This window comes from Canis lupus, chromosome 4, assembly GCF_048164855.1.
Source record: "Canis lupus baileyi chromosome 4, mCanLup2.hap1, whole genome shotgun sequence".
Classification (NCBI taxonomy): domain Eukaryota; kingdom Metazoa; phylum Chordata; class Mammalia; order Carnivora; family Canidae; genus Canis; species Canis lupus.
This window is the reverse complement of record NC_132841.1, coordinates 11,204,155-11,308,402: the sequence shown is the minus strand read 5'-3', so window position 1 is coordinate 11,308,402 and position 104,248 is coordinate 11,204,155. Positions and strand designations below refer to the sequence as shown.

At 36.3% G+C, this 104,248-nt stretch overlaps 2 protein-coding genes and 1 long non-coding RNA gene across 12 annotated transcripts; 1 reads left to right on the top strand and 2 right to left on the bottom strand.

The window, feature by feature from the left end:
• Positions 1–384: 384 nt before the first annotated feature.
• On the bottom strand, positions 385–16,433 carry TFAM (transcription factor A, mitochondrial). 2 transcript variants are annotated; one of them, XR_012029368.1, is made up of 8 exons: positions 15,944–16,433; positions 15,297–15,415; positions 13,341–13,411; positions 12,777–12,926; positions 10,041–10,136; positions 4,303–4,359; positions 2,222–3,829; positions 385–2,014 (listed from the first exon to the last, which is right to left on the bottom strand). XR_012029368.1 is itself a non-coding variant. In XM_072823144.1 (7 exons), the coding sequence occupies exons 1-7, from the start codon at positions 16,042–16,044 to the stop codon at positions 3,683–3,685; spliced, it is 741 nt and encodes a 246-aa protein (XP_072679245.1). In that variant the 5' UTR covers positions 16,045–16,433; the 3' UTR covers positions 385–3,682. The 2 variants fall into 2 exon arrangements, 1 of the variants encoding a protein (XP_072679245.1); XM_072823144.1 differs by having other exon boundaries at positions 385–3,829.
• Positions 15,774–89,905, top strand: LOC140631854 (uncharacterized). 8 transcript variants are annotated; one of them, XR_012029371.1, is made up of 5 exons: positions 15,804–17,512; positions 33,062–33,122; positions 57,834–58,050; positions 63,568–63,756; positions 78,066–78,301. It is a non-coding gene; the product is annotated as an uncharacterized lncRNA (long non-coding RNA). The 8 variants fall into 8 exon arrangements; XR_012029373.1 differs by lacking the exons at positions 57,834–58,050; positions 78,066–78,301 and adding an exon at positions 89,161–89,905 and having other exon boundaries at positions 15,806–17,512; XR_012029370.1 differs by lacking the exon at positions 57,834–58,050 and having other exon boundaries at positions 15,806–17,512; positions 78,066–78,298.
• Positions 48,737–79,833, bottom strand: UBE2D1 (ubiquitin conjugating enzyme E2 D1). 2 transcript variants are annotated; one of them, XM_072823145.1, is made up of 7 exons: positions 79,583–79,833; positions 58,239–58,302; positions 58,114–58,145; positions 55,586–55,663; positions 54,414–54,519; positions 51,496–51,589; positions 48,737–50,761 (listed from the first exon to the last, which is right to left on the bottom strand). In XM_072823145.1, exons 1-7 carry the CDS (start codon positions 79,604–79,606, stop codon positions 50,716–50,718), a joined length of 444 nt encoding a protein of 147 aa, XP_072679246.1. In that variant the 5' UTR covers positions 79,607–79,833; the 3' UTR covers positions 48,737–50,715. The 2 variants fall into 2 exon arrangements, with proteins under 2 accessions (XP_072679246.1, XP_072679247.1); XM_072823146.1 differs by lacking the exon at positions 58,114–58,145 and having other exon boundaries at positions 79,583–79,819.
• Positions 89,906–104,248: the final 14,343 nt, after the last annotated feature.

The window sequence follows — 104,248 nt, the reverse complement described above, 5'->3', positions numbered from 1 at the left end:
GAAACTGATGAAAGCAACTTTGTATAATTATGCTTTGTTTTACAAATTCAAAGTAATAAATATGTTCATTTTCTTATTCTTTCCAAAGGTTCAATTTATAAAAAGCTATTACTGCTTTAAAATTTCAAAACACAGTCTGTGCTTAGTAACATTTTCAAATTTGTCTCTAAGAGCCTGGTGCTATAAAGAGAAGGAGGGAAGGTGGTTGGGGACAAGAAAGAAAGGAAGAGAATATTCTTAAAATGAATGTTGATAAAATTAAGAGGAATAATGGGTTCCATCAGTTAACTATATAAAAACTTCATGATGTTTTAGCACAACCTGGTGGTGATTATTTTAGGTACAGCAGATGTCAGGAAAATAAAATTTTCTAGTGACTTTAAATCCACTTACGGTAATACCCTTTTAATTCACAAATTTAAATATAGACATTCAGAGCAACCATAAAAACATATGCCTTATTCTTAAAATGGCATTTCGAAGAAAGGAGTTAGCCAAAAACAATAGCAAAATTACATGATTACAGTAGGCTGACTGTGCACACGATATCCTTTGAGTAAATGTCAGAAAGTAAAATAATCACAGTTCTCTACTGTCATCAAATTATTTTTAAAACCTAATTTTGGTACTCCTATGAACAAAAGTACAAAAATCTTTTTATGATGAACTGCTTAGAACAGTATAAACACTACTGTTTCGTTTCTTCAGCATCTTTCTCTCTAAAACTCTTCTGTACTTCCTATAGCAATTACTTTGTTGGGGCAACTTAAGTCTAAAAAGGCTTTATGCGAGTGGCCACTGGTTACCGATGTAAGTGCTTGTTCTTTTTTTTTTTTTTTTTAGTGCTTGTTCTTTTTAAGAGAAACTGTATATTGTTCACCTAGATGGCATTTGGCATACTAGTCTTCAGCATGTACTAAAGTTTATTAACAAATGTGTGGGATAAGATTATTCTAATATTTAAAGTATGAACAGTAACATTCTTTTAGAAACAAAGCAAACCTAATAAAATTTGGTATTATCAAAATCTTGTTCTGCTCTAGCTCTTTCCATTATTCCATACTTCTTCTTCCTATATGAGGGTAAAATACCTGAGAACTTACTAGATAGTGAACCTCCCAATATATTTAGGAAGATTTATTTTGAATGTGTTAAATGTGTTCAGTATAAAATAGCATACATAGGTAAAATGCTACAAGAGCTTAGAATGTAATTGCAAAGATGTGTTTTGTACATTTGTCAAGTATTTACAAAATTCCTTTCTCCATCTCACTCATTCTATAATATTCACTACCAGCATTGACTCCCATATGCTCCCTGGGCTCATTTGAAGTACAGGACACAGTAAATTATTTGACTGATGACTTTCTCCACTCTCCTAAAGGTGGTATATAATCAGTATCATTCTAGATGCCTCAGGGAGTTAGGGCTTAATTCTCTCCCGGAAATCCAAGTAAGAAAGACTGATACACAATAGCGTACCTCCTCTTCTTCCCCAAAATACTCTAGCCTTAGAACCATAGTATATCTATTTTGTTTTCATAGTATATCTATTTAACTAATGGCAGACTGTCCTGTATTCGTAACCACAAGGGACAGTTGTTTGAAAACACCCAATTTTATACATTTAAATCTTATTCTCCCTCATTATATTTTTCTTTTCAGTCCCTGCCTTTGTCAAGCTCAGTATACATCAATCTCAGTATACATAACAAGTCACCTTTTTTGTGACTTCTTACTGATTTTCTAACCAGAAACAACAAAAATCTTTGAAGGTCTTCTGGAAATTTAGAGGCTACCTACCATTTCTTGATCTTAATATAAAGCACATATAAATTTTGAGTTATTCTGTTCCTATGAACTCATGATGAAAGATGAATGATTTTCATCAAAAAGGTGGTATGGATTTTGAAAACCTTTACTTGACTCTCTTAAGAGGATAAACAAATGCTAATAGTTGATAAGGGTTTTGTGATACGTGCTAACTGGAAAATTCTTAAAGTTCAGGGGATCCCTGGGTGGCGCAGCGGTTTGGCGCCTGCCTTTGGCCCAGGGCGCGATCCTGGAGATCCGGGATCGAGTCCCACGTCGGGCTCCCGGTGCATGGGGCCTGCTTCTCCCTCTGCCTGTGTCTCTGCCTCTCTCTCTCACTGTGTGCCTATCATGAATAAATAAAAATTAAAAAAAAAAAAAAAAAAAAAAAAAAAAAAGTTCATATTACTAAGCCACAGCAAATACTTTTAAAAGGATCTCATTCCAGGCTGGAGGGACCTTTTTTTAAAATTATACTGCAATGTAATTTGAAACTAAAGATAATTTTCCTTGCTAACACTGTGGAACAAGTTTGCTTAGCTTCTTCAGTGGTTTGACTTCTTTCCTCTTAAGCTAATAGTGACAAAGATCCTAAAACAAGAATCTCTTGAGTTTTAAAGAACTATCCCAACACATTTATACATTGGAACACTAGTCATACTACTCTATACTATAGACCACAGGCTGACAAACTTTCTTTGTAAAGGGTCAGATAGTAATTATTTTAGGTTTTGTAAAGATGTAGTCTCTGAAACAATACTCAACTATCACTGTTGTACAAAAGCAACCACAAATCATGAGTAAAAGAGAAAGTATAACTGTGTTCCAATAAAACTTTATTTATGGACACAGAATTGCATATTAATTTTCTTAAAATATGCTTTCTTTTTAATTACTTAAAATTGTACACAATCCTTAGCCCACAGGCCATGAAAAGCAGGCAATGGGCTGGATTTGGTTCATAGGCCAGAACTGGCTGTGCCTTGTATGGACAAAACCACTTAAATTCCAAGTCTTCAAAGACTTTTGTTTTTTAGATCTCTCATTTTAAAACTTACACCAGACAAGTTATCTACTTTCTGGATAAATATACTCACATGAGAAAGAGAAAATAATTCAGAATACATATCTCTACTTAAAAAAAAAAAAACCAAAATCTGCAAAATGAATGTTTCATCTTAAAACATATAATTAGGAAACATTTAAAATTTTTATTCTATGCAGTATAAAACAATATGCATAGATTTGGTACATAATTTCTTGGTTTGTACTTTAAGAAAAAGACAATGAGGAAAAGGTTTATAAATTTCTCCCTTTTATAAAAAGTTGCAACTGAAATCAGCAATTCCTTGCATGTACAACCATCAACTCTGAATATGTGAATTATACCTAGAAATTGGAATTTACCTAGAGGAGTTGTGGGTGCTCTTTTAAAATGTACAATTATATCATAGAACACTATGACTTCTACAATTTGGGACAGTTTTGAATATGAAACTCCTGCCTCCATATATATAAGGAAACAAGAATACTCTTTTTCCAGTCATCAAGTATAAAAAAAACTTCACAGTCTGATTTACCTTTATCAAAGGTAAAATGATTCACTGCTACATTTCATGGATTATTTTGATCCTCAGTAGTTCCTTAACACAAAATACATTTTGCATGAACTTTTATCTGTTTGGGTTTTCCAAAGCAAGATACTAATACAAAATGAACTGAACTGACAGAAGTCCATGGGCTAAAGAAAAAGGAATTAAATATAAAATGTTCACCAACTTTATCCTTTCTAATTTTCAACAGCGTCAGGTACTGAGACCTAATTGGTGTCTTGTGTCTATCCATTACGAACATAACTCAATCTTCTATTTTAATTCTCCTCAGTGTCATCTTTTCCTTGGTGCTTTACTGAGCGACGTAGAAGATCATTTCGTCCGACTTCCATCATCTGTTCTTCCCAAGATTTCATTTCATTATAATAACGAATTTTATCATCATTAGCAAGTTGAATATATACCTGAGAGAAAGTGTGACTGTTAAAATGATTTCTTTAGAAGAATCCTTTACAATTAATATATGGAATGTTCCATATACTCTAGAAATCACCTTACTGTTCTACATGTATAAAAAGGGACTGAAGAATGTTTTTTTGAGATAAAAGATGAGAAAAGGGCCAGAGATAAAGATTTTTTTACGAATTAATAAAGTTGGTAAAATTTTAGGGCTTGGGATATGGGAAAGGAGAAGAGGCAAGGAGTAATCTTCACTGAGTAGAATGAACACTAAGTTATGAGTGACATTGTTTTAAATACCAATTTTATTCGCAGTTAAAAAGTAGCCAAACTATTTCTAAGGATATAAAAATAATATTAAAATACTTTAACTGTGTTACTAATGGTACCAAGTTGTTTTCACATGAATCAAGCCTTGCCCTAGTATATTTTCTCACAGATATTCTAACTAGACACTAGAAACTAAAACCATACTTACTTGCTTTTGAGAACTAGAGAGATTTTTCCAGTTTTCATTTATAGTCTTCAGCTTTACCTGTAAAACACATGTTTTAAGCACCAGATACAGAAACTTAAGTGGTTAAAGTTTTTACTATTATCCATTCTAAAATCATTCTAAAATCTCAGATATCAATAATCACAAATTCTCATCAGCCTTAACTTTCTAAATAAAAACTACTAAACTGTTAAAACACAGAAAAAAATGACTGAGATAAGGATATTTATCCTTTTTATTGAGATAAAATCAACATGTAACATTTTATTAGTTTCAGGTGTAAACCTGATTATTTATTTGTAAATACTGTGAAATGATCACCACCATAAGTCTAGTTAACATCTGTCATAATAAAATAGTTACAAAAGTTTTTATGATGAGAATTTTTAAGATCTATTCCAGGTAACTAAAATATGCAATACAGGGCAGCCTGGGTGGCTCAGCGGTTTAGCGCCACCTTTGGCCCAGGGCATGATCCTGGAGACCCGGGATTAAGTTCCACACTGGGCTCCCTGCATGGAGCCTGCTTCTCCCTCTGCCTGTGTCTGCCTCTTTCTCTCTGTGTCTCTCATGAATAAATGAATAAAATCTAAAAAAAAATAATAAAATATGCAATACAGGGATGCCTGGGTGGCTCAGCGGTTGAGCATCTACCTTCAGCTCAGGGCATGATCCCAGGATCCGGGATCCAGTCCCGCATCAGGCTCCCTGAGAGGAGCCTGCTTCTCCCTCTACCTATGTCTCTGTCTCTCTCTCTCTGTCTCTCATGAATAAATAAATCTGTTAAAAAATAAAATATGCAATATGGTATTATTAACTATAGTCACCATGTTGTACATTACATTCTCAAGACTTATTTAAAATTAGAAGTGTGTGTCCTTTGACCATTCTCACCCATTTTGAGCCCCAATCCCAAAATCTGGCAAGCACCAATTCAGTTTCTGTATATATGAACTTGGTTGTTTTCAAGATTCCAAATACAAGAGATCATACAGTATTTGTCTGTTTCTGATTTATTTCACTTAGGATAATGCCCTTAAGGGCCATCTGTGCCATTGCAAATAGGAAGATTTCATTCTTTTTGATGGCTAAATATTCCACTGTATATTTGTATATACACACCATAGTTTATCCATTCATTCATCGATAGACAGTTGGATTGCTTCCATGTCTTGATTATTGTAAATAATGCCCAATGAACATGGGGGTGTAGCTATTTTTTTGAGTTAGTGTTTTTGGTTACTTTGGATAAATATCCAGAAGTAGAATAGTTGGATCATACGGTAATTCTATTAATTTTCTGAGGAACCTCATACGATTTCTATAGTGAGCTACAATTTACATTTCCATGAAATATGTACAAGGGTTCCCTTTTCTCAGCATCATTGCCAACACTCATTATTTTTTTTTCATCTTTCTGAATAGACATTCTAACAGGTGTGAGGTGATATCTCATTGTGGTTTTGATTTGCATTTCCCTGATCATTACCGATGCTGAACCTACCCGTTAGCCATCTGTAGGTCGTCTTTGGAAAAATATTTATTCAGATTCTCTCCTCATTTTTCAATTGGGTTGTACAAGTCCTTTACATATATTAGATATTAAGCCCTTATCAGCTATATGATTTTCAAATATTTTTCTCTCATTCAGTAGGTTGCCTTCTCATTTTGTTAATGGCTTCCTTTGCTGTGTGGATATATCTTTTTTGACTCAGCAATATTAATATTTAAGTATAAACCTAAATTCCTAGGATAGACTAACTTCAAAAACTACATTTTTCTTTTTTTTTTTAAGATTTATTTATTTATTCATGAAAGACACAGGGAGAGAGACAAAGACATATGCAGAGGGAGAAACAGGCTTCCCGCAGGGAGCCCGATGCAGGACTCAATCCTGGATCCCAAGAGCCAAAGGCTGATGCTCAACCGCTGAGCCACCCAGTCATCCCCAAAGACTGTTTTTATTTCTTCCCTGTATTTTAATGTTTTATTCTAAAATTTGTGCCAAAGTATTTAAATGTAGCCATAGGAACAATACAACACTAGTTCTTAATTCTACTTAGCTGAACTTAATTTTATGACTTGGAAAAAGTCATTATTACCTCCCTTAGGCTTGGTTCTTCATTTATAAAATAAAGGGATTCAGGGAACCCATGGCTGGAGGAGAGGCAGAGAGAAAAGAGTCAGCACCCCTCATATACCTTGTGCTCTTGCTCCCAGAAAGCAGAAACTGAAGAAATGAATGGGTAGAGAATGAGGGGCAAAGGGAGACACAGAGGGGCAGAAGGCAAGTGTGAAGGAGAGAGGGAAAACGGTCTGAAAAGTAACTGTTTAAAGCTAAGAGAAAATCACCAGTGATTTGAAGGAGAAGCAGAATGAGAATAGTGAACTTTACTGTTCTGAGCCCTAAATTTCTTCCATCAACAAAAATGGAGGTACCAGATAGTATCTGAGACTACATAACCATTACCTTTTGAACATTTTAAAACTTACTTTTATAAACACATCTAATATACTCCAGGAAAGTTACTCATTAAATAATTGCTCTCTTAGCTCTGGAAGGAATTGCTTTAATGCTCTCAAGTCTTTCTCTAATTAACTTTTTATTTATATTTAATCCATAAAGTTTTATATTCACTGAATTAAACAGTAATTTACAAAGCTCTATCCCTAAATGATCTGAGCTTTCACCTAAATAAAATAATCCATTAAAGAAAATTAAAGAGACGGAAAGATGTTTACTCCTAAAACCTATTAAACATCATGTGTCCATCATGTGAGGGACACAGTGAGATGGTACCAGCTATGAACCAAGAAAGATCTCACCAGTAGGCAACAATTATGATGCCTTGATCTTAAACTTCCCAGCCTCCAGAATTGTGGCAATACCTTTCTACTGCTCATTTTTTTAAGAAAAATAAACGAATAAACATTTTTAATGGCATAAGCCTACATGGACAAAATAACAGGAAAGAGCACTACCAACACAAAATTTTAGAAGCTGAAAAGCAGGTGGAGAAATGGTAACTGACTTACCTAACCAATAAGGCAGATTCCCAAGCTGGCATTGGGGAAAGCCAAAAAAGCAAACCGGTTTATAATGCAGAATTCCCAAAAAGCTCAGGAATTGGCAGCATCAGATAAGAAGAAAACAGAGGTGAAAGTTGGGCTTAAAATAGGAGACTGACTGAAATTCACTTGAAAAGGAGATTAAATCCCCACCATGGGCAGATTCTAGGATTTATCCTCTCAAAAGGGCAAAATAGAGCTATTCTGTGGTTCCCAGGTATAGCTGGAGCCAGTGGTGTCATACTGAAAACAAGGAGAATAAGTAAAACTATATACAATATCCCAGAAAGAAAAGCAAAAGAAGCTACGAGAAAGCAATACAGAAAAGAAAATGAGAGGACCAGCTCAGAAGACTCTCTTTTAGAACAGAGGAAAAAAAGGGGGGAAGGGAAGAAAAAAGAAAGGAGATCACATTCTAACAGTCAAAACTGTTTTATATTTCTCAAAAGCAATACCAGGAAGCTACAAGAGAAGAAGGTATATTTTTAAAATTTTGAAAGAACACGATTCCTACCCTAGAATTCTGTGCCCAAACTATCAAACAAATGTAAGGATAGAAATTTTTTCAGACATGCAAAAAGTAAAAAAAAAAAACTGATCTCCCATGTACTCTCACTGGGGAGATGCTGTAACAGAAATCAGTAAACCAAGAAAGACAACAGAAGAAGCAAAAGCAAGTGTCAACTGTGCACTAAGCATAAAAGGCCACAACCAAACTGGAACAAATCAGAGCTTCACACTGAAACCGACAGAATAGTGAATGCATCTAAATGCATTGAAAGCTGGTGAACACCTAAGAGTTTAAAGCTAAACTACTGATAGTGTATAAAAAGCTAAGGAAACAGAAACACAAAATATAATGAACTTCGGTAGGAATGAGTTTTGTAAAAAAGGAAAAATAATCATAGCAAATGGCACACCTTACTATGACTAACATTTACATAAATCATAACAACATAGTAGATACTGACCTAACCAAAATTATAACTATACTGGGAGGCAGGGGAGTGGAGACATGAACAATGGGATGAGGAAGTATTAAATGTTGGTCTTAAATAGTGGGAGGTAATGCCTAAAATATAGATAATGCTTCAAATTGGAAAAAAAATCAAGAAGTAACAATATAAGGTATTATTTAGAAATATGGAGGTCAATACCACAAGAATGAGGTAACAGTGAAAGGGTTCTGCTTCTGGAGTAAGCAGTATGACAGGGCTATGAAAATTGGTCCCTTTCATAACAAGTCTTATTTTGATTCTTTTAACTGTGAGGATGTATAACCAATATTTTTTAAATGATTAAAAATGACAATTGCATTAATTTTAATTTCCCAGGATAGAGTCCCTCAGCCATTAATTAAGCTTTCTGAGTGATTCTAAGGTGCAGTCTGAGTTGAGAACTACAGATTTAGAAGAGTTCTCTAGCATTTAACTTTCTTATCCTGGTAAGAAAACTAAATCCTGGGGCGCCTCGGTGGTTCAGCCAGTTAAATGTCTGCCTTCAGCTCGGGTCATGATCCCAGGGTCCTGGGATGGAGCCCCACATGGCAGGGAAGGGGGGGGCCTCTCCCTCTGCCCCTCCCTCCCCACTCACGCACACACACTCTCTTGCTCACTCGCTCTGTTCTCTCCCTCAAATAAATAAAATCTTAAAAAAAAAAAAAATCCAAAGTAAGTCAGTGACTGAGCAAATTCCAACTAAGAAAATAAACAGGCATGTATTTTAGAAGTGTAAAGTCATAGAAGCCAAATTTTAAAATCCCAAGGAGTAGGGTACCTGGATTGCTCAAAAGGTTAAGCATCTGGCTCTTGATTTCAGCTGAGCCCCATGTCAGGCTCCCTACTCCCCCCTTCCCTCTAGCCCTCCCCTCATGCACTCTCTAGAATAAATAAACCTTTAAAAAAATAAAATCCCAAGGAATATATCAGTGAAAGTATATAGCCAGGGAAGTCTGTGTCACATATACATTAATCGAATGTTCAACAGACTTGAGAAATTAACTACAGATCCAAATAACACAAAATGTGGCAGATTGGCAAAAGCCTTCATCTCAGATTGATAAAAGAGTTATGGATAGGGATCTGAATGCTTTTCTTACCTATCATATTATAAAAGAAAAATACGATTGCCCATTTGAAGCTTCTAAGGAGGAAATAAAGAATAAGCCACAGCAGGAATGACAAGCTTTTTATTTTGACACATTCATATGATGGTATTCATGTGTATAGTACATACCCATGGGCATCACCGAAATTTTATTAAAGAATATAATATGAAGCAATAAGTTATATTCAAATCTCAGTATAAAATACTGTTACTCTACTCATTCTTTCCCAGTGATTACAAAATAGTTAAGAATTGCCAGATAAGAAGTCTCCAGAACTTTTTCAATTTGAAAATGTTATTTAAATTTTTTAAAATTGCCTATACATATATTGGCCACTAAGTACTCAAATTAATTGTATGTGGAAAGAAAAAGGGTTTTCCTTTAAAAGAGATACAAGAAAGAGGACCTTATTTGTATAAAGTACTTATTTATAATAATTTACTACTGTTCTTCACCTCCTAACATATGGCATCTCTACAACTGTCTAAATATTTTAAAAATCAAAATAAGCAAATATTTAAAAACAAATGGGGTTCTGTTTTACCTGTGATGTACCATCCTTAGTTTCCTGGAACCTTTCAGCTATAAAAATGTTATAAGCTGAGCGAGGTCTTTTAGGTTTTCCAAGCATTGTTAACTCCTGAGTAACAAAAATGGAAGAGTTAGAGTTTTAACTTCTGTGAGACTTAACTTTACCTACAGAAACTTTATTCACTACTATGCATTATGGAAAGTTTCTGTAAGTCAGTGTTATGATTCTTATACAAACTATCTGTGCATTCTTAGGATGAGAATTTTTTTGATAGCACCAAGTTTTGAAAATTGTAACAGATTTTAGGAGTTCTTTTCCATATAAAAACACTTCCTTTACATATTATTTTCATGGTCTCCACAAATGGAATAACTAAGCATATATGTACAAAATCTTTTTTAAAGGTTAAAACAATCTCAGCTTCATCCTTACAGGACACTACCATCTCCAGGTCACTACATGCCTCTACCACAACTCATGAACACTAGACTACCTATTTAATAAGATTGAGCATCTGACTTCTGACATCTGACTTCCTGAGCCGAAGCTCAGGTCAGGATTTCTGGGTCATGGAATTGAGCCCCGCATCACGCTCCACACTCAGCAATGAATCTGCTTGAGTTTCTCTCCCTCTGCCTGCTCTCCCACTGATTCACATGTGCTCTTTCTCTCTCTCTCAACTAAATAAATAAATCTTTAAAGGAAATAAAAGGCAGGGGTGCCTGGGTGGATGAGTCAGTGAAGCAACTGCCTTCGGCTCAGGTCATGATCTCAGGATCCAGGAATCAAGCCCTGCATTGGGCTCTCTGCTCACTGGGGAACCTGCTTCTCCCTTTCCTGCTCTCCCTGCTTGTGCTTTCTCTGTCAAATAATTAAATAAAATCTTTAAAAACAATAAATAAATGAATGAATGAATGGCTTTAACCTATGTTTTAAATGCAAAAATCAGTTTTAGCCACAGGGAACATAAAACACAGTGATTTCATTTTAATTCCAGTGTATTTGTTACTTCTGATACTTATGTACAGTCCCAGCGATCAGTGGCCTAGTACTGAGTATCCTGGGGAATCAGTACACGTATGGGATTCCTATACCTAGCAGATTCAGGGCCAGGAAGAAAGTATCAGAGAAAAAAAATAAAAAGTGCTAACCTCTGCAGAGCTAAAAAGTGAGAAAGCTAAAAGAAGAAATAGTGTAGCAGTTTACTCCATGAAAGAGGTAAGGCTGGAGCTGCAACAGAGGAGATGTAGGACTTCAGCTGGTGAAGAAGCCTTTTGGTGAGTGGAGAGCGAAGTACAGTATCTGTTTGAAAAATAGGGGCGCCTGGGTGGCTCAGTCAGTTAAGCATCTGCCTTTGCCTCAGGTCATGATCCCAGGGTCCTGGGATCGAACCCCGCATCAGGCTCCCTGCTCCTGCCAGGAGTCTTCCTCTGCACCTTCCCCTGTTCATGGTCTCTCACTCTCTCGCTCTTAAATAAGTAAATAAAATCTTTAAAAAAAATAAATAAAATAAATAAATAAATAAATAAATGGAATATGAAGACAAGAAAGAAAAAGGAAGAAAAGAAACATACGAAAGGGAAATCCTGTATCACCTCCCAATCCTCATTTCTGGTCCTTCCCACTCTTAACACTGAATGGGTGCATTAAAGAGGAAGGGAAAATAAAAGAGGGAGAATAAACTTTAATACTCACACCTCCAAATACCATCCCTAAGCAGACACTATTTCTGTTATTATCTTTCCTGGCTTCCTTCTACCAATTGAATCAGAAGACTAGATGACTATCTAGGTTACCTACTTTAAAATGGGTGAGTCCTCAACTCTGGTGCTAGGAGGACTTGACATTAGAGTCAGGGAGAGAAATGTTGGCATCACATTAAACTCTCAAATCTATTTTTCTAAAGACATAGTTTTTAACGCTAATGACCATTTTCTTTTTCTTTTTTTTAAAGATTTTATTTATACATTCAAGACAGAGAAAGAAAGCATGAACAGGGGGAGAGGCTGAGGGAGAGGGAGAAACTGACTCCCCACTGAGCCAGGAGCCCGATCGATGCAGGACTTGATCCCAGGACCTGGAGATCATGACCTGAGCCACCCATGTGCCTCTTATGACCATCTTCTATAGTTTAAGTACTAGACCAGCAAGCTGACCACCTCATACCTAACACTGGTTCCATACAAAACTGTAGTCTATCAAGCAATAGAATTTATGTTAATTAATAACCTTAAGCTGGGAATTACAAATTTGAACCATGTGGGGTTTTTAATAAGGAAAAATAGAATTTCATCTTATAGGTACTTTTTCCTTGACTAGATACAATAAGTCACTTCTCTCTGATGCGTTAATGAATTCAGTCTATTCAACATTCAGAATAAAACTCACCATTATTTATAAAACAATTCAAATCAGTAGGTTATTCTAGACAAGACCCAGAAGAAAAGATTCTTGTTACTCCTGATTTGGCTGTTTCCTGACTCTGTTCATACAGCTTTCATACTAGTCCTAACTACGTATCTTAAATTCAGATACATCTGAAAGTAGTAACAAGGGTTTCCAAGACAGACTCAACGCCAACTGGTACTAGTGGCAAAAAAGAATTATGTCGTTATTTCCTAAATGGAATATGCCTTATGACATTCTACCATTTAGGGATATATATCAAAATAAGAAAAACTCGCCTATTCATAGTTATATAAATTTCAGTCCTTTGCCAAAGGAAAAGAATGTTTCATTGATACTCACTCTTTTTTTTATTAATGCTTTCTTTTTTAGACGTTTTTGCAGGATTTCTTTTTCCAAAGACATGATCTGACTTGGAGTTAACTGTTCTTGAATTCTGTTTATCTCTTCTTTGTATGCCTGCCAGTCTGCCCTATAAGCATCTTCATAGATCTATAAACAAAAAACTCAAATAAGAAGTCAATAAACTACTGCTGATAGTAGTACGTAATAGCACACCTGCCAGGGAAAGACAACTGCATGACTTCATATAAAGACAGACTGAAACACCAAGTGGAAAACGTGCTCTGGAATCACATGTATATGGATTAAAAACATGTATCTTTCACATACATGCTAACCAAGGCGAGAGTTTAACAATTAGTCTTCAATTTCAGATTGCTGCCAAACCCTCCGTCACCACTGCCATATATCCATATTCTAATCATTTATGTGAATCTGAAGGTGTGAAGTTCCTTTATAGATAATGGGTGTTAAAAAAAATTTGTTTTGATCCCTCAAAGGACATGACTATTGTTCTTAACTGCAGAATAGTTAGTCAGCAATGCTGAAAACCAATATGCTTACTTTTTTCTCTGATTCAGGAAGTTCCCTCCAAAGTTGGGCGATTTTTCTAATTAGTTCTGAATTTTTTGCATCTACAGATTGGAATAAAATGAAAAAGGTCACAATTTTGTCTCAGGATTAACTTCTAAAGACTTCTAGGAAAGCATAATCCATTAGCTCTAAGTTCTATTACAGACGCCTCTATACCACACACAACTTAATACAATGATTTAGGTTTTCTTTAACCAACTAATTTAAATATGATAATTCATATTTTATCAAACATTCTTTTTTTTTTTTTTTTATCAAACATTCTTAAAATCTGTTATCTAAACAGTAAGAAGTATATCACATACCCACAAAATAGTCATCAAAAATTATTTGTTTAAGCAGTTGGGTAATCAACTTCTTCAAGCTCTTTGCTTTTTATTTCAAACAAAACTTTTTTCCCAGTCTTTCAAGAATTATTAAGTTTATAAAACTTGACTAAGGGCATCCCTGGGTGGCTCAGCGGTTTAGCGCCTGCCTTTGGCCCAGGGCGCGATCCTGGAGACCTGGGATCGAGTCCCACGTCAGGCTCCCGGCATGGAGCCTGCTTCTCCCTCCTCCTGTGTCTCTGCCTCTCTCTCTCTATGTCTATCATAAATAAATAACTCTTTAAAACAAAACAAACAAACAAACAAAAAAAAAACCTGACTAAACAGTAAAATACAGTTTTGATTCATGTAACATCTTGTATTTCAATTACAGAATTACTACTTGCAAACAGACTATTCTAAAATCAATTCATTCTTCCCCATTTCCTTCCTCATCTTAATTGGAATGCCGGGGATGTATGTAAACATTTTAAGAAACCACTAAGTTTGAACTATCAAATTTTAAAAATGTATTACTGAAACATGTCTCTTAAACCAGTTTTTTATAATGTGAGAATTTTCATTACAGCTCATTTGGTTTCCACAAGTGCCCCATGAAAGAGCTTTAGAAATCATAAACAAAGTTGACTATTATTAATTTAGTTACTATCTTTACACCACTATAGCCCCAAATGAAGGCCCACAGCCCTTCTAGGGAGCCAACAAACATCCTACCTGAAAATCTTTTAATAAGGAATGCAACCAATTTACAGTGAAAAAACTCTTAAAATTTGCAGCAATTTGTTTAGAGCTTTAGTTTACAAAACACATCCACCTAAGTTATTTCATTGCAACTCCATTAACAATTCCCTGAAGCAAGAGCTGAGAGAGAAAATGATTCATCAATGGTCCTCCAGGCTAATGGCAACTAGATCCCCAAAATTCAGTTTTTCCAGCCTCTTCCCTGGGAGCTTTCCACTCCACACACTGCTATTTCTAAAATACTTTCCATTAAATAAGTCAGGAGGATAAAGTCAATGATACTGTAACAGCGTTGTATGGTGACTGATGGTAGCTACACTTGTGAGCACAGCATAATGTAGAAAGCTGTGGAATCACTAGAATCACTGTTGCACATCTGAAACTAACGTTAATACTGTGCGTCAACTATACTTCAATAAAAAATATATACAGTAATTTAAAAAGAAGATAGGGATCCCTGGGTGGCACAGCGGTTTAGCGCCTGCCTTTGGCCCAGGGCGCGATCCTGGAGACCCGGGATCGAATCCCACGTCGGGCTCCCGGTGCATGGAGCCTGCTTCTCCCTCTGCCTGTGTCTCTGCCTCTCTCTCTCTCTCTCTCACTCTGTGCCTATCATAAATTAAAAAAAAAAAAAAAATTTAAAAAGAAGATAAAATATCTTCCATAAGCTCTCAATTATTTTAAAGGGATTTCTACTTGGTAAAAAATGTCATACTTCCTATTTTACGTATCACTAAAAGTAATGGTTATGTTTCCGCAGTCACCGGATGCTTTGAAAATGCGTATCAAGTTTGAAGTTTAACTTCTTAGTGACCTCTTTATCACTTCAGAAAAGAGTAAATGCTCCAAAACTCCTTACCTGGGTTCTGAGCTTTAAATATGGGTAGCTGTTCTTTAGAAAATCGAACGTATGAAGTCAGAGGCTTCTTTGGGTAATAATTCGCGGTGGATGAAAAACATCTCGGTACATACGCAAAACTAGGTACAAAGAAAACAACCGAGATCAAGTATTTAAGTACCAATATTCATTTGTATATGAACACAGATCCCAGATTAGATGTCATCAAGATGCTACAATGACACCGTGTTAGTAACATTTAAAACCCTGTCCTAACCAGAAGGAAGACCTGCAAAACTGAAGCATCAAAGCTCTTATCTACGCCTCCTCGGAAGGGCAAAGTGGAGGAGAGCACGTATACTTCAGCTCCTGGGCCCTGCCTCCTTAACGCCTGTACTGATGGCGGGAGAGTCTTGGCGCGATTTCGCAGAAAGCTCCGAACCGGTGCTACAAGGTTGGACAGTGCGGTGGGGCGGGGAGGAGGGGGGGGGACGGTGGAGAGGGGCGGGAAAGACTACTGGAGTAAGGCCTGGTCTCAAAGCCACCCTGGCAAAGTCGAGGTCTGAATCAAAGGGCCTAGACCTCCTGGGAGGGGCAAAAAGTACACACTCCAACCCCAGGGCGTCCTGGGCGCGCCACCTCCCGGGGTGGCAGGCGAGCGGTCCTACCTGAAAGGAGAGCGCAGTCGACTTCCACAGCCCGCGCAGAGGTCCGCTCCGGACTTTCCCAGGGCACTCAGCACGCTCCACACGCCCCGGAAAAGCGCCATTGCACCAGCCTACAGCGCAGCGACCGAGCGCCAATCTCGTAGAGCCCCGCGGCGCCAAGAGAACAACTCCAACAACGAAGACTAGAACCCGCGGGCGACCCTCTGCAGTTTCCTCTCATGCCCGCCACTAGCGAGGCACCATGGGAAATCCGCTAACATCCGGTTGGTAGTCGGGGGCGGGCAAGGCAGAGTTGACGCAGGCGTCGTAGCGGCTTTCCCGGTGGGCGGGGCTGCAAAGGAGGAGGAGCTCGGGGGCGGAGAAGGGAAACCGCAGCCCGGCTCGCCTGCGGAGGGTCCTGGCCTCCAAGGGGCGCAGCTGAGCCGCCTCTGACCCCGGCCCCCACCCCTCCGCAGTCGGTTCCTCCGCGGGGCCGGGAAGCTGATGGAGGCACTGCGGAGGTCTCACCCGGATAAGGCAGTGCTGGCTGGCGTCCGCCTGTGACGACCGAAAGGGCTAGTACGTAACAGACAATTTCACTGCGAGGACGCGGGGTAACTGCGCCGCCCGCGCTGCTCCGAGGTCAGGCTGGCGGGTTGTCGCGGGAAGAGCAGAGCCGCGCAGTTCAAGGCGCAGCTGGAGCTCAGGAGTGCAGAAATACTACTGGGGCGGGCGTAGGCGAGTGGCAAGCGGAGCGTGCTTTCAGACCTACAAGTGCAGATGTCCTTGCCTTGCCACAGGGCCTGGTCTGTGTGTGTGAGGCCCGTGAGTCTGTTCTCAACAAGTTCCTCACGGTTTAACAAGTTCTGATGCCAGTGGTCATGGGACCACAGTTAAAGCAATACTGATCTCGACCGTCCCCCCATCCACGGCAACTCTCCCAGACTCAGTCTTCAAGCCTGACATCCAACCCTGCTTAATTTGTGGGGAGGAGACTTAGACTGTTTAGTTGTGCAGAGACTCTAGACCCAGCCTTAACGTTAAAGTTTGATCCCGAAATATTGCATCCCCTAAGAATCAGGTGAGGATGTTGGACTATAGTTTTGCCAAAGTCCTGAGAAGGTGTGACAAATATGCCTTGAAATACTGATTGATACGCTGTACATTTTCTGTGCAGGCAATAGCATGAAAAAGACTGGGAAGACCTAAACTAAAAGTATCTAACGATCAGCTTTTACATTCCAGTTATTTCCAAGATAACCACCTCCTGAAACAGCCTCTGTTGGGTAGCTATAGTTATTAACTCTTAATTGAATAATTGAAAATTCTCACCCCTGTAATATTAAGCTGAGAGTCATCTGCCTTTCTGTGGTGGCTTTGAAACATTGGCCATTTGCTGCTACAAAGGACTAAGCCCACTTCTTCAAGTAGTAAGTAAGCAACTATCACTTTTTCTATTCTTTCTATCACCTATTCAGGCTCTCAGGGTTGAAAGGAACCTTCCAGGTCATCTGTTCAAACTTCCCATCTTGTCATAGAAGAAACGGGTTTTTTCTGATTATGTAACTATGTACAAGGCCCCAAACTCAGGTAAAAGACAAAATAGTTCCCCACTCCCAGTAAAGTCTAATGAGAGAAGCAAAGAAATAAAACATACTGCCAAGATAGAGGCAAATATAGGATACACTACCTTATAGTTACATTTTACCTGAATTCTAATATAATTCATTTCTCTATATTTTCTAGAATGTTTTTGTTCTTTCAGATGTTTGATAAGTTAAACTTCTTTTGGATATTTAAAAAATCTTTTTGTTGTTTTAAAGTGTCATTTTGAGGGGCACCTGGGTGGCACAATTGGTTAAGCAACTGACTCTTGGTTTCTGTTCAGGTCATGATCTCAAAGTCGTGGGATCAAGCCCCGTATTTGCGAGTTAGGGACAGATGGGGCTAGGTAGAGGGCCACAGAATCAGGCTCACAAAAATCCCAAAAATGTGGAGTTGAAAGTAAACCAGAGATAGATAGACTAGACCATCCTGTCCCATGTGCCAGAGGTGGGGTCTTGTTATAACAGCTACTTGTGACCAAAAAAGAAATACCGGACCCTAAAAAGGAAGTAAGCCATTAAAGATGTTATCACTAGTCCTTACTCAATGTTGATATCAATAGAGATAGATGTTAAGAGGATTTAGGTTCCCTAGTTGGCTTTCAATAAAAGACCAACCCTACAAGCCCTCAGTGGCAACTCTGTAGGGACCCCCTCACTTCTGAGAGCTTTCTCTGTATCTTTACTTAATAAACTTCTATCACCTTACTACTCTCCAGTGTCTGCGAGATTCATTCTTTGACTCCATGAGACAAGAACCAGCTCTCCCACTGGGCTCCACACTCAGCATAGTCTCTTTCTCTCTGCCTCTCTTGCTCATACGACCTCTATCACTAAAATAAACTGTTTAAAAAATAAAGTGTCATTTTGATAAATCTTGCTGTATAGGTCTTATAAATCTGATCTATTTGTTTTCACCAGATGCCAATATTCCTTAACATTCATTTACATTGCAGTGTAATTTTATTTTATTCCAAATGCAGCATTTGCAAAGAAACTATAATCTTACCTATTTACCCAAACTCTTTTTGAACAAAAAGGCATATGATTTATTTATATTTACTTTATGAAACATGACTTGCCACAACCTTTCCCAGGGTTCTGTTACTTTTTTGTTTTAAAAGTTTATCTATTCTCATGACTTCAACTATTAGTTATACCCTCATGATTCCTATATTTTATATTGAATCCAGACCTCATTTTAGTTCCAAGTCTGTACAACCACTATTTTCTGGACATCTTTACCATCATGTCTCACAGATACTTCAATTTTCCCTGAAATGAATTCACTTTCTCCTGTTTCAAACTCCTCCTGGGAAGAGACACCAGTATCCCATTTCAATCAGCCAAGCTAATAATTTCATAAATCATTTTATAATCTCTCCCATTGCCACTGTGTTGTGCCCAAGATTGTGAATCTGAGAAACCACCAAGGAGCCGACACCGATGCAAGCGCACGAGGGTTTATTTATAAGCTCGAGCTTGGGTCCAAGTATACGCGACACAGCAGAGCAGGGACTTACATCCGGAAGTAGGTTACAGCTGGGTTTTTTATAGGCTGGTTTAGGGGATTTTCAGAAGGGGTGGAGAAATTTCTCAAGTTCTGTTTACATTCTGATATGGGGCTTTCAAGGGCATTGAGCTCTGTTCTCATTCTAATATGGGACTTTCTGCCATGGGCGTGGGCTCTGTTGTCTTTCTTATATGGGATTCCCTGCTGAGGACCTTCTGCAGTTTTTCCTGTAAAGTTCAGCTCTTATTCCCAGGGACCTAAGATGGCTGTACTTGTGCTAATGCTAAATTTGAGGTGGAATGGCCTTGATTTTTCTCGGCCTCCACAACTGTAACTGAACAACTGGGAGTTTGCTCTCTGGTGAGTCACAGAAACTACACCAGTGTAGTTGTCACACTAAGTACACTATTCGCAGCAAATAAGGAGATCATAGTTAATAAATTTCAAAGCCATAACTCTCTGAGCAAAGCTAAACAGGTTCCTTTTATTTGGGTTAGGATGAATATTTAGATGGGGAAGCCTTGTCAATGTTTGTACAGGTGGGGATAAGGTAGGTTGCACATGCGCCTTAAGAAAACATACCTTAACCGTATGTTATGTAAATGAGGCTCAAATGAGGCTTGTGGTCCTCCTCTGGTGGAGATTTTAGTATTATAATGAGGTAAAAGTAACCGTCAGTCATTCCATGGGTCACTCCATGGCCTACTGAGCAGGTGTGAGAGGAGTGAATCTCAAATTGGTCTGGGTGGTCTAGGCCTGCTGAACTCTGCCCAGAGTTGTTATCATAGATCAAGGAGTAGTTTCTGTTTCCTTCTCAGGGTGCTATGCCCTAGGGTCTTTTGCCTGAGGTAGGAGATAAATTGGAAGGAAAATGTGGACAAAGGTGAGTGGGTGCAGGCAGGCAAACAGTAAAGTTCAGGTCTTGGGGTCTAGCTGGTGGCAACACTTCTCCCCCATCAATCAACTACTCTAGCAAGTATTCCTTCTTCTCCAGTCCATTTGCTGTTGCTTTTGTCCAGGCCAGTAATATGTTCGTATTATATTTATACATACATACATACATACATATATGGTTTATATATAAGGTTTATATATATATATATAATTGGTTCTCCAGGCCAATACCATCCAGCTCTTGTATACCACTGGTTAATGCTCTGACATCTTTTCCCAAACTCTTAAGGTAGTTTTGCCAATTTCATCTTCTCTCCTAACCATATTCCACCCTGTCACCCACCAAGTCAGTCTTTCCAAAAGACAAATCTCATTCATTCACTTGTTTATTGAGATAGATTCTAAGCTAATGAGGGAGAGTCAGAAGGATGGTAGGGAGGGACACCTCCACCCCTCCCCCACCCCTCCCCCACCCCTGCCTTAAGAGAAAACAACTCTTAAAAGGATTTTACACCACCCTAGAAAGAGCCCTCCACCTTTGTCCACGTGATAGGTAGATGACAAAAACTTCATTGGGTGACAGGTGTGTCAAGGGTTAATCAGATCAAAACAGCCCGCTGATGAGTCCATAAAAACCCCTAGGCTTAAAAACTCCAGCAGCAACCGTCTCCAGCCTCCTCCCTCTTCAGGGGCTTTGTAGTATGGCTCAATAAACTTTGCTTTGCTGCCCACCACTTTTGTCTAGTCAACCTCTTCATTCTTCAAAGCAGCATGACTGAGAACTATGGGCAGTAAAAGAAAAGAAATCCTGCTACAATGCCAGGGAGGCAATGATCACGTTTCTGTATTTGAAACCGTCAATGGCTCCTGATTATCTACGGAATCAAGGTTTAAATATTCAAACATGGCATACAAGTCCTGCACAAACTGGCTTTTCTGTATCCCCTATAGCTTCATTTCCCACTTAACCTTTGCTTAAAAATAATTTCTTATTTAAATACTTAGTTCTTTTTCTGATTTAATAAATACATCAAACCACTTCATTTGGCAATGAGTTTACCATTGCATTTTGCATATGTGCCAAAGTTACAGAAATTACTTGATAAGAATACAGACTCAGAAATTAGATCTAATCCTGGTCTTGTTACTTTCTCTTTTCTTATTGTGAAGATTAGAAAATGTACAAGAAGTCCTTGTACATTTACAGACATAGTAGACTCAACAAATAATAGCTATAATTATATTATTTGTGAAAATTATTATTAGCTTCTAAATAATTACAGATATGGTGTGAATTTTCCCCAATGTCAGATTTGCATCACAGACCATCACTACCTTGTCATATCCTGTCCTTATTAAATTACCTACCTACATATTATATACCAGCACTGCTCCTCTCTTCCTATTGAACTTCTAAAATCTGTTAAATTAGTGATGTTTGAACATAAAACTATGGTAGGTGATGAAAAATTAAAACAACACCCTTAGGTTAGAATCATACTTTAATGTTTTCAGAACATTTTTTATAACTTTATTTGATTATATTATTCATAAATTGAAGAAGCAGACACAGAACTTTATCATGATCATAGTTTCCAATTTATAGAGGAGAAAAATTAAGTTCAGAAAGCACAAGACACAAAAGTTTACACTAATTAGTAAGTTGTAGAAGTGAAAACCTGGTCTTCTAATTCACTGTCTTAATGCTTTCCCCATTATGTCAGACTATCCTTCAGACTCATTCAACACAGCTTACCATTCCAGCCCAAAATATTCTTGGATCTTCTATAGTGTATGAGCTTATATTTTTTACTTGTGACATATCATATACGGCTCTGGTGTTTAATCTTTTTTATATGCACAATTTTTTTTCCTCAATAAATAGTAAGCTCTTGAAGACAAGACCAAGCCTTATGCTTTTTTCTATCCTCTAATAGTATCTAGCACAGTATATTGTGCATGACAGATGGGTAGAGGGAGGGAGGGAGGAAGAGAGAAACAGAAATAGTGAAAAGATTCGTATCTAGACAAATTATTTATATAGTAATTTGGTTCCATAGAAAATAGCAACGCCTGTTAGAAGTATCATTTGCCAATAGAAGGGACAGTTAATGTGTGGAGATGGGAACCATGTAAAATTTTTGAAAATACATATGAAAGTAATGATAATGGTTTATTGGTACTTGTACACTGGTAAAGGTGAGGGTAGCACCAATAAACAGCAGCAGCAGTCAGAGACCAAGATAACTCCCTACTATATAGCAGAGTTACATACACTGATGTCACTCAAAGAAAACATATTCCTAAAGAAAGCAGTCTTGCTTTTGTAATTATAATGGATAAATAATTCACTAAAATAAGAGCAATCACCTAATAGGTTTAGCACAATAATTCACTAAAATAAGAGCAATCACCTAATAGGTTTAGCACAATTCAGGTTTAACCTGAATAGGCTCAGAATAGATGCATTCTGAACTCATAAGTAAAATTTATTTCTAGAAATAAGATTATATGTGAGGGGCACCTGGGTGACTCAGTAGGTGAGCATCTGCCTTTGTTCACGTCTTAATCCCCGGGTCCTAGAGCCTGCTTCTCCCTCTGCCTATGTCTCTGCCTCCCTCTGTGTCTCTCATGCGTAAATAAATAAAACCTTTGAAGAAAAAGATTATACTGTAAACACCACATTTAAAGACAATTTACTTATCATCAACTAAATAGCACTATAATAGGTATTGAAAGTGGCACAAAAAGGATTAAGACATTGTTCCTGTCCCAAACAGGTTACACTCTGATTAGGAAAACAGTAACAACACATGAAAATTACCAAAGTATAACAATTTACTGCAGCAAGAGGGGAAAAAAAATTATAATCTGAATATCTCCTAGTGTATCTTTCCTAAATATCAATATTTTAATGAATTACATACAAAGAAAACTATGTATGTAATTTTTTCCTCCAAAACATTTTCATTACTTAGGATCTATTATGACCACATTTGAAGTTTCCATAAAATAGTAAACAAAAGGATAGAAGGGAGAGAAAATTTAGAAAAAAGATCTATTGCATATTAACAATTCCCAGTTACCCAGTTATGAATTATTTCTCAATTAGAACAAAGTCTAGATGCAGTCTTAATTATTAAGAGCAAATCAAAGTTATTTTTAGCCATTGCTGTAGCAACATTATGTAAAATAAATATAGCCTTTCTATTTTAAAGCCAATTCTATGAGTCAGCAGTAGGTAGGACAAGCAAAAAGAATAGCTATAATTTTATGCAAATTACAAAATCCAAATTCATATTGCTGAATATTCCCAAAAGCTGAATTAAAGAATGAAAGAAATCCAGAATGATTATATTGATAGAATAATGCTATTAATAAACAAAATAACTTTCCAGTATTTGCCTTTGTATTATTGTAAAACGCCTAATGGATTCAAATTATAATTTATTGCTCAATTATGTGCCAAACATTCTATTTCATGTCTATTTATATCTTTTTAAAATTTTTATTTTGGGGACGCCTGGGTGTCTCAGCGGTTGAAAGTCTGCCTTCGGCTCAGGGTGTGATCTTGAGCCCCAAAATCAAGTCCCACATCAGGCTCCCTGCTTCTCCCTCTGCCTCTCTCTGTGTCTCTCATGAATAAATAAACAAAATCTTTAAAAAAAATTTTTTTTTTATTGGGCAGCCTGGGTGGCCCAGCGATTTAGCACTACCTTCAGCCCAAGGTGTGATCCTGGAGACTCAGGATCGAGTCCCCTGTCGGGCTCCCTATATGGAGCCTGCTTCTCCCTCTGCCTGTGTCTCTGTCTCTAATGAATAAATAAATAAATAAAATTAAAAAAAAATTTTATTCCAGTTAACATACAGTGTTATATTAGTTTCAAGGGTACAACACAGTGATTCAACACTTCCATACAACACCCAGTTCTCATCACAAGGGCACTCTTTAATTCCCATCACCTATTTCACCCATCCCCCACTCTCCTCCCCTCTGGTATTTGACTTTTTTTTAAATTTTTATTTATTTATGATAGTCACAGAGAGAGAAAGAGAGAGAGGCAGAGACATAGGCAGAGGGAGAAGCAGGCTCCATGCACCAGGAGCCCAATGTGGGATTCAATCCCGGGTCTCCAGGATCGCGCCCTGGGCCAAAGGCAGGCGCCAAACCGCTGCACCAGCCAGGGATCCCTGGTATTTGACATTTTAATACATTATCTCTAACTGTTTCAAAATCCTACAATGTGGAGTTCTTTATATTGTACTGATATGAAAACTGGTCTTCAGAGCGAGATATATAGAAAGGATTATCTTTCTGGTTGCATCTTGTTATAAATATCCACCTATGACTCCACAGTTTGCAGCTTTGAAATTATATTTGATTGTATGTAAGGACAACACAGACAAATGAATCCTGAAATTGTAGTAGTTTTATTTTTCAATACTCACATTCTATTGTTACTTTTCTATCCCCATAAAGACTCTTTCTTTACTTCTTTAACTAATGAGTACTGTTAAAAAGTTCCTTTATTCACTCATTCAGTCAGTCATTCAAAAACATTAGGCTTGAATTTTTTAAAACTACACACACATGTTCACATGTCTGTGAATGCATAAAAAGTGTGTAAAATAATACACATAAAATTGGGTTTAATGGTGATTGTACCTGAGTATTGCAAGAGTGTGTAGATGGTAGTCACTTTTTACTTTATATAAATCTGTTTGATTTACATTGTTACCAAAACATAAATGATATTCATCTTTAAATTATTTTAAATTTAGTTCCTAGTAGAAGCCAGTACTATGCTAGATACTGCAATAACTTCTAAAAATACAAAGATGACTAAGGCATAATCCATCTGTTTAAATCTGCCTGGGGGAGGAGGGGATGGCTTCATAAAGCAGGTGACATTTGAACTGTTTTTTCAAGTGGGGAAGGGTGGAGGTGCATTTCAGAAAAAGGAAACAGTATGTGCAAGTCACAGATAAACCTGAGAGCATGGTGTACTCTCTCTCTCTCTCTCTCTCTATATATATATATATGCTATATATATAGTATTTATATACATATAAATATTCCATATATATGTATATGGAAATGAGTGATATGAGACAAATCTAAAAAAGATGGGCAGCATTAGGTTGTAAAGGGCTGTGTGTAATATGCTAAGGAGTTTGTTAGCAAAAGGCCATTTTTTAGGCAGGTAACACTGTTTCTAGAAACATCTCTTTGGTAAGAGCACAGAAAGTGATGGGAGTGAGAAAACTGTAAAGAAGGAGATGAGTGAGGAAGCTATTGCTAAGTCCAGGAAAGAGACTGAGATTCTGAACTAGCACATTGCTACAGCTCACACTCCAAAGGCATTTCTCAGTACCACCAGCAGGATTTCATTGACCAGTTTAGTCTATGGAAGCCAAGAAATATTTTGAGGATTCTAGTATGACAGACTATCCCTACTCAAATTCTATCCTTGGTAAATAAATATTCCTAATGCTTTCATTACATCAGTCTGCTGGTTAAAAACTTACACTGATTTCTTAGAGACTATCAGACCAATGTTTCACCTTCAATAGATCTGCCTTCTCCATGTAATATTTTTCTCTCTTTAATTGCACACAGACCTACCAATGCTATTATTTATTTCTTATTTCTACTTACTTCTATTTTTTGTCTTTATTAGGTTTCATTTATATAAATCGATGCCTTCCCAATATAAACATGCCATTTAAAATTCCAAGTATCAAAAAATAAAATAAAATAAAATTCCAAGTATCTTCTGATGCTTACGTCAATCATTTATTTATTCAATAAATATTTGAGTTCTTGTGTACCAGACACTGTGCTAAGTGCTGGGGAGTCAAAAATGGGAAATGCCAAGGATCTCACAGTTAATGATACTGATAATATAGCATGGTAAATGCAATTATTAAGATACATACTGGGGGTGGAGTGATGTCAGCATTATGGCTGAATAAGACATAGCTCATCTGTGCACCCCCCACCAACAATTTGACATCCATCCATGAACAAAAGTGCTTAGATGGGAGCTGTGGGATCTAGCACTATTTGCCAAGGGACCTGGGAGTTCTACCACCTGTGTGATTGGTAAGAAGCATATCAACCTTGGTCTCAGCTGTGGACATTACAGTGGCCTGTGATCCACTCCAGCCCCTCTCAACTACCATCTAGGAGTCCCTACAAAACACTCTTAGACAATCAAGGCCCAAAGAGCCATTGTAGAAGTCCAGGTTTCCAGAAATTTTCCAGGACAATATTGAAGCAAAAAAAAAAAAGAGTGTCGACACATTGGAAAAGGAAGAACAGAGTCCTCACCTCTCCCCTAAGACAGTGCACAGCTTAAGGCCAAGAGATATTTGAGCCCATGATTTCTCCTGTTAACAAGGGAAAGTGAGAGCACATGGATGAGGAATTCACTTCCCCAGCTCTGCAGAATACTGTGAAAGGAGCTCATTTTTCTCTCAGCCCGTTCAGAGGGCTGAATCATAAACATAAGGACTGGAGAGTGGGAAGAGACTGAAGGAGAATCAGATAGGATTCTCAGAGGGTATTAAAGAGATGTGGATCTTACTAACTTTATTGTGGACTCCATCAAGAATCCAGCCAACTAGCTGCAGGGGACACTTTATCCACAGATCCTCTCACCTGGCCCATGGACACCCTCAGTCCTCAGTGCCATCCCCCCTCCCCCCACACACACACATACACACACTACGCAAACATATCTACAACCTGTATCCAGCTTCCTGTGTGCATTGATGACAGCTGTGAGAGCAAACTTTGGCATATGGCTAGTGAGCATTCACAGAGAGCCAGCTGGAATCTGTAGGCCAGAGAGAGATCACAAATTAAAGCTTTAATGCCACCTTTGGAAAAACAAGAAGGAAGCTGTCAGCACTCAACCTGGTACATTACAGGATCAAGAGAAGGTATATAAGCTTAAGAATTCTGCCACAAGAGGGAGCAAGAAGAATGGAACAGATGTGTAGAAGATCTGAGAAAAACCTCAGAAACCCTAGCAGAGCTGATGGAAGTTATTTCTCTCCTGAAGGCAGCTAGGAAAGGCTAGATGAGGTGTCTGTCAGATTATCAAGACCACAATGCAAAACTTCAAGGAACATAAAAAAGCAAGGAAAATGATACCATGAAAGGATCACAGGAACTGTGAAACCCTTCAGGAACTGATGCCCAAAACCTAGAGATCTGCAATTTATCTGGTAAAGAACTCAGAATAGCTGTTTTAAGGAACCTGAATGAGCTACAATAAAAACCCCCAAACCAAACCAAAACCAAAACACACCAGCACAGAAAGACAATTCAACAGAATCAGGGAAAAAATACATGAAAAGAGAAGCTTGATAAAGAGATACAAATCATAAAAGAATAAAACAAATTCTGGAGCTGAAGAATTCAATGAATGAAATGCAAAAATGTTATAGAGAGCATCAACATCATGATGGAACAAGCAGAAGAAAGAACCCAAGTCAGAAGACAAGAACTTGGAGATTATTTAGTCAGAGAACAAAACAACAGCAACAACAATGAAAAAGAATTAAGAAAATCTACATAATCGATGGGATAACATATGAACAAACAATTTGAGAATTACTGAAGTTCCAAAAGGAGTCAAGAAGCAGGGAAGAAAGCTTAAAGAAATAATTGCTGAGGGGGCACCGGGGTGGCTCAGTGGTTGAGTGTCTGCCTTTAGCTCAGGTTGTGACCCCGGAGTCCTGCATCAGGCTCCCCATAGGGAGCCTGCATCTCCTTCTGCCTATGTCTCTATCACTTTCTCTGTGTCTCTCATGAATAAATAAACAAAAAATTTAAAAAGAAAGAAAGAATCAATTGCTAGGAAATTTCTAAATCTGGTGAGAGATTTAGATATCCAAGTTCATGAAGCTCATAGGTCACCAAACTCAACTTAAAAAGATTATCTCCCAAACACAGTAAATAAAACTGTCAAAGATCAAAGGCAAGTAGAGAATCTTAAAAGCACAAAAAGAAAAGAAGCTTGTAATTCACAAGGGACCCTCCTCACCACAATAAAGCTATTAGCATATTTCTAGCAGAAATCTTGCAGGCTAGGAAAAGTGCTGAAAGAAAAAAACGTACCAACTGACAATACTGTCTGGTAAAGCTGTCCTTCAGAAATGGAGAAATAGTCTTTCCCAGAAAAACAAAACCTGAGAGAGTTTATCCTAATAGAATAGCCTTTCTCCTTCCTTTCTTTCTTTCTTTCTTTCTTTCTTTCTTTCTTTCTTTCTTTCTTTCTTTCTTTCTTTCTTTCTTTCTTTCTTTCTTTCTTTTTCTTTCTTTTCTTCTTCTTCTTCTTCTTCTTCTTCTTCTTCTTCTTCTTCTTCTTCTTCTTCTTCTTCTTCTTCTTCTCCTTCTTCTTCTTCTTCTCCTTCTTCTTCTTCTTCTTCTTCTTCTTCTTCTTCTTCTTCTTCTTCTTCTTCTTCTGCTTCTTCTTTAGATTTTATTTAAATTCCAGTTAGGAGCATAATATTAGTTTCGTGTGTACAATACAGTGATTCAACACTTTCATACAATACCCAGTGCTCATCACAAGTGCACTTCTTAATCCTAATCACCTATTTTATTCCCTTCCCATACACTTCCCCTGTGGTAACCACCAGTTTGTTCCCTATATTTGGGAATCTATTTCTTGGTTTGCCTATCTTTTTCCCCCTTTGCTCATTTGTTTTGTTTTTTAAATTCCACATATGAGTGAAATTATATGGTATTTGCTTTTCTCTGACTGACTTATTTCACTTAGTATTCCAATAGAATTGTCTTATAAGAAATACTGAAATGGGGATGCCTGGATGGCTCAGCGGTTGAGCATCTGCCTTTGGCTCAGAGCATGATCCTGGGGTCCTGGGATTGAGTCCCATATCAGGATCCCCATAGGGAGCCTGCTTCTCTCTGTGCCTATGACTCTGCTTCTCTGTGTCTCTCATGAATAAATAAATAAATATTTAAAAAAGAAATACTGAAATTAGTTCTTCAAGCAGAAATAATAAGACACCAATTAACCTGAAAATATACAATCCAATGGTAAAGGTAAATATATAGTCAAATTCAGAATACCTAATACCATAATATGGAGATGTGTTAACCACTTAACTCCAATGTAAAGGATAAGAATATAAAAAATAACTATAGCTATAATAATTTTTAATGAATACCAATATAAAAAGAGGTAATGATGATATCAAAAACATAAAAGGTAGGAAAGTAAAAGGACAGAATTTTTGTATGTAAAAATTAAGTTGTTACCAGCATAAAATAGAATGTTATATCTATAAGATGTTTCATGTAGGCCTAGTAGTAGCCACAAGCAAAAACTTACAATTTATTTAAAAAAAAAAGAAAACTATAACAAGAGATAAATTATAAAATGATATCACTATAAAATGATAAATGAGTCAATCCAGAGCTGATTTTTTGAAAATATAAACAAAATCAATAAACTTTTAGTTAGACTAAGAGAAGACTCAAATGAATAAAGTCAGATATGAAAAAAGAGACATTATAACTGCAACCACAGAATTACAAAGGACATGAGACTACTATGAACATACACCAATAAATTGGATAAGCTAAAAGAAGCAGATAAATTCCTAGAAATGTACAACCTGCCAAGACTGAAACATGAAGAAATAGAAAATTGAAACCTACCAATAATAAGGAGATTGAATCAGTAATCAAAAATCCCCTACCTAAGAAAAGCCTGGACCTAGAGAGTTTCCTTGGTGAATTCTTCCAAACAGTTGAAGAATAAATAGCAATCTATCTCCAATTTTTCTGATCCTTCTGAAACTCTTCCAAAAGTTGAAGAAGAGAGAACATTACCTTGTACCAAAGCCAAATAAAGAAACTACAAGAAAAGAAAACTATGGACCAATACCTCTGATGAACATAGATGCAAAAAATCCTAAACAAAATATTAGCAAACTGAATTCAACAGCATGTTGAAAGGATAATATACCACAATCAAGTGGGATTTATTCCTAGGATGAAACGATAGTTCAATATATGTAAGTCAATAATGTTTTACACCATATTAATAGAATAAAAGATGAAAATCATATGATCATCTCAATTGATACAGAAAAATCATTTGGCAAAATACAACATCCTTTCAGAATAAAAGCTATTAACAAACTGAGCAAATAAGGAATATACCTCAACATAATAAATGCCATGCATGACAAACACAGTCAATGGTGAAAGATTGAAAGCTTTGGGATGCCTGAGTGACTCGGTGGTTGAGCATCTGCCTTTGGCTCAGGTGATCCCAGGGTCCTGGGATCGAGTCCCACATCGGGCTCCCTGTGTGGAGCCTGCTTCTCCCTCTGCCTATGTCTCTGCCTCTCTCTCCATGTCTCTCATGAATAATAAATAAAACCTTTCCAAAAAAAAAAAAAGATTGAACGCTTTTCCTCTAATAAAAGGAAGAAGACAAATATGCCCATTCTCATCACTCTTATTCAACACATTACTTGAGTCCTAGACAGAGCAATTAGGCAAGAAAAAGAAATAAAAGGCATTCAGATTGGAAAGGAAGAAGTAGAATTATCTTTGCAGATTATATGATTTAAATATAGAAAATCCTAAAAAGCCTTAAAAAGCCATTGAACTAGTTAACAAATTAAAGTTGCAGGCTGCAAAATCAACATACAGAAATCAGTTGCATTTCTATACACCAACAACAAAATATCTGAAAAACAAAATAATCTCATTCATGATAGCATCAAAAACACTAAAATACTCAGGAATACATTTAACCAAGGCAGTGAAAATCTGTAAACTGAAAACTATAGAACTTTGATGAAATAACACAAATAAATAGAAAGCTATCCTGTGTTCATGGATTGTGAAAATTAATACTGTAAAAATGTTCATACTCCCCAATATATTTTGAATGCAACCCCTATCAAAATTCCAATGCATTTTTCACAGACAATAAAAAAAATCCTAAGATTCCTATGAAATCACAAAGGACCCTGAATAGTCAAAGCAATCCTGAGAAAGAACAAAGCTGGAGACATTACACTTCCTGATTTCAAACTATGCTACAAAGCTATATCAATCAAAACAGTATGGTAATGACATAAATATAGACACATGGACCAATGGAGCAGTATCAAGGGCCCATAAAAGAACTCTCGCATATACAGTCAATCGATATTTGACAAGGGATTCAAGAATATTCAGTGAGGACGTGATAGTCTCTTCAAAAAATAGTACCAGGATAACTGGATAATCATATACAGAAGGATGAAATTGGACCGCTATCTTACACTACTCACAAAAATTAACTCAACATGGATTTAAAGACTTAACCATAAAACTTAAACCATAAAACTCCTAGAGAAGGGGATCCCTGGGTGGCGCAGCGGTTTAGCGCCTGCTCTTGGCCCAGGGCGCGATCCTGGAGTCCCGGGATCGAATCCCACGTCGGGCTCCCGGTGCATGGAGCCTGCTTCTCCCTCTGCCTGTGTCTCTGCCTCTCTCTCTCTCTCTCTCTCTGTGACTATCATAAATAAATTAAAAAAAAAAAAACTCCTAGAGAAACATAAAAAGTTTCTTGACATTGGTCTCAGCAATAGTTTTTTGACATCAAAAGCACAAGCAATGAAAGCAAAAATAAATAAGTGGGACTACATTAAACTAAAAAGCTTCTGCTAATCAAAAGAAACAGTTTAAAAAATGGAAATGAAAACTATGGAATAAGAAAAAGTATTTGTAAACCATAAATTGGATAAAGAATTAATATTTTAAAAATATAAGGAAATCATACAAATCAATAGCAAAAAAACCAAACAACCCACTTTAAAAATGGGCAGAAGAACTGAATAGACATTTTTCCAAAGAAGACATAAAAATGGTCAACTGGTATATGAAAAGATGCTCAACATCACTAATCATCAAAGAAATACAATGAGATCAAAATCACAATGAGATTTCACCTCATACCTATTAGAATAGCTATCATCAGAAAACAAAGAGGTAACAAATGTTGGCAAGCATGGAGAGAAAAATAAATCCTTGTCCATTGTTGATGGGGATGTAAACTGGTCAGCCATCATGGAAAACAATATGGAGGTTCCTCCTAAAATTAAAAATAGAACTATTATGATCCACCAATTTCACTTTTGGGTATTCATCCAAAGGAAATGAAAACAAGATTTCCAAGTAATATCTGAACTCCCACGTTCATTGCAGTATCATTCATAATAGCAAAGATGTGGAAAAAGCCTAAATGTCTATCAATGGATGAATGAATAAAGATGTGTATATGTACACAATGGAATATTATTCAGCCATGAGAAAGAAGGAAATCCTGCAATTGGCAACAAGATGGAGGCAGGCAGTGGAAGATAAGTCTGGAAGTGCAACACAGGTCAGATCACAATACTTAGTACTTTATTCTGCCAGTTGATGATTTAAGCAAAGGGAACAAATGTGAGAACCCACAGGACTCTGATATACAAGTCAGATATAATGAGCTTCACTGTTTGAAGTAGAAGTGTAGGATCCAAAGGCTAACCCATAACCTCTCTTCTTTCGTCCTCTTGCCCCTCTGCAAAACCACTACTGAGGCTGTGGGGAGTTACACATTTCAAGAACAGATTTGGATTACATAGAATGCTTTGACATGTCTGTGGATGATGGATTTGAAGGCAGTCTGAGGACAGAGAGGAGATTGTAGTAGTAGTACATTAAAAAGAGAGAGAGAGAGAGAGAGAGAGAGAAGCAATAGGGATTTCTGTTTCCAGATAGGTTTGTCCTGAGAATCAGAAGAACTGAAATATAAAAATTATAATTGATGGGGTGTCTGGCTGGCTCAGTGAGTAGAATGTGTGACTCTCGATCTTGGGGATTAAGTAGAGATTACTTAAAAATAAAGCTTTTTTAAAAAAATTATGATTGAAAAGGGATGAGATTGCTGCAGAAACCATGAGACTCTCAAAGGTAAGCTCTTGAGTATTTATAACCATTCTTCTGTAGTACAAACTAGAAGGTAAAAATTTGGGCTTAACACAGGCAGCAGGCCAATACTGAAGGGCAGAGAAACAAGCAGACCTTTCTGTCGTTCACAGTGCTGGCGGGACAGAACTGGAGACTAAGGGACCTCCACATGCAACTGGTTTTCTTCTCAAGGTATGTACCAGAGTCTTAAACTGTGCCAGTCAGGAAGCTAAGGAACTAAACTTTTGAAACTATAGTGTAATTTTTTTGCAATCTCATAGTGTGGAGAGACAGAGGAAAGGGGAGTTAAAAAACTGAGGTAGGAACAGACACTCATGATCTACAGCCCTTTTTCTCCATGGAGTACTTGTTGATTTGGTTGTGGTGAAAGGCTGAGATTCAGACTGGATCTCTGACAGAGGGTGACTGTTTATGACAGAAAAACCAGTAGTACTTTTGGTGGTTTCCAGCAGATCTGGGAGTCTTCAAAAATATGGATATTTCACTCTCAAAATATCTGCCAAATTCTGCAGCTCTTCTTAAGAAGCAAAAGGCTAAAACTGGGAATCAAAAATATTGAAAAGCAGAATGGAATTTCCTGCAGTCCCTCTGCTCTGAGGAAACAGTCCTAGAGCCTTGTGTACTCTAAACAAGGGTAAGCCAGGCATAGATTGAATTGGACAAATCAGCAAACCAGCGCAAACTAAGTATAGATCTTGATTGCCTTAAAGTGATCATCCTCACCTGCAGAGGGAAGAGTGAGCCTTCTTTCATGGAAAATAACATCATCTAGTGTCTCTAACAGTTTTTATACACCTTGTCTGGCTTTTGATAAAAGCATAACTACAAGTGATTCAGTTAATTGGAATTAGCAGACAGACTTTAAAATCACTGATTAAGTATTTAAAAAATAGAAAAAAATGGAGAAAATAATTTAGGGACTTAATAGAAAACTGAAATATGTAAAAAAAAAGATAGTTCTAGAACTGAAAAATACAATCTGAAATTACTGCAATATTTGAAATTGAGTGGGATTTTTTTTTAAAAAGATTTTACTTATTTATTCATGAGAAACACAGAGAGGCAGAGACAGAGGCAGAAGCACACTCCATGCAGGGAGCCTGATGTAAGACTTGATCCCAGGACCACAGGATCACACCCTGAGCCAAAGGCAGGTACTCAACCGCTGAGCCACCCAGGCATCCCAAGTGAGTGTGTTTAAGAACAGATTGTATGCGAAGAATATCGGATTAGTGAACTGGAAAAAAGATGAATACAAAATTTCCAAACTAAAGCCCAAAGGAAAGAAGAGAGAGAGAGAGAGAAAAAAGAAAACATGTTAGGAAATGTGGGACAGTCAAAAGTTCAAATATACTTTATACTGCAGTCTTAAAGGGAAGAAATAAAATGAGGCAGAGTCAATACTTGATGAATATTTGAGATTTTCCAAAACTGATGAAATGTATCAACCTACAGATTTAAGAAGCTCTGTGAACCTCAAGCAAGATAACAACAAAGCTACACTTTGTAGCAAAACTGCTAAAAATAAAAAATAAAAGAATAATCTTAAAAGTAGTCATAGAAAAGAGACATATTGGGGCACCTAGGTGGCTCAGTGGTTGAGGTCTGCCTTTGGCTCCGGTCAAGATTGCAGGGTCTTGAAAAAAGAAATTTAAAAAATCTTTGAAAAAAAGAAAAGAGACATATTATTTTTAGAGCAGCAACAATAAAACTAACAGTTGATTTATCAGCAGAATGGTAGAATCCAAAAAAGACAGTGGATTGTCTTTACAGGGGTGAAAGAAAATGATAACTTAGAATTCTATTCCCAGTGAAAATATCCCATAAAAATAATGGCAAAATAAAAACATTTCAGGAGAAAAGGAGCACTTGTCACAAGTATATTAGCATTTAAAGAAATACTAGGGATGCATAAGTGGCTCAGTTGGTTGAGCTTTGGAATCTTGATTTTGGCTCAGGTCATGATCTCAGAGTAGTGGGATAGAGTCCCTCATCAGGCTCCATACTCAGTGAGGAATCTGCCTGAGATTCTCTCTCTTCTTCTCCCTCTGTCCCTCTCCCCCCATTGTGCTCTGTCTCTCTCTCAAATAAATAAATATGTCTTAAAAAAAAAAAGAAAAGGAACTACCAAAAGGAGTTCTTTAGTCAGAAGGTAAATGACCTCAGATGGAAACATGAAAATGCGAGAAGCAATGAAGAGCACTGGAAAAAGTAACTTTGGAGGTAAGTATACTGGCAAAATAAGAATTAATGTCTTGTGGAATTTTACTTATATATAGAACTAAATAAAATACATGACAATAATGATGAATAAGATAGGAAAGGGATAACAGAGTCCAAGAAGTATAAGGTTCTTACATTACTAGGAAAATAATAAAAGTAATAATATATATTAAACTGTAATAAGACAAAGATGAATCTCTTTATTCAGGATAATCATACACTTGAAAGAATAAAAGAATGTCTAAAATGCTATCGGGGGGACACCTGGGTGGCTCAGTGGTTGAGCACCTGCCTTTGGCCCAGGGTGTGATCCTGGAGTCCCAGGACCGAGTCCCACATCGGGCTCCCTGCATGGAGCCTGCTTCTCTCTCTGCCTGTGTCTCTGCCTCTTTCTGTGTGTCTCTCATGAATAAATAAATAAAATATCTTTTAAAAAATAAAACAAAATGCTATCAGAGGGAAAAACAGGACTATTACAAAAATTAATTCAAAAGAAGGCAAGAAAAGAGAAGAAAAATAAAACATATTTTTAAAAACCCAGGATAATACAAACCCAATTACATCATCAGTAACTCCATTAAATGCAAAGAACTAAATATTCCAGTTAAAAGACTAAAATTGTTATATTGGGTAAAAATTGAATCAAATGAAACCAAACAATATATTAAGTACAGGAGACACACATTTTAAAAAAGACATAGAAAGGTCCAAAGTTAAAAACCAGAAAGATAAACACTGTAAATGTTAGCCAAAATGAAAGCTATATTAATATTTGATAAAGTAGGGACACCTGGGTGGCTCAGTGGTTGAGCATCTGCCTTCAGCCCAGGGTGTGATCCCAGGATCTGGGATGGAGTCCCACATTGGGCTCCTTGCAGGGAGCCTGCTTCTCTTTCTGCCTGTGTCTCTGCTTCTCTCTCTATGTCTCTCATGAATAAATAAATAAAATCTTAAAAAAAATATTCGATAAAGTACACTTGAAGTCAAAAGCATTATTAGAAGCAGAGATATCCCTTAGTTAGAAAAGGGTTACTCTGTTAGTAAGATTTCATAATTTTATGTGTGTGTATATCCAATAATTCTCTTCAAAATCTTTAAAACAAAAATAAACCAATAAATAGATAATTTCACATTAATAAAGGGGAAACTTTAACGTATTACCCTTAATGTCTATGAAAACAAGCAAATACACACGGTGAACACAATTAATAAACTTGATTGATTAGCACATATTATAAACACTGCACCTAATAACAACAAATGCATATTCTCTTCAAATGTAAATGGAATCTTTATCAAAATTTACCATATGCTGGGTCATAAAGCAAGCTTCAACAAACTTCTAAGAATTAACATTCAGGTTACATTTTCTGCTCATGGAGAAATTAAGCTAGCAATCAATTGCAAAAATATAACTAAAAAAAATCCAACTGCTGAGAAATTGAATAATACATTTCTATAATTCAAGGATAAATGGAAAAATCAAAACAAGACTTTGAAAATATTTTAACCTAATGAAGATACAATATTTCAAAATTGGTAGGATATAGTTTAAGTGGGGCTTAGGAGAATATATATATATATATATAGTCTTAAGTGCACATATTACAAAAGAAGAAAGGCTAAAATCTGTTTCAATTTCAAGAGGCTAAACAAAAATTAAATATCAAACTAAAGGAAGAAAAAGAAAATAGTAAATATCAATATTTTCATCAATCAATGGACATTTAGGCTCTTTCTGTAATTTGACTGTTGTTGATAATGCTGCTATAAATAGATAAGAGTTTATGTATCCCTTCAAATCAGTATTCTTGTGTCCTTTGCATAAACACCTGATAGTACGATTTTGCTGGATTGTAGGTAGTTATATTTTTTACTTTTTGAGGACCCTCCACACTCTGTTTTCTAGAGAGGCAGCACCAGTTTGCATTCCCACCAACAGTGTTAGAGTTCCCCTGTCTCCACATCCTCACAAACATCTGTTGTTTTCTGTGTTAATTTCTGCAATTCTGACTGGTATGAGATGATATCTGATTGTAGTTTTGATTTGTATTTCCCTAATGATGAGTGATGTTGAGCATCTTTCCATGTGTCTGTTGCCATTTGTGTTTTCTTTGGAAAAACTTCTATTCATGGCTTCTGCCCATTTCTTAAATGGATCATAGGGTTTGGGGGTGTGAATTTTATAAGTTCTTTATACATTTTGGATACTAACTCTTTATCAGATAAGTCATTTGCAAATATCTTCTCCCATTCTGAAGGTTGCCTTTTAGTTTAGTTGGTTCTTTCTTTCTTTTTTTTTTTTAAGTTGGTTGTTTCCTTCGCTGTGCAGAAGCTTTTTATGAAGTCCCAATAGTACATTTTGCTTTTGTTTCCCTTGCCTCAGGAGACATATCTAGTAAGAACTTGTTACTGACAATGTCAACAAGCTTATTGCTTGTGTTCTCTAGGATTTTGATGGATTTTACTGTCTCACACTTAAGTCTTTCATCCATTTTCAATTTATTTTTGTGTTTGGTGTAAGAAAGTGGTCCAGTTTCATTCTTCTGCATGTTGCTCTCCAGTTTTCCCAGCACCATTTGTTGAGGAAACTGTCTTTTTTTCCATTGGATATTCTTTCCTGCTTTGTTGAAGATTAGTTCACCATATAGTTATGGGTTCATTTCTGGGTTTTCATTCTATTCCACTGATCTATGTCTTTTTTATGTGCCAGTATCATACTGTCTTGATCACTATGGCTTTGTAATGTAACTTGAAGTCCAGAATTGTGATGTCTCCAGCTTTTTGTTTCTTTTTCAAGATTGCTTTGGCTATTTGGAGTCCTTTGTGGTTCCATACAAATTTTAGGATTATTTATTCTAGCTCTGTGAAAAATGCTGTTGGTATTTTGATAGAGATTGCACTGAATGTGTAGATTGCTTTGGGTAACATAGACATTTTGACACTACCTGTTCTTCCAATCCAGGAGTATGGAATGTTTCCCATTCCATTTCTTCCACCAGTGTTTTATAGTTTTCAGAGTAGAGATATTTTACCTTTTTGGCTAGGTTTATTCATAGGTATCTTATGGTTTTTGGTGCAATTGTAAATGAGATCAAGTCCTTGATTTTTCTTTCCATTACTTCATCACTAGTGTACAGAAATGCAACAGATGTCTGGACATTGATTTTGTATCCTGTGACTTTATTGAATTTCTGTATTAGTTCTAGTAATTTTGGGTGGAGTCTTTGGATTTTTTTTTAAGATTTTTATTTATTTATTCATAGAGACACACACAGAGACAGAGACAGAGAGAGAGGCAGAGACACAGGCAGAGGGAGAGAGAGAGAGAGAGAGAAAGGCAGAGACACAGGCAGAGGGAGAAGCAGGCTCCAGGCAAGGAGCCTGACATGGGACTCCATCCTGAGTCTCCAGGATCATGCCCTGGGCTGAAGGCAGCGATAAACCGCTGACCAACCAAGCTGCCCTCTTGGATTTTCTACAGAGTATCATGTCATCAGCAAATAGTGAAAATTTTCCTTCTTCCTTGACTATTTGGATGTTTTTTTATTCCTCTTTGTTGTCTGCTGAGGCTAGGACTTCCAGTACTATGTTAAATACCAGTCATGGAGTAGATATCCTGTCCTGTTCCTAACCATAAAGGAAAAGCTCTCAGTTTTTCCCCATTGAGGATGATATTAGCTGTGGGGTTTTGGTGTATGGCCTTTACTATATCTTCTTTGTTGAGGGTTTTTATCATGAATGGATGTTGTACTTTGTCAGATGCTTTTTTTAAGATTTTACTTATTTATGAGAGAGACAGAGAGAGAGAGAGAGAGAGACAGGCAGAGGGAGAAACAGGCTCCCTGCAGGGAGCCTGACCTGGGACTCCATTCCCTGGGCTGAAGGCAGCGCTAAACCACTGAGCCACCCGGGCTGCCCTGTCAGATGCTTTTTGTGCAACAATTGAAAGGGTCATACGGTTCTTATCCTTTCTTTAATTAATATAGTATATCATACTGATTGATTTGCAAATATATTTTTTAAGATTTTATTTATTCATTAATGAGAGACACAGAGAGAGAGGCAGAGACATAGGCAGAGGGAGAAGCAGGCTCCTTGCAGGGAGCCCAATGCAGGACCCAAACACCTGAGATCACGCTCCAAGCCCAAGGTAGATGCGCAACCACTGAGCAACCCAGGTGTCCCTGATTTGCAAATATTGCAGCCCAGGAATGAATCCCACTGTTTGTGGTGGATTATTCTTTTAATGTACTATTATTAGATTTGATTTGCTAGTATTTTGAGAATTTTTGCATCCACGTTCCTCAGGGATGTATTAGTATACTAGACTGTAGTTTTTGTTTTATTTTGTTTTGTTTTGTTTCGTTTTGTTTTTGTGGAGTTTTTGTCTCATTTTAGAATCAGGGTAATGCTGGCCTCATAGAATGAGTTTGGAAGTTTTCTTTCCATTTCTATTTTTTGGAATAGTTTGAGAAGAATAGGTATTAACTCTACTTTAAATGTTTGCTAGAATTCCCCTGTGAAGTCTTCTGGACCTGGACTTTTGGTTGTCAGGAAATTTTTTTTTTAAAAGATTTTATTTATTTATTTATTCATGATAATCACACACAGAGAGAGAGAGGCAGAGACACAGGCAGAGGGAGAAGCAGGCCCCATGCTGGGAACCTGATGTGGGACTCGATCCCGGGTCTCGAGGATCACGCCCCGGGCAGAAGGCAGGCGCTAAACCGCTGAGCCACCCAGGGATCCCCGGGAAATTTTTTTTTTAAAGATTTTATTTATTCATTTTGAGAGAGAGAGAGAGCGCCAGGGGGAGCAGGACAGAGGGAGAGAAGCAGACTCCCTGCTGAGCCCAGAGCCCAACATGGGGCTTGATCCCATGACACCTAGATCATGATCTGAGATGAAATCAAGAGTCAGATTGCTTAACTGACTGAGCCACCCAGGCACCGTTGGGAGATTTTTGATTACTGATTCAGTTGCTTTGCTGGTTCTGTTAATTGCTTTGCTGGTTCAGTTCAATTGCTTTGCTGGTCTGTTCAAGTTCTCTAAGTCTTCATTTTGGTAGTTTATATATTTCCAGAAATTTATCCATTTCTTCTGAATTGTCCAGTTTGTTGGCATATATTTTTTCATAATATTCTCTTATCATTGTTTGTATTTATGTAGTGTTGGCTATTATTTCTCCCTCTCATTTGTGATTTTATTTATTTGGGTCCTTTCTCTTTTCTTTTTGCTAAGTGTAACTAAGGGTTTATCCATTTTATTAATTTTTTCAAAGAACCAGCTCCTGGTTTCTTTGATCTGTTCTGCTGATTTTTTGGGCTTTTATTTGTTTGTTTCTGTATCATTTATTTCTGCTCTTATCTTTATTATTTCCCTTCTTCTGGTAGCTTTCAGCTTCATTTGTTGTTCTTTTTTCCAGCTCCTTACAATGGTAAGGTTATGTTGTGTATTTGAGATTATTCTTGCTTCTTGAGGGAGGCCTGTATTGACATATATTTCCCTCTTGTAGTTACTTTTGCTGCATTCCAAAGGTTTTGGACCATTATATTTTCATTTTCATTGGTGTCTATGTATTTTTTAATTTCTTCTTTGAGTTCAACTACTAGTTGACCCACTCATTCTTTGTAGCATATTGTTTAACCTCCATTTGTGTGGTTTCTCAAAATTTTTTCTTGCAGTGGACCTCAAGTTTAATAGCATTGTGGTCAGGAAATATGCATGGTATTATTTCAATCTTTTTGTACTTGTTGAGGCCTGATTTGAGACCTGTTATGTGATCTATTCTGTAGAATGTCCCATGTGCACTTAAAAAGAATGTGTATTCTGCTGCTTTAGGCTGAAATGATCTGAATATATCTGTTAAGTCCATTTGGTCCAGTGTGTCATTTAAAGCCATTGATTCCTTGTTGATTTTCTACCTAGATGATATGTCCATTGTTGTAAGTGGGGTTTTAAAGTCCCCTACTATTATTGTATTACTACCAGTGAGTTTTTTTCTGTTTGTTATTAATTCTTTTATATGTTTGGGTGTCCCAAAGTTGGGAGCCTAAATATTTACAATTGTTAGATCTTCTCATTGGATAGTTCCCTTAATTATGATATAGTGTCTTTCTTCATCTCTTGTTATAATCTTTGGTTTAAAATCTAATTTGTCTGATATGAGTATGGTTACTCTGACTTTCTTTTGACATCCATTAGCATGATAGATGTTTCTCCATCCCCTCACTTTCAATCTTTTAGGTCTAAAATGATTTTCTTATAAAGGCAGCATATAGATGGTCTTGTTTTTAATTCAATCCTGTGTGTTTTAATTTGAGCATTTAGTCAGAGTAACTATTGATAGATATGTATTTAATGCCATTTTATTACTTGTTTTGTCATTGTTTCTGGAGATTTTCTCCAGAAAAGAAGTCTTTGACAGTTTCAGTCTTTCCATCATACTCAATGAGTCTCCTTTAATATTTCTTTTCATTTTTTTAAAAGATTTTATTTATTTATTCATGAGAGACACAGATAGAGAGGCAGAGACACAGACAGAGGAGAAGCAGGTTCCATGCAGGGAGCCCGATGTGGGACTCTATCCCAGGACTCCAGGATCATGCTCTGGGCCAAAGGCAGGTGCCAAACTGCTGAGCCACCCGGGGATCTCCTCCTTTAATATTTCTTGCAGGACCAGTTTATTGGTTATGAACACCTTTAGTCTGTGTTTGTCTGGGAAACTCTTTTTTTTTTTAAAGGTTTTATTTATTTATTTGAGAGAGAGAGAGAGAGCGTGAGTGGGGGGAGGGGGCAGAGGGAGAGGGAGAAGTAGGCTCTTGAGCAGGAAGCCCAACACAGGGCTTAATCCCAGGACCCTGAGATTATGACCTGAGCCTAAGGCAGACACTTAACTGACTGGGCCACCCAGGTGCCCCATGTCTGGGAAACTTTATCAATCTTTGTATTCTGTATGATAGCTTTGCTAGAGTATTCTTGGCTGTAGATTTATTTGCTAAGAGTATTCTTGGCTGTAGATTTACCCATTCAGCACACTGAATTTATATATATATATAATGTCACTTTCTTGTTCTGGCTTTCCTAGTTTCTGTGAAGCAATCTGCAACTAGCTGTATAGTTTTCCCTTGTAAGATAGGGACTTCTTTTTTCTTGTTGCTTTTAAGATTTTTTTATCACTATATTTTGCGAATTTAACTACAATATGTCTTGGCATTGGTCTGCTTTTGTTGATTTTGATAGGAGTTCTCTGTGCCTCCTGGATTTGGATGTCTGTTTCCTTCCCCAGGTTAGTGAATATTTCAGCTATTATTTCTTCAAATAAACCTTCTGCCTCCTTTCTCCCTCATTTCTCCTTCTAGGACTCCTATGATACCGTTATTATATTTGATCGAATCAGAGTTCTCTTGGACTGCTCTCTTTTGTTCAGCTTCATTATTTTCCATAATTTTATTTTCTATATCACTTATTCATTTTCCTCTGATTCTTTCATGCTTGTGGTTATTACAGCCAGTCTGTTTCAAATCTCAGTTACTGCATTTTTCATTTCTGCCTATTCTTTTTAACTCTTTTATCTCCGTGGTAAGAGTCTCCTGATGTCGTCCATGCTTTTCGCAAGCTCAGCAATTATCCTTATGATTGTTGCTTTAATTTCTCCATCAGACATATTACTTATATCTCTTTCAATTAGATCTCTGGGTGTGACCTTTTCTTGTTTTTCCTTTTGGGATGAATTCCTCCATTTTGGCATTTCATATAGGTCTCTGTCTTCTTCTATTAGAAAAGCCTGTTATGTTTCCTGCTCCTGAAAGTAATGGCTTTTTGAAGAAAAGGTCATATAATATCCAGAGCCTGGTGCATCAGGGAGTGTCTCTGGTGTATGCTGTATGCACTTAGTTGTGTTTTAGCTGCTCTATCCAACAGGTCAGTTGTCTGCAGAGGTTCTTGCCTGCAGTGAGCAGTGTTTGGATCGCTAGAGTTTTAATTAGGTGTGCTCTGGTCTACTTAATAATTGAGCCCTGATGCTACTTCCACTAGAACTGAAGCCTTGCAGAGCTCTGTTGTTGGTAGATGAGGTGAATGCTAGGGTTTGTACTAGTCTTCTGGATCTTCTGGAGAAATGGCCCAGTGAGCTGATTCTTAGGCACACTTGCCTAAGAAAATCAGTACCACAGGGGGGCAGGACTTGGTATAAGGAGGTTAGGCAATCAGTGCTGGTGCTACGCTGTTTATTGAAGTTGGTTTATGCTGAGGAGTGGGGAAGGGAAATGGCACCAGCCAGCCCCTTTGTCTTCAGAGAGGGGACCTCATGCTTGCTACTCTCAGGGAAGCACTCCCAGAAGAGTGAATAACTTCCCCTTGTGTGTCCCAAGTATTTTTCAATCACTGTTTTCATGCTATCTCTGGGTTGCTTGTCTCCCTGGATCAGCATAGTACACTTTAGGCTCTATTCCAGCCAAGCCTGCTTTGAAAACTCCAGACTTTAGGGACCTAGTGTGGCAGGGGGACCTGCATTGGTCTTCCGGGGAAGGGACTCATTGTACTGGGACTGATGCAAGTTTGACCAATAAGGGCAGTGGCACCAGGGTACAGGGTCATGGTATTTGGAGCAAAGGAGGCTGACAGCCAGTATCTGGCTTAGCAACCCTCACGAAGTTATCCATGTGCCTATGTTGAGGGGCAAGAAAGGGAAATGGTGACTGTGGTCTCTTGTCCTAGGAGATGCACCTCTGTGAAAGCCACCTCATAGATAAACTCTAAGAAAAGTGAACATCCTCTCCCCATGCCCATTAGGCAATCCTCAGATCATGGCATCTGCCCTGGGGTTGCTTGCATGCCTTCTCTTCAGGAGCAGGGCAGCACCCTCAGGGCTCTATCTCAGCCAAGCCTGTTGACCTCTTGAAACTCTAGTCTTTAATCCCCGCTGGTTGCAAAAACTCACAAAAATCAGCCCCTCTCTTTTTCCCAGGCAATGGCTTTGGGGAAATGTACTCCATGTGCATATCCCTGTGTACTCTACTCTCTCTCATCTTTCTCCTTGACTAGGACTCTCTCCTGTCTACAGAACCCGGGATTCATTTCTACTCCAAACCACATCTCTGCACTTCCTACCTTCCTCCACGTGGCCTCTTCTTTTCCTCTAGTTGTTCAGTTTGTTCTGTCAGTCCTCGGGTGAATTTCTTGGGTATTCACAATGATTTGATAGTTATCTAGTTGTGCTTGAGGATGAGCCCAGCCTAGCATTCTTCTCCTATGCCACCATCTTAGCATACCCCCAGAAGTTAGTGATTGTGAACGAGGATAGTGCATCACAAAGGGGGTTTAGTTCAGAAATGTAGAGATATTTTAACATTTGAACATCAGTTAATATAATTCATACTACATTAATAGAGGAAAAAGGGTAAAAATACAATAATAATTTTGATTGATGTGGAAAAAGCACTAAATGAAATTTAACATGTAACTCAACAATGATAAAAATGCTTCATAAATTAGGAAAAGAAGGAACTTGGTAATAAACATCATACTTAAAACAATGAAAGCATTTCCTCAGAAATCAAGAAAGGATACTTGCTATCACTATTTTTATTCAACATGATACAGGAGGTCATAACTATTGCAACAAGAAAAGGAAATTATATATTGGAAATGAGGAAGTTATCATTATTCACAGGTTACATAATTATAATTGTAGAAAACCTTAAAATTCTACAAACCATTAAAAAGTGAATTTAGCAAGGCTGCAAAATACTAATCAAATATTATAAATTGATTTCTATATAGTAAGAACAGAAAATAAGATGAAAAAACCTTCATACATTTTAAAAATTAGATACCTAGGAATAAATCCAATGAAAAATATGCAAGACATCTATACAGAACACTACAAAACAATCAGTATATGTGTGTGTGTTCATGGAATGGAGGAAATCACGAATGAATGAATTCATACAATGAATTTTGAGGTGACCTTAAATTTTCTCATGGAAAAGTGGGAGACTATGTCCCCTTCCCTTCGGAAGGGCTTATGACTGCTTCAACCAATAAACTACAACAGAAGTGATACTATGTAACTTCAAAGGTGAGATTATAAAAGGTCATGGAGCTTTCTCTATTTTCTCTTTGAACACTTGTCCCCAGCTACTCCCTCTTAGAACTGACCTACCATGTTGTGAGCTCAAGTCACATAGACTATTAATAAGTGCTCTGGTATACAATACTTGTCCGGGTCCCAACATCTGGGCAAAGAATCCTCCTAATGATTTAAGCCCCAGATCCTAACCCCCAGCGGAGGCTCTAAGTATCATGGAATAGATAAGCTATCCCTACTGTGCCCCATCCCAATTCCTTATCCAACATTATTCATGAGCATAATTAAAAAAAAAAAAAGGTTTTTCTTTTACACTACTTAGTTTGGGGTGATTTGTCATTCAGCAATAGATAGAACAAAAGATGTCTTCACCAAAATTGCTCTATAGGTTCAATACAATCCCAATTAAAATCTCAGCAGAACAAATGGAAAAACTGATCCTGAGATGCATTTGGAATCACAAGGGACACAAGTCAAAACAATATCACAAAAGAACAAATCTGGAAGACCCATACTTCCTGATTTCAGAAGTTACTACAAAGCTACAGTTATCAATATAGTATGGTATTAAGGGATGTAGATCAATAGAAGAGTCCAGGAATAAACCTCTATGTTCAGCTGATTTTCAAGGGTACCATGACTATTCAAGAAGGGCTTACTTACAAGGTTGGCCCTCAGCTGACATCCAAAACCTTAGCTTTTGAAATTTTCTCCATATGATAAGGTTGTATTAGCTGTGCTAATCTGACCAGACTGTTTAAAAAAGCATGTGATTTATGATGAACACTTGCTTTTCTTCTGGGAAATCAGAATTTGGTGAGCAAAGGGTGCCGTATGATTTAGCCCCCAGTAAAACCCTGGACGTTGAGCTTTTAACAGGCTTCCCTGGGCAGAAATACTGTGCCCATGTTAATGCATTTCACTGTTGGAGTATAATCTGTGTGGGCTCTTTGAGGACTGCATAGGAAGTCTGCACATGGGTTCCTCTAGATTCATTCCTCTAGTCATTCCCTCTTCCTGGCCGAGTTGTGTATCTTTGCTATATCACTATAATAAATCTTAGCTAAGTATTACAATATGCTTAGTCTTGTGAATCACATTGACACACTGAATGTGTGGGTGGTTATGGGCTCTTAAAATGAGTGGGTCAGGGGGCACCTGGGTAGCTCAGTGAGTGGAGCATCCAATTCTTGGTTTTGGCTCAGGTTGTGGTCTTAGAGTCCTGGGATTGAGCCCTGCATGGGGCTCTACACTCAGCACAAAGTCTGCTTGAGGTTCTTTCCCTGTCCCTCTGTCCCTCTCCCCCAGTCATGCTCTTTCTAAAATAAATAAAATCTTTTTAAAAAATGAGTGCTTCAGAAGTGCCAACACAAGTGGTGTCACAACTGGCTTCCACAAGACGCATATTAAGGGTTTATTGTATTTCATACACAACGCCTAGTGATTTTTTTGAACTAAAGAGATCTTCACACAAATTATATTGGGAAAGCCTAGCTCAGATTTTATATATTTGTCAGAATAAAAGCAACTTCCTCATGAGTTAAGGCACATCCCTTCCTCTACAAGTAGAACCTAATAGAGTGCTAAAGAAAGCTTTTAAAGAAACATCTTATTATACAAAAATGGCTCCAATTGTTAATACTTTTTAGGTGAATATTCCGTCCTCCTATTAGTTCAATTCATTTACAATTTAAAATTGTATATTATATATACATATGTAATATTCTTATATTATATTTATATATAACAGGATAATGGCAGCAGAAATTTAATTGTAATATAATACAAATAAGTGATATAAAGCTATTAAGTTGTTATGAACATACTTTTTACATTACAGATTATTTCTACAACCAAAAACATCAGCTGTCCACAAATTTTTAATTATCATTGTTACTGAAAAACTCCTGGTGAAAGTACATCAATTGTTTAAGAAGAGCTTGCCAATGTCAATCAGTACAGAAAGTTATCCATACATAGCAATTTTTACAAGTGAAATTAAATGAATCTTCTCTTATCTGTACAACTATTAGAACAGTAAAAGAGAAATACTATTTAAAAAAATAAGAACTTTCACAAATGACCTGCATTACACTTTAGGTCTAATGAATTGCAATTAAGTCCCTGTTTTAAGGAAAAATATTTTGAAAGTCTTAGTTTATAAATGATAGAGAGATAAAACTGAACTTCTAAAGTTCAGGTTTGTTATTATTATATTGATAATCACTTAAAAGATTTAAACAAACTAAAAAGATAAGCAATAAACTGTTCTTTTTGAACAAACCAAATCCAACAATTTGAATACACTGAAGCTCTATTTATATGGTCATGGCTAAAGCATTGATCATTTTCCATGGCTGGTCCTAGTAACAGGACTGATGATTCTATAGTAGACTCAAACATCATTTACTGGACTTTGAGTACAACAAATAAACATCATACAAATAGTTTCATGACCAAGAATCTCTTTCAATCTGAGAGGAAAATTAATTTCCCCAATCTTTCCCATCTTAAAAATACAGAACTGTGAGAGCAGGATCCTGCAAAAGAGCAGTGGCTAAATCATGTACAAAGATAAACAGATCACTGAGATAAAATAATAAAAGAAATGAAAAACTACATGTGGTATTTTTTTAAATATTTATTTATTTATTTAGACATAGAGAGAGAGGCAGATTAATAGGCAGAGAGAGAAGCTGGCTTCCCACAGGGAGCCTGATGTGGGCCTCAATCCTGGAACTCCAGGATCACACCCTGAGCTGAAGGCAGAAGCTCAACCACTGAGCCACCCATGTGTCCCACGTGTGGTATTTTCAAGTCTTTTAAAAAGTTACTCTTTTGAATATTAATTCTTAGGACTGCCCTTGTGCTCTGTGTTTGTATATTTCTCATTTAATACTTTATGATCCTTTGCAATTGTTAAGTAGTTGACCCACAAAGTAAATTTTTTATTTTCCCTTAACAGTTTAAGGACGAGGGGGTCAGGGGGGCAACTTAAAGCAAAAATGAGTAATTATATATAGTTTACACAGTCAGGTGTAAAGTACTTCAGGAATCATATGCAAATATGGGAGATGAGGGTAAGGTTGCCCTTACAACTTGTATCTGATTTACTCTATGTGGCAATTACAAGCGTTCAGAATTCAACTTAAATATGGTTTTAAACTGTGTTGAAACATCCAGGACTTCAAGGGATACTATCCTAAATCTCCAAAAGACTACCCATTTTCCTCACTTCAAGGGTCTCTAAATTAATGGTTACTTTATGGAGAAAGGCCCCTTGCAGTTGTATAAGATAATTGATATATCCTTGTCAAAATGAAGCAAAAACAACATAACTAAAATGGTGACTTGTCTAGTCACTATGCTACTGTTAAACTCTTAAGGTTTTTATTTAATTATGAGAACTTGTGCTCACTCCTCTGGAGTCTGGTATACAATTCAGATGTAAGCAAAGGCAAACAAGAAATAGGCGAGTTTCAAAACCTTTAATAAAGAAAAAAAAAAAAGACACTTCCAAAAATAAATGCCACACAAATCAAAGTTTTTAAAAAAGTGAAAGATATTCAAGAAACAAAATCCTTTACTATCAAAATATACTAAATATTAAAGTCTAATGAAGTTGAGTGTTCAAATTCTGGGTGAATGTAGCTTATAATCACATACCTAGTAAAGCAGTGTTTTTCATGATATGTTTGTTTCAAGACATTACTTAATATAGTTACTTTTTAAACCTGTATTTTCTTAAACATCAATTTCACAATTCATTTGATTATTTTTACATTCATTTATAAAAACACATTTTCTAACAACGGGTTATTTGTGCTTTAATAATAATGATCCATGGTAAAATACTCAAGTGATTTAGATGCTTTACTAATGACTACATCCATCACAGATTCTTGTACACTTATACAACTACTGCAATAATCCAAAGAGCTACAACTCTTTTTGAAAATGACACTCACTCAAGTTTGGTAACCATGCTAAATAATTAAAAATGTATTTTTTTCCAAGTTAAAACATTAGAACTTTCTAGCTTTCTTTAAAATCTGCAAAGATTACCTATTTATTTAAATCACTTCTAACTGAAAATTTATAAAAACAGAAAAAAGCATCATTTTAGAATTTTCTTTATAACATCTATAGTAAAAAATGGATGTTCTCTTTCAAACTGTGATGGCACTACACTACTATTTTAAAAATTCTAGATTTTAAAATGTTAAGAAATACAATGTCCGTTCCATCTAGAGGGCACTTTAATGAATTAAACTAATTATTTTTCAGGTCTATTCCTTCTTCAGTGTGAGTGACACTGCCTTACACTCATCAGAGTACTTTAGTAAATAATCCATTTAAAATGTGATCTAAGACAAACCAACTTATTCTAAATTCTCTTCTATAACAAGGTATTGATGTGTATCATCTAGACTGATACTATAATAAACAGATACAAACCTAAAGCAATAAAATTTATATAATTAATGGCAATGAATGCCAAATACAACAGATCTCATTCTCACAACTTGGAATTAATTTTCATGCAAAATTTTATAGTTTTGATCCTTACTTATAGATAATTTATTTCTTTAAGTAATCAAGACAAATAGTAGAAAAAGCATTTTATTTATATGGAAAAAGCTACATTAATATCTGTAAAAGGTGTCAATATATATTGCCTATACAGAAAAAAATTCAATTCAAATGTGAATAGCAACAAATAAAAGTTACACATCTTCCTACTTAGCAGTGCAATTAATTCACATTGCAATAAAGTTAAGTCAAGTATAACAAAATCAAAACAAGTGTTTCTCCATAATCAGGATACTGAGAATTACAGTGTAAAGATCCTTTCAGGTTTAAGAAATCTGTAATCAATCTACAGAATACCCTAAGACAAGGGAGACAGACAGTTAATTCATTTAATTACCAGCTGTTGGGTTTTTTCAATACTGTTCACAGGGAAAAGGTAATGAGTTGACATACATGTAAATAGAATATATTTAGTCTATACAGTAAAAAAATACAAATTATAAAGTGAGCTAACAAAGAATGAAATCTGAATACAGATTTATAAAACTGATGACATCTTAGACAACACGTACAGTATTTCTCATGTAAAAACATCTAGTTTCAGCAAAAAATAATTTGGTTGTTTTTCAGATGCATTGCAGATCTTGTAAGCTGAAGATGCAGATGTCCACGTATCTTAAAAACCATAATAAATGTCTTTCTTAATGCATACAAAATGACAAATGCTCTCATCACAGTCTTAAGGGTATTTTTGGAAGTTTGTTTTTTGTCTTGCTTCAGAAATACATGTAAAGTGGGTAAAATTCAAAGGATTTCATGGTACAATGAAACAGTAAACAGTGCTCAATTTACTGCTAATGTTGAAAAAAACCTAGATTTTACAGTACTCTGGTATATATGAAAATTTTTTTGATTTTACATTGCATATTTCTGAGTCCATTCTCTTGCATGTCTGTTGTATCTGTAGGCATACAAAAGAGATATAGTAAAAACATACAAACTGAATCTTTTAGAAGCCCTATTTATATAAAACTGTATATTTTACCTTTTACACTTAATTGCAATACTTATTCATATGCCAATTATTGGCTCAATATTGGTGACTTAGGTTCATACATTATAAATAAAACAGAAAACAAGTAATTTTTAACTGATGGATTTCTCTACAACCAATATAAAAACAAGCCTAAATTATAAACAACAAAATGAGGAAATCAATTTGTAACATAAATCTATAAAAGCCAACCCTGAATGGGCACTGTCTGTAAACTGCAAATGAATCAAAAGTACCAGCAAGATGAAGCAGCTTGAAAATTAGGTCAGTTTGGAGGGGGTTAGGGATAACTTCTCTTCCTGGGAGAAGATAAGGAATACAATATTCAATGCTTTCCCATTATCAAATTATTTAAAATTTACCACCTAGAACTATATATAGTTCTTTCTTATCAATAAAGTCATATTGTGCAAATACAAGATGTACTATTAAATAGTAAAGGATTAAAAACTATTTGGGAAGGAATAATATCTTTTGTAAAAAGGCTAATAAAGTTTAAAATAAAAGATTTCTTCCATTGGAAAGATAAACAAACTTAGTATAATAAACACAATTAATTGTACTTAAATGTATTGATAATACTTCTATTTTGGCAGACTACACAGAAATACAACCAGGCAGAAACTTAAGTAAACACTTACTTTTCTTTGTCTGATTTATAGATTTGTGCAATATCTGGTACTAAGGGGTCATCTGGATTAGGATCACAAAGTAGAGAACATATGGACAATAAAACTAGATTGAAAAGAGAACAACATATTAGATAATGATCTATTTTGCACAATTACATATATGAAAATGATTTGACTGAATATAGACAATGAACTTATAAAGAGAACAAAGTAACATGCTAAATTACATTGTAGACTAACTACTTAGAAACAAATATTTTTTATTTTAAATTAAAAATTATAAAACTAGCATGTAGGGTATATAATACAAAATTACCATAATTTTTGATGTTTTAAACTCTGAATTTCTACTTATTTAAAAAATATGCATCTTTATAGTAACTATAAACATTTAATCTCAAGAGGTCTCTACAAAAATAATTTTAGGTAACATATATAGCTAATCAAAACATTTTAAAAACAGTATCCTAATTTTAGATATTTCTTAGAGATATTTCTGAACTTTAATGAGGAAACTGTCTACTTTTAAATCTATGTTCTAATCAATTCAAAATAAGGAAAGCAAATTATAGTTAACAGTCCAAACCATTTTAGATTCATGTTTATGTACTTTTTACTTTAGTTTAGTGCTATAATTTGCCTACAAAGAAACATTTGTCAGATTTTTTCAATAAATCTTTTATTCCATGTACATTATCTGTATCACACTCATTTAATAATAATGTGAACAATTATCAATATTTAACTTGTACATTTTTAAATAGAAATGAAAACTGAAAAAGTAGTTGTATCTTTCCACATCAAAATACTATTTCAAATACCTACATTTTAAAAAACAATCTAAAGTATCTGAAGAAGTAAGGAACAAGGACTCTGGTTCCTCACTGATGTTTCAGCTGCATGCCACCACTTTTGAGGGGGTATGAGGAGTCTTTGGAAGAACATTTTATCTTCACCTTCCTCTACTATGTTTCTTTATCTTTTCCTACTCTTACAAATCCACAAGTGAATTTATAAAGCAGAGTTAATTCTTAAATGACACATGTGAAAGGGGGCTGCTAAGGGCTAATAAGAAAATTAGTATTTTCTTCCTTATCTTTCATCTGCCCAATAAAATTTTAAACCTTGTATATATTAAATCAATAGGGTAGATTATCTTAGCTCACATTTCCAGAGTTTCTAGACTAAACTCATGATAAAAAAGCAAAATAAGACATTTAAAATATAAAAAAGTAAAAAATGTACAAATAAGCAAAGTATAGCTACCTTATGAATTAGCAAGAGGGAAATTCCTCATTTCTCATTCTTGCTGCCAAGAGCCACATGCCCTGATTTCACTATCATATACACAAATCAAATGTTTTAAGATAGAGAAAAAGGTATTAATAGTTGACATTCTTGAGTGCCTTCTATGTGCCAGATGCATAGCAACCTTAGGTGGTAATACTCTTATAATCCTCATTTTACATATGAGGAAACTGAGGCTCCTTGAAATTCTTCAAGGACAGTTTCCAGGAGCCAAGAATATTAACTAATATTTATAAAAAGTTTCCAGTGTTAGAAGATAAGTGCTCAACATCTGGCAGTGTGCCATTTCTTTTATAAGTACTTAACCACTTATGCCAAATGACTTACATTTGTGATACCATTCCAGGAAAGAGTATATTGAGTAACCTTTTGACACAAACTTTCTTACATCTAGTGCATAGCAGTTATACTATGTGAAAGCTTTTTAAAATGACACCAGAATCAACATGAACATTTTATACAAACATTTTGGTCAGAAAAACTGCCACTCATAATAACCAGCTGACAGGAAGGGCTACTCCTTACCTAATACTTAAAATATTTCTGTGGACTCTGCTTCCTATAAACCTAAACACCTTTTTAAAAAAATATTTTATTTATTTGAAAGAGAGAGAGAGAATGAATGATGAGGAGAGGGAGACTCCCTACTGAACAGGGGAGTCTGATGCAGGCTGGATCCCAGGACCCAGAGATCATGACCTGAGCTGCAGACAGACGCTTACCTGACTGAGCCACCCAGGCACCCCTAAACCTAATCACTTTTAAGTTAAACATTAAGGTAGCATTTATTAAAGCGATTTTTAAAATGAGCATAGACTCACTCCTCCCTTGAATCCTTCAAGAGAAATAATTTTCTTAAATTCTAGAACAAGGGAAAACTACCAAATTAAATTACTTCAGCAGATGCTTCTAACTCAAAACAGTATTTTCCAATGGTTAGGTTCTCTTCTATTAGAGAAAAAAGACATGAATTAAGAGAACTGGCACAGTATATAGTATTGGCTAATAACAAAAAGGCTTCCGAAGGTCTATGTACACATTTGATAATTTAACAAGGAAAAGCTATATATCTGTGAAAGCTGAGAATCCACATGGATCATCAGTCATGAAAATAATGCTATTGGTTACCGTAAGTTTAGACTAACATGCTAAATGTCCTGCATTATTCTAAAGTGAAATGTGTCTCTCATTTTAAATCATTTATCAGTCTAATCTGGTATTTTTTCTTAGATGATGTAAGAGAAGTATAACTTTACTCATTACATCAAAAATCCCATTTAATAAATGGGACAGATGGTCCTAAAATCTTATTTATACCCTATCTCTCTCTTTAAAGCCCAAACTAAAGGAGTAAAATGTCAACAGGCTTATCCAAATATCTAGCTCTAACATATTTAAAATTTCTCTCATTTTATCATTACAATTTGCCCATTAATCATGCCAAGCTAACTGCTAAAAGCAAAAGAGTAAAAGAAGAGCTATGAAAGTAAAGCAAAATCAAAGCAGGGAAAAAACACAGTAGATTGTTTTTTTTTTAAAACTTTATTCCCTAGATACCTCTGCTGTATTTTTCCTGTCTCACTGTTATCAACTGTTATAAATCTGATAAACGAAATTACCTTTTGATACAGTCAGAGCTGGTGACCATTGTGACCTCAGGATATCAAGACAAATACTTCCATTACTGTTTATGTTTGGATGGTAAATTTTTGTTGTGAAAGCAATCTAAAAAACAAAACAAAAAAAAATGTGACAATCCATGAACTATAGACAAAACAGAACAAAATTGTGCTAGAGCAAAATGTCCTCAATTTTATATAACCTTAGAGGAGAAATGTATTCAACAAGAAACTGAGCATCTACTTTGTGCACACAGTTTTAACTACTGGGAGTGTAAAAGCAAATAAAGTCAGTTTTCCCTTTCCTCTCAGGAACTGAGAAGTATTTTGGAAGATAATAAATAAAACTCTTATAGCTGATATGACTGGCTGAGTAGTACCTGAAGTAATTAACAATGGCTTTCATCATCCCTCAAAGTAATCCTTTTCTTAATTTATCATTGATACATGCAAGTGACACTTGGATCTAAAAATAGGGTGCTGACCTTGGTCCACAAGAAAGCTGAGGGGCTGTTACCTATCCTAAGGAGTCTGACAAGAATTCTAATCTTCCAGGAAGTTGTTATATTGTTTCATATATATGATGTTAATCAGGTGTTTTTAAAAATCAGAAATAATTATTCTGAGTGACAGAATTTAACAAATTTCTCCCTCTTTGATGTCACCATCACTTATTTCCTCTTCAGATCTAGTTTATATTTAATTTAATAAGAACACATTTTTATTTTTCCTACCCCACTTAACAAAGAGACTGTACCATATTTATTTTTTTAATCCTCAATATAATAGAACATTGGAGATGCTCAATAAATTTTTGAATTAAGAACTTAAGAACTGAGAAATAGGGTCAACTTTGGAAAGATAATCTCCTGAATAGAAAAGTCTGATTCTTGACCATAAAAAATTTCCCAAACTACATATATTTTAATAAGGAGGGGAAAAAAGGTAAGAAAGCTAATTTATAGTATAACAGATACTACCTTTTATAGATATAGTCCAATATTTGAGTAAGAAAGCATATTTTAAATTCAGTTATTTTACAAAATAGTTTCAACATGCTAATCTACCCATGTGTTTGACATGATGTGTTTAACATCATGTACATATCTTGGAGTAAAGAGTAAGATAGATCCCTGGCAAAGGAGGCACATCAATCATAAAAATTAAAGTACCTTTGGTGGCTTAAAAGGATAGTCTGTCGGAAAATGTACAGTGAGAAAGAAGACTCCACCTTGATAGGCGCTATCAGGCTGAAATTACAAATATTTGCATCAGTAATTATTGTATTTTTTAGTAACCTGAGATATGATATCCCCCTAAATAGATTTGAAAAAAAAATGCCATTATTCTGTCCCAAGTTCAAATCATTTACCCTGAAAATAGGTTTCCCTTAGCAGATATGAAGGAAGACTCTCCAACAATCATGACAACATCAAAGTTAAACACAAAAATAGGACCCACACAGTAGTGTGACTTAAACAGATCTTTTTATGAGTCTAGAGTTTAATAGACTGGTATACACTAAGATTGCTTTGAGAAAATAATTTTCTGCAGCAGTAATTGGTATGGGAAAAAGGGGTGGGGCTAGTATTCTTATTTACAAAACAAGATCTGATGGTCTTTTAAAAAAAGATTTACTTATTGATTTTAGAGAGAATGTAAGCTGGGAGAGGGGCAGAGAGGGAGAGATCTTGAGCAGACTCCCCACTGAGCAGGGAGCCTGATGTGGGGCTTGATCCCATGACCCTGAGATCATGACCTGAGCTGGAATCAAGAGTTGGGCACTTAACTGAGCCACCCAGGCACCCCTGAGTGTCCATTAAGGGGCAAGAATAGAGATGAACTAAAAAGACCAAGTTACAAAAAGGAAAGGTTCAGTGACACACCATTCAGATCTCCAATCTTCACTTAGTAACGGTTTATAATGTGGAAAACGCAAAAAAAGCTAAAAATAAACCTAGATAAATTCAATATTCATTTAACCAAATTAGGAGTCAACTTTACAAGAGGAATTTAAATATGGCCATGTTTCTTTATGGCAGTTAGAAAATACATTTAATGCTACAAGCAAGAAAAAAATGATAAAGAAAAAAGGCAGCAAAATACCTAAAATTCTATTTTAATTCCTTTATACACACAGACATATATACATACTCACATATATTCCTTTATATGTATATTAAAGATTTTATTTATTTGAGAGAAAGTAAGAGAGCGCATGCATGCACAAGGAGGTGGAGGGGCAGAGGGACAAGCAGACTACTACTCCCCACTGAGCAGGGAACCAGATGCAGGGCTCAGTCCCAGGACCCTAAGATCATGACCTAAGCCAAAGTCAGATGCTTAACCAACTTGGAGTCACCCAGGTGCCCTTCTTTTATACTTAATTAAATTTATCATGTTATATTACCACTTTGGTAATACTAGCAAGACTATCAATACTTCTTCGAGTTTCTGTATATACATTAGAGGACTGTACTGGATAATTATCTTACTATATATAGTTTAATTCCAGTTCATCAAAAATTAAAAGGAATGTAGAAAATGTAAGTAAATTCAAATGATATTATAGAGTGGCATGTTTAGATTACTAAAATAAAGGGGTATAAGTAACATAATTGTAACCATTTGCTACAGGTGATTCACCTAAGAAATATCTGTGAAGGGCTATAATTCAAATGGCAAGGGTGGGCCTTTAAATAGTAGTATTTTGAAGGTTCTTAGTAAGCAATGAAAAACAAATAACTAGATTCTTAAAGTTGTTATTTAAATAAATATGTTGCATTTACCCTTTAAAAAACTAACAATGTAACAGTTTAGTAATTTCAGACATCTGCCCAGGACTCCTGTTTTGAAAATTCAGTACTTATTGTCTTTTAAAATGAAACACGAGGCAAAATGATTTAAACTTCTATGAGTAACTAGATAAAGTTCTTTCAGGGGAGGCAGAAGAGAATGGTGTTAATGGAAACATGTTACTAGTATAGTCTCACCCAGAAAGTAGTCAATGCCCATTCTTTTGCAATCAGATTTTTGTGCACAGAAAGAAAAGCCTGTTTCAAGTCATAACTGTCTCTTAGGTATAGAAAGAAACCATCTTAACAAGGGTAGTAAGTGTTATTAAATAAAGCCAGTCACAAAATAGGTAATTTTGAGTTCAGTACAATACAGCGAAACTAAAAACAACAAATTCACGAGTTGGCAAAGACAGATGCATTGAAATCATCTCACCAATTCTCTTTCATACATAGGAACAGTGAAAACAGTTATTGCAAACTGGTGCTTGTTACTTGCAGGTATTCCATTACTGAGTTAATTATTTCTAATCTACTAAAATTGTTTTGCTTTTTTTACTAAAATTGTTGATATGAGAATAACTATGCTTAATTTTGAACAACTGACTTTTGTGTTTAAAAACAGATCAAGCAAATGTATAGCCTGGTTGCATATTGTGGGTGATCGATCCGTGACTATTTGTAATAATCAAGGATTTGCCAAAGGAAAAGGAAAACATCACAGTGATGTATTTGCCACCAGTGCTCTAGAAAATCATCATAAATCCTTTAATCATATTTTGCTTCCTGGGTGATTCAGAGTACAAGAAAACTCAACCTTAGCCACAAACATCTGATCAAAGGTGAAACAACAAAAATGAAGTATGGCTTCGGGAATTAATTTCATATATATGAATCATACTTACAGGTCCCATAATAGTTGCTTGCCAGTGGAACACTGAAACAAACAAAGGAGTTTTGGAGTCATTAACAAATGTTCAAACCTATATTATTAATGATAGCAAAATCCTAGCAAGAGAGCAAAGCTTACAGTCATCTCCCACAGGTCCAGCTGAACAATGAGCAGGTGGGTCCCGTTGTAGATCACTTAATTCCTGAAGCAAAGCAAAAATACTTTAGGTTAATCATTTTTCCAGTGAAACAAACATAATAGTCTATGAAGACATAAATTATTTAAAATAATTTTAGGCAGTTCTATTCAAAATATGAAAACAGAAAATGTACTCTGTTACTAATTGGTAGAAGAGTATGGCAAGTATTAAATTCCTTCCTGAGAGATCTCCAAACCCTAAAATATTAAATGGATTAAAATATTGTTTTTCTCTAATATCCCCTAAGACAAAAATATTTAGTAAGTATCTACTGTATGCAAGGTAATTTATAGAATTGCTATATAAGAACTGCTATAAGAATGCTATACTATACTGTAAGAATAGAAAAAGAACTTCAAACGTTTACAATCTAATTTCGGAGTGATGACTCACAGAGAAGTGGATATTGAAAGAACAACCTACCTGAAGGTTAAATAGAAAGAAAGGAGATAAGTCAGGCCATCTTTGGAAGCATAGCACATTGATTCATATGCTTTCTTCTGCTCTCAAGGAAGCAAAGGAAGGATCAGGGAAATAATACAGTTTGGAGCCAGTCCTGGGTTGGCATTCTAGTTCTACCATAACTAGCATCACGAGCCTGGGGGAAATCACTCAATTCCCTTATCTTCACCCCAAATATGAAAGGTATAATAAATTCAATATAAAAGATCATACTTTAAAAAAAATCATACTTTGGGACTGAAGTACCTACTTTAGTTTGGAAGATCATTTGAGGCAGTGGCATCTAAATCAAAAAGTAAAGGAGTGGGAGTTCATTTTGGGAGATATGAGTGACACCGTTAAGTAGACTAAAAAATAAGATGAGACTAAAAAAGTAGGCAGAGGCCAGGCAGAGAACTGAGAACAATACACATCATACTAAAGATTGGAGGTTTTAGGAAGCAGTATGATCTGATTTAAAAAACAGCTGTCTGGCCTTTGTATTGAATGGATAAGAGATGAGAAAGAGGAGAAGCTATTAGTTACTAAAGGAGAGAAAAATGAGGGCTTGGTGTAGAGAAGCAGCTATGAAATAAAAGTGGACAGAAATATTTTGAAGGGCCAACTTCTCACAGGATTTGATGATGAATTATATGTACACAGGTAAGGAGAGAGGTCACAGCCATGTATCATGAAGATTAGTGGCAGCTAACATTTACTCCTTGTTTTATTGTCCTAACCATCCTCTGAGACAGGTGTTATCATGCTCCCCATTTTACAGATGAAGAACAAGGCATCACACTTCACTGTATGCTCACAAAACTAGTATAGGGTGGAAGCGGGATTCACACCTTGGTAGTCAGACTGGTAACCTTTTTAGCTTACAAATGTACAAATGTGGATTCCATTTAGAAATGGGAGAATACTAAAAAGACAAGTTTGTTTGGAAAGGAGACATATTGAATTGGTGATCCCTGCGGTGTCAAAGGAGAATTTAGTTCAGCATGTAGGTCTGGGGCTTAAGAGGACTAGACTAGAAATTGGAAAATCATTATGTATACCAGGCATTTAAACCTGTTGGAATGATATAAAACTTTTCATGGTAACACATGTAAACTCTATTTCATCCAATCTAAGATGCTAACAACCATAAATGACATCCTTATTTTTTGTACCAGTAATTAGGGAGAAAAGCTATCAATTAATTTTAAGACTATATCAATTATAAGATGCTATCTAGATTTTAGAAATGTTTAAATAAAAAATATAAGCACCTTAGAACCCTTACAATATGGTATTACAACGAGTTCAATGTTCTAACAGAAATAAGGAAAAGGATGGCTAACAGTGTTCTAACAGAAATAAGGAAAGGCTTTCCTAAGAAATTCCTAAGCTTAAAAACTGAGCCAAGTGCAGACTCTGGTCTAGTTCTTTCAAGTCTTCTCCAGTATATCTTGGTCTTTTCATTTCTGTTTTTGTTTCTGTTATCTTCACAACTGGTGCTGTACCCTTCTTCCTGATTAAGAATTAACTAGCAAAGTTAGCAGTTTCTTTGGTCCAGGTGTAGTTAAACAATAAGAGGGAGATTTCAATCCTCAACTTAGTGATAATGGTTAGATTAAAAAGCAAGGCTCTGAACTTCAAATTCAGGTGCCATACTCACTTGCCACATGATCTTGGGCAAAACATTATTTTCCCCTCTCCAAACCTTAGTTTTCTGTAACGTAAAGTGGCATTACTACTTTTATCCATAGTTTCTGTAACAGCCAAGAGAAATGATACATGTGAAAAACCGCAATCTCTGACATGTACTAAGTATTCAAGTAAATGTTAATATGGAATGGATAACAACCAGCCAATTCTCCAGTAGCAGAATGCAACTATTTAACCAGTTTAAATACCTAGGGGAGGAGTGCTCCCAAGTCACAGACCCATTTTAGATGACTGTGCTTTATTTAATAGTTTTCTAATCTGGGCTTTTAGGAGATTGCTTCTGAAAATATTAATCATGTTGAGTTTTCTAAACATTAGTGTAAATGGGTAAATGGGACTACTTTGCCCTTACTTTATGCAGAAAACTAGTTATTTTGAAAATGAGTTTCTGTAGTTAAAAAAAATGAAGTTATTTGCATGGATATATTTTTACAGAGAGACTATATATGTGAATAAGTCATACCTATAAATACACACATATATTTTATATACTAACAAAAAGCCCACAATTATACTTTATTTGTAATATTATGTTCAAATTTCAAATGTTAGACTGTTCTTCAAATCCCTTTAAAATAATACAGAAAAGTCAAGGTTATCTTGTTCTTTTATTTTTGTGCCCTGATTCTTTTTTTCATTTTTAAAGATTTTATTTCTTTATTTGACAGAATGAGAGCACAAGCAGGGGGAAGGGCAGGCAGAGGGAGGGAGAAGCAGGCACCCTGCTAAGCAGGGAGCCTCACAGGGGGCTCCATCCCAGGACCCTGGGATCATGACCTGAGCCAAAGGCAGACACATAACTGACTGAGCCACCCAGGGACCCCTTTGTGCCCTGATACTTCCTCCTCTGCTAGGAGCAGTTTGAACTCAGGACAAGAGAAAAATCTCACAACTGAACTGCAAAGGTCAGGTTCTTAAGTTGTCTATTTAAAGCTCACTTATTATAGGAAAGAGGAAGCTGAACAGTACATCAGACATTCTTAATAGTGAGACTGATCATTACTCATGAATAGTGACATTAATGCTTAGGTGAAGACTTACACATCCTAGACTTTTTAGGAGTCTAAATCTCTAATGTTCTATCCCTTTCTCAAACCATGTGTCTAGAAATATGCCCTGTTATATTTGGAAATATGTAACTAAACCTATGGTACATCGGTGCAGACAGAATGACCAACTGAAAACAAAAGGCTCAATATATACCCTCCTTCATCCACAAAAATAGATCTTAAAATTGAAAAAAGAAAAAGGAGGAATTCTGAGATGTGCTAAGAGGGTGAAAATATATAGCAAACAAAACTACAACCAACCAAAAAAACCCCACCCTTTTGTTCTTAGCCTATTCGGCAGCCAGTATACTTTTAGGTAAGACACAAAAAACCAAGAACTACTTATATTGGTTAAATTCCAATTTAGTTTACTCCAAGATTCTCAGAAACAGTCTTAGAATTTGATTCATGGTTTTTCTGCTTTAAATGGCATTCTTATTTGCCTATTTCTATCACCATAGCCACATATGGAGTATTAAAAATAATTTAGTGAGTCCTATGTTATTTCAAGCGGAAATTCTAGGAATAGTCATCTCTTCCTTTGCTCCTCTCTCCACTATCTATGTAAGAATTAACACTGAATTATACCAACTGCTCAAACAGTCAGGTCCTTACCTAAGAGCCAAAGATTAATTCCACATTCTCTCTACTCATGGAAGCCCCTCTAAAGTTCGGTTTACTCTGACCCTGGCTGTCACTTCCTCCTACTCCACCAACTACCTTGAAATCTAGGATGCACTCCATAGGTAGCCTCCCAATAACTGTTTCATTAGCCCCTCATCTAGGCCTCTTCATGGCCTTGCTTTTACCTCATGCTATTTAAAAGTAAAACGTCTCAAGGAAAAAAAAAAGTCTCAAAGACAAAGCATTTAAAACCATTTATTTTTAATTAAGAGGTATATGTGTATGTGTGTTTGTGTTACAAAAGTAAAACAAAGTAGTGCTTTGTAAAGAAAAAAAACCAGAGTAACGCATAAATAGTCAAACACCCACAGGAATTGTGGTCACCAAAACCAAACCATTGTTTAACATTAGAATATTTCATCCACAGCTTTGGAGGAAAATGAACACGTCATTCACTGTTGGAGGGAGTGTTAAGACACATCCTTTTGAAGGGCAATTTGGTAATAACTGTGAATGTGAAAAACACATATGGTCTCTGACCCAGTAATTTCACCTCATAGTAATAACTGTCCAAATACCCAAAAATACATGTATCAGGATGCTCAGTGAGGCAGTTTACTTAACTATGAAAAACCAAGGATAACTTAAAGCTCCATTAATAAGAGAATGGTTTCATGATACAGCCACATGATGAAACACTGTGCAGCCATTGAAAAGAATGAACTAGATCTGTATATGCTACATTAAAAGATGTTGTGTGCCTATAAAAGTTTTTGAGTTAAAAATTCAAGTTACAGAAGGGTATGCCCATTAGATCCCATAACATATACACATACTATACATGCATACAAAATAAATAAAAGGATACACACCAAACTATTAGCTATAGCTATTTCTGGGAATGAGTTGTCACTTTTCATTCATGTCTTCTATATTATTTCAACTTTTTAATAATACTTTTATAACTTTTTAAAGAAAAAAGTGATTTTTTTTTACTCAGGTTCTTAGACGTTTTTAAAAACTGAAATAACACTGGTATTTTTCATTATACCTATAATAAGTATCTTCTCTTGTCACTAAATAATTTTTATAAGACAAGGAAAGATTGAGGAAATGTCACAGATTAAAGAATATATATACTAAGACATACCAATTAAATTCAATGTAGGATCCCAGACTGGATCCTCAAACAAGAAAAGGACAGTTGAAAAACTGGTAAAATCTGAATTAGGTCTGTAGTTTAGTTTATAGTATTGTACTTTATGTTACTTTCTTCATTTTGGTAATGTAAGTTGTAAATATTAGGAAAAATTAGGTGAAAGATACACATGAACTTTATTATTTTTGGTAACTTTTCTGTAAGACTAAATTTATTTCAACACAAATAATAATGTAAAACTTTTTTTATATATTGCCAAACTTAATCCACTTTCTTTCTCAGGATTGCTTCTTTTCCTGTGTCTCCAACATCTGTTAATGGAATATTTGTCACAAAGTCACCAGGTTCAAAATTTCAGCATTGTTTTGACTCTTGTCTTTCTCTTATCCATCATCTATATATAGTCAGATGAGAATACAATATACTCTCAATACCTGTTCTACTGCTCACTACAATTTCTTCAAAAACCAGGTATAGTACAACTATAATTGCTTCCACAAACTCTATGCATTATTTGCAGAATAATCTTCTAAAAAGCACAGCTCTATTTCAATCTTCCTTTAGAGAATTTCAGTGGCTCCCCACTACTTATTAAAATCACACTCAACCAGTGAAGGCTTTCCATTACCTAGTTACCAGTTTACATGCTCAATTGGGTTCCCATTCACAAACTTGCCCAATAATATTCCAAAGAACTCCCTTCAGTTTTCCTAAACGCTTTCAGGAGGCCTATTAGGTCAATGTTAGTTTCACAATAAAACTAAGATGTTATTTACCTTTTTCACTCTCAATGAGTATACAGTAGAGTTTTTTAGTTATACGACATGTGATATTTTAACAGACTGAATTCCTCAGCAGATGTGAAAATTCAACTATTTTCTATAAGCCTGACATAATGAGATCTGAACATATGTAAAACAATGCCACTTCTCGGTTGTTTTAGAAAAGTTATTCTTTTTTTAAAAGATTTTATTTATTTATTTGAAAGAGAAAGAGAGAGCATGGGAGGATGGAGCGAAAGGGAGAAATAGTCTCCCTGCCCGAAGCAGGGAGCCTGAAGTGGGGCTTGATCCCACCATGCCAGGATCATGACCTGAGCTGAAGGCAGAAACTTAACAACTGAGCCCCAGGAGCCCCTGGAAAAGTTAATTTTAATAAAAATATTATTTATGTTTACATAATAATTTTGTTATTTCTAAATTACTATTTCTAAATTTGTTTTAGTTTCTCATATGGTAAATATTAATAGATATAATCCATACAAACAAAAAGCTCTCTGAAGTCCTAAATACTTTTTTTTGAGAGAGAGCACACAAGCAAGTGGAGGGGCAGAGGGCGAGAGAGAGAACTCCAAGTATGAATCCAAGATGACAACCTGAGCCGAAATCAAAGAGTTGGATACCTAACCAACTGAGCCACCTAGGCAATCCCCTCAACACTTAATACGAGGAGGTCCTAAGACCAAAAAGTTTGAGAGACATATAGTCAGGTTTCACCTGATTACTTTGATATTACATGGCTAAGTTCTCTGGCCTTTGTAATTTTTTTCTTCAAAAACTAGTTCCTATTCCCAAATTATACCCATTCTCCTTAACAGTGGTCATCTTCTCAACAGCCACTTTAAAAACGTAAGTTTTGGGGTCAGACTTGGGTAAAATCTGGCCTTGCACTAACCCTTCCTAGCTGTGTGACTATGGGCAACTTAACCTCTTTGAGTCTCAAAGTACCTCTTCTGGACATCACTGATAACCCTGAAGAACTATATTGACAAATGAATGAAAACACAAAAGTACCGGGGCACCTGAAGGGCTCAGTCAGTTAAGCGTTGGACTCAGGTCATGATCTTAGGGTCTGAGATTGAGCCCTACCATAGGATCTATGGTCACTACACAATCTGCCTGAGGTCCTCTCCCTCTACCCCTCCCCTCACTGATTTGTTCACTCTCTTAAAAAATAAAATAAAATAAATCTTTAAAAAAAAAAAATACCCAACAACACAAAAGTACCTACCTCAATACCTGGTATGTATAATAAGATGCTTAATATATACCAAATTTCTTCCCTCCCTTTCCTCTTCTACCAGAAAGCTTTTTTTTAAACCAGGACTTTAATGCATTTTATTCATGGATTCCTCCACAATACTTATTAGCACAATGCCTTTTATATAAGTGTGTGATATTTGAGTTAATCAATAAAATTTAAGGAATAACATGATCAGCAAGGAATAGACATTTCAAATTTCAATGTTCTTAGAAATACAAATAATTAGATTTGACAAGAGGATCAGAATCAATTCCTTATGTTGATATGCAGACTGCATTTAATAAAAAATATCATAATAACAGGTGTTAAGAGAGAATAGTGCAGTTCACTTAGAAACACTGGGATGGCCCTTTAAGTAATATATAATTAAACCTAAAAATGAATCTCAAAAGAATATTAATCATTAAAATGTTAAAAACTCATGCTACTGCCACAATTATTTTCAATTTACAGAATGTATGACATTCTAGCAAAGTAGCCAAAGCCATAGAATATTCTAGTTACAAATTTTGGTTTTGGTTTTTCTGGTTTAGAAGACCTCAAAACTCTAAATATTCCACCCTTACTGTTTATTTAGGATGCTGCTGACCTACTGTCAGGATATATAGCTTTTAGTTGCTTTTCCAGGAGGAGTTAGGAGTTTGTGCTGAGTTGATCAGTTTTAAAGGAAAGTTATCTTCCAAACACTGGCAATCCGTGGTAACAGAGCTGTCCAGAAACAGGGCTGCAGTTCATGGCATAGACAATTTTTTTGTTTTTGGGTTTTTTTTTGTCCCATGACCAATTTAACCAGTTGACTAATTATAGAAGTTTATTAAGCATTTCCATATCTTTTCTAATAGGGATCATGACTCTGTTTTTATACTCTCATCCCAACTCTACCCTCCCAATGTTTTAAAGACGTAGTGGTATCAAATTATGACACTAATAATCCTAAGTCACTGGTCCAACATATTTGTTGATGATTACACTGACACATGAAATTTGAGGAGAACTGATTTGCAGAAAAAAAATAATTTCATAAGATATAGTTTAAAATGTATAGGAAAGAGGTCTTCTAGATTCTTAGAAACTTAGAAGTAATTGTATCTCCAAGAAAATACCTGTAAGAATAGCTATACACTTCAAGGGTCACCTTCTGAATGTATTTATTCAAATTTAGAACACTCTAAGGAGTTCTAGAGAGTTTTTCCTAGGACAGAAGTGTGATCTAGTAAGGACTGGCATGAAATATCTTGACTGACCCAAATTACCTTCCAAATAAAAAATAAACACAAATATTGGGGCACCTGGGTGGCTCAGTAGTTGAGTGTCTGCCTTTGACTTGGGTCATGATCCTAGGGTCCTGAGATTGAGTCCCACCATCAGGCTCCCCACAAGAACCTGCTTCTCCCTTTGCCTATGTCTCTGCCTTTCTATGTCTCTCATAAATAAATCTTTAAAAACACACACACAATATGAAACATTAAAAAAAAGGTTATAAGATCTAGTAAATTCTAAAAAGCCACATATTTTGCCTCAGAGATACTTCCTACCCCAACCCTTTAAACCTGTGGCACTCTACAATACTGTACTTAAATATAAGTAACCCTTATTTGCAAAAAAGTGGATTGCTAGAGCACAGAAAAGTTAATTTTTTTGTTGTTTCTTTTTTCTTTTGTATTTGCTAGTTATTACAAGTAGCAGTCAGGGCTGCTGCATTTTGCCACACAGGGCATAAGCCAAATCCAGAGGATATCTTTCACATACTTCAATGGTGTGCTTCCCTAGGGCTCTACAAAGCTTCACTGTGGACAGTTAGTTGCACATTAAAGAAATGGACAATAGGATTATCACTGTTTTTGATAAACAAATAGCACTTCTGATGAGGAAGCAAAAGTGATGGTGTTTGACATCTGAGTCGGACCGTGAGCACTTATTTTGTCAATGCATTGCAAATGGAATGAAAACAATGGCAAACTTAGCATTCAAAAATTAAAAGTGAAGTCAGTGGCATTCTAGTGGAGGAAAAGAAAATTTTTTTTCAATAGATGGTCATTTGGGTATCCATATGGTTAAAAAAATTAATAAACCTGGACCTCCCCACCTCAAATCTTATCCAAAAATCAATTCTACATAGATCATAGGCTTAAATATGAAGGATAAAATAACACTTCTATATGTTTTTTTAAGGTTTTATTTTTATTTTTAAATAAACGTTTTTTAAAAGAAAACACAAAATGACTTCATGACCTTGGAGGAGCACTACCCATACGAGAAAAAATGAAAAATTTGCACTTGACTAAGATCAAGAACACTTGTTCATTGAAAGACACACTAGAAGTGTTAAAAGGCAAGCAAGCCATCAAATAGGAGAAAATATTTGCAATACATATATCTGACAAAAGACCCATACCAAATATGTAAAAACTTTATCTATAGATCAATTTTTAAAAGACAGACTTGAATAGACATTTTATAAAAGATGCTACCATAAAAAAAAAGAAAGAAAAAGAGAGAGACTATACAAGTGGCCAATATACAAATGAAAAGGAGCTCAGTTTCATTAGGCATCAAGGAAATGTAATTAAAACCAAAATGCTATGCCACTAAAAACCCAACAGAATGGTTAAAATGAAAAAGCCAGAAAAAAGTGTAAGTGTTGGCAAAAATGTGATGCAATTGGAACTCTCATGCTGCTGGTGGATGAGGGAAAGTTTGACATTCACTACCAAAGGTGAATACTAGAATACTCAATGACCCAGCAAGTTTACTGCCAGGAACATACTTAACAGAAAAATGTAGAAATCCTGTAAGATACCAGATGCCTAACAAACAGTGAGGCTAGTTATAAATCCATATATGAAAAGAATTCATTATAGTAGACACACTGTGTGTGCATAATGTATATTTCATTTTCAGTCACTTTTAAAATCGAAAATTGAAATACATAGTTGATCCAATGTCCTTCTCCTTTGAGACAAAGTAAGATTAAAACAAACCAACCTTACACCTAAACACAGATCAGGCAATAAGTATCATCAAACTGATTAAAGTATGCCCCAGACAAAACAATTTTCTATTCTAATGTGGTTAATACTCATATAAAAAAAGAACTAGGGTATTTAAATTTCAAAATAAAAGTATAAGACATAGGGGATCCCTGGGTGGCTCAGTGATTTGGCGCCTGCCTTTGGCTCAGGTTGTGATCCTAGAGTCCCAGGATGGAGTCCCGCGTCGGGATCCTTGCATGGAGCCTACTTCTCTCTCTGCCTGTGTCTGTCTCTCTCTGTCTGTCTCTCTGTGTCTCTCATGAGTAAATGAATAAAATCTTTACAAAAAATAAATAAAAGTATAAGATATAGTAATGAAAGGTAGGTTACAAGATATTATCCTATATTTTGACTGGAACTATAGAAGCATTGTAAGTCCACAAAAATGTATACTTAATGTATTTATATAGCTTTACATGGCTAAGCACCTCTATTCTAGTTCAGATTTCTATAATCAAATAGACACAAAGGAAAGTACTAAGAGATCTAAAACTGAATTTTAAATTGGCACAGATGGTATGTTTATAACTCCCCCACAATATGCTGAGTGTTCTCCCTAAAACCAACCTAGACACAGACCCTGCCTCTAGGGAACTTAAAATCTAAAAGTAGATGAGGTAGCCTAATTCAAAGAAAGTAAGCAAATAAAAGGAAACAAAGAAGGGAATGTAAGAGAAGAGAGGCCTGCATTAATCTCTCAACTCCCAGAAGGGTAACAGTCCAATCTCAACAGTAGAGAATGAAAACTAACAAGTCAGAGCTGCCTTATTTACCACCACACCTAGACACTATGCAGTAAATACTCTCTAAAAAATTATGCTGACCAGGCTGAAAAATGCTTCGCTGTTCTCTAGCTTCAACATTCAGACGGTCTAAATCTCTATAACAGATATAATATATACTCCACTGGATGTGTGAAGGACATTAAACTGCCTGTGAATAGGGACTGATTTACAGTCAAAAATCTAAATTACTGAATCCAAAGCATATGAAAGCATTATTTCAAAAATCCTGGCTCAACAGACAATTAATTTATGTGACACAATCATCTTTACCTCAAAACTCCTAAAACAAGACAGTGATTGTTACTGGATTGCATTTTTGATGTTGTCTCTAAAGGGATATATGAGCTATATTTGGTTTATCTGTAAACATTTCATGGGCTTACAGTTCAGACTCTGATCTCCTTATCCAGCTGACTAGAGCTATTCCAATAGAGAGATATCAAACAATTGTCAGAAAGGTCTCCAAATACAGAACCTCTTTAAGCCCTTGAATTAAAGAACAGCTTTATTTTTAACCATGTAGATTCTTCCTGGAAGGCTTCAAAATGCTGATAATATCCAATTAATCAAGTTATAGGAACCAAATTCACTTCAACAAACTGGTCCTAGCTGCTTCACCACCTCTTTGGATTAGACATCTCTGGTAAAGGCTATTAAAAAATAAATTAATAATAATAATAATAATGCAGCTAAATTCTACACAAAAGAAGATGAAGAAAGCCATGACGCCACTGACTTTGTTGCATCAAAATAGTATTTTTGAATCAGAGCTATAAAGAATACAATTTAGAATAAACATTTGAGGTCAAGATTAGGGACATTATTTACCCAATGTCTCAGATCTGCAACCACTTTTCCCCAGTGTTTTAAGCAGCTGTAATGACTTTCAATTTCCCAAAATACTATCTTGCCTCTAGTTTAAAACATAGCTTCCTCTTAAAGAGAAGACTTCTGGTCACCTCCTTTATATATATTTCCATCATAGGAAGTATATAAGTAAGAATGTATCTTAGACAAACCCAAAGTATCCCAGTAAAAATTGTGTTTCATCTATTTTATGAAGTATTATGATAAAAATATACTTTTTTCCAGTAATCCAAACTCTAAACCTTAGAATCACCATGTGATTCCTTCTTCCCTTCATGTCCCACCCTACCCTTCTACCTCCTCACATTAATCAGTACCAAGTTGTTTAGAATGTCCAAATTTCTCCAACTCGAACAGTTCCAGGATATAGAAAAACTGAGGCCCAAAGGGCAAAAAAGTCTGAGAGAAGCAAAAAGAGACACTTCCAGAAGCCAAACGTTCGAACTAGGAAGACACTATTGAAGTATCTGAGAACAGACTGGGTAGAAGGATTCTGAAGAGACTGCCTTGACTATTGAGCCTCAGAGATCTGATTTGAAAGGCCAAGCAGAGGTAGACATGTGTGGGTCAGACCAATTAAAAAACGCCAGGTGGTCGAAACACCTTAGAATTTTTCTCACATAACCCTCTTTCCAACTGTCCTCTGCTACCATCCTAGTCAGACCCTCTTTGGATCTCACTTGAATAAATGCAATGTCTTCACTGACTTGTCCTATTTCTCTACCAAGACATTGTATTCAAAATCATCTTCTCAAAGTACCATATCAAATGCTTTCAATATTTCTTATTAGCCTTAACAGAAAAATTTTAATTCCTTACAATGGCTTATCATCATCATGGTTCTAGCATCTGACTCCTTCTCTCTTGCCTTGTATCTGCAATCATTTTCTTCCAATACTCTCTGTACCAGTCATAACTTAAAGTCCCCAAAATGCTATCTTGTCCCTAGTTTCCTTTTCAATAGAAGACTACTAAGCACCTCCTCCCCAACCCCACCCCCCACACTCACTGGCTTTATCTACTTTTACCTTTATGTCTCATCTTAAACATTTTCTTAAGGTTTTCCTTGAACCCTTCAAAGGGTCCAGGATCTTCCCAGAGTACTCTATACTCCCCTTTTCATGACATTCATCAGATTTGTAATCACAAATGGTAAACATTCTTATATTCTATGAGGGCAAGAATGCATACCTAAAAATATGATTAAGAACATTACTTCCTTAACTCAAAAAACTTTAACGGCTTCCTCAAACTTCTGCATTAAGGACACATTTCTCAATATGGATCTTCAAGGCCCTCCACAGTATGAACTTTTATGTCTACTATTCCCCCAAATACTTCCTAAAAGCAGGACTATCTGTTCATTCCTAAACAAGACAAGTACTTTCTGGTACCTTCAATTCTGTACTTTCCTTTATAAATCCTGTCTTTAAAAAATGCTGCGCTTTCTTCCAAACCTATATCCAATTTCATCTTCTCCATAGAATTTTTCCTGATCTTCCCAATGAAATTTGGCCTTTCCTACTTTTGACTCTTTCTGTTCAAAGTGCGTTATATTTTTCTTATGGTACTTTCCTTACCCTTAATAGTTTTAAATTTCTTAGATAATACTGGTTTTATATCACTTTTCCATATTTCTCATTTCATTTTGTATATGCCTTACATACAGAAGGTGCTGCATAAATGCATTAACTAGAATTCAAAAAAATCTACTAAATGTAAGGTAGTTGTATAAGGCAGTTTTCTAAATATGTGGATAAAACAGTCTTTAAAGTATAAAGACACCTGTGAAACAGATGGAGGCTAAATGGAATCAGAAAAGCTTGTTATGATACTGCTACAAAAACAGAAATATATCTTATTTGCATCACAAATAACTGCTTCTTAATCAAAGAGTAAGACATCTTAAAAGACTCATTAATCTTATACATTAAGATGCCAACATTTATTTCAATTCTGACATCTCAAAGTAAATAGAATTTTAATTCAAGTTTCATATAGCAGCAGAGCACTGCCACTGCTCAATATTTGTTTTCGTAACCATTTTTACTGTTAGTTGAACAAAACAAAAAGCAAATAACATTATTTAGGGGTGCCTAAAATTATAAATCAGAAAGGACCACAGAAATTATCTAGTTCAAGGCATAACACTTCTACATAAAGAAAATTAAAAATTAAAAACTATGAGTTTCTTGGCCAAGGTCACAAAGCCAAAGCTTGAACAAAGGCTCAGACCATCTGACTTCCACTCCAGCACTCTCCGGGACCAAAACAATACTCACCTCAAGGCTGTAGTAACTAGAGCCCATTATTCTCAATCAACATTGGAGCCAACAATGCTCCAGCACTCGAATTAAGGCCATTTGCACAGTTTCAGCTGTGCTCAAGAGAAACAAAAGTGTGAGGAGTAAGGGAATGAAAAGGCATTCTTTTTATCTTTTCCTGTGAGCTTATATTTTATAAAAGGTTAGAAATGAACACTACTCTGTAAGCTATAAGGAGGAGTGTTTGTGATCAAAGACACTGAGAGGCAAGAAAAACATGATTGGAAATTATGTACAACTTTTCAAAATGCATAATAGAATTTTGACACACAACACACAGCATTTTCAATGCTACATTATCAAAAGCTACCATTTACTTCAGAGTAATCAAGAAAGACGATGCTTCAGGAAAAAAGATGAAATGATAAAAGCTAGCAGCCTATTTCTTAAAATCTACTTAAAAGACAAACATATCTTTCAATATTTATCAAATATTTGTCATTAAATATCACTTCTTACATTTCTATCCCATATAACTGGTATATGGTAGGAACTTAGTAAGTCTTCACAGAATAAGTCAATTAGTCTTTGTATCACCCAGAACTATTCTTGAATATTGTGGTGTAAATCAATCACTGTAAAAAGCTACAACTTTTAGTAGAAAACAATGAGCACTGAGAGTTTTTATCAAATAGATCTGTTTCCAAGGCTACAACATTTGACATTACGTGTATGTGTGTGTACCTGTTTGTGTGTGTATATATGTTCATTTGCTCTCTCTACATATACATACATACATGCATATATATATATATGTATGGACATGTGGCATGTATTTTTTTATAATATTTATTTTTTCTATGGATCTTATGTTATGGAACAGTGATTTCTGAATTTTCCTTATAGCAATTCATAACAAAATAACCCAGGATTACATACATCACAACTGAGTACACATATACACAGAGGGATATAAATATATAAAAGTTTCATGAAACAGTATTAACCTTATTATACCTAAAGCATTAATATTTTATATTTCACTTTTTAAAATGCTGTTTGTGACCCACTAAACTGGTTTCATCACCCCAGTTCAGGAAGCTGATAAAAGTACATACAGGAAGACACTGGGAAGGTATAAACCTTAGTTTGGCATTCATTCCTTAGAAATAACCTAGGCTCTAAAGACACCAACCAGAAACTGGCAAAATGAATCCTAGAAATTATTAAACATTTTCATTCAAAAGCTATGTTGAGCACCTGAATGGCATCATTATTATGCAAGTAAAACATACAGACCATATTTTGGGCCATAAAACAAGTCCCAAAAATAAATAAATAAATAAATTTATTTATTTATTTATTTATTTATTTATTTATTTATCCAAGTCCCAAAAATTTAAAAGGAGTCAAATAACAAGTTCTTCACGGACAATGGAATTAACTTAGAAATCAATAACAGAGAGCTATCTGTAAATCATAAATATTGGGAGAATAAATAATGTACTTCTAAATAACTCAAGGGTTCAAGAAGAATCAAAAGGGAAATTAGGAAATATTTTTAATTTTTAAAACATTTTTAATACTTAAATGAAAATACAACATATCAACATTTGGGAGAAGCATAAACACAGGCCAGGGTTTTACTGGTTTGGAGAACAATGAGCCCAGGCCATCAGGTCTGTTTGGTTCCCTCTAAAGAAATCCAAATTCTGCTCACATAAGGAGGGTGGTCACCTGGATTGAGAATCATCACATTATTTGTACAACTAAGGAAGTTTAAGATGAAGGAAGCAATACCCCAACCTCATCTCTGTTGGAAAGGCTTTCATAAATCTGAAAGGGCAGACTGGGCATCTAATAAGCAATGTGGTATCACTGAAGGAGAAGAGCCACAAAAAAACCCCAGAATAATATGAATAGAGAAGTGGAAGAAACATTCAGAGAGAGGATGGGTAGCACTAAACTGTAAGCTTCAGGATGGTAGCTTCCTCCTCATACTAAGGACAACTCCTGGAACATAGTAGCCTCTAAAACTGTCTAATGTGTGTGACTCAAACCTTTACAGATTCATCCTAGAACCAGAAAAATGCAGAGGAACCTAAGCTTCTAAGAGGCCATCTCTCGACCAAGACAGGCTAGAAATAGAACCTGTCTTGCCTTCAGACAGACGTTCGGAGGTGGTCTGAGGATCTTTCCCATCCCCTAAAAATCTAGATTATATACTCTACATCTTTTATTCCAGCATCATAGGGTTAAGAGAACATGTATCTCCATACCTGTTTTTAATTAAACATAGTATCAGTTCAACCACTGTTAAAAAGAAGTGGGAAGGGAAGAGAGCTAATACATTATACATAACCATTAATTCCGTTTCGATGGAAAGTATCCATTCTATTATTTTGATTACTGGCACTCATTAAATATGTTTTCTATATAAATTTCAGGGAACTAAAGCAAGTAAGGATGCTATACTGGGGGCAATCCCACATCCTGCTAAGTTGGTTTTTATAATAATAATATGTGTTTGGCTTCCTAAAATAGGCAAAAACGGCCTTATTTAGATCTATGCTATTTCCACAAAGAAAGAACCTCAGAACTCTTAAACTACAATAGGTTATCTTGTTTTTTTTTTTTTTTTTACACCTCTTGTGATGAAGAAGGAAAAATACATGATACCAGGGCAAAAGGAGGAAGATTAAGCTTAATTACAAAGATTTAAAAGCAGAAAAATTCACACGGTGGCTTGTTAGAAAAAGAACACTTTCTTCCTTTCATCTCAAGGCAAACCACTTCATCTACCATGAAGCATAAATATTGTGTTCTTCCTTTAAAAAAATTTTGTTAAAGTTACATCTTTTTTTACTGAAACAATCTGGAATCTTAGATAATCTTGTAATCTGCAAGTCTTCCTAACATTTGTACAATCTGAACAGTCGACTGCTATTCAAAGCCACTAGAAGAACTAAATAGCTGTATTAATTCATAGTTTTCTCAAAAGAAAACATCACAATGAAATGATACTTTGACAGAACATTTCTAAATTACAATTTTTCTAAATCCTTTTGAAGGGGAGAAATCTTAAGTGATAGAACAAAAATAAACAAAACTGTATCATTCATTTACCATGTTTAACGATCCAGTGTACATTACTTCAGAGCAGAGATTTACAATGCACAATCAACACACTGAGTGACCCATGATTAAATATGCCAAAGTCTTAATTATAATACCACTTTACATGTGTATAGAACTGTCCAGTTGGCAAAGCACTAATATCCATAAACTCATTTGACTCTATAGGTCTATCAATTTAAATACAATAGATATGAGTCCATTTGGATAAGAAAAGCCACGTACTAAAATGGTTAAGAGCATGGAATTTGAAGCCAGCTATCTGGTTTCAAATTCCAGCACTGCCACTTACTAGATACATGATTCTGGTACATTACCCAACATTTCTGTGTCTTAGTTTCATCATCTATAAAATGGGGATAACAATCATTTCTACCTCTTGGGCCCACTAAGGACTAAATCAATTAATATATGTCAGACACTTAGAATAGCATCTTTCATAGAGTAACTAGTACATATTACACATGCTGGATGTACTTAGTGCAGTATCATTGTATGTATAGAGAAACAAGCTAGTTAAGTCACAGAGCCAGAAATAAAAACCGGATCTTCTTCTCTTTGATGCTCTATCCACAGAGAGCTGGGTTATTTTCTTAAGTATCCTTAAGGTTTTCTAGACTGATGTAAAGAGTTTAATGTGGAATTGTACAAATCAAAAAATTCAGCAGCTCAAAACATTTATAAAGTTGTACTGTAATCTGTTTATCTATATATATTTAAGTCAAATTGATTATTAAAAAAGCAAATATTCCATTTTGAGGACAGAACTGTACACTAAGGAATAGTTATCTGTCTTGCTATATTTATAAAACAAAATGCTTGTTTCACTTTTCAAAAGACCAAAAAGGCAATAAAGCCTATCATAACATGTTAGTATAATGATCATTACTTCAATTTATCAAATTTTAAAAATCTAGAAGTAAATATACAAATGATATATTGTATCATTGATCCTAATGACTATATTAGGATCTCCTTTTTTTTCCCCTGGTTTTCAAAACATTCAGTATTATGATACAACATTCATAATTTTAAAAGTGATTTCCAAAACAAGTTTATCAAGGACTAAAAATAGCACTGATAAAAGAAACATTTAAAAATAATTCTAGAAAATAAAAGATGCCCATCTGAAAAACTATCCTCTTTTTTCAAACATATTTTAGGTGTCTCTCCTCAGACTTTGTTTGAACTTTTCCCTTTAGTAATTTAGGTGACTGTGATAACATCTTCCCTGTATCTAAAAATAGGGCATGGGTGTGTAAATTTATGAGCTGAAATGCAAAACTGACACTGGATGTCTAAATAAGAGTATTAAATCATTTAGCATACTCTAGTATAAAAAATAAAAAAATAAAATCGATTTTAAGCACTGGTATCTACATGCTTTGTATATAAATATAATTTTAATTCAGTCATCTTTAACCTTTTCATATGAAGTGAAAAATGTGAAGTCACAAACTTTTTAAGACTTTCTTAAATATGTCAAGTGACTTCTTCAGAGATTAACTTGGACAAAGCACTCCTTCACTCCAGGCCTCAGGTTCCTTCTTTGAATAAGAATGGACTACAGCATCAGTGGTTCTCAACCTTCTTTCCACTCCAGTCCATCTGGGGGATTCCCTATCTCTCCATTTGCAGCAGTGGGGACAGTCTGAAAATGTCCCACAGTTATTTCTGATACACTACCCTGGAAGCTGGCCCCCTGCCCCTGCCCTCCACTCAACTCCAAACTGCAATTCTCTGAGGTTCCTCACAGCTTTAAGGTCTGACACTTTAGGTACAAGAAATGCACAACCCAGTGACCTGGAAGGTATCTGACAGTTATTTTAATATATTTAAAAAAAAGGGCCAAAAGTTAATATGTATCTTCTTTCCTTGGAATACGCAGGATTCAGATACGAATTTATATACCAATGATACCAAAGAAGACTTTGTTCATAAGGCAAACAGCATACCTTACTTGGAATTGGCTTTTAATCAAGAAGGTGTGAAAAGTAGAAGTGGAGAATCAAACAAAATAACATTCCTTAAAGTTTGAAGGAATGATATGAACATGTGATTAGTGGAAAGGAGATTTGTGCAAGTCAACTTTTCTGATAACAGAAAAGGAAAGCCAAAGACTGGCATACAGAGATCGGATGTTATGGGATCCTCAATTTATTCTCCAACGTATCAATTTGTTACAGGCCTAAATCAATTCTATGTGATTTTTTTTTCTTACCAGACAATTCTGTTATAAACTAATAATAACAGCTAATAAAAATATGACTTGAGTGTATTCCAGATTATAGATATAAGCCAAATACATTGGTTCAGCATGATGACTGACAACTGCCCAGCAAAGTATTTACAAATAGTGTCCATTTTCTTTGAATGCCTACTTACTGTGGACAAATTCTACATTATTTAAAACCTATTTTATAAGCCAAGTCTTGTGAAGAATTCTCCCAAGTAGGAAAGAAGGAAATGGAGTTTTAAAACTTCTTTGGAACATGTGTATTTTTCAAATCAAATGTAAGCCAAGATTACATATTATTAATAAGCATACCAGGTATGGCAAAGATGCTGATTAGGGCTTCAAAATTAGGGTAATTTTGAATGTGTAATTGCATTATCTTCAAATCAGAAAACAATCAATAATTGGGGATTGTTAGCTTTATGTTTTATAGTGAGAAGACCCTCAAATGTTATACGCACACACACAAAAACCAGGATTCTACAAATTCAATGTTTGAAGAAAAACAACAAAAAAAGGCTGGACCTGGAAGTTGCTGTCCTCTGTACCAGAAGATGACACCAGTACTGACAGAGAACACAATGTATATATTTCCATCAGTTCATGCCTTAAAAGGTTAATAAATATTTTCTGTAGCATTGATTTCTTCCCAAAATTATTTATGAGACAGCTGTCTGTTATTGGCTTAACTTGCTGAAACACCTCCCCATTTAAAAATAAATTCTCGGGATCCCTGGGTGGCGCAGCGGTTTGGCGCCTGCCTTTGGCCCAGGGCGCGATCCTGGAGACCCAGGATCAAATCCCACATCAGGCTCCCGGTGCACGGAGCCTGCTTCTCCCTCTGCCTATGTCTCTGCCTCTCTCTCTTTCTCTCTCTGTGACTATCATAAATAAAAAATAAAAAAAAAAAATTCTCAACGTTCTCCATATAACTATAAACCTTTTTAAAACTTGTGTCAGTGAACAGACCCATAACCCAACAAGAAATAAAAGTGAACAGAAAAAAAAAAAAAAAAGCCCCAACCTCAATTTTGTAAGATGTTCACATCTGAAACAGTAGCAATACAGTATTATGCAAGAGAAGGCAATCCTTTGGGATGGATAAATATTTGTTGAATGAATATATACATTTCCTCCTCATTCTATACTCATGTGTCAAAGCATCAAACAACTTAAATTGTGGCAGTTTCTGTTGTGTCTCGAACTTTATATGTAAGTTTATCATGAGGGGAAAAAAAACCTGTTTGGCTTGACTCACGATGAATCACAGCCAGGAGGTCATCTTGTTGTGTATCAGCAACTATGTTTTCACTACAGCTATGTGACCTGAAGTGGCAGCAGAAGAGGCACCAAAATAGAAGACACAAGAGGCTTCTCCTGGCTTCTGGGCCCCAAATGGGCTTTTCCAGCCCGTTCGGGGATCTGAGCAGAAGCCAAACGCAGAGGACAAGAAAAAACCCACCGCACCGAGGAGAAAGGCTGCAGGCCCACCACACCTTCCTTGCCCTCTCCGGGAGCCCGGGGAAGCAAGAACATAAAAGAAAGGGCTTAAGAAACGGCATGGAGAAAACACAGCATGACAGGGGCCACAACTAGACCAGTGCAGGGCAAAATCCAGTTGTTACGGTGAAGAACAGATTTTGGGAAGGTCTGGAGCCGGAGGAGGATCTCCACCCAGGGACTCCCGGAGCAGCTCCGGCGCGAGCTCACAGCGGGGCCCCCGCCTCCAAGTCCGTCGGGCCACCCGGGACCTGCCCCTGCTCCCACCTCACCTGTCCAGTGCCCGCTGGCCCCGCCGGCATCTCCGGCCCCCGCTCCCCGCCCACCGGCCCCTTCTGTGCCCTCCCGGCGCGTCTTTCGCGACCATCGCCGGGGTCAGCGTGGGCAGGGAGCCGAAGCGCGCCCGGTCGCCCCAGGCCTGGCCCGGGCACTCACTTTCTGAATCCTCTTCAGCGCCATGGGTCAGGGAGGGCGGCGGGGACACCAGCCGGCTGGGGGCAGCTACGGGGCGCGAGGGGCGTAGGGTCGTCACGGGCTCGACTCGCTCCCTGCTCGGCCGGCTCAGCCCGACGGGTCCTCGGCTCGCTGCTCGCTGGCTCGCTGGCTCGCTCCGGGCGCCGGTGCCTGCTCCGTGTGCGCCCGAGCGCGAGTGTGCGCGAGTGTGAGGGCGGGGACGCCGGCGAGACTCTTTTGTTTCCGCTTTTGCTTCTGGGAAGGAGCCTGCGCCCTCCCTGCCCGCGCCCCGCCCCGCCCCGCCGGGCACACTGGGAAGTGTAGTTCCAGCCCTGTCCCCGGCCGGCCGCCCCGGGCGACGTCGGCTTACTCACCGCTGACTTCAACCCCAGCCCGGATTCAGAACTGTGCGGTCATGAGTCGGGTTTCTGCAGTTTGATTTTGATCAAATTATGAACTTCAAGGGCCCAATCTGTAAAATAGGGAGAACAAATTAGCTCGTAAAACACAGGGATCTCCAATAGAATTTCCAATACAGCCATCCTGTTATTTTTACTTCTGTGGAGTTCACGGTCTTCTCAAAAATGTAAATCGCCTAAATTGCTCACAAATGCAGAGAGACATACCAATTATGACTCCTTACTTACCTCCTTAGTTCCTATTTCAAAAGGTACCTCCTCTACCCACTGCTAATCCTGCATGTCTGCTTCTCCTTGGAACTCCAAACTCATATTCGCCGTCACTATAGGCTCCATCCCTTCCTTTCACAGTACCTACTCAATGCTCACACTCCTCACTGCATTCTTAGGATCTTGTGTGCTCATTAAAACTTGGCTTCTTTCAACACAAGCAGAACCAGTTTTCACCAAAGTCACGCTTGAACTTCTAGTTAACTGAATCCAATTCACTCCTCACCCTTTCTGATGTTTTTGAACCATTTGACAACTGACCATCATTTTGGTTTTCAAAACATAACTGACACTATCTTCCATAGCACCACAGTAACTGGGTCCTAAACTTCTCTGAATTTCCTTTTTCTGTCGCTAGCTCCTCTTCTCAAGAGCTGGAGTGCCTCAGAATCCCAAGCCTTGATCTCATCATCAATATCTTCCTAAGAAAGTAGACCTCCTGCGGACTCTGATAAACTGGGAGGCTGCCCCAGGGTGGATGGAGAAGTATGGGCTTTGTAGACTGATCCCTTTGATCGCTACCCACTGTGTGACCACGGCTAAGCCACTTTAAACTCTCTAAGCCTCAGTTCCTTCATCTGTCAATAGATATAATAACCCCTAGATGTATAAAAATTAATTGGTGTTAAAATTTATAGTGCCAGTACTAATATGTTGGAAGTTTTCTATAAAAATTACTTTCCTTTGAGAGAACAAATATTGTTAAAATGTCTATTCTACCCAAAGCAATCTATACATTTAATTCATTCCCTATCAAAATACCACCAGCATTTTTCAGAAAACTAGAACAAAAAACCCTAAAATTTTGTATAGAACCACAAAAGACCCCAAATAAAGCAATCCTGAAAAAAAAAAAGCAAAGTTGGAGGTATCATAGTTCCACTTTCAAGTTGTATTACAAAGCTGTAGTGATCAAAACAGTATGGTATTGGCACCGAAAGAGACACATAGATCAACAGAACAGAATAGAAAATCAGAAATAAATCCACAATTATATGGTCAGTTTATCTTTGACAAAGCAGGAAAGAATATCCGATGGAAAAAAAGACAATCTTTTCAACAAATGGGTCTGGGAAAACTGGACAGCAAAAGAATGGAACTGGACCACTCTCCTACACCATACATAAAAATAAATTCAAAATGGGTTAAAAATCTAAATATGAGACAGGAAACCATCAAAATCCCAAAATAGAACACAGGCAGTAACCTCTTTGACATCAGTTGTAGTAACTTCTTATTAGATATGTGTATTCTGAGAGGGAAACAAAAGCAAAAATAAAGTATTGAGACTATATCAAAATAAAAATCTGCACAATGAAGGAAATCATTAATAAAACTAAAAGTCAACTGCCACACCTGGGTGTCAACTGAGACACCTGGGTGTCAACTGAGACACCTGCTGAACACCTGTTCAGCAATTGAGTGTCCGTCTGCCTTTAGCTCAGGTCCTGATCCAGGTGTCCTGGGATTGAGTCCCACATAAGGCTTCCTTCGAGGAGCCTACTTCTCCCTCTGCCTATATCTCTGCCTCTGTATGTCTCTCATGAATAAATAAATAAATATTTTTTAAACCCCCAAAAGTCAACTTACTGAATGGGAGAAGATATTTTCAAATGACATACCCAATAAAGGGTTAGTATCCAAGATATATAAAGAACTTTTAAAACTCAACACCCCAAAAATAAATAACCCAATTAAGAAATGATCAGAAGACATGAACAGACATTTTTCCAAAGAAAACATTTAGATAATCAACAGACACATGGAAAGATGCTCATCACTGGGTGTTATATGTAAAGGATGAATCACTAAATTCTACTCCTGAACCAATGTTACATTATGTGTTAAGTAACTAGAATTTAAGTAAAAATTTGGGAAAAAATGGAAAAGATGCTCATCATCACATTATCAGGGAAATGCAAATCAAAGCTACCATGAGATATCACCTCATACCTGTCAGAATGGCTAAAATCAACAATCCAAGAAACAACATGTGTTGGTGAGGATGTGGAGAAAAAGGAACTCTCTTGCACTATTGATGGAATTGCAAACTGGTGCAGTCACTGTAGAAAACAGTATGGAAGTTCCTCAAAAAGTTGAAAATAGAACTACCTTCTGGTCCAGCTATTACCTTATTTGGCATTTATCCAAAGAAAATGAGAACAGCAATTCAAAGGGATACATGTGCCCCTATGATTATAGCACCATTATTTACAATAGCTAAGACATGGAAGCAGCCCAACTGTCCATCGACTGATGATGAATGGATAAAGAAGAGGATATATATATATAAATATTATTCAGCCATAAAAGAATGAATCTTGCCATTTGCAATGACATGGATGGAGCTAGAGTTTATAATGCTAAGGGAAATAAGTCAGAGAAAGACAAATACCATATAATTTCACTTACGTGGAATTTAAGAAACAAAACAATCAAGCAAAGGGAGAGAGAGAAATCAAGAAACAGACTCTTAATTATAGAGAACAAACTGATAGTTACCAGAGGGGAAGTGGGTATGGGGGATGAAGATTAAGGAATGCGCTTGTCTTGATGAACACAGGGTGATGTATGGAAGTACTGAATCTCTATGTTGTACACCCAAAACTGAAATAACACTGTATGTTAACTAACTGGAATTAAAATAACTTCAAATAGAAAAAAATACTTCCTTATTTTTATTTATATGATGATGATCTTTTCCAGCCCACGTGTCCCTCCAGTTTCACTCTTATATTTCAAAGAGCCTATTGGATATGTCCACCTTTCTTCCATGTGGTCAGGGATCAGAATTTGTTACTAAAAGGTGAGGGTGGAGGAAAGTTTTTCAGGAAGCCCAGAACAATAACGACCATCACATTCTACATTACAAAGATTAAGGACAAAAATCCACTCATGTAACTTAAAAGAAAATGTCCAAGAGAATAGGACAGTGGAAGAATGATAGAAATAGTTTATGGGATCTGAAAGTTAACTTGGAAGTCCCCCATCCTCACACCCCACCCTTGCAAAACCCCTACGACAAGTCTGGAGCCTGACTACTCTTACTGTCCCTTTCCCGAGGTCTCCCTTCTCTGCACATTGGCCCATTCTCATTTTTCCAGCTCCTCCTTAGCTTCTCTTATACATGGCTTGAGCTTGCACTTTTTTTTTTAAGATTTTATTTATTCATGAGAGACACAGAGAGAGAGGCAGAGACATAGGCAGAAGGAGAAGCAGACCTGAGCCAAAGGCAGACGCTCAACCACTAAGCCACCTAGGTTATCTGAGTTTGCACTTTTTGATACTAACTTTTTGACACTCTCCCAGTAACTGATCCTGCTGGTAAATGGCCAAGTACCTTTTGATACTCCCTATTTCATCTCCCCAAAAGAAGATTCTTATTGGTGCAGATCATCTTTTTACTCTAGACTGTAAATTGTCAGTTAGTGAACAAAGTATGGGTTGACCACCATGGTCCAAATAGCTGTGGAAAGTTTGAAGTATTTGGGGGCAAAGAGGCTTCTGAAAGACACCAGCAAAGTCTCACCTACAGAGAGATATATTTGGGCTATTTTGAGGCACCATTTTTGTGCTTCAGAAAGTGGGACCCATCCCCCCACCTTACTCTTCTTTTTTATAGGGCAAGTATAAGAGTGTCCTTGTAAATAAGAAAGAAACAGTCTGGAATATTGCACTAGCTGCTTTGGGAAGTTACTTTCCCAAGCTGGTATCATTTGCATATCTATCATCACAGAAAATACCCTTGTTACCCCTTCTATTCATTCTCCACCGGAGTAAGGAACCACTGTTCAGACTCTCTAGCACCATAGATCAGTTTTGTCTGTTGTTCAATGTCAGGTGCATAGAAAAGACAATACATACTCTTTTGTGTTTTACTTTTTAAAGCTTACATAATGTTTTTGAGATTCTCCCATTTTATATATATATCAGAGAGAGAGAGAGAGAGAGAGAGAGAGATGAACATTTGAGTTGTTTCCAGTTTGGGTTTATTACAAATAAAGCTAATAGGAATATTCTTATACATCTTGTTTTTTTTTTTTTTTTTTTTTTTACATCTTGTTTTATAGACAAATGTTGATTGGCATTTCTCTAAGACAAAACCTTAGAATTTGAATTACTGGGTTATAGAATAGTATATGTGTAATATAAGAAACCACCAAAAAGTTTTCCCAAGCAGTTATATAATTTTCAATTTTCACTTTTGCTCTCATTTAGGTCATTTAAAATTATAATGTTTAATTTCTAAATATTCAGGGCTTTTCTGGGCATCATATTGTTACTAATTTCTAAGTTACTGTGGTCAGAGAACATATTCTGTAAGATTCAATCTTTTGAAATTGATTGAGACTTGTTTTCATGCCCAGGCATGTGGTCTACCTTGGAGAGCGTTCCATATGCACTTGAAAAAAATGTGACTTTTTCAAGTGTTGGGGATAGATTTCAAGAACTATTAATCAAGTCAAATCTTCATTGTCCTTAGTAATTTTCAGTCAATTATTCTAACCAATTACTGAGAAGAAAGATAAAAATCCCCAGCTGACTATAGATTTGTCTATTTCTCCCCTCAATTCTTTCAAATTTTGCTTCATATATTTTGAAGCTCCAGTGTCAGATGCATACACATCTATGATTATTATGTCTGCTTAATAACTGATAATTTTATCTTTCAGATTAAGTTCTCTTTATGTGGGGTTGTACATTTTGTCTCAAAGTCTAGTTGTGTGATATTAACATAGTCGTACCATCTTTGTGATGCTTATTACTTGGTATTTTTTTCTATCCATTGACTTCCAATATAATTGTGTCTTTATATTTATTTTTATCTATTTATTTGAGAGCTAGAGGGAGAGATAGAGCAAGAGCGAGAGCAAGAGAGAAAGAGAGAGAATGAGCGGGGCAGGGAAGGGCAGAGGCAGAGGGAGAAGCAGACTCCCACTAAGCTGGAAGCCCAAGGCAGTGCTCCATCCCAGGACCCTGGGATCATGACCCCAGCCGAAGGCAAACACTTAACCAACTTAACACTTAACCAGCACTTGCCCCTGTATCTTTATATTTAAAGTTAATTTCCTTTTGGGGACATCTGGGTAGCTCAGTTGACTAAGCAGCTGACTCTTGATTTCTGCTAGTGGTATTATTAGTTTCAGGGGTAGAATTCAGTGATTCATCAGTGCTCATTACAAAAAGTGCCCTCGTTAATGCCCATCACCCACTTACCTCATCTCCCAACTGGCCTCCCCTCCAGCAACCCTCAGTTTGTTTTCTGGAGTTCAGCATCTCTTATGGTTTGCCTCTCTCTCAAATTTCACTTTATTTTTCCTTCCTTTCTCCTATATTCATCTATTTTGTTTCTTAAATTCCATATATAAGTGAAATCATATGGTATTTGTCTATCTCTGACTTATTCTGTTTAGCATAATACCCTCTAGTTCCATCCATATCATTGCAAATGGCAAGATTTCATTATTTTTGATGGCTAGGTAATATTCCTGTGTGTGTGTGTGTGTGTGTGTGTGTGTGTGTGTATACACTAACCTTTATCCATGCATCTGTCAATGGACATCTCACCTCTTTCCATAGTTTGGCTACTGTGGACATTGCTACTCTAAACATTGGGGTGCAGATGCCCCTTTGGATTAATATGTTTGTATCTTTGGGATAAATACCTAGCAGGGCAATTGCTAGGTCCTAGGGAAGCTCTATTTTTAACTTCTTGAGGAACCTCTGTACTGTTTTCCAGAGTGGCTGCACCAGCTTGCATTCCCACCAACAGAGAAGAGGGTTCCCCTTTCTCCATATCCTCGCCAACATCTGTACTTTCCTGAGTTGTTAATTTCAGCCATTCTGACAGGTGTGATGTGGTATCTCATTATGGTTTTGATTTGTATTTCCCTGATGCCAAGTGATGGTGAGCATTTTTTTTTTCTTGTGTCTGTTGGCCATTTGTATGTCTTTTTGGAGAAAGTTCTGTTCATGTCTTCTGCCCATTTCTTGGTCAGAATTTTTGTTTTCTGGGTGTGGAGTTTGATAAGTTCTTTATAGATTGTGGATATTAGCCCCTTATCTGATAAGTCACTTGCAAATATCTTCTCCCATTCCACAGGTTGCCTTTTAGTTTTGTTGACTGTTTCCTTTGCTGTGCAAAATCCTTTTATCTTCATGAAGTCTTGATAGTCATTTTTGCTTTTATTTCTCCTGCCTTAGGAGGCACATTTTGTAAGAAATTGCTGTGGCTAAAGACAGTTTCTAATTTAAAACACAAAATCTTATGCTTAAATAAAAGTTGGAGATATAGTATAAAATACTTTTTCTTGAACAATATTAAAGTTCCCAACATGATACTCCATCACCCATGAGTAGACTAGTTTGTAATTTCAATGAAAAAAGGATATTTCTTTCATAACCACAAGAGCCAAAAATCAGTGAACTAATATTGACATATACTACCATCTAATTCTCAGACCCCAATCAAATTTTGCCAGTTGCTCCAAGAATGTTCTTTATAGCAAAAGGATTCATATCAAAATCTTCTGTTGCCTTTAGTTGTCTTTTAGCCTTCTTCAAGCTGGAATTATTTCTCAGTCTTTCCTAACTTTATTGACCTTGGCTCTTTTGAATATTATAGGCCATTTACCTTGTAGAATGTTCTTCAATTTGATCTCTTGTCATGATTAGATCTAAATTATGCATGTTTCGCAGGAATATTAGAGAAGTGATGCTGTGATGTTTCTCAATGAATTTTAAATTCAATCTGACCTATTAATGATGATATTCATTTTGATCACTTGATTTAAGGTGGTATCAGGGGCTTCTAACAGAAAAGTTACCCTTTTTGTTTTTTTTAAATAAGTATTTTGTGAAATATATTTTTTTAAGATTTTACTTATTTATTCACAAGAGACACAGAGAGAGGCAGAACGTAGGCAGAGGGAGAAGCAGGATCCTTGCAGGGAGCCTGATGCGGAACTTGATCCCAGGACCCTAGCTAGAATCAGGACCTGAGCCAAAGCAGACGTTCAGTCACTGAGCTACCCAGGCGCTCCTTTTATGAAATACTTTGAGACTAGGTAAGCTGTTCCTCCTCAAACTGCTAAGTTATTCATTTACATATTTATATCACTATGGACCCATGACTTCCTTGTTTATTCAGTTATTCTATCACCATCATTAATTTTGATGCTTCAATTATTCCAGATTTGGTGAGTTGTAGCCCCTTCAAACTGACTTATTTGCCTTTCTGTCTATCTCCTCTCATTCTTTGAGATTTTTTTACTTACTTTTTGACAGAAAAAACTAGCTCGAGGTTCATCTTCTACTTTTTATCTCCCGATTTTGGACTCAGCCATTTCCCTCAAGGAATTCTATTTCCTTTTATTTTTTTTCTCTCTTTTTTTTTCTCTATTTCCTTTTAATGGTAATATTATTTAGAAACCCAAATCTGGGCATTTAGTGTGTCATTGTTATTGGGTGTAGTTATCCTCAGACTCTTACAGTGGACAAAGTTGGTAAATATATGCAGTGTGTATATACATATATGAACACTTACATTTATAGTTTTATCTCTTTACATCAATATCTCTAATTCAATTCCAACACTATAAAGTTCATTCTAGCTTTCTTCCTTCTCACATTTTAAACTCACTTCTCTAACAACAATACCATATCTCCCATTATACTAAAAAATATTTGCTTATTTAGTCAATTCCTCTGATATAACTAATCTGTGACCACAGCTCACCATTCCCTAAACAAACTTCCTGTTTATCACACTTGGGCTCCAGCACTCAGGACTGGGCTGCCACACTCCTCAACCCTCATATGGACACCCCTTTCATCTTATTCTTTTTCCAACTACCTGTTCTGAGTCTATCTCACCATATGAAAGCCCTCTTCACACACTTGGGCTCCAATACATTGTATTAGGTTACTCTCCCCTCAATGTGATCACTTTCCTTACTGTACTTAGCTCTGGCACCCCATGTAGGGGTGCCTCTCCATGTGAATACTGTCTTCTACTCACTTGGCTCTGATACTCAACCCTAGGCAGCACCACCATCAGAACTTTCCTCACTCCACTTGCTCTCTGACAATCCAACTGGGTTTTCCTTTTCCATGGATGTCCTCACCCCTCACCTATCTTGGGCATTCTCAACTAGCACTGAGCCAACTCTTACACAGATATCTTCTTCACCAGCTCAGGTTCTGAAAGCCTGCACTGGTCTGCTTTCCCATATGGACACTCCCCTCATTCAGCTTAGATTCTAATACTCTCTACTGGGCCACCGCCCTCTAACATGAATGTCTCTCCATCCTGGTTAGGCTCTGAAAAGTCACCATTACCACCCTCCTACAATGATGCTCCCTTCACCCACCTTGGCTATGATACCCTGTGCTAAGCCACTCTCTGGATAAACACTCTTCTATCTCTACTTGAATTTCAACACTCCAAATTGGGATGTCTTCCATGAGGATGCCCTCCTCCTCACTCCACTATACCTTGCATCAGGCAGCCTTCCTTTGAAGATACTCTCTGTATTATTTTTCTATTGTTGAGTAACAAATTACCACAATCTTAGTGTCTTAAAACAAAACCTATTTATCTCATTCTGTAAATCAGAAATCCAGGTATGGCTTAGATGGTTTCTCTGCCCAGGGTCTCACAAGCCTGTTAAATTACCAGAGGGTAAAAGTCTTGGGAGATGCTATGGGTTGAATGGTATTACCCAAAAAAATCATGTACACCCAGAACCTTAGGAAGAGGCTTTATTTGGAAATAGAGTCTTTGTAGATATAATTCATTAAGAATCTCACAATAAAATCATCCTGGATTTAGGGTAGGCTCTAACTCCAATAATTTGTGTCTTTTTAAAGGGAAAAAGAGGGAGATTTGGACACAGAGGAGACAGAAACAGTGAGGATGTCCATGTGAAGACAGAGTCAAAGTTTGGAGTTATGCTACCACAAGCCAAGGAAAGCCAAGTACTGTTGACAACCACCAGAAGCTAGGAGAGAAATAGGGGAAGGTTGTTTCCTCAGAGCCAGCAGAGAGAACCAACCTAGCCAACCTTGATTTTGGACTTCCAGCTTCTAGAACTATAAGAAAATTAACTTCTGTCATTTTAAGCCACACAGTGTGTGATACTTCACTATGGTTGCTCTAGGAAACTAATAACAAGGCATATTAGAATTCTGATGACCACACCTTCCTCACCCCACCCCATGTGGATATCCTTCTCAACCTAGCTGGGCTTTGATATTACAGTCTGGGCTACTGTATTTCTCCCAGTTCTGGCATAGACACCTAACTTGCTTGGTCCTACCTGTTGGTTTTAGTTCTGAATTATTTAGGAAGGGAAAGAAAAGGATGTGGAAGAGGAAAAGGAAAAAAAAAAGTGAGAAAAATCCTTTATGATATTTTTAGCTAATCATTTTTACATTTCTCTGTCTGTCCCTGTTATTTACTCTAGGGATTAAAATACGCATCTTAGGGCAGCCTGGGTGGTTCAGCGGTTTAGTGCTGCCTTCAGCCCAGGGTGTGATCCTGGAGACCCAGAATCAAGTCCCACATCGGGCTCCCTGCATGGAGCCTGCTTCTCCCTCTGCCTGTCTCTCTCTCTCTCTCTCTCTCTCTGCCTCTCATGAATAAATAAATAAATAAAATCTTTAAAAAAATATGCATCCTAAGTTTATGAGAGTCTGTCCAGAGTTAACATTGTATCACTCCATGTTAAATGTAAGAATTTACAATGGCATACCTCTCTGCTCTTTGTGCTATTGTTGTCTTACATTTTATATCTACAAATACTATAATCCTACGATACATGTTGTAATTTTGCATTAAGTGTTCAGAAAAAGGACAGTTTTTTTTTTTATGTTTGTCCACATGTTTACCATTTACTTGCTCTTTATTCTTTGATGCAGATCTGAGTTTTAATCTGGTGTTGTTTTTTCTTCCTCTTGAAGAACCAAAAGCAAGAAGTCAACAGGGCTGCATTCCTACCTAGAATTTGAGGTCCTCTTTTGGCTTATTCAGGTTGTATACAGAATTCAGTTCCTTCTGGCTGTAGAACTGAAGTTCCCATTTTGTTGCTGGTTGTCAGTCAGATGTTATTCCTGGCTCCTAGAAATCTCCCTCCAGTTCTAATCACATGCTCTCTCCCAACCTAACAGCTTCTTCAAGGTCAACAGAGAATATATCTCCCTCTGTCTCTCAGTATTTCTGAGTCTGCTAAGAGGGAGAACCATTATAACAAAATCATCAAAAGGGTGATTATTCTATCATATTCACAGGTCCTACCAGTGCTCAGGGTGAAAGGATTAAACAGGACAGCAATAGAAAATTAATATAGAGACTAATTCCCACATTCTCCCAAGTTTCCATCCTCTACTCATTTTCTTGTTAGTCTATGGAGTTCTACTATAGGGACTTCATTATTTTAGCTTGATGTTTTGATCCCCATTAAACTATAAAAATTTAGCCAAACAGTACTAATTAACTACCTACATAAGACTAGTAGGAATTCATTATGAATTCTTTGATAAAGAGTGTAATTTTTTTGTAGAGGGAAGTTATGATAGTGGTAGGGTTGGTAAAAAGGAGGAATTGTCAAAAATGGAAGATTAGATAAAACTATACTCTCAGAAGCAATTAGCTGTAAATGCGTGACTTGAATTCTGTCTACTGATGCACCAAAAAATAACTTTCTATTCTCAGCTCAGCCTCTTCCCCACAGAAAGGAGCATCTAAAAGTCATACCTTGATTTAAAATCTATTCAACCATCATAGAATTTAGGCTATCTATTCTATTGATTTACTCAAACTGACCCAAGCATTTGCATTTTTCAATTTGAAAAGTTGTCTCAGGTGAGAAAATAATCTGGGCTTGTGCAAAGGGAGGAGAGTATGGGGTATACAGGGTCATACAGGACAAAGTGCTTGAAAACTAGAAAATTTTAAAGAAAGCCAAATTTCTTTACCTTATCCCAGGCTGGGAAACTGAATCTTTAAACATCTCCTTAGGTGAAATAATTCTTTCTTTCTCTCCCTCCCTATTCTCTGTTGGTGTGTGTGTGTGAGTGTGTGTGTGTGAGTGTGTGTGTGTGTGTGTGTGTGTGTGTCTGGTGGGGTTTGTTAGATTTTGTTGGGGTTGGGGGAGGAAGTGGTGGTGAGATACTTAGATAGCATCCCAGCACAGGCCAGTATGCTGAAGTGGTGGTGTCTAGGAACCACAGAAAGGGTGAAAAGAGGATGTCACCAGCATGCAAGAGATTTAGGTCCTAAGAATACAGGTGTCACCTTAGGCCAACATTCTCAAACTATCATTTGCAATCCTGAATGCACACTAGAGTCAATTAGGAAACTTAAAAAATGTCCAAACCTCAACCAGGGGTAACTAATCAAACTACCTGGTAGGTTCTGGCAAGGGCTTTCCTTTTTCTTTTTAAAATATTCCATCTACTTATTCATGAGAGGCAGAGAGGCAGAGAGAGAGGCAGAGACAGGAGAAGCAGGCTCCATGCAAGGAGCCCAATATGGGACTCAATCCCGTGACTCTGAGATAATGCCCTGGGCTGAAGGCAGAAGCTCAATCACTGAGCCACCCAGCACCCCTGGCAAGGGATTTTCAATAAAAGTTCTTATATCAGTGGTTCTCAAATTTTAATATGTTCTCAAATTTTCACATGTATGAGAGTTTCTGATTCAGTAGATCTGGAGTGGGGAACAAAAGTAGTATTTCTAACAAGTTCCCAGATGGTGCTGATGCTGCTGGTCTGGGACTACACCTTGAGAACTGCTGTTCTGGATTTTTCCTATTCAAAATGTGGTCCATGGGCAAAAAACATAAGCATCACTTGAGCACTTGTTACAAATGAAGAATCTCCCACCTAGGCATGCTGTATCCAAATTTGTAGTTAATAAGATCCTTAAGTAATTCAGATGAACAGTAGAGTGTGAGAAGCACTATACCAAAAGCCACTAATATACAAGCAGCGTCTAAAAATGCAGATTCCTTTAAAGAATCTAACTTACTGTCTTGAGTAGAGCTCTGGAAGCTATACTTTTGAACAAACTTTCTAGGATATTCCAATGCCTGAGGCATCTGAGGACAACACTTTGAAAGAATCTCCACATTAGGCAAATCCTTAAATCTGCCTAAACTCCCAATTTCCTCATCTATAACTAAGTCAATAAATGGTGTATTTGTTTAAAGTGAATGGAGCTTAAACATTTGGTGCTCTTCCAAGTCAAAGGTCTATGATTTATACCCTTAAAAAGATTATTTTTCTCATCTTTATAATAATAAGACACCTAAAATAAACCTTACACAGTTATTTTTCTTTTATAGGGAAAATTTGCCACCTAATAGAAAGAAGTCAACACTCAAAAAAAAAAAAAAAAAAAACAAAAAACAACTTTAGCATCTTAAATAATAGTTTACATTTTGGAATTGCTTTAAACTTTTCAAAACCTTCATATGAATTTTCCCAACATGCAAATACATATGCAACATAAGTATTTCACACATAGTTCAAAGTTTTAATTTAGTTTCTTGTTCTTTCTCCCAGGCCATGGTATCCAAATGTGGTTTGTAGTCAAATGCATAATCAATTTAAAATTATTACCTAATAACTACTATATGTCAGGCATTAAAGACATATGGTGAAGAGAATAGATAAGATCTCTATCCTCAAACAGTACATCAAAATCCTATGAGATGGAGAGATGGATGAAAGACTTATTAGAAATGCAGATATCTGGCCATCAGCCCATACTATCAATAAATAATCTTTGCCCTCAGGATTACCTCTATTTAGGGTATTACACTGTACTAGATGATAAGAATTATGCAAAAGAAAAATTATAAAGCTCCTACCTTCCATAAACTTAAAATCTACATTAGAAGAATATGTCAAAAAAATGAAATAAACAAGTATTAGTGCAAGATAATCTTCATTTATTTGCTCAATAACAAAATCTCCTGAAGGTCAACTAAATTGTGCAAAGCATAAGGGATATGGTACAGAGGATAAAGGTTTAAGGTGTTTATAAAGGGTATTATGGACTTGAGAGTAAAGGAAACCTTTGTAGAAATAAGAGCACTTGAATGGAGTGAAGCATTTGGATTAGAAGATGAATAGGTAAAGAACTTTCTAACAAAAGGAAATGCACATGGAAATGAGTATGAAATGTGCCCCAATGTTTCCTTGGGGACTAGCAAGGAGATACAGTTAGCTGTATCAATGATTGGGATTAGATAGTAAAGGATGTTGACTGCTAGATCTAGAAACAAAGTTGAGCCTAAGTGTAACTAGAGGAGGTTTTTTTATCATGGGAGTGGCAGGTGACAGTGATATATTAATTAGAAAATTTGTCTAGAAAAAAAATTAAAAAAATAAAGAAAATTTGTCTAGTAGAAGAACATAGGTTGGACTAGATGAGGAGATAATAGGGGAAGGAAAACAAATTCAGTTGCTACTGCAGTATTTAGGGCCAAGATAATGAGAATCTACACAAGGATGACAGCACTAGAAATACAAAGAAAAAACTTTTGAAAAAAGAATCCATGGAACTAGACTACAACTAGATCAAGAAATTGAAAAAAAAAAAGAAGAGTAAATTTGAACTCCAAATTTATGAGAGTGAGTGACTTAAATAAAGGTGCTAACACTGATAATCTTCTAGAGAGGGGATGGAACTGAATTTAGCACATATACAATTTGAGGTTATCAAATGTATGAGGTATCCAAGACGAATTACCCCAATGGTAGATTGAGACATGGACTGAAAATACATATATGAGAGAAATCATGTGAGAGGATGGACCTGAAACTAGAAAATATAAATTGCTCCTAAAGGAGTAAAGAGAAAACAGAAGAGAGTATGACCCTAGAAACAGAACTCTGGGGGAGGTGGGCGGGGGGATGGGGTGACTGGGTGACAGGCACTGAGTGGAGCACTTGACGGGATGAGCACTGGGTATTATACTATATATTGGCAAATCAAACTCCAATAAAAAATATACAGAAAAAGAAAAAGAAACAGAACTCTGGAAAATAGCTATAGTAAAGGAGTAAGAGGGAAAAGGATTGGTCGTTGAAAAGTAGGTAGAAACTTCTGTGTAGTGGGAGCCAAGAGGAGCAAACAAAAGCCAGCTGACCCAGAAAGGCTCAGACAATAAAACTCCAGTTCCTTGGAAGGAGAGGGTAAGGAGTTGAGGAGAAGAAATTGAAAGTTTGTATAAAAGTCTGCATAAATAACAGTTAGACCTTACTTTACACCATATACAAAAATGAACTGAAAATAGATTAAAGACCTAAATTGAAGACTTAAAACAATAAAACCTCTGGAAGAAACATAGAGGGAAACCTTCATGACACTGGATTTGGTGATGATTTCTTGAATATGACATCAAAGTTTCAGGCAATAAAAGGCAAAAATAGACAAATGTATCTACATCAAAGTTAAAAAGTTCTGTGGAGCTTCTCCCTCTGTCTATGTCTCTGCCTATTTCTCAATGTCTCTCATGAATAAATAAAATCTTTTTTTAAGGAAATTCCATCTTCTGCAGAAGAAAAGAAGGGTGGAAGTGAGTCTCATGACAGAAGTAAAGGGGAGAGTAATTGAGAATGCTTGTAAAAGAATTGACTGTCACATTGAGTTAGTTCACAGAAGGCCTACTGGTAACTAAATTAGGAAATTTAATGAAAAATAAGTCTGCTTTCTTAAGGAGGTAATATAGTGCAGTGGAATGAACATGACCTTGGAATAAAAAACTTGGATTTATATCCCTATTCTAGTACTAATTAGTTGTGTATCTTTAGGTAAGTTTTTTAACCTCTCCAGTTCTTAAATTTTTCATATATAATATGTTAGTAATAATACCAATTCCATAGACGAATGAAATTTTCAAAACTATATAAAGGACTCAGTAGTTCAGAATAAGCATCTAAAAAGATTATTTTCATTTCTTTGCATCTTTTCTTCCAACTCTTTAAACTCTCCATTTAGTTCTATCTTTTGGCCTTTCCATTATGGTTAGTGCTTGTGAGGAAATTTCTCTTGAATCCCCCAGATTCTCCAATTTCAATCTTTATAACTTTACCAGAGTGCATTGATTAGAGAGAACACATTACATTTACTAGCACCATACCTAGAAAACCATATATATTCTGGAAAGACTCTAACTTCTCCCTCATTTCATGAGGTAATAATAGGTGCTATATTGAGCATGAAGTTTCAGCCAAACAGTACAGCTCAATTGTACAAGAGAGGTAGGAATTGTGACTGGTGCTATCATATGAGATTCTGCTCCCTAGACATCACTTTCTGGAATAGTCCCAATCCACACCTTATTGCCTAGCATTGGACATTCATCCTAATTATAGTTCTCCTGGACCCTCCTGAAAGCCTACAATAGGTTTCCTATTTCTTCCTCTTTTTTCCCCCCTATTTTTTCTTCCTATTTTTTCCCAGATACCCTTCCTTCGAGACTTTTCAGAAAGCATTTTAATACTACTATCAAGAAGGAAACTGATAAAGCTAATAAACATAATCAACAACAGTGACATGACAGCTATAAGAATTCTTCAAAACAAATATAAGACAAAACTACTAAAGGTCACTTATTATCAGCAAATTGAAAAAAACAACCCATAAACTTCGTGAAAATATTTGCGAATTATATATCTGATAAAAGACTTGTATCTAGAATATGTAAGGAACGTTTATAACTCTATTATACACAGACAACCTAATTTAAAAGATGGGCAAAAGATTGGAACAGACTTTTTTTCAAAGGAGTATAAAGATGAGTGATACACCACATTAATAAAAGAAAGGACATGAAACATATAATCCTCTCAGTAGATGCAGAAAAAGCATTTGAGAAAATACAGCATCTTTTCTTGATTAAAACTCTCTGCAGCGTAGGGGTAGAAGGAACATACCTCAATATCATAAAAACCATATATGAAAAACCCACAGCAAACTCTTATCATTTATCAAACTCCACACCCAGAAAACAAAAATCCTGACCAAGAAATGGGCAGAAGACATGAACAGAACTTTCTCCAAAAAGACATACAAATGGCCAACAGACACAAGAAAAAAAAAATGCTCACCATCACTTGGCATCAGGGAAATACAAATCAAAACCATAATGAGATACGTCACACCTGTCAGAATGGCTGAAATTAACAACTCAGGAAAGAACAGATGTTGGCGAGGATATGGAGAAAGGGGAACCCTCTTCTCTGTTGGTGGGAATGCAAACTGGTGCAGCCACTCTGGAAAACAGTACAGAGGTTCCTCAAGAAGTTAAAAATAGAGCTTCCCTAGGACCTAGCAATTGCCCTGCTAGGTATTTATCCCAAAGATACAAACATATTAATCCAAAGGGGCATCTGCACCCCAATGTTTAGAGTAGCAATGTCCACAGTAGTCAAACTATGGAAAGAGGTGAGATGTCCATTGACAGATGCATGGATAAAGGTTAGTGTATACACACACACACACAGGAATATTACCTAGCCATCAAAAATAATGAAATCTTGCCATTTGCAATGATATGGATGGAACTAGAGGGTATTATGCTAAACAGAATAAGTCAGTCAGAGAAAGACAAATACCATATGATTTCACTTATATATGGAATTTAAGAAACAAAATAGATGAATATAGGAGAAAGGAAGGAAAAATAAAGTGAAATTTGAGAGAGAGGCAAACCATAAGAGATGCTGAACTCCAGAAAACAAACTGAGGGTTGCTGGAGGGGAGGCCAGTTGGGAGATGAGGTAAGTGGGTGATGGGCATTAACGAGGGCACTATGTAATGAGCACTGGGTGCTATATGCAACTGATGAATCACTGAATACTATTTTGAAACTAATACAGTGTTAACTAAATTGAATTTAAGTAATTTTTTTAAAAGAAAGAGTTAAGATTATACATTTTGTGTTTTTTAATCACAATTAAAAATTTCTTATTAAAAAGACAAGTTTTGGAAGAGATGTGGACAACCTGGAATCCTTATACACTGCTGGTGAGAGTGTAAAATGGTACAGGGACTTTGAAGATATAATTTTATAGTTTCTTAACAAAAGCATAAACTTCACCATATGAACACTGGGATTTTATATTTAGGATTTTACCCTGTAGAAATAAAATGTATGTTCATGAAAAGACATATACATGAATGTTCATAGCAGCATTGCTCACGATGGCTAAAAATTGGACACAATCCAAATGTCCATCAACTGGTGAATAGATAAACTGAAGGTATATCTGTACAATGGAATGTTATTATGTAATAAAAAGGAACAAACTACTGACACATACTACAAAATATTTGAACATCAAAAACATTATGCCAAGTGAGAAAAGCCAGATGCAAAAGACTTACATATTGTATGATTCCATTATATGGAATGTCCAACAAAGGTAAATGTCCATAACAGTATAAAGATTGAAATAAAGCAGATCAAATAAACCAGTTGCCCAGGCTTGGGAATGCATGTCCAGATGAACTATAAACAAGTAAAAAGGAACTTTTTGGGGGTGATGGAAAAGTTCTTAAACTGGATGGTAGTGATAGTTGTACTTGATAAAGCTCTTTTTTACTTTTTGAGGAAACTGCATACTCTTTTCCAGAGTGGCTACACCAGTTGGTATTCTCATTAAACTGGTGAATTGTATAGTATGTAAATTATATTTCAATAAGATAAATAATAAAAATGAAATTAAAAACACCATGCCCCACAGGTAGCAAACCATCTTGGAAATAGATTCTCCAGGATGTTCAAGCTGCCAGGGCAAGTGCTTCTTGGAACAAGGGTGAGCTATCTCAGCTGAGCTCTGACCAATATGAAGACTTGTGAGCAAAATAAATCCACATACATACACAAAACCACATCACAACTGAATCTCATATTAATATTAACATACTAGTCACCCTGAAACAAAGCAGACTTTTTATATCTGGATTGAAGTTTCTCCTACCTTGAAGGAAAAGGAGGTAGGGTTAGGTAGTGTGAATGTTAGGTGTTATAACTACATAGCACCTCCAGCTTCATACCTTAAAAAAGAAAAGTCACTTTATCTTATCTTGCTGGTGTGTTAAAAAGCCACAGGCAAATGACAAGTTTAAAAACATTAAGCCTCTTGGAACAATTCGCAGGTATTTCTAACACAGGATGCTGGAGGGAGAGAGGGAGAATGAGCGAGGGAGAAATAAACAGAGGAACTGCAAGAGAGAAAATTCAGTATCAGAAGCAGGAAAACTACAAAATCGTCCCTGAATATGTCATGAAATGTTGGATTTCACAATCCCCTGGATTACTGTGTGGTTAGCATTTGGGCAGCCATAATATAACTGCCCTGAGTTCAGAGCCTAAAGGAGTAAAATTTAATAACAATTACATTACATAGACTTATGGGCACATAAGTGATCCAGTGAAGTGCCAAGGGTGGTGTTCATCCTGGGTACTGACTATATGGGGCTCACTGTAGAGAATTTAAGCATAATATAAAACTGCCAGCAATTCTACACAATGTCAGTAATAAGATAACTCCTCCCCCCAAAATCTTTCATTGATCTAAGTTCTAAACTATCACTTCAGTTCCTCTTGAGGTTTGTTTTTTTTTAGTTTTTACATCTTTATTTTGATAGAATTTATGACCATAAAATTTCCCTATTTAAAGTATATAATTCAATGGTTCTTAGCATATTCATAGCTGTATAGCCATCACTACAATCTAAGTTTAGAACATTTTATTAACCTGTTGGGTCTTAGAAATGCATATGTAAACTTCTAATTAGCACATTTTTATTACAAATCCTTCAATATATTTGCATATTACATGGAAGTTAATTTGGAGAATTTTCAATTATGCTGTTGGTCTCTGACCCAGTGGAATTTAGTTACATGCATTAATTTTGAAAGTAAGTTCAAAATGATTTAAAATTATTTTAGGTCATTGGGCAGTTACTGCCTCAAGCCTCTGTAATTCATATTTGTACATTTAAACAAGAGATTCAAGATAAACAATGATAGACGTAAGCAATTTTTTAAAGTTATCTTTTTTCTGGTAGGAAATTTTTAGATGAGATACAAATGTTTGCATAATCAGATACAAAATATTTGTAAACAGCAAGAATCAGACTTTAATAATATCTGATGAAACAATAAGCTTTAAAATTATGCTTTGAAGATCTGCACATAGAAATTGAGGAGAAGGGGATCCCTGGGTGGCGCAGCGGTTTAGTGCCTGCCTTTGGCCCAGGGCACGATCCTGGAGACCCGGGATCGAACCCCACGTCGGGCTCCCGGTGCATGGAGCCTGCTTCTCCCTCTGCCTGTGTCTCTGCCTCTCTCTCTCTCTCTGTGTGTATGACTATCATAAAAAAAAAAAAAAAAAAAAAAAAAAAGAAATTGAGGAGAAGGCTATATAACAACAAAATGTAAGGAAATAGGATATTTACATTTAAAAAAGGGGGGGTGCCTGGGTGGCTCTCAGTTGGTTAAGCATCCAACTCAGGTCATGATCTCAAGGTTGTGAAATTAAGTTCTGGGTCAGGCTCTGCACTGGGTGTGGAGCCTGCTTAAGTCTCTCTCTCCCTCTCCCAATGAGCCTCCCCCTCCCTCTAAGGAAAAAAAAGAATAAAAGTTCAAAGAAGAATGCCAGGAGAAATAATGAAAGATGCTGGTCTTACATTGCGAGAAGAAATTAAAAAGTCAGTATTTGAATTCTAAGCATTGGACACCTATTTAAAATAATGGATCAAAAAGGTGCCAATATTTACTATTATTCATTTATTTTCTCAGACTTTCTTTTCCTTTCAACAACACAAATTTATTTCTCACAGTATTCCTGGGTCAGAAGTTCAGGCATGGGTGGGCTCAGTCCTCTGCTCAATTTCATTCAGAAGAAATCAAGGTGATAGGTCATAATCTCATCTGAAGTTTAAGTATTCTTTGGAGGTCACTATCTGTTGGCAGACTTTACTTCCTTGATATTCTAGGACTGAGGTATTCAGCTCCTACAGTCAGCCTGGGATTTCTTGCTAGGAGGCTTTCTCTACAAATGGCAGGTTTCTTCAAGGTCAACAGCAGACTGTCTCAGATTTTTTTATAAGATGAAAAACTTTCGAAGCTTTTACTAAATTATAGAAAAAGTAATCTCTAGTAAAGATATAATTTTAATGAAAAAATTTCATTGTGGAGACATTTGAAGGTCTTTAGAATCATGGTATCTTGAAAATAAAGACATGAAGAGTATTGCCATTTCTGGAATTTTTTGTTAAATCTGATTTAAGACTGCCAAACTTATCCTCATGTTTAAGACTTTCCCTGACTTGTATGTCTATTGCTTCATGTGAAAGAAACTTTTCCGAGTTAAAATTATTAAAATATGTTGTTTGCTTTGAAGATAGATCAACAAACCTGGCTATTCAATCTACTGTATGTGAAGATATGAGGTCATTGACAAACTTTTCTAAGTTAACACTTGGAACCAGAAAATGTTATTTATTTCTGTCACAGATCAATAGATAGGTACTTCCCCCCTGTTTCAAAAAAACATGCTAATGCAATAAAAAAAGCATTGATGCTTTAGTTTTTAATTTTTACTGAAATACTTGAATTATTTTTATTTTTACCAACATGCTTATATACATGAAGTTAAATAAAAGAAAATCTACTTCATTAGCATTTATTTTCTGGCTAAGAGTATTATTCATTTCTTTTTATAATACTGAAACAAGTTTGGTCATATAGAATGGGTATATATATATGTCAGATATGTAAGACATTTTACTGCTACATTGATCATCTTTGAAAATTACTCTTATGTTTGGTTTCTTTCTTTTTAAAAATCATATGTTATCATAAGTACAGATATACTAATGACTTCCTAAGAATTACTCTGTTAGGACCTGGGGGGAAAAACATGACTCACATCTGGTACTCACATGTACTTGCTTGTCAGATGCTAGTACAAGCAGTTCTCATGTTTGCTCGATTTAATCATCACAACAACCCCATGTAGTAGGTTTTATTAGGTTCATTTTACAGATGAGGTTAAGAGGAGTTTAGCAAAGTAAACAAGGTTTACCAATGTGATTTTTAACTAGTGAGATTGCATCCAGATCTGCCTCCAAGATGTGGTATTATCCTGCAGGTGCATAGCATCCAACTGGGAATTTAGAACACATAAATGAAGATAAAAAGATAAAATAATACAAATAAATATAAAAAGATAAAATAATATGAATAATGTATGTCACCTACCCATAAAGACATGCCCAAGACTTTTATTGGATCAAGAAAAGGATTTTTACAGTTGAAAAGACTGTGGGAAAAGGACAGAGCAGAGCCTCTATGGGATTATTTTGATACAGAGCTATAAAAGAAATCTGTATGAGAAAATGTGCAAAGTTGTGTCTCCTCCTGGCCTGTCGGGACTCTAAGGGCTGAATGTAATTGATTTAGAGGGACCTACTTAGAAAAGAAAGTTCACGTCCTTTTGGTCTACCTACATAATTAAGACAAAATTGTACTATTTCCAGTCATCTTTAAGTTTTGGCTTGGATTTCAGAAGCTAATGCCACTGTATTCAATGTAACAAATATTTAGAACACAGTAGCTATGGATAAAGCTTTTGATTCTTCCTAAAACTTTATGATTTTTAATTACCATATATATATGCATATACACACAAATATAAATTTTTCCACAAAAGGTAGCTATGACTAAAGCACATACATACTCTTTAAAATGTGCTTTTTTATGTAACATGTTATAGACATATATTATAGAGTATTAATGACTTCATTTTATTTTATTTTAGCCAAATGCTATAATTTATTCAATCTGAACACTATTTTTTAATCTTAAGTTGTTGTTTCTTTTGGTTTGCTATAACAAACAGTGCATCATACAGTAACATTAAAACTAAATCCTTTGATTATATCTGATTATTTCTGAATAAATCTATCAGGTAAATTCCTAGAGATGGAAGTTCTGGGTCAAATGGTATATTCATTTTTTAATTTTTAAAAACAGTGCCCAAGTCTCCTTCATAGCAATTGACACTGATGGTTTTCAACATAACTGGAACCAAATTATTTTCTTGTAGAAACGAAAGATTGATCCATTAATGCTTTGTACTGTCTGCTGATTCTAACAAAACAGCTCACCATAAAAATGCATTTGATTCATTTCATCTCATATTGCTGAATCCTGCACTATGTGCAAAGCGTAACTTAAAATAGTGAGCAAGAAAATGGACAGTAAGAGGGAGAATTGGAGACATACTACAAACACTAGAGAAGAAAAAATCCTACTGCACCCAAACACCCATTTTCAGACAGGTGGAAAGTGCAGGGAAGTCTTAAAAGGAGGTCTTTTGTGTTCTTCCGGAGGGCCCTCTCAAAGCCTTGAGAAGTCTGGGACAGGATGGTCAGCTCTCCCATTTTCAGATAGGCAGAAGACTTCAGTAACAGAAATCAGGCTTGGGTAAATTCACTGGAAAAATGAACACAACCAATGTGATTAGCTAAGAAAAAGTTTGGGTAGCTAGAGATGGAGAGGAGGGCAAAGGCCTTGGAAGAGAACCAGGAAGTAAGAGGGTTTGGGTTTCTTGGAGGACAGAGGGAAATTATCTTGGGGAAAAAGGTACTTTAGAGGTCAGGAAAAGGGAAGTAGTTTATACAGGAAAAGGTGCCAGGGCAGGGAGGGACATGGGAGCAAGGATGAAGTTTGTTGAAGTTTTTTTACAGCTTCTTTCCTGTTATTATCTTTCAAGTTTTGACTTTTGAAAGCCATTTTAATGGATCCCTAACACCTAGACTCATATCATCCCTGTTTTATTTCCATTGTGACACAGGCCAAAACATGTGATATCTGCTCTGTTTCTCACTTCTTCCTATCTCTGCACAAATGGTTAGTGCAAACCTGGACAGATGGTTAGTTATCTCATTTGTGAATCATAATTCTTATCCCTGCATCCATTCCCTATCTCAACAGACAGAATACATTATATAGGGTGAATTGATCATCTGGATGCTGGCTAAGGTTTGCTTTGCTGAATAAAACTCAGAACTCTTTCCAATTCCAATTCTTTTATCATGACCTACATGAAAAAAATTCTGCTTATATATCAAACTTAAGAAGAAAATATAGATAGGATGCCAGATGGAAGCAAAAATGCAGTAGTTTTAAAAAAAATTGCAGTAGTTTTATAAAGTCGTAGACTGGAAGTTTGGAAAAGATGTCAAGGGTCACTTTGTCTCACCCTTCAACAAATACAGAAGTCCCAAGGCACTGACCTGCATAACAAGCAACTCTGTTAGAATCTCTATTAGAGGTTTGAACAAAACACTATGGGATGACAGAGGAGGGAGTAATGGAAGGTGCAAATGGGAGACCACAATGTAGCATCTACATTCACAGTTAAATAAAGATTTGACCTGTGTTTTAAAGGATGATTATATATTTGTCAAGTGAAGAAATGGGAAAGGAATTTTACGAGGTTTTGATTTCAGGGATTTTTGGGGAATCAGAGAAAGGCAAATTTGTCTGGATGTCTTAAATTCCTTGCTTTCTGTGGTGGACAGACTTATAATGGCTCCCAAAGACCCCCATCTCCTAGTACTTATGCCTCTGTGAAATCTCTTCCCCTTGATTGTGAGTGGGTCCTGTGACTTGCTTCTAACCAATAGAATACTGCAAATGTAACAGCATGTCACTTCTGTAATTATATTACATGAGGTGTAACACCCATCTTGCTGTCATTTATGAAGCAAAGGTCATGTTGTGGACATCTATGGGGCAAAGGAATTGAGGGTATCTTTTGGCCAACAACTATCCAGGAACCGAAGATACCCTCTGCTGTCAGCTAGAAACTGAGGCTCTCAGTCCACAGGCTACAAGAACTGATATCTGCTAACAATCTTCAGACT

Coding starts and splice junctions, on each gene's coding strand:
- TFAM (XM_072823144.1), bottom strand. CDS start 16,044: ATGGCGCTTTTCCGGGGCGTGTGGAGCGTGCTGAGTGCCCTGGGAAAG. Junction 15,416..15,943: donor CGACTGCGCTCTCCTTTCAG/GTAGGACCGCTC, acceptor CTTTGTACCTAG/TTTTGCGTATGTACCGAGAT. Junction 13,412..15,296: donor ATTTAAAGCTCAGAACCCAG/GTAAGGAGTTTT, acceptor TCCAATCTGTAG/ATGCAAAAAATTCAGAACTA.
- UBE2D1 (XM_072823145.1), bottom strand. CDS start 79,606: ATGGCGCTGAAGAGGATTCAGAAA. Junction 58,303..79,582: donor CGCTGAAGAGGATTCAGAAA/GTGAGTGCCCGG, acceptor GCTTTGCTTCAG/GAATTAAGTGATCTACAACG. Junction 58,146..58,238: donor TGGACCTGTGGGAGATGACT/GTAAGCTTTGCT, acceptor TGTTTGTTTCAG/TGTTCCACTGGCAAGCAACT.